This window comes from Theobroma cacao, chromosome 5 (genome assembly GCF_000208745.1).
Source record: "Theobroma cacao cultivar B97-61/B2 chromosome 5, Criollo_cocoa_genome_V2, whole genome shotgun sequence".
NCBI classification, from domain to species: domain Eukaryota; kingdom Viridiplantae; phylum Streptophyta; class Magnoliopsida; order Malvales; family Malvaceae; genus Theobroma; species Theobroma cacao.
Window position 1 is genome coordinate 28,312,763 of NC_030854.1, and position 143,798 is coordinate 28,456,560.

Consider the following 143,798-nt stretch of genomic DNA (forward strand, 5'->3'; position numbering starts at 1 on the left):
GCACATATAATGTTGAAAGAAAAAGGTTGGGTATGAAAAGAGAACAATAAGCTCCACATGGATTACTTCTTTCAATTGCATACCGAACGATCAAACATCTTGATCAAGATCATCGCTTGGATTTGATTTTTGACGCGTTAATGATGTTGTCTCCATATCAATTAACTCCAAAGAGATTATTAAGTTCAATGGTAAATTAATCAAACGAAAAGCTTACGTTAATAAGATATGAAAGTCTCTGATTTTTTTAATAGTTAAACTCTATTCCCCACAAAATCTAATGTTAAGTATACTGCTTTTTCAGGCTTTATTATCATATTCAATTAAGTTAATTACCTTTGTAATTATGCTAGATTATCAAAAGATTCAAATTGTATACTTTGGAAACATTATACTTGGTTGCTCTTGACCAACTTCCTATCAAACATGATAATATAATTACCAAATGCATATGCAATAAAATTTGGGATTATCACCTTATATCCAAATCCCACTAATATGTTTTTTCTTCGATGAATAACATTCACTAAGAAAAACTTTTTAATAGTGTAATGATTGGTAATGTAGTTGAATATTGCATCGCTACAAATGAGAAAGTAACTTGTTCAGTTTTCAAGATAATTTTATTCAAATATCTTAAATCGTTGTTAAGTGTTAACGTATAATTGTTTCAAATAATGTAGCATTTTCAACGTCACTTGATGGCAAAGAAAAAAGAGTGCAAGTACTCTCTCATCAATTGATTAGATGGATTGCAAATGGTCAAAAGAACTATCTAGTCTCTATACTATTTAATTGTGTCCAACTTAATTCATGAACTCAAAATCGAAATAATTTAGTCTCTTAATTTTAAAAAATTTTTCAATTTAATCCATTTCCTCAACAGCATCTAATTTTACCATTAAGGAGATGACGTTAGCGATGACATCAGCATTGACGTGACACATTTTGATAACGTGGTGTTGAGATGATGACGTGACATGCCACGTGACAAATTAAAAAATTTTCAAAATAAAAAATTCTGCCACGTTATAGGGACTAAATTAAACAAAAATATATAATATAAAGACTAAATTAAACAAAATTGAGATATTGAGGAACTAAATTAAAAAAAATATTTGAAAAATACAAATCTTTAAGTAGATTATTGATATACTTATTAATAAGCTAAATATTTAAATGCAAAAGATTTATAGTGTTAAAAAATATATAAAAATATTTTCTTATTTGATTATTTGATTTTAGAATATGTACATTAATTTATCCTTTTTACAAAAATTAAATTTAAATTCTCTTTCTATAAAAAGAATTTCAAAAACTTTTATACCTAAAGGCAAATTTAGATGAAAAACTTACATTATGTTATAATAAAATAATATTAAATGACTAAATAAATTCTTTTTTCTTATATTTATAATAGTATAAAAATTTGAAATTTATTTAACTTTAGTTTTTAACTTGAGCTGAATTTAAATTAGTAAAATAGGTTAATTTAGTTACGACTTTCACAATTTACAAATACCCATTTTTTTAATATTATTCAACTTTTACCCAATTTACCTTTTATTTAAATTTATTCAAAGTTTCTTGTAAAATGATTTTATTTAAGCTCAAATACCATAATCAAATTTCGCTAAATTTAAATTTAAATTATTAATTTGGATCTACAAAAAATTTATTAATAAAATAAAATGGTACAAATATTTACAGTTATATTTAAATTTATCAACCATAAATGCAGTCTTTAATCTAGAAAATTTCAACTTAAAAAATATAACTTAAAATATTAAACAAAATAACAACATAAATAAATAAATAAATAAATAACTGAAAGGGTGAAGTTCAGATTCTATGATTATAATAAAAGGTTTGTCATCTCTAAATTAAGCAAGTTAGAACGAAAAATTATTTTTATAATCATCACTAACTCCATATCTCCGTTCTTCATTTTTTAAAAAGAAAAAAATTAAATCAACTTATTTTGCTAATTTGAGTTCAAGTCAAATTGAAAACTAAGTTAAATAAATTTTAAATTTTTATATTATTATAAATATAAGAAAAAAGAATTTATTTACTGATTTTATATTATTTTATTATAACGTAATGCAATTATTCATCTAAATTTGACTTTAGGTATGAAATTTTTATGAAATTGTTTTTATAGAAAGAGAATTCAAACTTAATTTTTACAAAAAAATAAATTAATGTACATATTTTAGAATAAAATAATCAAGTAAGAAAATATTTATATATATATATATATATTTTTTTTTAACACCATAAGTCTTTTATATTTAAATATTTGGCTTAGTAATAATTATATCGATAATATACTTAAAGATTTGTATTTTTAAAATTTTTTTCAATTTAGTCTCTCAACATCTCAATTTTATTCAATTTAATCCTTCTACTATATATATTTGTTCAATTTTATCCCAATAACGTGGCAGAATTTTTTATTTTGAAAATTTTTTTGATTTGCCATGTAGCACTGACCTGTCAGCATGTCAGTACCACGTCAACATTGCCACATCATCATATTAGTGCCATGTGGCATGCCACGTGTTCATCTCAATGTCACGTCATCAAAATATTTCACATCATCGCTGACGTCATCCCTTTTAACAGTAAAATTGGATACCATTAAGGGGAGGGACTAAATTGAAGAAATTTCTTAAATCAAGACACTAAATTGTCTTTTTTTTTTTTTGAGTTCAGGGACTAATTGGACAAAATTAAAAAGTACAGGAACTGAATAGATCTTTTGACTGATTGCAAATCAATAGCAAGAAACAGACAATTGGGAAATTGCTTTATCTGGTAAGTTCATTTAACTTACTAATTAGGGTTCTCTTATAAATTGTAATATTATATATATATATATTTTTTTTTTTTTTCATTCAAAATTCTATGCAAGTTATAAAGGAATTTGAGTTTCAAGTCTAAATCATTTGAAACCGTTTATTATTATTATTGCCATTTGAAACTATTATAAAATTGAGAAAGATGGTGAATTTTAATATATTCGGAGTCAAGAGCTATACAACTATACATATTACCTTAAATGATTGATTATATAAAAAATTTAAGCTGATTAAAAAACAATCCAACTGCTATATTTAATGAATTTCTAACAAAAACTTTACAATTAATATAAGATATTGCGGTTTTAGTTTTTCCTTTTTTTATTATGATTTTGGATTAAAATGATGATGGATTCATACACATGCACTATTATACACATGAGACTTTCAAGAAGTCGCTCCAATTAGTCAAGTAATGAATTTTATAAGCTAAAGTACTCAAATAGTGCTTGTACTCATGCATTTTTGTCAATTTAATCTCTCGATTTTGAAAATTGAAACAATTTAGTCTCTCCCCTTACACCATTAATATTTGCCACGTCACTTTGACATGATGATATAGTAGTGCCACGTGGTACTGACATGATGATGTGGCCATGCTGACATGGCAGATCAAGAAAAAAGTTTTCAAAAAAAAATTTGAATTACATCATAGGATTAAATTGAATAAAAATGTATAGTATAGGAACTTAATTGAACAAAATTAAAGTGTTTAGGGACTAAATTGAATAAAAAATATTTAAAAAATACAAATCTTTGAATGGATGATACATATACATATTAATAAGCCAAATGTTTAAGTATAAATGATTTATGGTGTTATCAATATAAATATTTTTTTACTTGATTTCATAATAGATATATTAATTTATCTTCTTTGAAAAAATTAAGTTTGAATTCCCCTTTTATAAAAAAAAAATTTCAATATTTTATAGAGTTATTTTTATAAATATCATGATTAAAATCATTATCACTTAAAATTTCTCATTTTCTTATTAAACTTGATATTATTTTTAATGAGATTATTTCATAATCCATTTATGAAAAAGAAACAAAAAAATTTAATTGCCTTTTTTAATATATGTATGAAAATCAAAGTAAACCCATTAATTAAATGCTTTAATGACAAAATAATTTACCAAAAAATCATCTCATTTAACTTGTGATTTTGAGTACTTGACAAAATATTGCTTTTCTTCTGAGATTAAAATTAAAATTGCCAAAAAAATCATATTTCTTTTTCTCTTTCCCCTTCTGCAGTGGTGCCTCTGATTGAGTGTTTAATGTTAGCTAAATTGAATTATCATTCTTTAAAGATAATTGCACCTTTGTTTCTTCTTGTGTTGTCACCTGACTGCAACTGCATTCGCACTTGCACATTGCAAGGGATGGTGACCTCCTACCTTACTTGTCTATGCTATAGGGAAACGGAGCAAGTTTCTGATAGGGCTTTCAATTGTATCCACAACTGGTTTCAAGAAGAAGAGTTTCCATATGCAGGTTGCAAGAGGTACATATGTAGTTAACCTGATTACTATGCAGTCTTTAGACTTATTTTTGGAGTTCTTTAATAAATCAAATCAAGAAATGCCAAATTAACTACTATGAGTTGCTCAAATATTGGTAAACACAACTATAGTCAAACTAAACCTCTTCTAGGAAGAGAATGATTTGGAGAGACAGAGTAATACATTTTAATTTTAGGAATGTTCATTCTGAAGCCTAAACTACAATGGAATTTCAAAATATTTGTGGAAATATTACCATGAAAATATTTGTTTAAGTCAAAAGTAATAAATGTGATTAAAATTTTAATCTTAGAATGAAAGCAATATTTTGTCAAGTACTCAAAATGACAATGTTAAATGAAGTGATTTCTTGGTAAATTATTTTGTCATTAAAGTATTTAATGGGCTTACTTTGATTTTTATACTTATATTAAAAAAAGGTAATTAAATCTTTTTGTTTCTTTTTATAAATGGATGATGAAATAATCTCATTAAAAATAATATCAAGTTTAATAAAAAAGGCAAAATTTAAGTGATAATGATTTTAATTATGATATTTATAAAAATAACTCTATAAAATATTGAAATTTTTTTAATAGAAGGGGAATTGAAACTTAATTTTTGCAAAGATGGTAAATTAATATTGCTATTATGGAATCAAATAATCAAGCAAGAAAATATTTATATTTATTTTGTTAATACCATAAATTTTTTACACTTATATATTTAGTTTATTAATAAATATATATATATAATCTATTCAAAGATTTATATTTTTTAAATATTTTTTATTTAATTTAGTTTTTAAACACCTTAATTTTATTCAATTTGATCCATGTACTGTATATTTTTGTTAAATTTAATTTCTATGACATAGTTTAGATTTTTTAAAAATTTCTTCTTCGATCTGTCACATCAGCATTGACATGTTATCTTATTAATGCCACATGACATTGCCATGTTATCCTAGTAGTTTCACATGACATTATCACATCAACATACCAAAGTGATGTGGCAAGCAAATATGTCACGTTAGCGTTAATATCATAATTTGTAACGACAAATATTAATAGTGTAAAAGGGAGGGAAATTGTTTTAATTTTCAAAATCGAAAGACTAAATTAATCAGATTTTGAGTACAGTGATTAAATTAATAAAAATACATGAGTACAAAGACTATTTGAATATTTTATTCAATTTTATAGTATATAAAGCCAATCTAAGAAAATGGTAGAAGGTAAAAAAATACAAGCTCGATGAATATCAATTGGTGAGTTTGAATCTCAATTAAGGAATGTAAGAATTTGCTTGTTGAGATTAAGAGTGAGGTAATTAATATCAATTGTGAAACTTTTTTCTGATACTACCGAGATTCGAAGAGCTTGAAATATGTTTTTCTAGCAATTTGGAAGAAAAACAAATGCAAAGAATGTAGAGAAATTATTTTTGATATAATAAAAGCTTCAAACACTCACTTAGCAATAAATGTGAAGTACAGTAATTATTCTTAATTTCTTCTAAAGATGAAATTAACAACACATTTATTTCGTGCAGTAAAGTTTGAAATTTGTGAACGGAGACCAATGGGAAGTATAAAAAAAAGAATTATGAGAGTTGAAGAGAAGATGAGCCCAATTCCGATACTCTATCTCTGAAGGCCTAGATCAAGCCGGTTTCTTGCCACTAGTACCAGGATGTGCAAAGGAAGAATAAAGAAAGATTTTCTAGATCACCACATTTTAATGTTACTAGTTTTTATATATGGGCAATGATGTTTACAAGTTAACTAAAAGTTCCTAGTTTTTTTTTTTTGGATATTTTAATTAATTGTTGTTTTATCCAAGTTATGGTTACTTTGTTAATTTAATTATCGTTTATCCAAGATCTCTTACTTATTTTTAAGGTGTATCGATTTCTGTTGTTTATTCTACTAGGATAAGGTCATTAGGACTTTTTTAAATAATCAAATATTTGAAATATATAATTAACTAATGCGCTCATTTTATTTCAATAATTGAACAATTAGTTATCGTTTCATTGAATTTTAATTTTATTACAGTTTCCATTTACTTTATTTAATGTACTATTATTCCTTACCACTAATTGTTATTTTATCTAAAATAATATAATTAATATATACAAATATAATTTTTTTATTACTTATATGTGTAAATATGTTATTATTTTTTAAAAAAAAGTTACTGTTATTATTATTATTATTATTATTATTATAGCATTCCGATTATCATTGCCCCTCAATATTTTTAAAATCACTATGATTTAATGAAAAAATAATTATAAAATATAAAATATTTCGTAACAATTGTTCATATAACCAAAACTAAGGATGGCAATGAGGCGGGTTTTTGCCCGACTTGAACTCAATCCGAATTTTGGACAGGCCTGCATCCGGGCCTTGATAAGCCATTTCACCAATGGATTTTTCGGCTAATTTTTGGATCATTATATATAGCTGACACGTGGCTAGTTATTTATTCCTCACTTAATAATTTTTTTAAAATTTTTTGTTTTTTGTTTTATAATAAATAGCTAAAACTCTTTAAAATTTTAGAAAAAATGAAACAAACAAAAAATCTCCAAAGATTCATGTAGCAACCAGACCACCATCAACTCTGATTCTAATCAGTATTTCTAAGCCACCAACTCCCTTATGGCCTAATGGGGTTCGCTTTTTTTTTTTTACAATACATTTAAAAGAATAGTACATTAGATCAATAATTTATAAACTCACAACATAACACCAAAAGTCAACAATTAAAAACTTAATCCTAATATATTAAATAGTAGATTTAAATTTTATTTTTTTGAATTTCAATGTTTTTGCAATATTTTGCATGTGGATTAAAACTTTTTTATTGTTTTTATATTAAAGATGATCATATACATTCAAAAGCTAAAGAAAAAACTAATAAAAAAAAATCAATCCCCATATTGCAAGACAAATATTTAGTATATAATAATTCACACGCAATTTAAAAACAATATGTAAATTCTAAATTCATACATAATCATATATACATATATATATATATATATAATATGTTTGTTATAATCATGGCAATGCCATGTCAACATCCAAGCTAGGTGTATTTTGGTTGCCATTAAAGCCTTTTTTCTGGGTCCTGTCCAAATAAATGTTTGATATTTTATAAAGTGCTGATGGTGGGTAAGAAAACTGGCATTTCTGATGTTTAAAGAGGATACAAAAGGGAGGAAGTAACAGATTTGAGAAATATGTTCCCAGCTCCTGGGTTTCCTTTTTTGATTATGATAGGTCATGTAAAATGGTCCCAAAGCATGGATGATGGATCCATTGAAATAATAAATAACATATATATATATATATATATTTATGTTGCATTAACTTATCTACCTCACATCATCCCTCAATACTTAGCTTTCTTGCATTGTACTTGGTACACCAGCTTCCACCCATAAATCTCCATCTTTTATGTGTTACATTAATTCAACAGGATATGCTGCCCCTTTGGGCCTTTGTCTCCTTAAAAATTAAAAAAAAGATATTTATTTAATAGGTTTTTTTGGGTTAAACCATACTCGGTAAGAGTGGAACTCTTTTAAAACTACTTTAATTCTAACATGTTATTAGATATATTTCCTAAAACATTTACTTTATACAATCATTATCATAGAGTTTTCCAAACTCTATAAAAATATTTAGACTTAATATAGCGTGTTTACTTCTATTTAAACATTGAAACGTTAATTATTTAAATAAATATATAAATAAATATACTGATTATTTAAATCTGTTTATAAAATTAAGAAACTTTCATGGATATGAGATAACTATAAAATTTGGTTAATAAACAGGATCTCAGTCAATTGCCACGTGGCCAGTGAGAGGAGAATAGGACCACTTGGTAAACGAGAGTAGAAAAACAGTAATATTCTAAGGGCTCCCACATTGGCAATTTGCCACCACGATACGACCACGTCCACTATTGCTGCACAATTGACGAGAGGCAGAGGCAAAGGCAGAGAGAGAAGCTAACAAAAACAGACGACGAGAGGAAGAAAGCAAGTTTACAGGCTGTAAAGGAGGAGGTTGTGGGAGAAAAAGGTCCCCACTGCCCCTAGAACTCAGAATGGGGCAGGTCCATACAAGCATTCCAAGAAGCAATGAGCCATTTTTCTACTCCTTTTAACAGTCCTAGCAGACAAAATTTGCTGTTGAAAATCAGACAGGCTCCGGTGTAGAAGGCACCCTAACTGGTCTACTTTGCTCTGCCATGCTTCAATGGGAGAGCCCCACTCTGTTTTTTACTTTTTTTTTATTTTCTTCTCGTCTTTGCTCATTCAGGAACTTTGAACACCACATTTTATGATCATCAGTCTCCATACTTTTCTCTTGAAAAAAATGTTAAAACTTCGTACCAGGGTCATTGATGGTGTTAGCACCTGTAACCAAATTGTTTTATCGAAGAACGAAACAAGCGTTTTACCAGCATTTATTATAATTTCAAATGAAACGTGAGACAACTCGTAAGTCCGAGGCGATCTGCCCGTCCCTATTACTTGAATTTTCTATCAACTTGAAATAAAATAGTAAAAAGGGCAAGACAGCAAGGCAGAAGATATACGTCCTTGTCACCCTCCAAACACATCAACATCTGATTCGCGTTAGCTACGGTAGATATAGCATACATAAACAAATCGCTGTCACGATATTCCAGAGGACCAATGCAATAAATAATGCTACTTTTGGAGGAATGACACCAAACCAGTGACAGATACTTAAAAATGTAATAAAAAATTATTGTCTGTTTTATCTGTTATGAATTAGCAATGGGGTTAATCTAGTAAAGAATGCTTGTGCAGTCCCATATTCCCAACGACATTCACATACATTAACCAAGATTTAATATTCACACGCTTCACGCCGACATGGTATGCTCTGATCACCACTAGACAAAACGAACTACATGTCATGAAAGATGCACTAGGCTTGGCGTTACAAGGCCCCATCATTTTAAGTATCTGCTAGACGCAAATAAAGGATAGGGAAGCCTCAGCATTGGTTAAATTCCAATCACAACCTAAAAAATTACAATGAACATTGCCCATAAACTCAATTTTTAAAACAGAAATCCTATAGATAACATAAATGAACACAAATCCACAAAATCTACTACCTTCAGATGAAGGTTACACATCATACCAGAACCCAACATCCCGCCGCTGAACATACAAAAGAAACAAGCTCCATTTGTTTCCGCATCTTCTTGTCTGGATAAACAAGGGGAAAAATCCCAACTCCATACCACCTAGGGGACATCGCACATGACAAAATAGTCTTCTTCATAACATGGAATCAGTTCTTGCAGGCAACCTCCTGAAGAAATTCAGAGGCACTGAAGGAAGCTTATGGCGAAACCTTGGATGTCTCAAGATGTAAAATCCTGTGAGAAGCGCCACAACCTGGAATGGGGTGACATATAAAACAATGGCAGCAACCAGACAGAAAATTACGAACAAAGCTGTGGCTCTTGGGTCTCTCCAGCTTAAAAGAGATTGCAGCCTCTCACCCTGTGTTGCTAAATCACCAACCACTGTCTGAATTCTCCCAGCAATACTTCTCAGTCGATCATATCTCATCCTGACAACATCAGATGGCCTAGAAGTTGGAAATGTGTCAAATTCTTCATCCAGTTCATCAGGATGTGAAGAATCTGCATGAGAAAGCCGAGTGTCCATGTGAGGAGGATGCCTTGGCCTCCATCTATAATACCAAACCCCAATCAAGAAGAGGTAGAGGAAAATTGTCGGCAAAATAAGCTCAGGATAGAGGACTAGTATGATAAACAAGATGTGAATCAATACTGTCGTAATAGGGTTTTTCCAATTACAAATCTGATCAAACCATTTTCCAACAGCGATTAATCCACTCAAAACATTCATAATTCTGAAAAAATTAGCTTTGCTTCTTCTCATGCTCCACATGTGTGAACCCACATCTAGCATATACTCAACCACCTCTTTTCTCAATGGTGGTTCAGCCCGTCCTAGCCTCATTGACACAATCTGTGTGGCCTGGTGCCTCAAGCTATCAAGCTGGCTAACAGTCAACGGATGAAGATAATGCATTTTTGGCAAAAGAGGATGCGAGTACATGTGCATCATATTAAGCAAGGAAGAGCAAGTAAACCTCACAGCCAAATGAATTTCACCCATCTTCTTGACTCCATTTGAATGTAGCACCAGAAGTGGATATGAGTGAGTGTAAACCCGATCGGTTTCAAGTGTTGAGAGACGAATTCTTACCTTCCCGATCTTAGAATCCTTTGCACCTGAAGCCTTGTCTCCTCCATGCAAATGCCAGTTATCAAATACCCCAATAGTTATGACAGTACAAGGATCGAAAACTTCCCATGTATACTGCTCATTCCACTTGGGTGCAAAGCTATCAATGATTGTCCTCGTTCGAACCCATTTTTGGCCATATTTTGCAACACAGTAAGCATCAGTTGTCCCCCGTCCATCTTTTGTCTTCATTGGCATTAAGCCCTGTGCATTTAGAATCCCCAATTCCAGAACCCCAATGCTAGACTTCCACAACTGCTTTGCTGTCGGCCTCAGATCACTACTGTAATGGGTTGACTCATCCAGAACGTGATAACCACCTTCCAAACAGATCCTCATATGAATCCTGCTGGAAAACTTGGTCTCCTTCTTCTTCTCTCCTTCTACAATAACATGCTTCTCAAGATTAAACCACCTACTATTCACAGGTTTATGATCAAGTCTCCTGTCAACATATTGTAAAGGAATTGCACACTTTCCCAAAACTTCATCCTTGTTAGGAGCAACCCTGTCTTCTACACTCAGAATTAAGGGCTCCTCAAAAGGTTCTGCCGCCACAAACATCAGATCCTCATTCCACATTGGATTAATACCCCTAGCCACGGAGACCCTAGTCCTTAAAGCCTGATTTCCCAAGATAGCCCTGACAAAAACTTCAGGATACCGACCCTTATCACCTGGTAGCAAGTCCTGAGCCTCAATCACATTGACCCTCAAATACCAAAGCTTAGGAGAGAGGTATACTTTTGATCGAATGTTCGCAAGACCATCAGCCCCACTAACTACAGCTGCATCCGAATGCCATGCTTCAGGAAATGCTTCATCAGCTTGAGTTCCCATCCAAACAGCCAACATCAACTCTCCCTTAGCCTTATTCCCCTGCCTATCCTCCAACCTATACCACTGCGGTGCCAGTGGACTATCCGGTGGAACCCTTTTTGGAACCTCATTGAGATCAAAGAAAACCTTCCCAATAAAGTCATCCTTCACAACATCCTTGTCCTTGACAGTAACTTCAAGCACTGAAGCCTGAAGCCTATCTTTTGAAAAAGCAAACACCTGATTCCACTCAGGATTAGTCTTCTTCTCAAAAACCCGAGTTTTACCCAAATAGTTTCCAAGCTTAACCTCAACATAAGGATCACAACTACCTGTAACATCTTTCCCTGGCAAATCCTTTGCCTTGACAACCCGAACATATAAGTACTGCATCTGCTCTACCAAGTCATAAGTGCTCGTAAGCTTGTCCCCACTGACCTTTCCACCACCAAGGTGGGGATTGGTCTCCTTAAGGGCAAAATCATCCGGTGGTGGAGGCCGATGCATCATCTTTGGATTCAGACAAAGAGACCCAAAAAACCAAAAACCTGGAAATGAAGCTCAACAGTTAACAACTTATCCCCAAAACACAAAATAATAAAAGTTCAGCAGTTGACAATAAAATAAGGAAAAATCAGTTCAAAAATTCAAAAGTTTTCCAGAAACCTAAAAGATCGGAACAAAATGGCCGTTAATAGAAGAACAAAAAAACACTGAGTAGCCTAAATACTTGGGAAACTGGAAAAATAGGAAAAACAAAAAAGAAATCCAAAAATCCAAACATTTAAAGCAACACCAAATATTATAAATGACGCTACACCCATTTTATCATATGAACTCAAAACGACAATCGTTGAAACATAAAACGCAAAATCAGTCATGAAAGAGAAGTCTGGTAGACAAAGACAGATGACGAAACTTACAAGGTTTTTCAAGTGAGAAACGTAAAGAGAGACTTCCTTCAAACTTTCAGATCTGCGGACTTTAATACCTGCTAAAGCATAAAAATGCATGAAATTAACCTTTTAGATCCAATTGCTAAGAGAAGTAAAAAACAGAGTATCTGCAACTAATCCCCTGTTTGGTCCCTGAGAAAATGCATGAAAATGTATGTTAATATCTCTGGTAGGTCTATTATTTCCGATGGTGCCTGAAATAGTAAAACTATCTAAAACTTTTTTCTTTAAACTTTTTTCTTTTATTTTCAAAGAGAAAAAAGTTTAAAACTTCAGATTTTCTTTTTGTTTCCAAAACCTTTCTCAGTAACAAACTGCTAAGCCGACAGTTTAAAGCATGACACTCCAACGTACATTTTTCATTCCCCTCGTTTTACTCGGCAAATAAACACAAGTCAAGAAAACCATAATTTTTAAAAACAAAAAAAAAAAAAAGAAAACAGAACAATGAAAACCAAAACATCTCAACTAAAATGACGAGAAAACAGACCACATAAACAAAGCAAAAGCACCAAACTACACCATCAAAGAACCAAAACCCCCTAAAAACATCAAAAAGAAAAAAAAATTAAATAAAAGAACTTATAGACTCCAATGCTCAGCGAAAAACTACTGAAAACACAAAAATGAAAAGATATATATTATACCTTGAAGATCGGTTAATAAAGAATGAAGCGTTTGGAACCGAAAAACCCAAGCCCGATTACATCAACGAAAGACCTATCAGCAGATGATGGAACCCAAAAGGACAAGTAAAAGAACTTCCCTAGCCAAGAGGAAAAAGAAAACTTCTCTTCTTTCAAGTGAGTGAAAAACAAAAAACAAATCAAAGAAAAAGATAAGAACAAGAAAGCCCAAAAAAAAAAAAGGTCTAGTCTATAGAGGGAGAGAGAGACGGTGCAGGTTTGCTTTTGCTTTTGCTTTTTTCTCTTTGGTTGGGATCTGATGAATCTGCGAGAGAATACTCTCTTTTTCTTTCTTTGGGGCTCACCCTCCTTGCTTTGCTTTTTTCTCTGTTGGCGTACAGTGAATGTGGGGACCCGAGTATTTCACGCCTGTGAGGAGACTGTGGTCGGGGGTTTCGCACGTGTGGGCGACCGTTTTGTGTCTCTGTTAAAAGGTGAAATGTCGGAAACAACCCTTGGGGGGTGGGACATAGCCAAGAGTGATGTCATTTCGAAGGTTCTCTCTCTTGCTCTTTTACCCCATTGGATTCCTAGTATCGATAGGGATATTACGGGGATTTCACCGACTTTGTAGTCCTTTTGGAATGTTTGTGTTGGTTGGACCGGACTTTTCAGGTCGTTGTTTAAATTACGTAAGTTCTTTTGGATTAACATCTAACGCCACCAATGGTCGAGTTACCTTAAACGGGATCTCGTGTGAAATTTAATGCCAAGTTGGAAGTTTGTTCAAACTGTACTCTTTAACGTCCATTTGAACTTGTTTTGAGATTCTTTGAAGGGTTTAAGTAACTGCTTTTAAGATTAATTAAGATTTTATCTCCAGTAATATTTTGTATTAAATGTAACAATTGATAAATAATATAATAAATTTTAGAGTAAATTGCAATATTAATGCTTAATAATTTCTTAATGTTTCATTTTCACCCACCATTTAAAATATTCAATTTTTCCATTGGTAAATGTTTTGGTAGACATATACATTGTAAATTCACTTCAAAGTTTAATGTATATTAATAAATGAATGTATTTGGAACAAATTCAAAAATTTATAAATAAAAAAAAACCAAGCTTTTTAAGTTACTAGTAATAAAACTTTAGGAGAAGGTCATAAACTAATTATGAAATTTATCCTAAATTTTAATACATTAAAAAAGATAATATTTATTTTACGAATATTAAAGAGTACTTTTAAAATACTCATTAGTAAAATCTTTATTTAAAATACTGAAATTTAAGCTTACCATATTATTAAAGTGAAAATTAATGAAATTAATATTGATTTTTTTTTAATATTTGAAAGAAAAAAGATTCGAATTTATTATTTTTAAAAGAAAAATTATAAATTAATTAATAAATCAAATATTTGAATACAGTTAATATTGATTTAGTAATTATTGATTTTAAGTTAATAGTAAAATGATACAATTGGTTACAGACTTGATTGAATTAAGCTTTAAATCAATATCAATTCATTTGAAACGTAAATGTAATAATTTTGAAAGTAAAAAATGGAATTGACAATAATTTAAAAAAATTTAATTTCTCAAGGCCGGTTAAGTTGTTGTGATTTGGTGGGCACTAAACGGGCTTTATGGGAGCAACGCCACCGTCATAAATATTTTACTCATTTCAATTTCATCACCTAGACATGCGGTAATGTGAAGGCGTCAGTCGACAAGAAACAAACTCAATACTTCACGCTGAAACGGAGACACCCAGAAAATTACTCGAGAACGGAAAAAGTCTAGAGTCTGCCCATAAACCATGACTGTGATTGAGCCTTGTGAAATTGGCTGACACGTACCAAAGCAAGGTGATTACGTGTCAGTTTTTGAGTCGGGTTACATGGAAAATGTATGGGGCTAGAAGGGCATGAAGCCTCCACCGCCGTACAAGGACAAAACGAAAGGGCTCCTACTTCCTAGTGGGGTGGCCTTTACAGGGATGGGATATTCCCTTTGTGTTTTATTGGGCACCACCTCGGAGCTGGGTTCGATTGCTGCAGCAGGAGCTTATGAAGAAGCCCTTCCCTTCCGTTCTGTATCTCGGATAATATGGATAAGATTCATAACTGGACTAGGGGCATATGCAGTATTGCATCATGCTTATACTGGCATACTCGGCTTTCGGCTTTGATTGGTGCTTCAAAGCTCTTCCTTTTCCACTGACTTATAGGAGTTCTATTCTCATGCCCTGTCATTTGATTGCAAATGTGAATGTTACGTAGTGATCATATACGGCATTTCGTTTTATGAAACAAATATATATATTTACACAAGATTTACATGGTAAGAAAACATAAATTATCTTATGCATTTGTCACGCTTCCAACCCAAAACATAATTTAAGTTCAAGACTCGAACATATAATTCTTTGTTACAAATCAAAAGAGTCAAAAAAAATTTAAAGTAAAAGTCAATAGAGAATTAAAATATATTGATAGGGTCCCAAAATAAATGAGTCTCTCAAAGTGTGCAATAAAAATGTTGGGTTTTTGCTTCAAAAATTAACAAAAACCATTTGTTCCTATAGAGAGAAAAAAATTGAACCAATTGTACAGTTGAAGTTACTAATAAAGCCCATTTCCTGTTAGGAAATGTCAAGAAATTTCTACTATCCATCCAATCATGGCTGTTCCAAGCTCATACAACCAACAAAACTGCATTGGTTTAATCATGAAATTGTGTGAAATGTCATGGTAATAATGCCTATAACTATAATTCAACATCCCATGATTAACATGGTGATGCAACTTTTCCATGGTCGGTTAGGCATAAAAGTGACAGGACATTTGAACAGAAAAAAAAAAAGGAAAGGGGGCTTGTAGGAATGAGTGTTAGGTGTGGAGGGTTCAACAGGCAATCAAAGCCCAGCCAATCATTTCTCTTTTATCATCCAAACTTCAACCACCTCTTTTTGGGTTTTTTACAGTAAACGCCCAGGACAGTATCGAAGCAGGGCACACTGTCAAATAAATTCACCTTTTTCCACTTATATCAAAATTTTGTACTTAAGGGCATGTAATCAATGGAAATGTTAATGAAGGATCAGATCAAGAAATATTAAATTTATGCCTTCAATGCTGTACTGGGAAATAGAGTTTGGTTTATTATGTAGCTGGATGAGCCTATTATGTTCCCAAAGCAGCCCAGCCCAATCACACTTGTAGAGAAGGTCCCGTACTGGGCTGTCAGATGTGGCCCATATACTGTCTGGTAGGGCTGTTCGTTCCAGTCTGATGTCAAAGCGAAGGTAGCGGGAGAATCTAAATCTAATAATTGAATGAGTTTGTTGGTGTTTTTGAGGCAAGCTGAGTCGTGAGTACGTTGAAGTTTAAGTATGTAACCAAAGCATTTTGCACATGAACTTTGTGAGTAAGTCTGAAATCATTGATGATGACAAATGAAAGTGTCACGGAATGTTCATGATTTTATTGCTTTTCTAACCTTCCACATGTCTTTGCTTTGCTCTTAATCGAGTTTTGTTTGCCCCACTACACACATTGGCAATACCTATTAATGTGAAGCTGAAAAACTCTTATAGAAGATATGATATAATTTAGGATTGAGAAAAAAATTTTGAGAAAATCGAAAATCAATATCAATCGTAATATTTGATTTGGTTCAAATTGGGTTTTTGTCATATTCGGATTTTGGTTCAAACATTAATAACATTTACATACTTCATTTTTGTTTTTGTGAATTTGGTTCACAATGTAAAATAAAAAGTAGAAATTATCCAAACTTAATTGTATCTTTTGTTAATACTTATATTACTTTTTATTTTCATAAAATTAAATATTTTATTATATTTTTTAAATTTAAATAAATTAATTTAAAAACTAAATAATCAAACCAAACAACCTTTTGAATTTGGTTCAATTTTAGTATTAATTTAATTCGGTTTTGTTTGATTTTTGAGAAATCAAAATGTGCTTTAAATTTTTTTGTAAAACCAAGCCTGAATATATAATTTAAATAATTCAATTAATATAAAAAAGAAGTTATAGCACGTTTCCTTCTGTTCCCAACTACTATTTAGTCCTTTTGTTTTGTTGGTAATTCAACAAGAAATAGCAATTCCTTTGTTTTAGCTTTTCTTTAAAATTGTGAAAAAGTCTTCCTTAACTACACCTACATCCTTCCATGGTATTAGCTCTTCAATGTCTAACGGAATAGCTTCAAAAATTATTATGACTAAATTATCTTTTATAAATTTAGAAATTTACAACATTCAAATATTAATAATTAAATTATAAATAAAAAATTAATAATTAAATTATAAATAAAATATTAATATTTAGATGATCAATTATTAATATTTTAAATAAATTATAAATTATTAATACTTAAAAATTAATAATCATAATAACATTTAACTTATAAATAAAACAATAATATTTTTAAATATTAATGATTAAAATATTAATATTTTAATTATCAATTATTAATATTTTTTAATAAATTATAAATATTTAAAAATAAAATAAAAATCATAATAATATTTAAATTAAAATAAAATAATAATATTATATAATACTAATGATTAAATTATAAATAAAATATTAACATTTAAATTATCAATTATTAATATATTAAACAAATTATAAATTATTAATGTTTTAAAAATAAAAAATATGAATAATCATATATTTAGTAAAAGATATTTTTATCTTTTTATCTTCTATTTTTTATTTCAAATTTATTTTTACTAATCAAATATAATAACTCTTCTTACTTTATTCTATTCATCCTACCAAACTACATAATAATTATTTTATTCTATTTTTATCTTATTTATTCTTACAAAATAACTATTCTATTTTATTATTGTTTATTTCGCAAACGACATTAGTGGTGAAATAAGATTGATACATATGCTTAATAACCATTGCTAAACCAATGTAATAAGCATAATTTGTCTTGCGTACATAATTATAAATTTTTAACATTTATCACTAGAAAGAGGTTACCTAAAACTACCCAAATTTATGACAGTATTTAATTGAAGGTAATTGACCCAATTGATAAGAAAATAAAACTGAACGCCAAACAAGGATTAACTAGTACTAATACTTGGAGAATGGAGACCACTAAGGAAATTTACCTTGTATATTTCTTGTCATCATAAGTAATGGAAACTTGTTTGCATCAGAAATTTAAGGAAGAACAGACATCAGTACATCCAACAAGAAGTGTTAAGCCCACAAAGTCATGTAAAAACCATCAAGATTTTAATTTTTATTAATTAATTACTAATAATCTCTCTAATTGGATTGCCTCCACTAACGTTCCACCAATGAAATCCAGCCACGTAAATAGTTCCCCTATACTCGAACTCACCACAGCCAACCCTTCAGTCTCGCCTCTCTCTCTCTCCCTCCTTCAACAACATAATTCATTTCTCGAAGATCTGCAAAACGAAACTCTCCATTTTTTTCTCTTCAAACAGAAAAAGGAAAGAAAAGAAAAAAAAAAGGTTCTTTTCTCCCTCTCTAAATCAAAGCCATGACCGACCCCATCGAGCCATCAACGTCAACGAGCGACCCAATTCCGAGTCGGAGCCCGACCACTCTCCTCCACCCGCGACGCGAGCCTTTCGAGCACGGCCTCCTGCCAATCCAGAAGCTCATATTCACCGACCCGGTTCAAGCCCTAACCCCTCTCAAGCAAAAACACGCATCATCTTCAACTCACCGAGTCGACTCGGTGGCCCTCGCTGACGCGCTCCAGATCTCAGCGGACCATGCGCGTCTTGTCCTCGACACTCTCGCCTCGGTGCTACACTCCGAATCCGACCCGCTTGTCACCGCCCGAAGCGACGATGTCGACTCCGTGGGTGCTGATTTGCGTGATCTGATCCTGTTTTTGTATATTCAGTCGTATAAGAGGCTTTTGCCGCGCTCGCACAAGGACTCTGCCGCAGTTGCCGATGTTTGGCCTTCCACGTCAGCATTCGACGGTTACTTGTCGGCCCTTTCGCCTTTGCAGGTAAGGAGTTTGACCAATTTGCCGTCTATTTTGGTAAAGTGTGGTTGAGTTTTTTTAAATTGGATTTCTGGTTGTTGAAAGTTAGGTGGTTCTCGATTCCATTTCAATGTCATTTTATAGAATTGTGTTAGATTCATGGCTAATTTTAGGAATGAACGTCTTTGATGCCGGGGGTTGATATAATTCACGAAAAGTTGAATCTTGATTGGCGTTTGGGAAAGAAGGAAATGTATTTCGTTTATACTTTGGCAAATTGAAAGATATCTCTTTAGCATTATATTATTGTTTCTGATAATTGAGACTACGTTTATTGTCCCTCTTGCTACTTGCTTTTTGGTTTTGGAGATACCAAGCAGAAGGTCCTTTCAGATGCAAAGCTAACAGAAAATTTTTTGAAGAATTAAAAGTTTAAGTTTCAACTTTTGCAATACCAAAAATGCATGATTACAATTTTACAAGTACAAATATGTTTAGAGTAAATTTTACATTTTACAATTTCATCATTTTAATAAAAATGGATTTTCTTTTTGTTTTGGAAATTTTTAAGATAGCATTCACTTGATGTTTTTGCTACTTGCTTTTTGCTTCCAAAAGCAAAATGTGTGTATGCAGAAACCAAGAAAACTTTTTAATATTGAAAAGGCTAAAATTAAAATGTACTATTGTTTGTGGAAAATAAAATGCATAATTACACCATTATTTAGAAAAATTATGTCATCATCACTGGTGTTGCATTTTAGTTAACTATTCATTTTTAATCAATTTTGAATTACTTACTTTTTCTATTTTAATAACATTTAGGAAGCAAAAGCTAATAGCAAGAAATAAGTCGTAAAAGTAGCTACCAAGCCATTTATTAGGAAGCGAAAGTAATAACCGAAATGGACTCTAGGTAGACTTGGCAATTTTGCATATGATACGATAACATGACACGAACATGATACAGAGTTAAGCGGGTTTGGGTTTAGGGTAATTGTGTTTCGTGTCAAAATGTGTCAAACTTGCTTAACCGTTTAAGACACGTTTAATTATTTGTGTTATTGTGTATCCGTATAATTTTTAACCTGTTTAATTAATCATGTAAACAGGTGTACCTGACACGTATATGACCTGATTAAACCTCCATATAAATACCTTTTATTTTTATTATGCTTGATGATGATGGTGATGGGTTTTATCATGCTTGATGGATATTATTGTTTTGTTAGAATTGTTTTTATGATTATTAGTTTTAAATTTGAATAATGAAGTTATATTTCTTTCGTAATTCTATGCATTTTAATTTAATTGGGTTAATTGTATTTAAAATTTTAATCATGCTAATCGTTTAAATGTGATATAAGTGGTTTCGTAAGAAATTTAACCTAACCTGTTTAATAACTGTGTTAAGCATGTTGTGTTACATGTTTAATAAACGTTACGTGTTTGTGTTTATCAGTATAATTGTTAATACCCTATATTTACACCACATGGTTAAGATATGCAAATATGAATTGATCGGTCTAATTCTAAGTATAAAATTATACTCTTTATTGTGAGTGGTTGTACTATTTGTTGCCTTATTTTTTACAATGAATAGAAATTGTATGGCTATGTTTTGAATTGCATGTTTTGGTTGTTCATTTTTTACTCTTCCATACGGCTGCTGCTTTCAGAATGCTGTAAAATATGATTAATGCAGCTGGCTCTCTGTTAGAGGAGAGATTTTAAAATTTTATGATTTGATTTGAGCTGATTTTAGTATCTTAGACGGTATCATTTGCTATCATGGTTTTTATCTCATTGTTTTATCCAGCTAAGTATCTCATTAATATGGATTTCACCAAGCCTGTGAACATTTTTAATAATTATAGTTCTAGTTGCTGTTAGAAAATTAATAGCTGTAGTCTTTTGCTCTAATGTGAGTTAGAAAGTTAGAGTAATCTGGGTGGTTCCTCTTATTGCAGCTTGTTCGCAGCAACAGCCGTCGATTTATGCCATCACAGGCTGATGAAGAGGCCCATCAGCTGTCCTATCTGCAGAAGCACTTAGCAAATATTCTCTCTCTTTTGTCAGAGCCTGTGGAAGGGGAAGGCGAAGAGTCTCTGGTTTGTAACACTGCTTCTTGCTATCTGTAGTTTGATGGAGTGTTCTTTTTCTCAATAAAAGCAAAACTGATATAATTGAAATATAAGTTAAGAATTTCACCAAATCTTTTTAAAGCTAGTGCATTTTTTTAGTAATTTAATTATTGATGTTCCTTGTAGTTTGTCTATGTTGCTGGTTAAAATGTTACTATGAAATGCAGTTTAGTAACTGCAACATGAGATAATGTAGTTCCAAAGGATAAAAAGTGAAAGCACAGAATAATTATTTTAGTCGTTACACTTAGTAGAGCTGGTACATTACTGATTCAGAATAGTAATGCGCTGGATGTAAATCCTGCAGTTTATAGAATGTCTTCATGTGGTTTGTATTCTAGTCTCTGAAGTCTTAACCTGCCTTTTTTAATTAGGTAACTGGGTCTGAGGCATATTGAATTTTTCTTTATTATGCAATAATGGGATTGTTAATCTGCACTTTTTCCCTTTCTGTGTTAATTTCTATGCTTTGGGATTGATTTGCATCCAAAAATTGGTTGGATTTAGTGCTAAAGCTGGTTTTATGAAGGAAGGACAAGTTGGGGGCCTCGTTTGCATGATTAAAATAAGAAACATGGGCAGTTTTGTTTAAAACAGGACAAAACAACTCCTTGCCAGCTTTTCAGGGATTGATCAGTGATTCTGAGCTGAATTTTTCCTTGTAAAATGTTCAGAATAGAAATTGGAGTTTTTCTGAATCTTTCTCTTCCTATTTTCTCTACCTTTCCAACATGCATTACTTTCCTTCTGCCCCCATCTTTGTTATCATGTTTTGATTTGTCCTATTCTCTCAATCCTTCTGCTATGTTATCAGCCAGGCTGTCATAATACCCTCACTATGTATTTTTTTATTGGTTTTTCTCATTGTTGCTTATTTTACTACATTTCCGTTTGTGTTTGTTATTAGCTTCTACGGCTTGGTTTTAATTTGCTCATGCAAGTACTGTTCCTTCAGGTTTTGACCATGGAAGGATTTGAGCACCTTGGGTTTCTGATTCAATTTGGCGATAAGGGATCTGAAGGAGTTCCTTTAAGCCAAGCTGCTCCATTTTTTGCTAATTCAGATCCAGACATGCCTGCTGTTCCTGTTCCAGCGGCACAAGTTCATGATTGGCTTCTACAGAATATAGCTTCTTCTTTGGAACATGTTACTGAAAAAATTTCTGCAAAGGAAAATGGACCTCCAAGTGGTTGTGATCAGGATGTTGCTATGGCTGATGCTAGTCCAAGTTCAGTCAAAGCCTCACCAAGTGCTAGGGGTCCATGTTTCATTGAGGGGGTCTCTAAATCATCATATGTAAAGCAGGCATCTGATCTTAAAAATTCTTCTGTGAAGGTTAGCTTATATCTGCATTTTGATTTATTGCAACCTGAAATTTCCATGGGGTATTGGCTGTGTAGTGTTTTTATTGATTCTCATTTATATGCAACATGTGACATACCCCTCCGAAGGTACTTGTGGTCTGGATTTTTATTTTGATCTCCAATTTATGTGTAATTTGAGTACTGTCTGGAATCTCTTGAGGAATAAAGAAAAGGAAACTCAAATCAGGTTATATTGCAACCACCATATGGATATGGAGATGGATGTCTATTGGGTGCATTTTTTATGGATGAGATGAGATTAAGATGCCAGTTCAGGTGGCGCTATATTTACTATTGTGTTGCTTATCAACAGATAATGAGAAGAATGCACAAAAGGTGCTAGGGTTGGTAAATGTAATTGATCTGGTTCCTTGTGCTACTAATCCTTTATTTGTGGAATAATGTACAGCAGATGAAGTAAAAAAGGGTGATTAAAATGTTGCAAGGCTTGAGGGGCTGTCCTATGCAATACGACTTAGTTACTTGAAACAAGAAAGTTGAGGGATGGTGCAATTAGTCCTGCCTTGTTTTAGTGTCAGGAATCTCAGGACGATTTCATATTTGCAAAAATTTTCAAGCATCTATGATAAATTCTTCCTAGATTGATTGGGGTTTCTGTACATGTTGTTAAACCTTGTTTTAGATATTAACTGCTGCAGTTCTTTGATGCCAGACACTGACTGCAGTCAGTTGAATAGTGCACTGTTTTTGGTTGAAAAATTTGTGATTTTATGTAAAGAACCGTTACTTGCTGGAGGCTAAAAGCTTTTCTCCCTTTACGCACCGACCTTTTTCTGAATAGAAAATGCTTATAACAACTTTCTCCTGATGCAAAATATGAAACCGCTGCTTGTTCAATCAGTCTCATATTTGTCAAAAATCTTTTAACCATTTTTCTCTAGAATGTGAAGTGTGAATTTTGACTTGCTATGGGCCGGAACCTTGTTTTCTTCCCAAAAATGGTTCTTTTGTTTTCATCCTTGTCTTCTTCATTACAATGTCACCAACATCATTATCATCCTCATCTTATTATTTATTAAAAGCTGCAAGTAACACAGTTCCAATCAATTGTGTTTAAATTAAAGTTGATCTTCTACCCAATTAGTTGTCGAATGCTTAGCTTCCAAAACATTGTGATAATTGGGAGTTGGTGGATTTGACTTGGGACCTTCCACTTTGTGGAAAGGTGTAGATAATAATTGGGTTATGCCAACAACTGTATCTAATTATTGATTATTATTTGATGTTTATGTACTTTGTGTGGCATAAAGCACCTCTAACTTTACATGAGTTTATAATTTCAGGTCATTAATTGCCATGATTCAGTCATTTACATTTTAGCGCCTTTGAGATATGCCACCATTTATGGATGCTCTGATGCTACTATAGTTCTTGGAGCTGTTGGCAAGGTATCATTGCCTTTGTGCTGTCAACTATTTGTGTTATACTAATTTTGGAGTTACTGGAAACATTTTCTGCTATTATAATGTTGAATTTTGGAGACACAGTTGATTTCCTCTTTTTAATTAATTATTGGTGTTTGGAATTGCTGAAAACATTTTGTCTGGTGGTTTGAACTAAAACTCTGGAAACAGATTTGTTTTGATATCTACACATTAGTTAGAACATGAGCAAATGAACAATGTACTCCTTAATTCACTATTCTACTGACTGGAAAATGTCCATTAATATTAAAGAAGTTACTTAATTGTTTCTTCGTCATCAAATGCACTCAATTGAATGGTGATTGAACATCCACTATTTGATTTCTTATGTTTTAAGTTTTAGGGTATGGTTACTTGTTTTATCTTTCCATTAATCTGCTTAGCATCTACCAATAATCTATGAATTTTTCATGGTTGAATGTCTTTGGGCATAATTTAAAGACATTAATGTTCTGTGCTTGAAAATTTATCATCTAATATAGCTGGTCAGTCTGTTTTATTTTGAATACATATATAACAAATGTTGCAGAATTTGTAAAAGAATAGCTCTTTTCATCTGGGCTCCATTTCGTAACTATTCCAAAATTGCTATAAAAAGAATTTGTGTAAACTGAAATATGGCCATGCACATGCGCATAATCAGTTTCTGTTATAGATCACATGAATTATGGTGTCACTTGATCTCTACTCCTACTTACAATTGTTGTAGCTGTTATTATCTTACTAAGATTGTAAAGTTTATAATGGATGTTTTTCTTGCCCTACATGATGAATTCCTTTGTCATCTTTGTCTAAGTCATTTACTAAATCATGATACTGGTTCTAATTATTGTTTCCTCTCTAATATTCTTTACTTGTTTATGATCATTCTTCTCTGATGCTAATATTTTATATGTTCCCCCACCTCCTCTCTCTTTCTGTCTCTCTCTCTGCCCTTATATTTTTGTAAAACAATCAAACTGATGTTTACATCGCTTAACTATTAACCTGTTTCGAGTTTAAGTAATGCAATGTTCTTAAATTCATGGATGAATATAATATGAGTTTTTTTTGTCATTATAGGCAGTACGAGTTGAACACTGTGAACGAGTTCATGTAATTATAACGGCAAAACGAGTCTGCATTGCCAATTGTCGTGAGTGTGTATTCTTTTTGGGAGTGAACCAGCGACCCCTTATTGTTGGTGATAACCACAAGCTGCAGGTGAGTAAACCACTATTGACTGTTGTGAATGCAATGAGAATTTGATTGCGGTCATGCTTGAGTTTTTGAGATGTGATTTTGCTGATTAAATTTATTTCCCTTTTCAAATGCTAAAAGTGTTACTTGATGGTTAAAACTTTGTCCAAAATGGGAAATTAGGGATGCCACAGAACCTATACTTTGTATGCAATGTTGCTGCTGCATGTTTATTTGGTGGGATTAGCTTGTTGAACATTTAAATTCATGAAGGACTAAACTAAGTAAAGTGATTGACATAGATCTTAAAAAATAAAGAAAAAGCTGACATGGAACAATTAATTCATGAAGGACACTCATTTCCAAGTAAACTTCAACTTGTTCTAATTTTGAAAATTAGATAATTAACAGAGGAAAAAAATATAATTAGTAAAAATTAACTTTTATTGTCTTCTTTTCATCCAGGGAGATGGGTCCCTCTCTCTCTCTCTCTCTGCCTCCTGTTGGTCCTTCTTTGTCCTTTTAACTTTGGCTAAGTCGACCAAACTCACCAGAGGCTGGCATTTCAACATGAGCAGGCCTGCTATGACTAGAGCGAATACAGCACTAGCCACCAGGCTGCCAGCCTCCCTTTTTCTGTTTTCCTTCTCTTTCTTCTCGCTGGTATCCTATCTCTGCTTTATCTCACCAATTCTGAACCCACTTATACTAAATTTTTTCAAAACCTCAATTTCTTTTGACATGTACAAGACTTAGACCTTAGCTGATTTGACAACTTGGTCTGTAGTTGTATTTTTGTTAAAATTTTGTTGGTTTAGGCTGATCTTTGTATTTTCATGCTTGGAACAGCACATGTTTTGATGAACTGGATTCTGGTCGTGTATGGGGGTTATTATTCTGCTAAAAACATGATTTTTGGTTGATAGTACTGGGGGTTTTCTAGGATGGTTTCTTTCTTGAGGTTAGTTGAAATTAGAAGGGTTTTGTCTGGTGGGTTTCTCTATTGTAGGTGAAGAGAGTTGGCTGTTTGCTGAATAGGCAAAATCCAAAGCAGACTTATGCACTACCAACAATCTAAAAGTAGAATAACAGAGAAGCTACACATTGTAGGAATTCTAGTGAAAATTTAATATGAAAGTTGAAATTTGATCGCCAGGCTGCAAAAGTCAAAGTCTCTAAATGTCAATCGTCAAAAGTTGCCCTCATTAGTTTGAGACTAACGTACATATATTTTATACAAGCTTCACTAAACCCTAAGCCCACATAAAAAGAAATCCTAATAGAACAAAATAAATCCATATGAGAAACTTTCACTTAACATAAATTTCTGTCTAAGATAAGTCTGCCTCCAAAAATTGGTCGACGATTGTCCATGAACAACTACTAGTTTTATAGTTAGCGAAGCTCGAGTTTTCTCGAGACAGGACACTGGATGTTTCCTGAGAATTTTTTGTCTTAACCAGGGGATTTTTTCTTGAAGAGCTGTTGCATGAATCATCTTGTTTTATGCCTTGTGAGATGGCTCTGCCTTTTTGTGGTCTGATTTGTGTGATATGCTGTCAGCTGTGTTGATGTTTTGATGTCAATATGCAACATGTTCATGCTGGGGATATGTCCTGCATGAATGGGCTGCATTTTTACCAAAATGTGGTTATTTTTGTACACGTTATGAATTAATGAAATCAACTTTACTGCCTTTTGAAAAAAATAAAAAACTAAAGCCAACCTGATAAAACAATGCAAGTTATTTTAATGGCATTATTTATTTGTGGTATTTATAAGATGAGAACAAAAGAGGAAGGGTGTTGGTGTGTTGGGATGATTTACTAGATTGCAGTTGAGATGTGAAAGATGTGTAAAGGTCATTGGTGGTTGGTGCCATGGCTAATGGGTGGAAGAGAGAATTTTTCTTATGTTCTTTGTTCTGTTTTGTATTTGTTTTTTTTTTCTTCCTTTATGCCTTTTTTTGAGAGCTGATTTTCTTCAAAGAAAGCTGCTTCCATTATCATTTTCAACACTCAGGTAGACTGACAGTTTTGGAACTTCTTTTCTTAAATTTCATCAGGTGGCACCATATAACACATTCTACTCTCAGTTGGAGGAGCACATGACTGAAGTTGGCATTGAGTCAACTATCAATAGATGGGATGCACCTTTGGCGCTTGGAGTGATTGATCCACACGATTCATTATCTCATCCTGCAGGTGTTTCTGATGCTCAAGCTGAGTCAGCTACACGCCTAGATCCTGATCAGTTTACAAATTTTCTGGTATGCTCGTGTATTTCTTAGCATAGCTTGGGGTAGTTTGATAACATTTCTTTTCTTTTCCTTTTTAATAGTTTGGTCTTGTTCATGCATGACATATGCATTTCTTTTATTACACAGATTCCAAACTGGTTTGAAGGTGAATCCACTGGGTCAACAAAGGATAACCCATTCCCCTTGCCTGATACGTACTTGACATCTCAACAGAGAAATGTAAATGCACTTAGCCCACCTGTTGATGGCAAACTTTGATTTTGTAGTTTGAGTTGTCTTGTTATCTGCATGCTAGAAGCAATGTTGTGGAATTAGTGGTTGGTTTTATTGATCTTTCTAATATTAAATTAACTGATTTTATTTTCTTTCTAAATGTTCTCACCAGCAAAAGAATTTAGGTGAGATAAAGCAAATATTGAGAGAAGCTCCCCTTGAAGAAAATCGAAAAAGAGAATTATCGTGTGCTCTTCATGTATACTTCAAGGACTGGTTATATGGTAATCATCTTTTCAATCTTATTTGTTGACTACAATTTTTTATATCCCTATGCGGTGGTTTTTATTATTGTTTTAGGTATATTCATGTTTGTAGTTGTTTCCTTTTTTGTACTTTCTTAGTCCCGAGTTCTTTTGATGATATAGGATGCTATGTGTTAAAGATTATATGGTCCTTTCTTACTTGCAAATTCAAAATTAAAAATGGATTCTGGTGACTGAAGATTGTATTTTCTAAATTAACAATGGTTAAATTTCTGTTGATTCTTTAGTGTATTCCGATACATTCTAATACATTCTCTCCATTTGATTTCTAATAATTTTACCCTTATTAAGGTTTCTTTTTCCTATATGAATTTTTAAGTGAAACTGAGGGCTGGATATGTCTAGATTAGGAGATCAACTATTTGGCTGAATTCAATTGTTAACTTTCTAGATATGTTTTTTGAAGAGTTTACAACCTCTAACCATCTTAGTTGGTGTTGTTGAACTTTATATTGTGTGGAATGAACTTAAAAGATTTTTTAGATTTCTCACTGTTTGTCCGGAGTGTGGTTGGGTCCTTTATGTTGCTTAACATGAAGATGAAGCTGTTTTACTCTCCAGAATTTAGTAAATGAGCTATATATAAGGCTATAAGAGATGTGTACTTAATTTTATTTTCTGTAATAATATGACAGCCTCTGGAAATATCCGTCAGCTCTACTGCCTACAAGGTGACTGATATCTCACGGATATGCCTCATCATTAGACGAGGTATAGAAGGATGCTTTATGGTTTTGCTTCAGTTTCAGTCAACCCTTTTGCCAGTTCCTCAGGTAATTTCTGTGGGTACTACAGGCTGTTGAGAATCATCCTTGTAATTTGGAACGGCACAAAAATTTAATGGATTGGCTCTTGTGCACAGAATGCGAATTAGAAATACATTTGCTAGTCTCAATGTAATATTTTTTGGATGAAAAGAAAAATAATCTTACTGTAATATTTCTTAACCTAGGTCTGCAGTCTTGTGAATTTTTGCATCCCCTTGGTCTAGCCATGTGAATTTTAATACTGAATCTCTTTTTATCCAAGTTTTTCTTCGCTTCCCATTTCTTTTGAGTTTGTTTTTCTTATACAAGAGTCCGCTGATAGCAAGTTCGACGATTAAGATAAATAGGTTTTACAAGTTTATGAGGATGATTAGTATGACTGTGGCATTTGAAGGTAAAAAGAGACTCTAGTTTTATACCTGTTGTTCTGGCTATAAAACTGTCTCTCCGAGCCCTGTTGGTCAATTAGATATGGTTGATAACAGTTCATAGGGTAACTTTTCTTTTTGCTTCATTGAAAGCTGGTCATGGTCCTGGCTATCAAATGTCATAGCTAGATTGGATGTTGATTACTTATATTATCCCAAAAATTAAAAAACATATAAACAAAATGTGAGGAAATATAATTGTAATAATCTCCGATTGCCCAAATGTCTACAAGTTATTGCAGCGAGGGACTTTTGCAGAGTTCTAGAAACTGATGTGATGTGATGTTTCATTCCTGAGCATAAACCTCAGTGAGCTCATCCTTCTTGTTGCATAAATCCGAAACATGCAGTTGATGTCGACTTCATCTTAAGAATTTGGTTTGAGCACCGTATAGCATCCCTTAAGCGTAGAATTTAACATGATAGGCAATGTTGTTAATGCCAAAATTCATGTCTTTTTTATAAAAAAGATTCTCTTCTTGTTATCTCAATGAATCTGTCGTGTTCTGCTCCTGGTTAACAAGTCATATGACCCTAGCTGTACAAATTGTTTCATCATTCCCTTCGCTAGGATTCATGTTGGCGTTGGCAACATAGAAACTACAAAAATTTTGGGTTCCTCGCAAGCTAGGCCTAGCTTGCAGGAAACATCTGAAGTAGCTTCTCTGCTTGATCCGGAAACAGGGTTATGAACAGAAATGCGCCTGCGCAATTCATCAATGTTAAAAAAGGAAGGTAGAGTTGGAACTACTTCCAGAAAAAAATTTTGATGAATGTTGAATCACTTACAGATGAGTACAGTGCCAAGCACAGCTGAGATCTTGCCTTGAATTGTCACCAAACCAGCTTTGCCAGCGTCTTGCAACTCTTTAGAACCTACAGAATCAAATGTACCTGCAAAACAAGAACTACTTCATTCTCTTGTCTTTGCATACATAGAGAGCTGCTCTTAACGAAAACAGGCAACTGATGCTTAACCTGGTTTTGCAGTTTGAAGTCCCGATGTCATACATGCTATTTTCTGGAAACCAGCTTGCTCCAATTTATTGGCAGCAGCAGCAGACCTTGACATCAAAAAAGAAGCAGAATTCTTTCAAATGGTTATGGCAAATATAACCGGATATATATGAAGTGATCAGGGAGTGGAAATAAATACAGACCATTCATCAGTTGATATTTAATTGATTTACCAGTAGATTCAATGCAGAATAGCCTTATCACAAACAAGAACAACATCAACCTATTCCGGAAAAGGATTGGAGGTATACTATGAAATCAGATTATCCGTCTAACATTTCTACTATAACAACAAATCTAGAGATCTCTCACACACCCATTTCTCTGACTATAGATAAATGATTAGTTCCTCTCTACCAACTAGTTCCATGTTATGAGTCTGATATATTTATAATCTTACGGAAACCAGATGCTAAGACAAGACAAAGTTCATGAATCAAGGTTCAGGGTTTGGATTTGTTGGATTTGTTCCCCTATTATTTACAGAAGTCGTAAGATTGATAGATTAATTTCTTCAGTCAGCTGTGTGAAAACATTAAACTCAGCAATTCTGTTCTGTTATTACTTGCTTTAAAGTGTCCTACAAACTTTATTATGTCACTTCTGTGCCAAAACGAATCTCCAGTAAGAATTTTCTGGTCCATTGCTTATCGGATGTTCTGATCACCTAAATGAACATGTTAGTCAAATCAAACCATCCAGAGGATATTAAAACCTAACCTTAGCCCCTCCTGGCATACAAGCAGCAATTTACTATCGGGTGAAAACTGGCTTTTCACAGATTGTACAAAATGAGGATTGGGTTTTGTAAATGGCAACCCAAAGAATAAACCTGAAAAATTATTGTGCAAAGTCCTCTTTATTATTGTGCCTGCACAAACAAAACAAAAAGAAAAATCAAATTTAGTTCATTATAATTTCATAGTCACTGTATGCTGTTATGTAATGATCTTTAGAGGGAGACAAACATGAAAAAAAATGAGCTGAATTTAGAAGAAGAAATGAAGATAGAAAGGATTGACCAGGGTCATTGTCTTGGTTTTCAATGAAAAGAGGTACATGATAACATGATTTAATATGAGCTCGATCAAACTGAGATTTGTCACGGACGTCAAGTACTGCATAACCCTCATCTGCTCTAAGCTTTTTTGCTTCTTCAGCATTCACAAAATTCACTTCCGCTCTAATGCTTAAATTTCTTCGCCGAGCAGGTATCCCTGAGATGGCTCTTCCATGGTAAGTCTTTAATTCCAACCAACTTCTCCTGGAATTGCTGAAAAACACATCTTAATTCATTACTTTCCCGTTCATAGCTTTTGATTTCAATTTCTACACTAGTTGTCTGTCATATCCAAACTATATAACTGCAGATTTATGAACTGTTGCAAATCAAACAGCATTTAACCGATTCAAAAGGCTATGAAACAAAAGAAAAGAATGTGTGCGTTTTCGTGCTACTTAATGGCAGCAATCTTTGCTATTTACTTTTGCCAAATGCTAATAAGTGTCTTAAACATACTCAGTAAAGATCATACGAACTGCGTTCTTCAAAAACTTATCTTTTTACAAACTCAGAAAATTTCATTCAAAGGAGAAGAAACCAGTCAGAATAAAGCAACCATATATAGCAGCACGAAAGCTCAATATATATCACCACTGAGAAGCCTTTCTTCCCACTATTGTGTCGGTAAGCAAACACCCTAAACCTAGAAATTAACTCTTGAAATTAAGCATTAAAATATAAAGCTTTCTACTCATCTTCTTGAGTTTAACCAGGAAAGTTTAAAACTTCAAAGAAAGACGAAACTTTTACTGCTAACCTTGTACAAGAAAGCGTTGAATAACAAGCACCAGCAATCCCAGCCATCGAAAGAGTTCTCTAGTTGTTCGTTGCAGCCCTCTCTCACTCTCTCAGCAGAGTGATTAACGGGAAAGTTCAGGACAGCCACGAGATTGGCCCAAGAAATTTGGAAGGTGCAATGGGTTGCTGCCACGTGTTTATGAAAATCGGATATGCCATATTTCTTGAACCTTTGAGCTTTGGGGATTCTCACTCTCCTGTCCGATTATAATACTTTAATTGCACAATTTTGTTTTTCCGATTGGCCATATGATTAAGGTTAAATGCTCATTTTAAAGTTTACTATTTGTTTAATTTTTTATTTCAAGATCCAATTTATCGCTTGGTTCAAATTAGGACCTAAACTTTTCATTTTATTCATTTAAGAAAAATTGATGATAAAAATGACTAAAAATAAGAATTCAAATCTATGTTTGTCTATCAACTGAATTTGCTTACTGTTGCCATTGATTTTTTTAAAATATATAAAATTAAAAAAATTGCATTTTACCTTAAAAATGAAAATTTTGACAAATATTAAATCTTAAAATAAGCATTTAACTTTTAATTTATTTACTTCTTAAAAACAGAAGATAAATCAAATAAGATTTTAAAAAACTTTAAAAAAACTAATTTTCTTTTAAAGAATAAAATTAAAAAGAAAAATTTTTTTTTTTCAAAAAATATTTCTCTTTCAATAAATCTCCCTCTTCTCTTCTTTTCTCTATAAATCACTCTTTTCCAAGGTAAATCGCAATCTCCCTCTTTTTTACTTTTTTTTGTAAAGATTACTAAAAAACAAAAAATACAACAACAGAATAATAAAATCTGAAATTTTTTTATTCTTATAAAAATTTAAAAAAATCAAAAATTTAAAACTATATTCAGATATTATTTAAAAGTTTTCTCTTCTTCACAATGTCAAAGACATCGAATTTTTAATGTCAAATACATCTTTTCTTATTTTCTTTTTCTTTGTTGGGAAATTTAAGTATAGTTTAATGACTTGCTAGATCAATAAAAATATAATACTATTATTACTATACAAAGTTTAAGAGCTGCATTGTTTCGAGTTTATATATGATTTGTTTCGCTTTGATTAATTAAATGATTGAATAATTTTAATCAAAATTAAAGTTTATATAATTTATTTTGTCAAATAATTTTAATTTAATTTTAAAAATTATTATTTTTTATAAGAGTTTTATAAGGCACATAAGATTAATTTTATGATTAGATTGAAAGAGAAATTGAGAAACTAGCCAACACCATGTGACAACAAAAAATCACTTAAGCTGAAGTATTTGAGGTAAAAATTATTTGGGAATAATGATTAATGATTTTACGGTCGAAGAACCTTGAAATTAGACAATAAAACTTGTTACCGGATACTTATCTTAGTTTAGACCATTAACTTACATATCAAATCATGATAAGTACCCTTTGGTTTTTATCTCTCTAAATGTTCTTATTGTTTTGATGAAAATTTTCATTAGTTGACATACAAAATTTTACTCAAACATTTCACGGCATGATTTCGTGTCTCAGTTTACATACTCGTCATCAGTCATCATCCACAGTATTTACTTTAAGACGTGTATATGTTACGCAATAGCGACACGAAACTAATACATGCATTGACTAATTAGCAACATTGGGCAAAATGCATTGACTAGAAAGAAGAAATGGGTTCTAAAGTCTATTAGCAGCTGTGTTTTCCATTTACCTGCATCATTTCAGTGAGGGGAAGCATGGGATTCTTTTCATCCGTCTGCTGTTGCTTCCGCCGACCTTCTCGCGTATCCGGCGATGGAGAAATAGCGGCGAGGAATCAGCCCCTGAGGCCTAACTCCGTCGAAACAGACTCCTCCCCAAGACGGATTCTGGTTCCACACTTCCCTGTGACTCCAAATCTCTCCCGTTTATGATGTTTGATTTATTTTTATTGGAGAGAGGTGACAGGTTTGTCGGTGAAGGAAGCTGATGTTTGATGGATGCTTTGCTACGTTTTGCACTCTTTGATCAGCCAAGAAATATGTACTATGCTGCTGCTGCAGCATAAGAGAGTTAAATATCATGTCAAATAAGTGGAACTGGTTTCATCTACCCTGCCTAGATCTTGGAAATACAACATGTAACTTTGTGTACTTAAATTCCTGTTGTTCTTCATTTTGGTTGACCTATCTTGAAGTTGTCATGGAAAGGAAAGGGACTCGATTACTAGTACAAGCCCTTTTCCATCCTGCCAGAAATATGTACTATGCTGCTGTTTCTGCTTAAGAGAGTTAAATCTCATTTCCTTGGATTTCGCATGTTGCTGTTAGAGCTAACGCTATCACTGTGTAAACATTCTTTGTAAGAAAATTCGATTGATTTCATTAAATACCAAATATTGCTCTAAAATTCTGAAATAAGTTTTCCTCTCAAACTTTCTTCTTCATTTCATTAATACTCATCATAAGTTAAGACGGGCAGGGATCAGAGGTTTAATGGATGCAACAGCCATAAAGTAAAAGCTGTCCTGTAATGTTCCATTAATTCCTATGCTGAAAGAAATTCAATCTCCTTCTTGCAACTAGTCCAGTTTGCAAATTGAGAGAAACTCCGAAATTCAGAGAGAGAGAGAGCACCATTCACCGCTATTATTGTCTCCATACAAAAGCAAAAATATCTCAAAAGCAGTAATTAAATATCCCAAATTCAGTAAGTTCAGAAACTGCCATCTATACCATGACTTTGATAAATGACGAGGCATTTTTTTTATTCAAATCAACATTCTCACTCTAAATGAAAAACAGAAAAAAAAAGGAAACTGTGAGTATGATTACATCTCCAAAACAAAGACATACATCTGGTTCAGCAGACTGATTGATTGTCTCACGTTGAGTTGGAAGTGGATTCTCAACAGCCACATGCAAGATTTATGAATCAGCAGTAGGTCTTTTCTTGGTGGTGTAAGGGTAATACTCTTTCCCTGTGTCTATTCTTGTTGTCTGACCTCCAGCATCAATCACGGCAGAGGTGACTGCCAGTGCTGTCCCAGCAGCAATAGCTGTTGAGATGCTCCTCCCTGGAAAATGGAAAGCACATCAATACCGTTGTTGAAAATTAACAAGTGGACAAAACTGACAAACTTTGACATGTATCCAAAAACCAAGTTAGAATGCAATAACCTGCATAGGACATTCATAGTCCCTCTTTTTCTTCTTAAAAGCACAAAAAACTTATGAAAAGCCCTCTGTTCAATAAAAAAAAAAAAAAACTTCACACAACCCTCTACCTCAAAATAACCAAAAAAGTCAGACCACTTCCCTTCCCCTGCCCTCCAGTCAAGGATTTCATGACAACTTATTTCAGCTCAATCCTATTGTCAAGTCACTGTAGAGTTTACAGTCAGTTCTCAATACAGATGCAACAGCTTACCTAAGCAAGAAACTAAATGTATGTATCATGCATTTCAGAAAGGATAATTTCCAAAACCTTGACATAAGAAAGTTAAGCAAAATCAAAAGTAATTGACTTTGAAATTCACATGATGTAGAACCCCTACTACTTTACATAAAACTACTAAACAAACATTATTAAGGGAAAAATCAAGAAGACAAAGACAAAAATCCAAAGCAATAATGATGTATATGAGGATAAACTTCAGCACCATTGTTTGGATGGTGGTATAGCTCCTAAGAAACACCACAAGCTTGCAAACTTTGAAGAGGTAAAGCTTTCCTCACAAAAATAAAGCTATTATCCTATTACTGATTATCTGTATGCATACAGATCAGAATTTTTATCAGGCAAAAGGGGAAGTCAAATATCTTCGTGTCTCATGCTGTTTTTCCAAACATTAATATTTCACAAACGAATATCCAAGCTATGTCGATTGTCACAAATTGTTACTTTAAAAAAATAATAAAATCAGATAGCAAGTATGAAAGTGCACAAAAACTCTAGCCATCTAAATAGGTCTTTTACCTTTGAAACCGAGAATGGAAGCCCCAGCAACGAAACCACCAACAGCACCATTAACAAAGTCTCTCTTCATCCTATAATTCTGCAACAGTTGCTCCACACCAATGTATACTCCCCCAATTGCTGCAAATGTTATTCCGTGATTGCCCATCATCTTCAGTGTCCTTACGAGCCCTGGAAGGGCAACACTTCTCTCAACACGAGGTACATCATACCAAGTAGCAACAATAGTCCCCCAGATAGTTCCGGCAACCAAACCAGTAGTGGCACCCTTGATTGTTTTCAACATTGGCAAGTCATCATCCTCATAATACCTAAGATCTGAAGGGTCCATTGCTACCTTCTTACTGCAAACCAACGCATATCACCCAAAAAAGAAAAAGAATTTCAGAAACAGGTTCAGCCCCAATACTTGTATCTAGCATGTCTTCTACTGAAAATATAGATGACCCTGGAGACCAACCCAGCCTTGGACTACAAAAATTTCATAGTTTTCTCCATCCAATAAACCCCATCCTGCTTCCCAAGATTCAAACATGATAATTGGAGACTTCTACGGTACCACAACTATATCCTCTAAAACAAATTAGAATAGAAAATGGGTCTTTTACTTATACCGAAAAAATTGCAAATTCAATGCAAAAAATACAGAGCCATAGCTGTTGTCGCTTCATAAGGATATAGCAAAGCCCTTACAACTTAGACATAACACATCAATATACAAGGTTTGGATATGTTTCTTTTTCTTTTTCTAGAGAAAAGGTTTTGATAGGTTTCAAATAAAGGGAAGAGGGGCAATGAACCAAACATTTTTCAGTTTAGTTTTAGATTTATCAGGAGCAATAAAAACTACCGCCCAGCTGCTAAACAAACAATGCCTGAGCAACAAATTAAGACATTTTTTTACTTAATTTCGAGAATGAGAAAAAGAAAATTTCAAATGCTAACTACATTAACGCATAAATCAAGGCGCTAAAAATTTAAAAAGAAAAAAAATAAAGAGAAAGGAATTGGGAGCAGATCAAATCGAGCAAACAAAAGGATTAAATTAGATTTAAGAAAAGCAAACCCTAAACTATATGCAGCAGATTTAAGATATATTCGAATAGATTAAAAAGACATATAATTCAATAGAAAAAACATTTTTAATTAAAAAAATAAAGGGGAGAAAATTACCTTACTGATGAAAATGGAGAAGACGACGTGAGAGACTGTGGGAGTTTAGCTGAGAAATGTTTTCGACAAATTCATTTGCTCGTCGATGATCCGCTTACTACATGCCAGTATTATTGTGTATTCTCCATTTTACCCTCATTCTTTCTCTTATTTCCCGCTGAATCATTGTATTCTTTTGGTCAAGGTAATGTTTTATTATTATTACTTAAATATGATATTTTCTTATTAATTTTTTTTGGTGATTTTAGTTTTACTTTTGCATAAAAATACCATTTTCCTTTTTGAAAAAGCATACAAATACAATTGGAGTAAGTGGCAGAAAGGGTGAAAAAAAAGTTTTTTTTTTTAATAATATCATATGGTCAGTAAATTACTTTGTTTTAAGTTTTTATATTTCATTTTCTTGTATCATGGTGAATATTAAATAGTTTGCACATGAAAAAACGTTATAAAAAATTCATATTTTTGATATATCATGATGTTCATAATTATATATCAAAAAATTCTTAAAATTGGTTAAATTCTTTTAAAATAGTAATACCTCTGTCACTTGATTTATATATTATTAGCTTTCTTAATACAAAGGAGAGGTCCCAAAAGGGAGTAGAAATTCGAATTTAAGCCTCAAATTTCGTAAAGAGAATAACAATCTTTAGTTAAATATAGATTATAATTATTTTTTGAATTTTTGACTATTAGTTTTTATTTCTTACCAATACTAAATGAAAGAAAAATGATGAAAAAAAACCATATGTTTAATTGAAATAAAAGAATTACTAATGTAAAAGACATTCGCCTATAACTTTTGATGGAAACAAAAATCGTATATTTCATAATAAAAAAAGTTTAAATTTTTTTCTAATTATTAAAATGTTACATGCTTTTAAGTCTATATATATATATATATATATATATTAATTTTCAAAAATAAAAATAAAATAGTGAAAGAACGATTTTTATGTTAATTATTTTCTTTATAAAAAATATTTTTAATTATTTTCTAAAGTTTGTTTTCCATTGAAAACTGTTTTACATTTTCTTAAAAGTACATTTTACGTCCGTCACAGAAAGAAAAAAAAAGAAAGCAGAGGATTGTAGAGCCTTTAAACGGACGCTGCATTTAACCCGACCCGTTACAGTCGTCATTACCAACACCAAGGCATCCCAAAAGAACCCGTTTACTCAGCTGCCAACTTTCTGTCGAAATCTCAACTTTCCGATTGCATATTCTCCCGAGAAAACACTTTCTCGCAAAAGAAAAATGCAAACGCCGGAGGACATTCGTAATCTCCCAATCGACATAACATTTTCTCGTCTTGGAGGTAAAGCACTAAAATATCATCTCAGTAAATCTCGAACAATATCCAATTTCTCTTCTACAAAGGTTGATAAAAATGATACTGGAAAATTGTTTGAACGATTTTTCTCTTTTCGTTTTACTGAAGAATGGTTGGTTGATCGCAAGAGAGTACCGTCGGTTTGGAGAAAGAGACTAGCGGCGATACGATCGAAGATATCGAAGGAGTTCACGGCCTTGCCTAAGGATATTGATCCCTATTTTCAGACCCTTGACCCTGAAGGTCAGTTTTTTTTTTTTTTAGATCTATTCTACGTAATTTTGTAGACATATTTCAATAAATGGTTACAGATTGTACTTACAATTAATTTTTATTAGAATTTCATTTTATGTGATTTTAGTTGTTGCTTTTGTTGATGAGAAGAAAATTGATGGAACCACTGTTTGGTTGTAAATAATAAGCGGAAATTTACAGTAGCTTTTGCTCAAATAGCTGAGGTTCTGTTGGTTGGTGGCCTGATGCTTTTACTGCTCCTTTTTTTTTTTTTTTTTTCTTAAAAGAAAAAAAAGTGTGATTGGATACCAAGTAAGATTGATTTTGAAAAATTAAGACATATAATGTTTAACCTCCTTGGATAGTACTTTTACATGGAACAATTTAGTCTTACATTTTAACTATTTGCCAATATTCAATCGGATATGATTTTAAAATCCCGTAAGAGTTTGTCCTTGCTGCCAGCACACACTGAACTTGTGTTGGAAGCTCGAAGGTGAAGAGAGTAGAGTAAATGGGTGGAAAAGTGAGGAGAGTTGAGTAAACAACTCTTTCCTACCTTGTTTCGGAGTGAATTTGAGGGAAGGATAAAGTGGCAAGTTTATAGGCTATTATTACCTTTTTAGCTCCATTCAAATTCATTACTAAATTAAACTTTAAGAAGGTGGTGGGGGGGGGGGGGGGTTTAAAAGGGCCCAAGCTGAAATGATTCATTTGAACTACTTAATCTCAGTCCTCTCAGTTTGAGGGACTTTATCAAGTGGGATTTTCAGGGATTTGGTTGCCTCAAGAACTGCCTCACTTTCTTTTAAAAGGTAAACTTCCGTACAAAGTAATATAAACCCATTATCCCCTTTTACGCTAATCTCTTCTACTTCTCTCCATCCAAACACACTGTAAATTGCCACCTATCATGACACTACTTTCTTCTTGTATGCTGGCAATCTCACTCTTCACCACTGGCCACTAGAATGGAGTTTTGTAAAGGACCTGAAACTGACAAATGACAACTGTTGATAAGAGGGGAGGACACTGGTCATTAGCAAACCAGAAGAGTAGCCAGCACATGAAATGGGCAAGACAGCTTCTTATGTGACTGTGATGTATACGTGCAGTTATGTTATTGGCTAGGAGGATTGAACCTAAGTTCGCAAATATTTTTTTAATGAAGTTACTTTTTCGAACCACATGTTGGATCTCAAAGTTTCTGTCTCAGCTTGAGATAATTATGGAGTGTGTGGATGTGATCTCTAGAAATATCAATTACAGTTTATGACTTTGTATGTGATTTTTTTTATTTTTTATTTTAATGAGTTTTTCATGTTCATTAAAGTTCTCGGAATTAGACTTTTAAGTGCTGTTCTATTTATTGTTACTCTGTTTCTGCTTATCTGATGACTAGTGTACTGCTTCCAGGAATTGGTTACTTAGAGGCCAAAAAAATATATGATATTCTTCTTAAGTCGACTCCAGAAAGCCGGAACATATTTGGCCGGCTATCAGGTGCTGCTGTAAGACAATAACTCTTTCTCTCTCTCACTCTCTCTCTCTCTCTTGCATGTGCATGTGTACTTACTCCAAGACTCAAACACTAGCATGCGCACCAATGTAGTCAATCACTGGTATTTTTTAATAAATATTATATATGTATTAATCCTTTGACAGGGATCTTGGGAAGCAATTGTGCATTCTTTTGAAAAAGATCATCTTTTCCTTGGTGAGGCTGCTCAAATAATTATTCAAAATGTAAATTATGAAATGTAAGTCTGGATTTTCTTTGTTTTAAACTTCTTTTGAATGAATAACACACGCAAGTATTGATTTATTGTCAATTTGATTCACTTTTTGATCATTTTCTTTTAAAATGTAAAGCCCATATCAGAAAAAACAGGTGCAAAAGATTCAGCAGCAATTAGCTGAACTTGAGCGGAAGGAAGCTGATATAAAAAGAAGTGCAGCTTTGTCAGCTGCTAAATATGCTGAGGCTTGCCAAGAGCTTGGTTTGCAGGTTATGATAGTATTTATATTGATGGTAGCCAGCTTGGTCTGATTTGTATTCCTTCTTGCGATCAATACATTAAATTGGCAATCATTGCACATTACAGGGAAAAAATGTCAGGCTTGAACTCTTAGAGACTGCAAATTCACTTCCAAGCACATTTGGCAGGATTTTAGAAGTCATTGATGGTGATTCTGTTTCACGGGCAATCGAATATTACTCTAATTTTGTCAGAGATGCTCATACAGAGAAGGATGTAAGACAATAATTGAAATCTGATAATGATTCTGATTATTGCTGTTAGCACTCTGCAAAGTTTTAGCTTAATTTTTTTATCTGGGTTGGAAGTTATATAATGTAGCTGCTGACAATAATGATTTGCAGAAATCTTCATTTGCTGTCTTGCTCAACTTGAAAGACATTCGTGAAAATCCTCCATCTTTGAATGTTTCTGCAGCTTCTGAGATCCTTGATTTAGAAAATACTCAATTAAGATCTAATGAAATAAACCATGTGAGGGGAGACATAGATGTCAATGCTGATACTATTGATTGGGATATCTCTGTTGACAGTGCTCAGATTGATTGGGATATTGGTACTTTGGAAGCAACAGATGATTCTGGTAATGGTTTGGGCCCATATGAAATTGTTAATGCCAGTGAGATCTTGCAGAATTCTGCACCAAATGAAGCTGCAGAATCTGATAAAACCCCATTACACAAAACAGAAGACAATCCACTTCCTGAAATTTCTGTGTCAGATATATCCTGGGATATTAGTGTTGAAACACCGCAGGTCGATGTGATTCACGATGTCAGCTTACCAAACATACAATTGGAAAATCAGACATATGCTCCAGATACCTTACCTGATACCCCAGGAATCCGGGAGGAGAGGAGCCAACTTTTGGAGACAGAGTACAGAAATAAGATTCTGGATGATTTGTATGAGGTACATGCTAATTAATCTTATTGCAATATCTGGTTGGCTAATATTACTGAAATATTTCTTTTCATTTTTGCAAATATCTCATTTGGAGAAAAGGTTTCATTATGGCAAACTCTATGTAATTTGGGATTGATGCATAATAACTTTTTGTTTGCAACACCGTTTTATCTTCTGTGTGAACAAAATAAGAGAAGTAAAACAGCATCGAAACTGCCCCAGGCATACTTGTTGCTGTGGTGTAACTATTTCTGTCATTAGATCAAAGCATATTTCAAGTTCAAGGCATCATGTCTTGTTTAATGCTGTGTTATCAGATGAAAGCATTTTTGAACCAGCGATTGGTGGAGTTGAGGAATGAAGACACTTTGTCATTGCAAAATCAAGTCCAAGCAGTTGCTCCCTTGGTGCTGCAGCAGTATACACCGGATGCCATCGAGACAATGATATCTGATGTTTCATTGGCAGTTTCACTGCTGACAAATAGAAAAACACGAGATTTAATAATGATTCTCAACTCTAAACGGTGCAACTCAATAACTTAATTTTTGTTTATATGTTGATTGTTGTCATTTTCCATTTTCCACTATTTTATTTCCTTAAATTCTCTTTTAAAAGAAATATCTATCCAAACTTCTTATGTTTGATTATCAGAAGTTGTATGACTGGAGGTAATGAGATGAATTGAGTGAAATACCTCTTGCAGTATAGGAAAAATAACAATTCATCCCTATGAAACCTGTGCATTTTGGTAATGTAGCTTTTGATATTGCTTTCTGTTCTGAAGAAGTTTTAAATTGATAATCTTCAATTTTCACCATTGGAAAATTGCATAATGTTGTAGTAAATTGCTAGTTCAGTTACTAATTAACCCAAGTTTCCACTCAATGGTTAGATCAACTTGTAAAATGTTAACAATGTTTTGTTCTAGCATTGCAAGAAAAATATTTAGTAAAAAATAATTAGCAAATGATAGTATTGGAGATTGGATCATGGTTTGCCTATTTCTCTCAGATGTATTAGCTATAATTTCTGTCCATTAGTTTCTATTTTAAAATTTCTAATTCCTTTTAATTCTATGAGGAAGTAGAATTGGGTTAGTGTTCCTTTTAATTCTGTAAGGATGAAGAATTGGTTAGTGCTGTCATTTTCATTTTCAGGTCTTTGCTTTTACTAGATCCCTGCCAACCTTTTTGTATCACTGCATATTTTAGCATACTGAGCATAATTTTCATCTGAGTGAATTTTTTTTTTGTTTTTAGTATTAGTGTCCTGAGTGAGGTTTTAATTATATTTAGCACTGACTTTGTTGGTTTACGTTTCAGATTCCTAGACAGAATAGTTAGTACATTGGAGGAGAAGAAACATCATGAAGTGAAGTTAAAAGAGGGGTTGAAGGATGTGGCTGCCAAACGTATGGAGCTCCAGAATTCTCTATCTTCTTCATGGCCAAAGCAAGTGAGTTTTCTTTCGATATTTTCACTCTGTTGCACTGAGAAGAATGTTATGCTTCTTTTGCTCTCATATGGTCAAGTTGAATTAGTTGGTTTTCTGGTACAACTCTTCTACTCAGCTACTTAAAGTTTTTAGTTATTCCAGTTATGAAATCAAAATTTGTAGTATGAATAAAATTTGGAACCTCAATCCTATAGTATTTCTAGCCAAGAAGAAAAGAACAAAGAATCCTATTGTATCTTTTTATAATGCTTCTGTCCCTGATAATTAAACTGCCCCTAGATTCCTCTAGCTGGTTGTCATTACATCTAATTGTGGTTTTGTTCATATCTGAAAATGAAATGATTTTCAAAAGACTTGAGTCATGTATGGACGGAAAACCAAAAGCTCACTGTCTAGGAAGCAGAATTTCCTCTCTTTTTTTCTCCTCTCCTTGCTTTCCCTAATTCAAAAATGATGATATAACTGCAGGAAGCTGCTCTTGCAAAAACCAGGGAGCTGAAGAAGCTATGTGAAAGTACCCTCTCATCCGTATTTGATGGAAGACCAGTTAATATAATTGGAGAGATCAATGCCTTGTTGAGTAGTGGTATTAGTGCATAAACTCTGAAGATGTTAGCTTAGGTAGGAATGAAACTAGCAAATGAGATGTTAGGGAGTGAATGTTGGCAGAGGCACAGTTGTCTGTTTAAGCCTGCTTCTCTTTTCATGTTATTGTTGTATACTCATTTGGTATGGTACATTGGATCTGGGTAGGAGGAACAGAAGGAGGATCCTTTATTTCTTTATTGGTAAAAAATGTTACATGGCTTCATCAGTTATACTTAAACTCCATTTTTGTGAACTGGTAGCAGTCCTGACAGAAATGTCATTTAGTTTTGTAGTTCAGACTCTTTGAACAATTTGGCCAAGGCAATTTTCATGAGATTTTGAAATTTAAGAAAACCTCATATCATGAAAGAAAGAATAATGGTGTGCGAAAATTGTCTGCTAGTTTCCTCAAAAATGGTGAATGATTGGGTACTGGGGTTGCTCTTCCAACTTTCCCCATGCCATGGGCTAACCAAAGTTAATTATTATGACTTGTTCATCTCTTTATTCTCTTGTCTGGTTTTCCTGCCATTCGAATGACAATTTCGTTTCCACCTCCTTCCCTTTTCCCCATAAACAAAACTGTGGCAGATGATGCTGATGACATGTAGCGATGGTGGTTAGAGAGAGAGAGGAGAAGAGGAAAACAGGAAGACTTACAGGTAGCTTCTTCAAAACCAGGGATGGGTGAGCACAAAAAAAAAAAAAAGGAAAAAAGAAAATGTCACAATAGCTACAATAATTTTAGGATTTAAGCCATAAGGCAACTATTAATTTCCTACGCATTGCATGCATTACCGGCAGGAATCAAATTTGAACACTAGTGAAAGGGCACATATATGAAACTAAATCTGGGTTTCACCACATTAAAAGAATCAACGTACACAAATGCATCCTGAGAATCTAGCTAGTACTAGGAAACTGTAATGCTGTGGCAAAGAACGAACAATGAGCTGATTTTGGAGTATTTCTTACATCGGGAATAAGAACCCATGGCTAAGTGAACCCGATGTAAGATTCGGGGACATATGGGGAGCGGGTGGGGAGCCCTTGAAGCAAGTTTGAGTAGAACAGAAAGATCTCTCCAAAGGGTCAACTTCAGCACCATCGGTTGCACTGCTTTTCGTCAGGCCCATCGTTTGTAAGAGACGTGTCAGAGATTCCACGATTTCGGACATCGGTGGTCGGAATTCTTTCTCAGGCTGCATTTTCAAATTCAGGCCGCAAAAGTTTAACAGATTATTTTTCATCATTTTAGACAAGAAAGATGCAACTTCAATTAACAGATCACCCATCCATTTCTTGTTCGTACTGCATAAGCACATGAATGTTAAGGTCACCTGCTTCATTATGTTCTCAGTTTGCTCACTGTTAAACTTCAATAGAAATCTTCCACGTGTCAATACCTGAATGCATAAGGAGACAATGTCTGCAAAACGGGAGAGAGACCTGGCAGGAAATGTTCTTTTAATGCTAGGATCAACCATCTGTTCCAGACTTTCACTATCATGAAGACGGAACAAAGCCCAGTGCACCAAAGATTGCTCTTCTCGAGGTCTAGAACTGTGTTGAAAGGGAAAAATTATTCATAAAAGAAATGTCAAAGAGTTGTCTGCAAAAGTAAAAGAAGGGCATAGGTTATAGCACCTATCAAAGGGTCTTCTGCCTGTTAATAACTCCAGCAGCAACACTCCAAAGGCGTACACATCACTGTTTGTGTTATCACTCCCTGGTTCCCCGTGCTCAGGTGCGATGTAGCCACTGTCCCAGATTGCAATTTCAGAAGCCTGTTTACATCAATGTTAAATGACATTTGTAGCCAATGTAAGTTTGTGCGGCTTGTAGAAAATTGTGAGAAGCTTTTCCTAAGGGACTTGAGAAAAATTAAATTACATACATACATATAACTCTATTTGAAATGCTAACAACTCCCCAGTTGCATAAAGACAATTTTTGCTCAACGCTCAGAGGACGGAATAGAGAGCAAAATTTTCTGCCAACTACATGCAGAGATACTACCATTCACACGGATGGAAGTCACTATTAGTACCATTTACCCTCCTAGCTTGTTCTTTCAGTGTATTAACTGAAGTTATCTAATTATACCTGAAAAATACTCACCTTAATTTTGACAGCATTGCTCGTAAATGGTCTTAGAATTGCTAGGCCACAGTCACATATGTGAGGCATTAGTTCTTCATCAAGCAAGATGTTGGCAGCCTTTATGTTGCAATGAGTGACAGGAGGTGAGAATGTAGAGTGCAAATAGCTGAAACCATCATTAATTAAAATAGAAACCATCAAAAAGGAGGAGGGCAAAGTTATAGTAGGATTTTACTCCCTCAGCTTCATAGACAAAGCAGCCTTAAATAAGTCAGTCTATATCCCTCTTTTCTTGATTGTAAAGTGTGTAATTATTCTCCTATTGCTCATTTTTATTGTGTAGATAATACTTTTAGATGCACTAAATGATATTAATTCACCTCATAGGGTACTCAGGGGAAATAGGTGTACCAGACATAGAATTATTGCAGCCAAAGAAATTTGAAGAAAAAATGTGCCTGTTACAGAAACCGTATGAAATACTTACTCCAAAGCCCGAGCAATACCGAGAGCAATACAAACACGTAAACCCCAGGACAATGGCTTGAAGACTTCATTGTGCAAAGCATCGTCAAGAGATAAATTTCTCACATATTCATACACTAGAAGATGCTGTTCATGTTCTACAGAGTAGCCAATAAGTCTTACAATGTTTGGGTGCCTTAGTTGTGATGCCATCTGAATGACTGCCATAAAATGCTCTTCTTCATGGTAAGACAAAGATACCATGTTGATGTTCTTTACAGCAAAAACCTGTAAAAAACATAAGTAAAAGAATTTCATTTAAGTATTTGACTCATTAGTTAGTACATGATTTCTTTTTAAAAAATAGTAGTAGGTTTCGAATCCCCCTCCCTAAATATTAAAAAAAAAAAGCTTGTATAGAATTTCATTGTCACTTGAATATTTGAAGAAAAACCTATAGGAAACTATACACTTACTTGCCCGTCTGGAAACTCAGCTTTGTAAACAGAACCAAGAGATCCCTCTCCAAGAAGCTTCTCTTCACTAAAGCTGTTCGTAGCTAATTGAAGCTCTGCCACGGTAAACACTTTTGCAGTCGTTGCAAATTTGCGTTTTCGTGAGAAACTTTTTCTTCTAGATGTTTTCTCACTACTGGTAGGATGAACAGGGGGAGTATGCCTTGGGATGAGAGGGGATGGGCTGCTGATACTGAAGAATGGTGGGCTAGCTGCTTGTGCAGTAGTAGAGCAGTCTATAAGCATGGGAAGAAAGAGATAAGTTTTACCTATGACTAATCAGCGAGAAAAGTGCACTTGATATTCACATATACGCAAGAATTTCAACAAGTGGAGCCCTCACCCATAGTTGTACTGATCGGAAGAGAATGCAGCGTGCTATTGCTGCTGTCCAAGCTTTTGAGCCTTTTGGCATGAGATAGGTTAACATGGAATGCAAAGAATAATGCTGCACAGAGAGCCATCAGAGCCACACCAACAACCACACATGCTATTCCTACAGGGCTTAGACTTTTCTTCTTCTCTTCACTTACTTCAGGGGAGAGGTAGTCCACCACAGCACTCTGCTCAGTTGTTGGTGGACTACTAATATTTTTCTCACGCGGAACACTATTCAAAGGGAAATTCCAGGGCGGATAGATGGCCGCTACATCGAATCTATTACCCCAAATCCTGTAAGAAGTAAAATAGGAAAATAGTCATAGTGTGATTTGTTAGTTTATGCAAACTAACAGCACTAGATTTAATCACATACCATAAATTTGGAATTGATTGAAACTGCATCGGAATAATGCCACTAAAATGATTATCTTCAAGGTTCCTGAGAAAGATATGCATGAGTAAAAGGTAAAACTGAAATGCAAAATTAGCTGCAAAAGCTGAAACCAGTCCTCACAAACCTACTGGTAAGTCATAAACCTACAGGTAAGTTAGAGGAAGCTCAGACAAATATACCACTGATCCAGTGAAGTTGTTATTTTGCAAGAACCTGTATGGGAACCAGAAGGCATATCTAGACATTAAATCATGCATGCGGCTGAAAATGCTGGGGCATGCAACAAGAAAATTTTAGATTAAGCTGCATGTAACTCACAGTTCAGTAAGATTAGTCAGTGATCCAAAAGATTTTGGTAGATCTCCAGTGAAATTATTGTCCGATAGATCCCTATCATAACAGGTTAAAATTTTAAAAGACTAGTCATCACTTGAGTTTTATGCCATATACAACTCAAGACGTTAGACAGGTGCAGCATATACAATTCAAGATCACAGTTCTTTACATTGATACAACAGTGTGGTTCACTTCATCTTGGACAATGTTTCAGTTGAGAAATGTGTAAGGAAACTAGCTTCACAAATGTGAAGTTTCCAACAATCTAAACAAATTTTTTTTTAAGGAAAACATTAATAAGGAATTCTAATTAATTTTTGCCAACAAACCTAACATGAACACTAATCCATATAACTAGAAAAAGATTCTGAACTCTGTGTTGTTTGCCTCTTCCCAAAAGCCAAAATTTATTAGATAGACCCTTCCCTTCCACTTTCAATGCAAAACAGAAAACAATGGGTGGAAAAGCATACATTGTCTTCAGACTCTGTAAGCTAGTAAATACATCCCCAATAGGTCCAGACAACAAATTGTGGCTTAGATTCCTGAAAATAAGAAAAGTAATAATTATGAATGCATCAAAGACGAATAATCAAAAGTAAAGCCAGCAAACTAGGTAGGCAGGATAAAAAGCAACTTACAGATGCCTGAGATTTTTCAAGAAAGATAACGAGTGGGGTATTTTTTTGCTCAAGCTGTTACAGGCCATATTTCTGCATTCATTAAATGATAAAGGGAAACAATGAAACGGAGGAAGGACAAAAGAATCAAAATTTTGGGGGACAATTGAAGTCTAAAGTGAGATAAAATTTGGTTGAATAATGAACCAGAACTTAAAGGTTCAGACGTCTTACATATGAGTGACATTAAGGGGTAAGCCATATGGAATTTCACCTTGAATGTTATTGGAGCTTAGATCCCTAACGGAGTAAAACCAGCTCAAAAAATTTAATACAGTGTAGAGCTTTCCATACGTTTTCTAAACTACAAAAATCAATATACAAAGCAAAGTTACTCACAGATACTTCAGGTTATGGAGATTATCAAGTTGGCTTAGATACCCACTAAGATTTAGTAGTGGAACGTTCCTGCCGAAGGGTAGATAACAGTTTATTGATTACCCAAGTAGAGTGCATGGTTAATTTAAGCTATAGGGTTTGCACATTACAGGTGTATCACGGCAGACCCAGAACATGCCACTCCTGTCCACAATTCACCACATGGATCCCCGCCATACAATTTCCACCCTCTTAGCTGGGGCGGGGAGTTCAGCGCCTTGTACAGACCATTTAGAGCAACGACTGCAAAAGGGAAAAGGCAAAAGGCACATACAACTCAATTATACAGGTTAGCAATATTACTGGCATAAGATTATTATCAATAATACGATAACTAAAGCTAAGCATATTAATTGACCTGAAATGGCATAAGGTTATGAACAACAATATTAATGGTCCAGAAAATCAAATTAATTTGATCACATCCTTAGCAAAAAAAGGTTAATTTGATTATGAACAAATTCTTTCTCAAATATATTGTGGACAGTAAAATCCAAATCTTTGGATTTATTAAGCTGGGAACATTATTGAGACGATGATCTAGTGTAGCAGCTAGGTACCAGAATAATGCCAACATAATTCACCATAACTAATCTTTTTGTTTTTTCATGGATTTACCATGATCTCGTCGTCATCAGATAATTACCCAAACGAACATATCAGAAAATGATCTGCTATTTTCCTACCCAATATCCTTTCTCTCTTCGCCACATTTTCCCGCCAGAGATTAGGCCTCAGGTTAAAAGAGAATTTTACAAAGCAATAACGAATCTTGATCCTATTTTAATCTTTCTTCTCCCAAGTAAGAAAGTAACTAAAAAACTTGACACCGAGTAAACAAATATTGTCATGTAAACGTTCTTTAAGTTTTCCTATATTTTCTTACGAATCAAACAGACAATATAATATGTAACAAACAAACCATCAAGAAAGTTGAGAGAAACAAAATATATAATGGAACACAATTACCATCAAGTTGATCCGTAGTAGCCTCAGACTCTACAAACAAAGCCGCGGAGAAAACAATTACAGTGAAATAGAAACACAGAAGCTCGGTGTCCATTTTCGTCGAGAATCCTAGCTTTTCCCTGGAAACGAAGAGAAAAAGACGTTAGGCCACTGGTCACACAGAACAATCAGATTGCGACAAGGTTTTCTGGGAAAAGGAGAGAAAACAAAAGAAAGAAAGAAAGCTTTGATGTTTCTCAACCAAGACTAATTAAGCTTGTGAGTTTTTGGATTTCTTGGGAAAGTAAACCAAGTTTCTTCCATTTCCAAAGAATCATCAATCGTACAAACTTCAGAGAAAAACTGTAAAACGAAATGTAGAGATCTAAAGATGAAATTATCGAGAGAGAGAGAGAGAACTTGCACTAAGAAGTGTGTTGACTTGACATTGATTGAAGCAGAGCTCAAGAAAAGCGCTGAAAAACTGAATTTTACATAGAGAGGGAAGAAAGCTGGCGGGGTATATGTAGAGAATCCACGTCAGCAAAAGCCGTTGAGGTCGTTTGAGAATAAGAGTGCCACGTGCGCAAAGTTCGTTGGGATCCGAATATAAAATATAACCAAATTTCACCCGGCCCGAAGCCCATACTTTTTGGGCCTGGAAGCCTACCAGGTGTTGTCGTCACTTCTTCAAATCTCTCTCTGCTTCTGAAAGGAGAATACTAAGGAATGGCAGAAGAATCAAGCAGAAACCAATCAAGAAATGGAAATGGAAAGGAAGAAGAAGAAGATGATTACATGGGGGACCTGTCTCAGTTTCTTCCTCCTCAGCCCTCTAACCCTTCTAAACTCTCGTCCAAAAAGGTTGGTTTTTCCTTTTTTAATTTTTTATACCTAATTTGTTACTCTTTTAGAATTTGCACATAGAGTCTTTGCAACGAAGTTATACTGGTTTGGCATAATTATAAGAAAAAAATGGACTTTTAAATCAGATACAAGGGAGAACTGGAACAAACCCTAAACTCTTTTTGGGTTGTATGGGGAAATTGTTGCTTAATTAGGGGTTTGATAGGTTAGGGTTTTACTAGTTTTTAGGAGAAGGGTTTTAAGTTTTACTACATTTTATTGGAGGGTCTTTGCTTATATAACACTAACAAATTAATTCTGTGGCATGAAAATTAAAAACCTCTAGTTTGGGGGTAAAATGAATGTTCTTATGAACAAATACAGAATGCCAGTTATTTCAATGGAATAGAATTTTGTACCAATGTTTCCCCTCTTCAGAATTCTCTTTCTTTTTCTTTTCTTCCATTTTTATCAGTTGTGTGAAAAGGAGTTCTTCAAGCTTATAAATTAACTAACTAAATCTTATAAATTGTCCATTTTAATAAATGAAACTTGAAAGGCTTTTCCCCTTATTGCTAAAGTTTATGGGAACTTATATGTTTATTACAATTATCGTAATTCTTGCAGGATTCCAACACCAAATCTTTAAGTTCTCAACTATTGAAGAAAAAGTCCAAAAAGTTGAACTGGCAAGAACAGCGTAAACTTGAAAGAGAAAGAAAGCAACTAGAAGAGGATGAGAAAACCTTGGCAAAAATAGATGCTCCAATTCCACAATCCAACATTGGCTTCAAGTTGTTAAAGCAAATGGGTTACACCCCAGGATCAGCACTTGGAAAGGAGGGCTCAGGCCGAGCTGAGCCAGTGGGGCTTAACATTCGGCGCTCAAGAGCTGGGATTGGACGAGAAGATCCACTAAAGGAGAAGAGAAAGAGAGAGGAGATTGAGTTCGAGAGAAAAAAGAAGAAAGAGGAGGCTTTGATGGCAGAGTTTGGTTCTTGGCAAAAATCACAATGGCGGAGTCGGAGAGTTGTGGTAAATTACAAGAAGGCGAAGGCAGCCCTTGACCAATTAGAGAATAAGGAAGTTGTTGTGCCAAAGAAGAATGAAGATGAAGAGGAGGGGGAACAGGATGAAGAGGAGGAGGAAGAGGTAACAGAAGAGGTGTGTATACCAACATACATATATAGTAGATATAAGTTTCCACACATGCATATACAGTATATAGCCATACAAACTTATTTTAGAAGTACTTTTAAAGTATTATCGTTGCCTGTCTTTCATGCAGTTGTATACTGGTAATGGGGTCGGTTCATTCCTAGTGTTGAGTTTATCTAGTTTTTGTGATTTCCAGTTGCCCTAACCATACAAATTTCATGTTGCATCAACATGAATACTTCAAGCAAAGTGAAGAGTCTGAATAACAAAGTTTAATTATGCTCTGATTCAGGATAAATTCCGATTCCACATCTTGTTGATGATTTTGTGACTGTAATTATTTTAGTAGTTGACATACAAACTAAGTTGGTAAGTTATAGCTATGGTATGCATTTGTATTTTAATAGTTAAAATTGAATCACATTGTTGATGAACTCAAACAGACATGCATGACTGATATATATGTCTAATAATGGCTCATAATCATCTCAACCTTTAACGCAAGTGTCCAAACTACTTTTTAGACCTAAACCACTACAATCTGATTCACAATCCTATACTGGGTAGGAATGTGACTGTGAAACCCATATATGGGTTCAAGACACAACTAGTAACAAGATTTTAAACTTTAGGGCCATGGGTTAAGTATAAAAAATAGCTGGGCTAGTGGTATTGGGGCTTGCAGCATTATAACTGGGGTCAGAGTATGTACCAGCCCAACATGAGCTCACATGGCACCCATTGTGATCTTGGTCCTATTGCATTCAATTGTGGTAATACGTGTGTGGCTTTTCTAAGGACATTAAGCATTTGAGCTGTGGGAATCTGAGACCTTATCCCATGTTGGTTTAGAATACAATTCTTATAACTCATAAAAGTATTCAAGGCAATCATGAATATAAGTTTCAACATATTAGCAGCAGTGCTTTAGGTCCAAAAGGTAGCTGAGCTGATGATGCCTGTGCTTATGATGTTAGAATAAAATATTGTTAAGGAAAAATATCCGAAGAGAGAGAGAAAGATGATTGCATGGATAACCCACATTAAAGCTCTTGTTAGGGAATGATATTACACGTTTTACTTAGCCCAAATACTTGGTCCAAGGAAGAAGGTGACTTCTGTTGGAATGTGGTTCAGAGTCACCAGTAGCTTACACTAATTGCTACTACTCTTGTTGCTCTGTTGTCCTCACCTGTAAGGATGGCTAGTTGCTACCAATACTTTACCTGTATTCCCATCGGAGATGGTAAGCGACTATGAAAAAGTCAATGTTTCTCTTCTTAACTGTTGCTTGGTTGTATTGAAGTATGTCCATGGGGTGGGTAAATTCTGACATAAGGTGATGTCTATGAAGACCAACAAACCTAGTTAATCTTATGACTTTAACTCTCATTATAAATCTCAATTGACTGCGCACTTGATTCAAGTTATGCTAGCACACCTGCAGCGTTACCTTACTTGCCTGATTGCCTCTTATGATTCTTATGTTTATGAATGTAGCTAAGAGCTCAAGGTATTTTTAGTTTGAAATTTTGCATTCTTCTTTTTGTTGTTTAACTGGGAGAGTTAATTTTGTATGAATAATGGTCACACTATGTTGGGTGCAGGATTTGCAAGATATATTGATGAAACTGAGAGATGAATATCAGTACTGTCCCTTCTGTGGATTTCAGGTAAGTGGAAAATGTTGACATTTTTTCCACTGTAAAGCTTAGCACTTGATTACTTATGTTTGACACAAGAAATGTAAGTTAAATCCAAATTCCAAAGTCCTGAATTCCTGATTATTTTATGCTCAATACCTTATTTGTTTCAGTATGAATCGATGGAAGCACTTTTGTCTGACTGCCCTGGAACAAATGAAGATGATCACTAGAATGGAGTCTGTTGATTTAGGCATTCAAGGAAATTTGTATTTGAACTGAGTTGTGTTGAAGTCATGCCCCTCGGTGTGAGATGGTTGAGCACGGTACTGATGGAGTTCTTGGAAGCAGATGACTTCTGCACTTTGCTTGTTATGAAAGTCAAAATGAGCCAAAAGCTGGAAACCAGATAGAGTCAAACAGGGACTACAACGAGGGATAAAAAAACATACGGTATTTATGTAAGCATTCTTCAAGTTCTCTTGTGAATGGAGATGAGGAGCAGAATTGTAGAAGCCGTGAAATCTATGATTTTCCACTGTAACAGTAGTCAGAAGAATTTAGGAGCTAGATCTCAGGGCAATTAAGTAACAGTGACTTATTTTTCTTTCCTGTTATGTACGGTGAGCGAACAGGAAATTCATGTTTGAGAGGAATTCCTTCGCCGGAGGCATCACGTGATGTTTTACGTCAACGAACCCATAGTTAAATCAGAATGGGGTACCACATGATACATTCTTTTTAATGGACCCGAAAACGAGAAAAAACCTAGTCTTGCCTCTATATATCATGCTATATCATTCACGTCTAGAATATTCAAACTTCAAAAAAAATGGGTAGTCCAGTTATTACTGCATTGATGGCACGACACGACCAGCACCTTGCTTGAAAATGTAACTTATATACTTATGCACTTGCTTTCCCTGAACACATCATTATAACCCATCACAACAACATACCAACACCTTGCGGACTCCTGCCTGAGTGACTCAAGCAGCAGCCATGGCAAATACAGGGCATCCCAACTCCCACATGTCATCAAAGCCAACAATCTGCTAAGCTAAAGGATTAAGATAGATTATTCAGTTGCTAATTAGTTTAAGCTGGGGGAACACCTTGCTATCAAGCATGTTACAAGCTTAGGCAGACAAAATAAGAGATGGTTTGGGATAATCCAACCCCCCATAGAAAACAGAAAACCGATGCCCAAAAGGAATACGTCACATCGCAAGTTATAACATGACATAAGATCGGGCACAAAAAGTGGTCAACATGCACAGGAAAGAGACAGGAGGCACCAAACTTAGCGCGACCAGTGAATATGCTGCGTGGAAGTGTCATACCCCCTTGATTGCTCAAGTTCCATAAATTGCCTCCTGCTTTGCTGAGACAAGTCAAGCCCACCAGAAAACTGATTGTTAACAGGCTCTGTGATTTGACCCAAGCCCAGGTGAGGGGGCAATTCGTGAGAGCTGCTACCAGAGTCATTGCCCTTGAAACCCCAAGAGGCATTCGAATAAGGATTCACAGTTGCACCATTAGGCGTTGTTGGTTGAGCCACTGAAGACCCTTCGGTATTCATCATGTCGTTTACCCCTAGACTTGAAGCCCGATTTCTAGAGCCCCATGGTTGATTTGACAGAAGAGAGAGAGCACAGCTTGAGTCAGCAACTCCCGTGAAGCATTCTCCCGAGGGAATTCCAGCACTGGACAAACCAGTCCCACCCGGTGAACCTTGCAGAAAAAGGTCAGGCGGAGGATTCTCTGAGTTGTTTTGCCATGGATGTGGAAGTGACCTCCCTGTGGCCGTGTTTTGATTTCCAGGTACACGCTCTGATGATCTTGCTGTTGGCCACGCATCCCTTCCAGAAAGCCTTGGGTAAGCTGTGAAATCCATGATAAAGCTTCCACCTCTACTGCTTTCTGCATCATAAGCGTCAAATGCAGCCACTATTTATTACATAGTAAAACTGCAAATCATTACCTTCTTGCAATTACTAAACAAAACAGATTAAATAATTTGTAATCATGATCTAACCAACAATCGATGAAGAGAGTCTGCCATAACGAGAGGGTAATAATGATCCAGGTGGAGGCTTCCTCCGTCGCTCGTTGTGACCTGCAAGCCGTCTACGGCAACTCCGTTTCCCTTGGTCAAACTCAGGAAGCTGATGAAATCTGGATAGAGACCACAATAGAAGATGTTAAATTTGATAAAAAAAAAAAAAAGAGATTCCAAATATAGTTACAAGGGTATCAAATCCAACAAGAACTAAAAGTAGATGGCTATATAACAAAAGATAATTGTTTTTTGTGTGAAAGAGGTTGGCCAGAAAAACATGATTAATATACAGAATTACATGTCTAGCATGAAAAGATACACCTTTTGAAAGGGAGCAGAAATTCACAGTTCCAAAGTAATTAAATTTTGTCAATGTAGGTTATGCACACACGCAAGCCTTGTTCAAGCAAAAAGATAAAATTTAGAAGAGTCAGATTAACTTTCCAATCATTCATAACTACTATTGCTAGGGCACACTTTTGCTTAATACTTCTTTTAAACAGAAAGAAAGAGAGAAACCCTTAGTCGTGGTCAGTCCTCTGTTCTGAAGCAGAAACAGGTCTGCAACAAGACCAGAAACCCAGATACAGCCATCACCTAGGTCCTCAGTACATGCTAAATCCCTAATCTGAAAAGGATACATACATAGTTGCAAACTACAGTTCAATGTCCTCAAACATATCAATTTGAATTGAGGAGGAATATGCCAATGTATATCCATAACCTGCTAATTACTAGTTACTTTCAGAAAAGAAGAGAGATGCCATCATGTTCACCAATATTGTCTGGAGTAACTTTTTTCACCCTCCACAAAGTCAGCCTACCTTGAGCTTGAAAAAATATCCCATGATTAACCATTCAAAAAAAACAATGAAAGCATCATACGGTATTTTACTAGGCACAAACTAATTTTTATACCATAACTATAAATAATAGAATAGAGATAATACATCCTTAAAAATATTAAGTTCTCTATATGCATAAGCTCTTCCATATATATACGGCCATGAACAGTTTTATTTTTCTAGCAAATTGAAACAGCTTTTACTGCCTGGATTGCTTTTATCAGAGTATATTAGTTCCAATATTCCATAGCATTCTTCAAACCTATTTAGGACATTCACTCAACTTCTATCACAAAAATTAACCCCAGTGACTATCTCTACCAGTAAAGCTCCTATGTAAGTCTGATGATTTCTAAAATATAGCATGGAAACAAAGGCCCCTCGCATGGAAGAGGGTATGAGCAGCATAAAAATGGTATGAGCAATGTTTCAATGGTATGTCCACCACTAAGTGGCTGGGAGAATGTCAAAATACCAAAAGTAGATATGAGCTATTGTTTAGGACCATCGGATTTGCTATTTGTTTTAGCTTTAAAGTGCATGAAAAGTTAGTGATAAACATTATGTTTGAGTCATTTATTTTGCAAAATACGCATTCTAGAATTATAAACTTTCATAGACCATGGAGTCAATTATTAACATGTAAGTGTTCTAGCAATAATGAGAACTGCATTTCAGGTCTCTTATATACAATAGAACCACTAGTGGTATAGATTGATCAACAACCATTATGCCAAATGACTGCAAAATATCTTATTCAAAATTCCAGAATGTCAGGGCAGCAGCCAAATATGTTCACTACATAAATACCACATGGATTACAAGGATCAAGACACATCTTTTAATTATTTCCAACTTAATTATATGCATTGTTCAATCCATAGTCAACTGAATTATTTGAGGTTAAACCTTTGTTTCCTTAAATGTGCAATTTTGCAAATCATCAATGGCTATATCAATCACATGAATCACCATACAATCATGTTTCGGTATAGACAATCTGCTAATCTCCAAATAAAACATGATAAACTGACAGATGCAGCACCACACAGGCACAAGGGTTTAGAAATCATGCAATTCAAATAGCTTTAAACATGGCCATGATTGTAGAAAGACTGAAAACTAGCCACTCAAAAAGACCAGAAAACTAATTTTAATACAGTTTCTGAATAATATACACAGCACAGAAGAATTGACATAAATATATGCCCTAAGGACACAAGAACAGGAACAGAGATTACCTTATAAGTTAACTGCTTAGTGCATGCTTTAGCGTATTACCAAAATGTGTCCTAGGTGTGTGAAAAATTAAGACTTTACTCCAATAGGCACTCATTTATATCTCAATTAGAAGAAACTCTAACATACATAGGAAGTAATAACCAAAATCTACATAGAAAATCGAATCAACAAGGAGGTTTTCACAAGACAACTGATCATGCAGTATGGGTCTTATTTCTTCCCTTATTCAAAATTGAGGTGCCAGGTTCAAGATGCAATACAGTTAGATAGACTTAAGATTGAAACTCAGTTGGTCTTAAAAACTCCAATACTGGTTAATGGAGCTGTTTGGATTACAAAAAGAACAGGTTGCATGCCGGATGTCATAATGAGATTTTTTCACAATAGCATGTACAGAAAAGAGAAAAATATGCATAACCCAAGTGCAAAAACAATAGTACCAGAAGTTAAAAGAATTTTCGAAAGATGGTTAAAAAACATGAGTAGATTTTGTGTACTCACCATGTCATCTCAGCATAAAAATTTATTTATGAAAAGTACAGAAATTGCCACTATCTCAACCTAGACTATAACACCATCATCTTGTAAGTTTCTTTACCATGCTCCTCATAACCACAAAAGAACCCAGATAGGGATGTAAGACTGGAAACATGTAATAGCTTCCAAAATATGTCCATAAACTACAAAGCATTAAACAATTTGAAAAAATGTAATCAACCTACCTAAATGCAAAACCAAATAATTACCAGACGTTACACTCATATAAGGCCCATATCTCTGGAGTCCCCACAGAGAGAGTACAAGGAAAAGTAGCTTACATGACACTAGTGAATTAAAGATCATGACAAAACTATATAAGAGAAAACAAACAGAAAGCAGCCAAACCAAGCAAACACAACCAACAAGTCCACGAGCCTTTCACTAGAATCGACTTCAATGTACAAATCCAACCACAAAGAACCAAGAACATCAAGCCAAAAAAAAAGCACTCAGAAACAACAACCGCACCCTCCATCACTTTATAAGAATTTAAAACAAAGAAACAAGATAGTAATTAGATTGCTCAAGTATGAATTAAATTAAACAATACTCAATTAAACCCACACACCCGTTTAACCAACCTACTAAATCCAAAACTACTATCAAATCAAGAACAACTACTATCAAATCAAGAACAACTAACAATCCACAACCACGGAAACAGACTCATAACTCTAGCCACCACATCCCCTCCAACTAAACAAAGAAATTCAAAAAGACCATGAAAGTAACATAATACAGAAGGCCACCAAAGTTGATACAAGTAAAGAAAAAAAAAGGAAATAAAATCAAAACTTAACCCAACACAACTAAAAATCATCAATCTACAACCACCAGAAACAGAACCAAAAACCCAAACTTTTGACTCACACAGATAACTGTAATTTTTTTTTTGAATAGCAACACAGATAACTATAATTAACAAGCCCCTCAATAAACATCTATAAGGCGAAAAGAAAAAGAAAAAAACCAATCAAAACAAAGTAAAGATACAATATTGGAAATAAAAATTAAAAGAGAGAGAGAGAGCAAGAGAGAGAGAGACAGAGAGAGAGAAAGAGAAAGAAGAGAGCAGACTGGAAGGGCTTACCTGCTACACTGCTGACAAAACCTTTGCTCAAGACCAGCAACAATGACTTTAGGGGACTTGGAGTGCATACCACAAACCTTATGCCTTGAATAGTAAGCCTTAGCATCACTCAGATCCACTTTACACCCTTCTACTTGACACCTTGGAGGCTGAGCACCTTGCACCACTCCTCCACCCCTGGCCTTCCTGCCCAACCCGGATGAGCTTGAAGAACCCGGACCTGACTTGGGTGGAGTCCCCACCGCACCACCACCACCAGTAGCAGAAGCTGCCGCAGCTGCTGCAGGTGCACCAGCAGCTGCATCCTCAAAGTAGATTTTTTTTCCAAACTTTAAGCCGTTGAGTGACTCAGTGGAAGAGTTGGTGGAAGAACCACCTGACTCCGTCAAAGAGCCCGAACCCATTTCCATGAGCTCTGCCTAGTGCCCATTCATGGGGTTTTTGTGGGTCATGAAAATGAGAGAGAAAATGTGCTCTTTCTTATCTCACTGTACACACACCCAAAAAAAAAATATACTACTACAACAGAGAAATGAAATGGGGTTTTTATTTATTTATTTACAAGTTTATAGTAGTGTCGTGAACCAAATAAAAAAAGCAAAAGAAAAAATGAAAAGAGTGATAAAGTAAAGTCGAGAGGAAAAAGGAGAGAGAGAGTGAAAAGTTGACACCTGACACTGAGAGTGGCCCATGCCAGCGAGGGAAGTATAGTACAGTCTCAGAGACTTTGTCCGTCACCTAAACAGAAATACTGGAAAAAAATAATACATAAAGAAAGCTTAAAAGAAAAGAAAGTTGCCACAGTCCTCAGAAAGAAAGCAGGAACACTTCTTTTTGGGAAGGACTTCTTGTAGGATTCTTTTACCTGACTCTCCTTATATGGTTATTTAACGTCCGCTATAAACTTCAACTGTCATTTTAAGAAAAAAATAAATAAAAGAAGAAAAGATTAAGTATCACTTTGCTTATATACATCTTTTACCTTGTCTCCTTTGTCTGTGTTTTTTCTCTTTATTTATTCATCTGTTTTAAGTCTGGGGTTGAGCATGAGTTGGTTGGGTGCTACTTTGCTTGATGGGGCACATCATTTGAAGGGTAAGGGTAAATGAAAAAGTCAAGATTGACCATTTTTCCTTTCTTGATTTGTGTGTTAATAAAGATTACCTAGTGAATGCCATCATTAAGATTACTTAAGGAAGTGTAAGTGGCGGAACCCATAAAGACTCTGTACCTAACTCCAAGTGATTACCACCTTAAAGTTGATCTTTGCTTGTGCTGTAATTGGGCTTGAATCGATTTAGAGTCGTCAATATTATAAATATATGTATAATACATATACCCAGTGTTTTGCAATCTCACACACAGCTAATGCACCAGACTGGATTAGCTTATTTTATCATGCTTATATTAAAACAAATTATATTAGGTTATTTTCATAATGATGTCTCCATTCCATATCTATTTAATTAAATTGGTTACAATCCAACTCGTATATTAAAGGCATTAGGCAAGTAGCACTATGCTTGCTATTTACCGATCTTTTTATTATATTGATATATGTTGGTGCCACTTGAATACATATTACTACAAATTAGCTTTCCCAAATGCGATTGGATTAATATTGGTCACAAATTCACTAAAATGTGGATTTACTAAATAATATCAACCCTTTACATGTATTAATCAAAATATTGAAGCCGGTTTAAGGGCTTTGATAAAAACCATAGGTTTAAACTTTAATTATTAATATTGTTATCCTGTGTATCCAAGCTTTGAGCCCATGACAGTATGGTTAGATAACTATCAAAAGTCGGAACATTCATACATTAAATTAATTAGAGTGGGTTAATAATTCTGTAATTTTTTTGTGGGATTAATACTTACTTTATTCTATAATTAAGTTATGGTTTAGGGTATTCAAGAAACTGGGTTTTGTGCTGCATTTCTTCACCTATCTATTTTAAATAGTTTGCCCATGTGATTGTCACAGAAAAAAATAAAAAAAAAATGAAAAAGAAAGAAGCCACTTGTCTTTTACCTCCCCTAATTTTATCAAGCTTGCCTCGAACTCTTTGTGCTCAAGGCCACACAAGAGTAAGAATCTTCCTATATTTTTTTTCATTTTATTTTAACAACACTCCACGTGTCGTGGCTGCAAAGCCTACGTTGCTTTCTTATTTTAATTTCGTACCTAATAAAATAAAATTTTGTAAAGGGTAAAAATTTTTTACCTTTATTTTTAATTTACAGTGATTAACAAATAAAAAAATGATCACTTCAAAAGAACAAATTAAATTGAAGCACGAATTCGTAAAACTTTGTTGGATAATTTTGTCACTTCATGGGAGGGTGGTCAATCATCAATGAGTGGTGTCCCAATCCCATCACTCACCCTCCATTATTTATTTGTTTATTTGTGTATTTATTTCAAACTCCCATTGGAATTTGAAGAATAAATTTAGGGGGTTTAGGACCAAGAGACGTGACAGTTTTGGGGACTAGACTGTCGGCAAATGTGACAATTAATATTAGTTTAATCAAGGATTTGAAAGGTTTGGGGACTTGTTTGAAAAATCCTGCACTAGATTTTGTGCATCATTTGGCAAACGGTAAATTCCAATGTCCCTTAAATTTATTCGCTCCTTTCCATCCCCGGTTCCGGTTGAAATGGAACTCATCAAACCTGAAAAAGAGTTGTAAATGAGGTTTGGTTTCAGATTTTGTTCTCAGTTTCGTTGTGGTGGTTCAGTTACATTTTTCCAATTTGTTTTTTTTGGTTTTGGTACAGCACGTTGCTTTCGCCAATGTCTTGTCCTCTTCTTTAATGGTGCCCAAGCTAGCTACCCTCTTTAAGACTTATCTAGCCATTTTATTAACAAAAGAACAAACAGCCAACGGCCCTCATTCATTGCCATAGCCTACTTCAAGTAGGCCATTTGTGCATAGAAGTGAAGATATCAAGAACAACTCTTGATTTTCCTATGCTAAAATCAGCTTGGCATTGTACACTAGTTCAAGTTGGATTCATAATTCGACAATCCATTAAATTATATGAACCTTAAAATTCAGAAATGGGAGTAGCAGCTAGTGGAACAAATCTGGATGTCAACCCCAGAGAAAACAATAAGTCATGCTCCCTCGTGGGAAGCACATTTTAAAAGAAAGTTGGTTAACTGACAGTTGCTATATTAGTATAACATTGATCTATTTCCTCTTTGATTTTTTTTTCTTCCTTTTCCCTCTTACCATAATTGGTAAGACTATTCACACAACTAATCTTGCTTGTCCGTACAAAAAAAGGCCACTAGAAAAGAAATAAAGAATTTTTCCTAGTACAATTTTAAAGGGGCAACAACAACCGGTAAACTAGTTATTATTTATGTCCCAAATAATCCAGCTAAGTCTATGGACCATAAATTTTAGTTGTCTTAGCTGGAGACCCTTTTTAGACCAAAAAAAGAACCAAAAGTTTTTTCAAAAGAAAGATTAAAAAATTATTTACACATTTTTTTTTCTGGGGTCAGAAGGCAATGATTTGTCAATTGGGCCTAAACCTCAATGATATTTCTACTTGAAAATCTTTGGAATATAAAGAAGGAAAAAAAAAATTCCATGCAATGTGGGTGCTTTTCATTTATTGTTCATTATTTTGCTGGACCATGTCTTTGTTGGATGTCAGATTTCCAAATTTAATGGAGCAATAGGGAAAAAGAATATGGATCCAAGGGTGAAAAATAGTCTTTTCCTAAACTTTTTGCTTTCTTATTCTTAGAATAAAATTCCTTATTTTTTGGTTAATTTTCTTACTGTCAAATCATGTGTCAATCTCAATCCACAGGTTATGGGTAATGCCGACACTCATCATAAGTACGGACACGGGGTTATAGTAGGAAGAATCCCACTGGGGATAAGAAAATCTTCAAACCAAAATATTCTACCAAAAATTGTTTTGATGCTGTTGTGAAAGCAGACAATGTTAACTATTTGAATTTATTTTTTTTTTAAATAGATTGAAGATTTTGAATTTAATCAAGTAAAAAATATCTATATTTATGATTGAATGTAATTCTTGTTAAACATGAATTTATGTTTTTAATAAGTTATAGTATAGTAAATATAAAAAAGATTTGAAATATAGCTTCCTAATACTAATCACAAATTCACATAATAATGTTGTGATTTATAGTTAACATATTGTCACTGTATAAGTTTTATACATTTGTAATAAATCATGTATAATCACTTCATTAGTGAAAAGAATTTAAAATTTTAAAAATCCTTTAAAATAAATACATATAACTTAAAGTATTTTCTCTTTGTCTTCATGTTTATCAACATGGAGGTTATCAAGTTTTACAACTAATTATTGAGATTTCTATAATGATTCTCTTTTTTCTCCAAATAATGGAATATTTTAGTTCTTTTTTTATTCATTTTAAAGAACAAATTTCTTGGAGGCTTCCACGGAAATATTCGCGATGGGCATCCACTTAAGCTTTTATATTGTTGGATTTGTGAGGATTTGAACTTACTTGAAGAAGAAAGAGCAAGGCTGGCAGTACTGTAGCTTCTATTGAGGCCTCCTTTGTACCAAAAAAGAAGGAATTTCAGGGTTTCTTTTGCTTGTATTGATTTTTTTTCTTTTTTCTTTTTATGTTTCGTATAAGATCTTTTATTCTTACCAAAATAAAATTATAAACAATTTTATGTTCCTAATAAAAACGATTTAAAATTTTATGTTCGATCTCATGACTCGATATTTATTAATGAGATACACAAAACCTTCTTTCAGCATTGGTATAAACAGAGATGCATCTAAACCTCTAATCATTGTTTGCATAACATTTTTCTGTCAGTAGGAAAAATAATTAAGTTTTAAACTTCTATTACTATTAAAATCTACTACAATTTACAATAAAGTTAAAAAAATTGTGTTGTAAAATTTACCTTCACATAAGCAATTAAGAAGTCAAGATTGAGGAGATTTTTTGGATCATCAGGAGTTGTGGATCTCTAAATCCTAATAATCTTGACTTTGATTGTACTTGGTGGTTTGAACAACTGCAAACTAGTAAGATATTGATGGTCCATTTGTTCTTGCCAAAATAGAGTGCAAGGAAATAATTTTATCATAGTTAAAGGATTAATGAGAATTTGTGAAGAGTATGATCCATGGACTTGGGAGTTACAGAGATCGGATTGTGGAAGTATAGAATACAACAATTAATTTTATGATCTAAATCAATAATAATATTAAACTGTAATAAACAAAAAGATGTTAATCAAACAAACAATTTGTAGAAAAAATAGTACACAAAATAATATACTCTAAATCTGGAAAACAATGAATCTGTAATAAAAAAAAGTATAATAAGACAGACAAAACATAGAGAATTGTGTCAAAGAAAGGAAGAAATTACGGTAACCTAGTTGTAGGTTTTCAAAAATTTTTTTGTAGACTATGTTTTTTGTTTTGTTTTTTATCATTATTTATCCTCATTCAAAATCAAGATCTTTAACGCTCTCCGTGATGTAACTCTTGACAATGCCACATATAATTGATCATGTATAAAAACAGGTTTTGGTAAGTATAAACCAACAGTATCAAGAGTTTGTCCTTAACTTTTATTTATTATCATGCTATAATATAATTTAATTGGAAATTATTTTCTTTGAAATACAAGAGGCCATTTTTGTTGTTTAATTGCATTACTATCCTTAATAAAAATACTATGTTACCTACAAAACATCCTAACATTATTTTTCTTTTGATAACATTAGGAGTTAGCTGAGTAATCAAAATTTTGATTCCATTATAGAGTCCAAAACTTTGGTTTATGTTTTTTTATAACATAACAACTACACTTACCTTCAAATCAAGTTGATGATTTGGAATACTAGGAAATTTAAGTGAGTTTAAAAATTCTACCGAATATAACAATTCATGTTCTGTACAATGATCTGAAGCTTTTGATATTTGGTCAATGCTAAAATATGACTTTAATGTACTTGAAATCAACTTAAGCACGTATGAGTTTATAACATCGACAGTTTCATTGTAGGAAGTGACAATTGACCTTTGTTTCAAGTAATCTAAGTTTGCAAAATTTTGTTAAAGCTTGTCATATATAGCCAAGCCAATAGTTTCTATCAGATTTTCAATGCACGACAACAATAAATCATTTGGTATTTGAATCCAACATGGTTCCTCTTCAACTTAATAGCTAAAAGCTTTAATGTTTCCATCTTCTATATCCAATAACCACTAAGCAAAACTTGAAATTTCAAGTTTGGTATGTTCATCAAAATTAGACTGCAAAAGCCTTATGTTTGTCTTTAATTGATATATACAATAATTTTTCCATAACAGTGATTGATTTATCGATGCATTTACAATATCTAACCTTGTTCCAGCTTCCATAATAGGCAATATTTGTCTGAAATCTCCTTCAAACAGTACATTGTTTCCACCAAAAAGGCTTTTCTTAATTCAGTGTAATTATCAATGAGTAAATCTTGTAAGCTTTTATTCAAAGCTTCAAAACAAAATTTGTGAACCATTGGAGCTTCATTCCAAACAAAAAGACAGGTATTTTCAATCAATGAAGTAAGTTGCGTACCTTTTGTTATCTGACATGTTGAACATTCGTCAATATTCAATGGAATTTTGAATCTGGAATATGCTATCCTTCCTTCTGTAGTATTAGAGATGCAATTCCTAATGAAGCTACAACAAGAACAATTTTTTTGGTTGATCTAATTCATGAAATTATTGTATTCCATAGATATGTTTTTCTTGTACCACTTTGTCCATAAACAAACAACATCTGACCTTCGTTGTTCTCAATAGATTTTTTAACAACCTCATAAACATTCAATTATTCAAAATCCAGGTTTGACAAACATTGTAAATGTTTCTTTTGAAGTTCCTCCAAATCGTAATTGATTTCTTCATGAATCAATCTGTTTTGGAATGTGTATAAAGAACCTTCTGTTGGTAGTGGTAGATTAAATTCTAATAGGGAATTGCATTTGCTATTGAAAATTTTTTCTAGAGCTATTAAAGTAAAATTCATGAGGTCGTATTCAAAAAGTCGATACTCAATAACCCCAAAAGCTTGTCTTAATCTGTATTCTAAGTCCTCACTAAGGTGCTTCCAATTGCTCTCCCAGAATGATATAAGATTAGCAACTTTACATAACATTTTAATCAAAACAAAAAGTTGGTGTAACTGTTCACTAGTTGCCCATTTTGAAGCTTGTATGATTGCTTCTATCTGCTCATGGTCATTTCCAAGCAATCCTGATGCTTCACATGCTGCTTGATATGTACAGTGAAGTACAGCTTGCTTTATCCTTAGTTCTTCAAAACTTCTTGCACCTTTGATAACATTCAATAGTAATCAAAGGAAGTAAAGCGCCCCTGCTGCTGTATGAACATACTTAATTCTTCCAATAAATATGCTTTTTTGTTGTCTATTCCATATTGTTCAAATTTCAACCAAACCCATTTTATTGAAAAGTCTATGTAAATCAATTCTCTTGAATCTTCATACAACTAGATCATTTTCCTCTATTCTATGAACATAGTTTTTCTCACATCAGGCCTGTGGATCTCTCCATACAAATTGTCGATATCATTGAAGGATGCATTTTGCTCTTCCAGTAAATGAATCAATAATCGTTCAACTACTGGTTCATGATGATGTAAGTCAAACGTAAACATCCTCCAACACTATTTATAGGTCGATAAATATTTGCAATCCAAGTAGACTTTAATTTCGTCAAAACAGTTTGCTATGCCTTGCTGTTCTCTACTGCTATTCAAATTCCCTCTACCAATGATTGCCCTAGCTTTGTCTGGACCATTGTTAATATATTTGAATAGATATTTAATAGCCTTTGATATATTGCAAAGTTCTACATTACTATGAGCTTCATATTTGACAACCAAATCAACATTATGAGGCACAACAAATCTGTTATCCAATTCTACACCATTCTTAATAGTAAGACATGATTTATCAATTATTTGTCTTTTTCTATAGACAACAATGCTATATTCATTTACTACAGTTTTTGACTGATATTGTTTTGGGAAAAATTTCGAACATTTACCTTGAACCATACATGGAGAAGAAGAATTGAACATATCACATGGTCCATGTATCATAAATTTTGCAACAGCTTCGTACCTAATTGGATCAAGCTCTTTATTCAGAACTTTAGTTGATATTATTTTATTCACATCTTTTTCATCCTTACACTTTGCAGTAGATTCTAGCCAAAACAGTATGTAAACCTGTGGAAGACCACATTTCTCAAATTCGATTGTATATGTAACGACCAAACATCAAAACAAACAAAAGTAGACGAAAAGATTAAAATCATAAGTCTCGTATAATTGAAAATAAACATGAACATTGAGTACAACATGTACAGAAACTTTACTTGCTAAAATTGGTCCAAAATGCTTGTTCTTAATCAGATTCTCCATCAAGTATCGAAGCTTTAATTTAAATACCCTTCAAACTATATCAGGTTTGTCCTGTGGCTGCTGGCCATGAACCATAGATAAAGCTTCATCAATCTCTAACATCTTGTATTACAGATAAATGTTATGAACAAATCTAGGTAGCCACAGTGTTGACAGATTGCCATTGCATCTTGATAATTCTGAAATAGGTAATGTGCACTTCCAATAAACATCGCAAGCAGAATTACCCGTTTCCCCATTGTGCTACCTTGTACAGTACTTCTCGACACAACATCTTTCAATCCTTTATACACCTCAAACCTTAAAGTTTTTTTATTACTTCTTACAAAATGCAATCTCATTTCTTCAACTGCACAGAAGGCATCAACAATAAACTATTGAAACAATCTACCACCTTTTAGCAATGTACTCTCCTTAAGATTTCGTTGCTGAATAACATAAGTATAATATTCCGTCATTGAAATCTGTTTTCTTTTTGGTCTCTTCTTCATAGGAGAGTCAATGTAACTTATATCCAATCTATATCTGTCTTCTCTATAAGGAAACATTATAGGATATTGCATTGTTATAAAAGAATGAAGCTCGCTTATTCGCTTAAGTCTTTTAGTTTTATGCTCCACTATAATGTCACAATAACTGTTAGATGTTCCTATATTTCCAACAATCAATCCTGCAAGTTCTGATCCAGTAGGAGTGGCATAAGCTCTGTCTTGATTATTCTATGCTCTAAGTAATTTAAGCTGAATCGTAACATTATCTGATTTTTTAGAGCGATCTTTTGCTTGTCTAAACATTTTTAACTATTTCATTAGTTTCATCAAACATCTTTATTAGAGCTTCTACTATAAACTTATCTATGATATTACTAGTATTTTCATGTGTAAAGATAGACATTCTATTCGATACCTCATTATCAATATCATATATATATATATATAACTATGCAAACTTAGATTTGTGTCCTACTATAGGAAGTAAGGAACCAATACGATGATGTTTTGTCCATTGATTCTAAATATATATGGACTTAGACTACTCTTTATGCTATTATCTATCTTACCACCAATAGAAATAAATTGAAATATAGAATTGTAAATACTAATGTTCTCTCTAAATTTATTACTTCTACTATCCCCTTTATGATCTAACAAAACATCTAAGAAATTTGATGTATGCCTAAACAAAGGTAATTAAACCCTGCCTTGTTGACAACATATTGTAAATTTACAAAAAGTTGTAACTTAAGTTGTATCAACTCTTTCTTCATACCACATTATAGCACCACAAAAGGGACAAATGTAGTTTGGTTCACCAAAGTTAAATGTTGAGTACCTTCTTCTTATTATATAAGTAAGAGTAAATAATAGGTTACAAAAATTAGAGAATTAATATTTACAAAAAAGAAAAAGCATATTATAATTCAAACATTACTTACTTGTATGTCTAGCAAACCCTAATTGGTTTGACCTTTCATTCATTCGTTCATGTTATAGAACTCTAGAAGAAACAATCCTATCATACTCTTTATCTTTTCCAAAAGGACAAAAAATATAAATTGATAAACATCATCTCAACGAAGAAATACTTGGACAATTATAGAAGAATAGTATACCATGACCTAATAATCATAAAAGTTATGCATATACCTTGGACATGAACTATTCCTTCTCGAATTTTGCTCAAGAAAAAAGTTGTCGTAGATTGATCATCCATAATGGGTACATCATATAGATTTTTAAAATAAAAATCGCATGTTCCTAAAGACTGTACATATTCATGACCAATAATCGGAACGTCATATAGATTTTTAAAATGAAAATCATACGTTTAAGCATTTTGTTCATGATAATCTGAACTACTACGGTTTAAATCATTATAAACACCTAGTCTGTTCACAGTTTTCATGACATTACTATTACTTGCAATAGGATATTTTTTTATGCTAAATGGGAAAGCTGAATTTTCAACAAAAGGTACATCAAAAAACTTATTTGATCAAACAACAGTAAAGTTCAAACACTCAGTAAGTTGTTCATATCTTGCTTTTTTTCCAAGACCTTCATTCGACATTATATCTCTACAATATACAATACATGTTAAATATTTGTTAGATAAACTTAACTCAAATCATATATTGGTTGTTAGATAAACTTAACTCAAATCATATATTTGGTATTAACGTACTTATATTAGATAAACAAAACATGTGTAAGCAACATTACCTAAATTTATGTTACAAAAATTGATTGAAAGACTCTACAATCATCATTATGATATAAACAAATCTTAACGTATGTACTTGTATGAAAAAAAAGGATGAACAACGAAACAAAGAATGAAGCACAGAAGAAACTTCATATGTAGTTATGATTGTCAAAGATAAATCATACTCATTTCTATAAAGAAAAAGATTTATTAATGCAGGAAATAATAAACAAAAATAATCATAAAATAGTTTGCATGAAAGTAATAGAACAACAAAACAATAAAAAATGTAATTTACATTAGTTAAAAAAAAAGAGATAAAAAACAATCAATAAATACTTCAAACTTACTCTTGAGAAATTTTATCTAAGAGAAATTACTTAAACGTGTGATGATATCTTTGAACAATAACTCCAAGAAACTACTATAATAAAAGCTTACATCAAAATCAACTAACAAATATTTTAATACCTTTACAGTAACTCCAACAGTAAAACATAATATTTTTAATAACTAGTATAAACTTAAACTTAGCATTAAATTCTTCATGTAGAGGAAATAATTTAATTCAAATGTAATTACATCAAATTGTATGAATGATAATCCTAAATAAAAGAAAGACTACAATCTATTAAGCACACACCTGACACCTACAAAATATAGCAATACATATTTTGAAAACTTTGACAACAATAAAACCCAAAACAATAGAATATACAAATATGTTAAACACTTAATATTTAAATATCATATCATAAAAACTCATGAATAAAAAGATTATGTTAAACATGCAACATAACAGAACACTAAAAAAATCGATGTTTCACTATTAGTTGAAGAACTATAAAAGCATAACAGATAGACTAACTTAAACAAAATATAAAAATATTCCTAAAATAATTTAAAGAGTTTTTGCAAGTTATATGCTGTAAACCTAAAACTTACATGCAAAAAAGAGTAGGAAAATACAAAATAGAATCCAACCATTGAAGAAAAAAATCAATTGATAATAATCAATCAAGAATATAAAATAATAATAAGAAAAAAATACAACATTTGCAAACTGATGAAAGAAAAAAAACCAAACAACACAACATATATAAAGAAAAACCACTAAAAAGTATTTGAGAAGCTAAAGGTTCCAACTTTTTCTCTTACAGACAAAAAACAATATAACCTATAATATATTAGACTAGAAAAAGGCAACACAAATGCAAGGACCCGAAAATACTCCCACAAACTCAAATAACCAGTCAATGGCACTTCTTGCATCGAAATAAGAATTAGACAAAAAAGACAAGTCGACAAACAATTGACATGACTTGATGATAGAGGACACGTCTCGATATATTTTTTCTCTTTTATCTTTCCATTCCTTAAAACGACACAATGTTGAAACCCCAACAAAAACCTAACAATCAAACTCGACCGATCCGCTTCTTTTACCAAACATAACAACCAACCAAAAACAACCGACTCGGCTTCCCCTCTCCACCGTCTAACCAAAAATAACCAATGAACCTCAAAACAGCAAACCGGACGCTTATTCAACCATCCATTCCTTTATTCCTTCCCCTTTCACCTCTCCTAGGGTTAAGCCTTTCTAGTAGTGGCTCCTTTCATTTGTTCCTTTTCCTTTTTTTTTCTTCCTTATTCCTTTTGTCGACAGCTTCCCATTGTTTTCTCATTTGTTTCAACACAAACGGACCAAAAAAAATAAGATCTAAGATCATCCGCTCAAAACAACATCATTTTGACCTAATGAGGTAAAAAAAAAAAATCAATAGTAGAGAGCCAAAAAGAAATCGTTTTGATTGAATGAAACCAAAAAAAGGGGGGTGGAATGCAATTGAAACAATACCACCGGATTCTACTTTTATTTATAGTATAGATATTAGAATGAGGTATAAATTTTTTTTTCTTCTAATTTTTGGTATTAAATCCTTCAGGTTGATGAGTCATTGAAAACTTAAGTATTACTTTAATTTTCTACTTTCAATATCTTGAATTTTCTATTTTTGAATAAAAAAAGGCTATAAAAAGGAATCATTGTATGCAGTATATACAGGAATTATTCATTTTGGTTGACATTCTTGAAATAAATAAATGTCACTACCAAATACTATTAGTCATGTACTTTTAGTAAGGTTCTTTTTCATAAATTAGCATATTTAATATTGTAAATTAAGTGGAAAAAATTATGAGTATTAAATTTATATTATGAAAATCATTTGATATATGCTGTTTAAAGTAAATACTAAATATATTTTTAATCAATTTTTTTGTAAATGGATATGTATTTAATATTATTAAAGTTAACAAGAAAAGAATATGAAATTAATTAAAAAAACAAATATAAATTGAATAGATCGAGCAAGTTTCAAAGTTTAATCTTTTAATACTTTTCTTTGAAAATATTAATTATATTAATTAGACTAAATACATAAAAAAATTAAATAGTTGAAAATCAAAATTTTTAATGACTTATCAAAAAACACTTAATTATTTTTAAATACTCTTTATGGCACATGTTAACTTGTTATTTCAATTTTTTTAATATAAAATACATTACCATTAGACGAGGAAACTTATGATAATAATTTTAGTAAATGTCCCAACAAAACTTTTTTAAAAGACAAAATATTGGTACTATTATTTATTACCCAATTAAGCTCGACAAGCTAATAAGAAATGGATTGAACATCAAGCCACGCATTTCCAAATAGGATTAAGGGTTTAATATTTACATGACTATGTATGTATTCACCAATAGGATTAATTTGATTTATGCATTGATTATTCATTTATTGTCCCAACTTTCAATAACCGAAGGGATCCATCATGAATTCTTAGCATAAAAAAAAACAAAGCAGTACATCCATCTCAAACAAAGCACTTTCAGCCTTTTTGCCCATGCATGCAAGAAAAATTTTGTCAATAAGTAGATAGTATCAATGTCATTTTCCAAAACAGTTTTTTCTAAATATATGTTTACAATAACAGTTTTAAATAGCAAGTGGTGTAAATATATTATTATACTTATTAAATTAAATAATATTTTTTTAATATGTTAAAATTAATCATTTTAATTGTAATTATTGCATTTAATATAATAGTACTATTTTAAATAATTTTTTTTAAAAAAATCTTTAAAACACTTTTTAATAAAATTTTTATATTTTGCAGTAAAAGTTCACCTTAAAAACGGTCATGAGGGCCAGAATGTAGAAATCCCCCAACAGGGGGAAAAGGGGTTAAATTCATGGCCCCTACCAACAACCATTGTTTGCTTTGGGGAAGATTTTGGTTACTCTCCGAATCAACGAAAGGGCCCCTAGCTGCTACCCTTCCTAAGTCACTTTCCATGGATTTTCCACTTTCTATCTTCATATGAATCATGGCCCCCCAGAGCATCTTATAAAATTAAAGAACACAGAAGGAAGACAAAATGCGTACATGAATGGTTTCTTTATAAGTTACTTCAAGACTTGGGTTAGGTTAGGTTGGGGGGCCTTCACTACAATATGTTTCCAAATGCAAGTTATATTTGAAGACAAAAATAGTAGCACTCTATCTTATTGTCCGTATGTTAATTACTCTTCTTATCACAATCTTAGTCACTCTAATTTGATCGAATAATTCGAGTGAATATTGTGAAACAGATAATTAATATGATTATGTTTCATTTCAAATCAAACGAACTATTTATATGTATCGTAAAACAGATAATTAATATAATTATGTTTCATTTCAAATTAAAAGAACTATTTGTATTAGTTGAGAGTAAAGTTTGTGTAATTTTTTTCAAGTTTGAAATTTTACAAAATAAAGTTTATAAGTTAAAAAGAAGATTATCCTCTATTAATTGTGTAATTTTAATAATCAATTTATGTATACTTGCACGATTGAATTATTTCTCTCTTGGATCACCTTAAATGTGTCTATAAATCGGATTGGATCTACTTAACACCTTAAAATCTTAGGTTCAAGCTTAAGCTCGACTAGCCCATTTAAATTAAATACATTGTTAAAATATTTAAAATACTTTTATATTAATATTTTAATATTTTTAAATGTATTTTCTTATTGATGTATACTTATTTTCATCGATGCTCTTTGTGTCAAAGACTTAAGATGTTATGGTAGGGTCCACGCCTCCGAGGCAATAACATTCACATGTTCGTAGGATTTAACAAAAGAAGAAGGAATGCGAAGGTACTCACCAAATTACAAGCAAAATTGGATCCAAGTGCTGGACACTCCCATTATTTTAACTTTTGTTTGCTTATGTTGTGGATGTTGGTTTAGTTTTATATTAGGGGTTAGGTAGCATTTTTGTCTTAGTGTCTGTTTGATTTGATCTTTTTTCGATTTATTTACTTTTTAAAAGAAAAAATCAGATCAAACATGATTTTTGAAAAGTTTTTTTTAAAAAAAGTGTTTTTTTTAAAACAAAATTTAAAAAAAAAACTTAAAGAAAAGTTACAGGAAGAGGTTTTCTTTTCTCTTTTTTAAAAAATACATCAATTTTTCAAGAAACATTCATATCTCAATCAATCTTCCTCTCCTCTTATTTCCTTTACAAATCACCATTCTCCAATGCAAATCGTGATCTCTCTCTCCTCAACATCTCTTTACAAAAACTATCAAAAGAAAAAAAACAAAAGATTTAGCAATGGAATGATAAAATCTAATTTTTTTTCTTACGAAGATTAAGAGAAAAAAAAATTCAAAATTTAAAACTGCATTCAGATATTATTTAAAAGTTTTCTTTCTTCTTCACCAAAAAAAGATTTTAATGTCAAATATATTGTTTTCTCTTTTCTCTCTTTTTTAAGAATTGAAGCATCATGGTATGATTGTTTGCTTAATCAAAAAAAATTTAATACTATTGCTACAATACAAGTATGAGAGTTGTTCCGTTTCTTTATTGATTTATTTGATTTTAACATCTAAAATCGTATATAAACTTGAAACCTTCTGTTATAGTTTATTAGGTGATTTGAAGATGGCATGAATACTCTTTATAGTAATTTAAATCAAAATTAGAGTTTATATAATTTATTTTGTTAATCAGTTTATCAAACAATTTTAACTTAATTTTAAAAGATATTATTTTTCATAAAAGCTTCATAATAGCTTTTAAACTAAAAAGAAGCTAAGCCACTCTTAATAGAGTTATAGATAACAACTGTTAGTACAATATACAGATAAGTCTTAAACTCGTTAGATATCAAAACAAAAGCTCAATTCAAGAATAAGAAGTAAGCAGCAAAGACAACATATTCAAATCTAAAGATGAGAAAAGTTTTTTTTAAGTAAAATTTGATCATTATCTTCTCTGTAACTATTTGCAGTTAAAATTTTATTTAATTAATTAATTTTTGTATTACAAATACATCATAGTGAAATGAAAATGACAAGATATTTTCCTTCATATTCTATCTTTTATATTGAATTTCAATATAGTATCAACGCCATTCAACCCAGCATGTCTTCCTTAAACTTAAAAAATACAACAGGCCTTCTAACAACCCCATCCAATCTTACATTTTTTTTCTCCAATCAACCAAATCCTACTGTACATCTATCTATAAAACTCACTCCCCTCAACTTTCCCTTGTAGAGGACTCAATTCAAGTCTTTCTTAATTGGATCTAAGTTACTTGGATATGTGGATGGTTCCACCCTTGCCTTCTTTCCACGATATGGAAAAATAGTTCCAACCATCCTATTCTCATTACTAATCCAACATATGATCATTGGATTAGATAAGATCAGCAACTACTTCATGACATTATTTCATCAGCCATAGAAAGTGTTGCGTCTTTTTTGCCTTTATTGAAACTTCCTTTGATGCGTAGGCCAAAATCAATAAGTTGTATACTAATAAGTCCATATCGCGAATAATGAACTTACGAGAAAAACTTCCAAACCCAAAGGCACCATACTTCCAAAATCTCAAAGTTGCTAATGAACTTGCATTGGTGAACTCACCTATAAGTGAAAATGAATTTGTCATCCATGCTCTTAATGAAATTAGTTCTTACTTCAAGGAAATTGTATCAAGTGTAAGAGTTAGGGAATCCTAAGTTACCTTTGAAGAACTATTAGATAAGTTTACTGATTATGAAGAAGTTGTGGCAGACCAAAGCAAAATCGACTTCCTTAAAATATCAAGTTTTCCTCACCAAAGATAAAGTAGGACACTCTACCAAACATTACATAGGACACTTGGCCATTAGGTATCAAAAGTTTTCCTAATTTACTATGTACTCGTAAATTTTCCTGATTTGTTATATATTTTTAAAATAATACTAATTAAAAGCTAGAACTCTTAAAATTTTTAAATTGATTTAGCTTAATTCTTATAAGATGTAAGTAGCTCAACTTCTATAAAATGTAAACACCTCAATTTCTATAATATATGAACCTAAAGTAAAGTTTAAGTAATCACATAGATTGAGCTGGAAATCTAATTGATAGAATCTCTGTGAAACCTCACATCTTAAATTAGGTTAGATTTGTAACCTAACTTGGTGAGTTATTAATTTGGTTTTTTTTTAACTTAAATTTTGGACTATTTTGATTTAGAAATCCCATGTTTGGATAACTAAACATGTTTATATGAAAGTTGGTACCTTTATGGGGTCAATGGGATGGTTTTGGATTTAAAAACTGCATTTTGGACAAAATGCATTGATACATGTTCATCATTTATATGTATTGATACATCAAACCCAAAAAGGGATTTTTATGAACATGTAACGATACATGTCATCATTTATCGATATATGAAACTCAGGGCAAAATGTATCGATACATTACTCTTATGTATTGAAACATTAGGTGCAAACTTAAAAAAATAAGGTTATTTTGGTATTTTTTTTACTCATTTAAAAACCTTAAAACCTCAAACTTTATCCTATTTGGTTAAAAACGTGGGTTTTCCTTGAAAACACAGCCACCCTTTTCCTCTTTTCTCTTAACTCTCATCTTCAACAAAATTTGTGAATTTCAAGCATTAAAAGTCATCTTTAAGCTTGGAATTGATTGTAAGAATTTTGGAAAGTAAATTTCTTTTATTTTAAATCTTTGAAACTAAGGTTTTGAACTTCCAAAATTTATGGATTCTTAGAAATTTTTTTGTTCATTAAAAACTTAAGTTTTGAGTTGGTTTTGGAACTCTCAAGCTCACCAAAGTATAGTTGTTTTAACTCTAACTAGAAGTAGATTGCTTTAACTCTAACGAGAAATAGATTTAAATCCTTTAGTTGGAGTTAGATTAGTTGTTGGGAATTACTTGTGGAATGATTAGATGATCATTGGTCTAAGATTTTGTTAGAAAATCAAATATTAATGACGAAAACTTTTGTGATAGATGTTGTGGAGAAAGTTTGAACCTTTAGAAAACCAAGTGTTCGACAAAAGTTGGTAGAGAGCAAGGCATGCTCCTTTGAGGTGAGTACATGTGGCGTTTTAAATTATTTTGATATAATTAAGCATGCCTATTCTATAGCATTGCATATAAATGAATTTTAGTAAGTTTGTGTTGTGAGCAATTGTTTGCAAGTATGTTTTGATGAAAACTATAGACTAAGTATATAAAGTCTACTATGTAGTAGTTTGAAAATGGAGAACAAGCTTTTCAAAGTTTTGACATCTCTACATCTCAACATCTCATTTGTTTATGATTGATGTATGATTGATGGTTTTAAGTTTAAATGTGAGAATTAATATCTCCTTGATAAGGCCATGGTATTTATGGTCAATTTGTTTGAGATATTTGATATGGTTGATTGACTTCTGTTTTTGGTTAAGTCTTAACCTTTATGATTATGTTGGTGGGGTTTCACCTTTTGGAATGATTATATATCCTGATTATTTCATTGATTGAAATAAATGTGTTTATTTGAGCTTATCAGTATAAAGACTTGTAGCTAGTGGCAGAAGGCACTAGCTGTTGTGCACAATGAGTGGCAGCTTGAGCCGGTAGAGGTAAATTCTTGAGACTTGTTGGATATTGGTAGTTAACCTAGTTCTACCCTTTTTTTATTTAATGGTTGTCGGCTATAAGCAATGAACCATTTGGATTAGTGTGACGACATTAAGTGATTTGGTTGTCCTTGACTAGAGCTCCATAATTGATTGATTTAGTGTCTAATATGTTGGATTTAAACTAAGATAATTGTTGAATTCATGATTGAAATGATGATTTGCTTCATTATTATTGTCTATTTAATGTTTTAATGCTAATTACTTGATTATGCGTGATTAATAGTTTTGGTTTAGGTCCCAGTGATTAGTTCTCGACTGAAAATGTGCATTCTGTAACTAATCTATTGATACATGACACCAATATATCGATAGATTCAACACAGAATTGATGGGTTGGCATTCTATTTCAAATCTATTGATACATTACAACAATGTATTGATAGACGGGATAATTTATCGATACATGGGGCTAATGTATCGATAGATCAGGCTTATTTTGAAATTACAATGTTTTCAAAGGATTTTCTAAAGAGGACAATGAGTTTGTTTTAGAACTAAATCTTTAATAACCTCATTTTATGTTTCAAATACTCTTCAATTGATGTTTAACCCAATTTTATCTAACTTTCTTGAATTGAGTTCCAAACTTTAAGTATTTTTTGAAACTTATAAGTTGTTTTACAAACTATGTTTTATGAAAACATTTTGTCTATCCTTATTCCATTTGAAAGATATTGGATAGGAGGTTACAATAGACATACGTTTCTCGAGTCGTTTGAAAGACAACAAACTTGGAAACAATAGAATGATTTGGTCCATGTTCCGTTTGAAAGATAGCAGGCCTGAAGACCATGGGAGTATTTGATATGCTTGATAAAGCGAGTTTGTCTTGTGTTGACACTTGGAAAAACAAGATTTGACTTATGGTTCACCTGTAAAGGCAGGTGTTGATTTATGGTTACGCTTGGAAATATGAGTTTTGCAAAACATTGGCTAAATGTTAATTTGCATATTTCTGAAGTTTATTTTGTTAAATACTCTTTCCCTATTTGCTTGTTCCCTCTCCCCATATTTACGTACGGAGTTATTTATAACTTACACATTAAAATGCACTTATTATTTCAGATCAGTAGATTGCTTGGCTTGCTGTCCTTTGGAAGGAGCTACTTCTATAGTCAATTTTGGTAGGTGATCATTTGGCATCAAGTAGACGTCAACTATTTTACTAAGTCATACTTCGTCAGGTTTGGTCTAGTAGTCTAGTCTTTTCTATTTGACTGTTATGGATTATAACTTGTATATATCTATTTGCTTATGATTTCATGGTGATGATTCCCATGAGGCACATATGGTTGTTGGTTTATTTGTCAAACTTTAGGCTTACATGGGTTAAAAGGGTAACTCCCATCGTCGATACGCACTTGTTATGACTTCGAATTTGGGTCGTGATAACCTCAACCTTAGCATATATCTTCTATCTTGGCAACACTCCAATTTCATGAAGCTCCAAAAAGCAAAACACAATAGAGAGACCATTTATAGAAGTTGAGAATAGGGCAATTGCAACAACAATCTCAAAAACAACTTGGTTTCAATTAAGGGCGGAGTTAGGCCAATTTTTGTTGGGAGGCAAAGACAAAGAGGAATAAAAATTAAAAATTTTTTAAACTAATATATTGAACTTAACCAATAATAAAAAAATTCATTATAAACAATAATTGTATATAATATGTAAATAAAAAAAACAAGAAAAAAAAGATTTACAATAGTTTTTTAGGAAAGTTATGCTCGACAAAGTTTTTTGGATTCAAATTTATCAATTATTGACTTTATACTGAAAAGATTAGTAATTTCTTTCTCAATATAAACAATTAAATTATCTGTAATTATTTGAACGATTTGCATCTTTTTTCTTTAAGAATTTGTCAATTTTTGTCAACTTTCTCATTCTTTAATCAAACCTGAAAATAAAAAAAATACTATCAACATCTAAAAGATTTCTATTTTATTTCTATTTAAACTTAAAATACTAAATATAAAACTATAACGCATAAAATATAAATAGTTAAATACGATATACAGAATTTCACACAATGATTAAATATATAAATGGTTAAATAATATAAATTGAAAGAAGAAGATGAAGAAAACTTTACCTCCTCTTAATTTCATATAATGGTGGTGAGTGGCCCTTATCCTTCATTTTCATAAATCTTTTTTGAAGAATGAAGTGTGTTTCAATGAGTTACAGAAAAGAGAATAAAGTAAAAATAAAAAGATAAAAGAAAAGAGAAAAAAAAGAGAGAAAGAGGTGTGAAGAAATTTAAGAATTGGGGTAAGTTGAGTAGTGATTGTGAAGTCATTTTATTATTTTTTGTTTATATTAATTATTAAATAAAAAATTATTTTGAAGGGTATTAAAAAATATATAATAAATAATTTTTTTAAAAAAAGTTTGGGGGTCACGGCCCTATAAATATGCTACCCTCCATCCATGATTAAAAATATATATAATAAAAAAATAATTTTAAAAATTTTTGGTTTCAATCTATACTCTTTGAACTTCAGTTCTAACTACCATCTTCTCCAATTGTCTTCTGTGACAACTTAAGTGCAGTATATACTTGTGCCAATCCAATCTTTCACACCTGAAGCACTTAACACTTGACTACTTCTTTGTTAGGGAAAAATTGAGGCAAGGACAAGTTGAAGTTCAACCTATCTCCACCTAGCAAATGCACTCACAAAACCATTGTCCAAGTCTAGATTCCACCATCTACTATCCAAGATTGGTGTGTCAAATGGATCTCTATTCTTTCGGGGGCATATTAAGCATCATCATCAAATAAACTTCATCAAGATGAAGAGCTGACCAAGTCAGCACAACAAGAAGAGGAGCTGAAATTGTAGATAATAAAGATCAGCCTTGCAGTAGATTAAGATTGACACTCAGAACATGACCAGGTTAAGATTGTACGTTGCAACATGAATCTATAATTTCAATTTGTATTCATCTTGTAAACTTATCCTATCATTTAAGAGGCTTGTACTCTTTTACAATAGATTCACATCAATGAGAAGCAACATGACATCCTTCTCCATTGAAACACTTCTATCTAATGAAATTCTCATTATCTAGTGAAATTCTTTTACATAAAAGTAAACTTATAAGTGTCAACTCTAAGCATGCATGTGACATGAGTGTTACTATAAATATCTATAAAAAATTTCAACTTTAGTCTAACCGGCTGAAAAGGGAAATTTTAGGTTTTGGTACAATGAAAAGATATCTTTGCATTACAGCTATAGCAAAATTATTTATGTTCCCCTTTTCATTATATAATAAGATACATGTTTATTTTTTAAAAGAGAAAAGATATAATGATACCCTTTTTCTTTCCATTTCTTTAAGGGGTCACTGGGGCATGCAGGGTAGGGCAAAGGATTAGTCATTTGATACAGTTCTAGCTTTAAAAAACACAATTTCCTTATTTATTATCCCCAATTAATTACCAAAAAGTACTTAAAGAGTGTCTTTGGATTAGAGTTGGATCCATCTAAGGGCCAGGCTATCAATCTGAGCCCAAAATCTCCGCCTGCTTTGGATTTGGTTTGGGCGAGGACTTTTGATTACTTTTACGTTAACGGTCGACGGATTTTTACTATAGAAAAATGTTTTAACTTTATAGTATATACATAAGAATATACAAATATCAATAAAAATAAAATTTAAATTACTATAATCTGCGTCTATCTGATATATTTATATCTACAATAAATATGAAAGTTGAATATTAAAAAAAATTTTGATTGATGAAAATTATCATATTTATTTAATATATTTTTAAACTATCATTTTAAATGTTTTTCATTATTAGTATTTATATTTATCTAATTTGTAAGTATATTAAAATTCTAATTTTATCGAATGAGTTTTATTAAAAATATCTTTTTATTATAAATATTAATAAAAATTTGTCCAATTTGTAAATAAGAATTCTATTTGTATAGAAAGGTATTCATTAAGTCTTGAATAATTTATGAATTAATATTACAAAATTTTCAATTATATATTATTGATACATTAATTATCATTATATATAATTTGTCTTACAATATTAACTGTCTTTTATTTATGAATAATCAACTTTACATTTTTAAAACATTTGTAGTACTTTTAATATAATTATAATTTAAAATAAATAAAAAAAATAGGTATTCACTTACAAAACACTTGTCGATAAATATTAGTATTAATAAAAATTATGGCTCAATGGACGGATTACGCTGGGCTTAATTAATTAATGTCAATGCAGGCTCATCGGAATGAGGATGGTATATACAGTGGACGACGGTTTAAAGATATGATAAGAACGTGGCATAGTTGCATTCTATTATGAAGTCGTATTAGGCACTCAAGTACAAGTGGCTACTGATCAACAAAAAATTGAAGCTTGGTGGCAATGCCGAAGTCGGCCATTAAAATGGGGCTTGACCACCATCCCTTAGGACCCATCATGTTCCAACAGGACCATCCCATTGAGTGGCCTCTATTACTTATCCAATAATTGGCTACTCAACAATCAAGTAATGTTACTTCTTCGTCTCTCAGAAGACATTTCCATTTTAAAACTTCAAATTGATTGTTATTTTTTACATTTTTAATTTAAAATAGCCCTTGTAATACAAGCATAGGCCCTTGTGCACATACATACACAATATGCGCATAGACACATATTAAAATATACAGACATGCATACATGAATATGCATCCTAAGTACTGATGCTAGTGGATAAGCCAGCGCAGCAATTCATTTCGGTAGTGTGATTAAAAATAAAAATAAAAGACAAACCAACATAGATGCAGGTACTCATACAGGAAAATCATACAGTAACTTAGTTGTCTTCTCCATAAATCCACTATTATACATGTTGCATCAAGGGAAGGCTTCAGAAGGCAAACAGATAAGCAGGCATGTTCTGTTTACTGAGCCAAGCTTCATGTGATTCTATACAGTTTTTGATTGCTTTAGCTAACAATGAAAAGCACCGGGCATAGTGACCAACAGGGAAGAAAAGTAAAAGAAAACTGCTGTTCATATGCAGAACTGATTCTATTCAAAGAGAAATACTGAAGAGTTAAAAAGCAGGATCAGCTTGTAAACGTGAGAACGTGAGGGTTTACCTTTGGAGTTGGTTATATTTATGCACCGTGAAATTATTTGTCTTTGTGCTTTCAGATTCAGACAATTTAGTCCCAGCAGCAATGCTCATTGGGGCTCACACAAAATTCAGTGCTTCTATGATGGAAACAAAACATTCAGTGCTTCTATATGAGCCTTCCCACTTAGGCCATGTCTACCGCACCAGAACACAGCCATGGATCCCTGTCAGATGCATACACATTCTATTTCATGTAAGCATTCAACGTTAGCTTCACATGAACATTTGGATCTAATAGTTCTAACAAATCATTTGAACCATTTCTTACTGTTCTCTAGGAAAAATCCACCATCAATAAAATTGAATACAAATGTGCTACTCCACAATGCAAACTAAACAACGAACAGCAAAGAAGGAAAATTTCCTTTGTCTTCAGGAAGAAGCAAACTACCGTCTTTGAATAATTAGTCATGCAACACAATACAACTTTAATTGTTGCTGACACATTGCAACTATCTCACAAGTTGAATCTCACACACTAGCCCCAGTCCCCAGACATGGAAACAGAATTATTAAACAGGTTGTTCGGTCTAGTTGTGGCGGGTGGCTTTAGTTCATTAAGCATTGAGGATCTATCCACTGACAAGCCCATCTGAGACCTTGACAGCACTCAACACAAAGTCAAACTGATTCAGAACAAAAATGCAGGTTTTTATTCATGGCAACAAATATTATTTAAAGTAGATTTAACATTTATCACAAATACATTTTATGTTCTTCAATACAGGTAATAGTAAAGCTATAGATATTATTCAGGATGTTTGCTCAAAGATCAAACATTTCCATAAGATTTCAGTCATAATCCATAAAGCTAACTTTCTCTTTCTGCCATCAGCTGAAGCAAAGTAAACCAAGAAAATATGCAAAATGGATGAAAAACCAAAATGATGTAATGCAGACTAGAGATGAGTGAATAAGCAGATATATTTTACTACATGCATGCCATGCAGTTTCTACTAAAGATGACTATGGCCTGATTTATACGTAAGACATATTTTCCATCAGTATGTCAAACTAATGAAATTAATAATTACAACTATGGACAACAACCAATAGATAACTTGCACTGAAAGGGCTTAGAAGAAGAGAAAAAGGAAAATGCAAAGCACCCTGTTAATAAACTGATATTCTTTACCAAAAAGCGGAAGGAATCATACAATATATGTAAAACAAAAACCGTTTACTATTAAGAAAAAAACCTTTAGCAGCCATTTCAACCATTTTTGCATAACTAACTCACAAAATCTGGCATTCCTTTTAGAAATGCCATCTGCTAAAACTTTAGTTCATCATGATACACATTCACATTCAGTCCACCTGTTTCCAGCTTCAAGACTTCATTTTCTATCTCTGACACTTGAACTGCATCAAAGGCCTTCTCCTTGTATGCAAAAGGGAAAAAGAAAAAAGAAATATGCTGCAGCAAAAGCACTCATTCTCTGCTTTCTACAATTAAAATAATTAGTAACATCTTCAAACCTCTGTTACATCATATATATCTTCGTCTCATGAAAGAAATTCAGAATATAGATATAAGAATGATGGTTAGTTATGCAGAGCCGACAAAAAATGAACTTAATAAACCTAATAATAAGATAAAATTCAAGTGATAACAAGATCTCTCATGGTAAAATGCTGCTAACAAAAGATTAGGAAAATGATTTTTTTAATTTGTGGTAAAACCATGGAGTATTACAACCACGCACTGCAAACTTATCCAAAAAGCCCCCAACCAAAATTATCCATTACTGAATGGAATTCAGAAACTACGAAAAGGAAAAAAAAAAAATCTGAATCCATACATAAGCAGACAAGCATTACTTTCAGGATGATTTAGCAGGTATGAAAAATAAGATAAAGTCCACGCTGATGGTTATCTGGAACCTCACTTGCACTCAACAACAGCTTCAGCAGCCCGTCGAGGCTTGTTTTTACGCCTGCTACCATTTTGTCGATATCCAACAGATTTAGATGAATCATCAGTGTTTGACTTTGTTGTAATGCCATTTTCTTTCTTGACTGAATCTATGTTTTCTTTTGCCTGCACTGACCTTTTCCTCTTCCTTCCATTTTCTGTGGCAACCTGATTTTTCATATCCTTGATAGGAATAGAACCTTTAACATCTTCACCATCTTCTTCTGTTTTCTCCACTTCAACTTCCTCAATATCATCCTTCAATTGCTTTTGCGGCCTTCCTCGTCTCCTGTATGCTGGAATTTTTTCATCTTCACCACTTCCGGGATCTTCACGAGAAGAAACAACAGTCTGCTTCTTTGCTTTTCCTCTACCTCTTCTCATGGTACAAGAACCACTTTCAAAACAATTTCAAACAATTGAAGAAGGTTTCTACAAAGACAAAAAGATAGATTCAGTCCAAAAAATCAACATTATATAACAAATGAATTATGACAATAAGATGAATAGCCGATTTTAGTAAGTGAGAGAAGAAAAAGAAATGGCACACTTCATTTTCCAAAAACCAATTAAAGATTAAGAGAAATACATATCATGCAAACTGTAAAATCGAGAATACCATCAGATGACATGCATAAATCAAATAGAAAGGCAGAGCCTTGAAACAAGAGGCAGGACAAAATAAATGATAACCTTCATGCAATCATTCCATCGTTACAAAAAAATATCCACCCCTTCTTACCTTAGTTTTGTTGCAAACAATCTAACAAAAGAAATTGCAAGTTCAGATACTTTCATCCAACTGCAGGTTTTGCTCTTTTTTAATTAATAAGAAATGTATTTTTCCTTTTTTAATTCCTCTTCTTTTCCTACATTCTCTGGGAATATATCATAGCATAAAAAACTCAATCAGGTAGTTCATGAAGACATAAATCATTAAATAGATATAGAACAAAACAATTAACAAGATTCAAGCCAGATCAACCTATTCTCAAACTGTATTTAACCTGACAAATGCACAAGAACAAACTCCAAATCCGAAAAACCATGAACCAAACAACAACAAATCCATGCAATCTTCAACTTTTAGTAACCAACTAACAAAAGAGGAAATCCAAATCATTACAAAAGCCATAACCCCAAAATGTTCATGTTATTTACCTTCCAATATAAAACTCACATCATCTATGGTATATTAACCTAAGGCCGGGAGTAAACCAAACTTTTTCATATTCTGAAGTCCTACAAGATATGAATCTATGATTCAAAATAGCAATATATATTCTTCATTTCCTATAATTACAGCACCAAACAAAGCATTAACTTCTCAAAAACCAATACAATATAAAGAAATATATACATACAAAGCTCTTTATCTTCTTTTCTATAGAGAACTCTATTATCTATAAAGAAAGACATAAAAAAAAAATATGAAGCTGACCTTAAAACATTCATCAATATTCTGAAGCTTTGACACAAATCCCATTTTTCAGAATCTCATTATACCAATGAAGAAAGCAATCTAAAACCCAAAGAATAAAGCTGGGTTTTGTTTTTGTTTCTTTCAATGGTTTTTCAAGAGTGAAGCTAACAAAGAACAAGGAAAGTTTTTTTTTTTTGAAAACTATGATCTGAATGAGAAACAAAGAAAACACAGATCAGATAATATGGTGTAAGTTAAAAGGAAACATCAAACAAAAGCATAATGAGATTTTACAGAGCTAAGCCAATGAGCAGAGAGGCAGAGCTGAGAAAAGAGAAGAGAATAGAATAGAATAGAAAGGGCGAGGTTAAGAAGAAATGGCAAGAGAAAGTGTCAAAAGGATTTTTCCTTCTCTTTTTCTCTTTGGTGTGTTTTAGAAGAGTAGAACAAAATATTTTGTAGGGTAAAAAACTAAGTAGAAAAAAGTAACAGACTTCACTCACTGGTCAAGAACAATGTGTGAACCCTTTAGATCATCATCGCACGTTGGACTATGCGTTTGGGTGACTTTAAGGGACACGTGGAAGGTGATTACCGCATAACATAAGAACAAGTGTTAGTACACAGGATTTTTCCATAGTTGGATACAGATTCTGTGAGCTGAGACTTGATTTCAATCATACGCGCACGCAACAGCGTGAGTGTATTCCAAATGGTAAAACCTAGAGGCGCGTGGGAATGACCTTCTTTTACATACAGTGTGTTTAGGTCAGATCTTAGAGCCCTTTATTTTTTTAATATATATATATATTTTTGGTTTGAAAATTGACTCCTCATTTATTCAGTTCAGATTATTCAAGTGAAAGGGCAGGCAAGCATCTAGTGACACGACCTGAAATCTCCACCTTTAGCCGTAGTTTTGGGATTGTTTTGAGGGTATAATCGTCATTGGGTGATCTTCAAAACTCCAAAAAAAAAAGAAATGTCTGTATCTGATGAAATGGATCTGTCTTTGTAGTTGAATGGTGTTTTTCACACTTGATTACAAGATAAAGAGTATTTTAAATAAATAATAAATATAGCATCATTATCAAAGCCCAAGGGGGATAATTTGGGGTTAGAGATTTCATGTTTTGTTTCCAAGTTCCAACAATGTGCAGTGTTCCTTATTGAGATGATGGAACTTTGTCCTTTGGAACTGTTGGGGGACTTGGGGTCGATGAAATATTGCTAGTAATTAACATGATAATATTAACAGAGTTGGTTGTTTAATCAACTCACCTTGAAATTTATACCAAATTTCAACTTCATCATATTAAAAGTAGTTGATGTAGTCTTTTGTGTGGTTGTGAAATCTGCAAAACCTAGTCTTCAAGATATCCAAAAGAGGCCACTCCCCCAACTCCCAACAACAATCTACCAATTCCAATTGTTTTTGGCTTATAGGTAATCCTCTAAAAAGCGATAACACAAATATAATAAATTTTGAATTGTTTGATTAGATGCGGTATATGATGGGTTTTTTTTTAATTATTTCGAATTCCGAGCGTTTTGAGTTTGAATATTTTTGGGTTTAAATCGTTTTTTGAATCCGAGTACCTAATGTCAATTTCTTTAAGAGATTTAAATTTTGAGATAAATTAGGATTAGTTTTCTTTATGATGTTACATAATTTTGTTCTATTTTATTCCATTAATTGTTTAGTTATTTATTAGAATTATTCACTATTGTACTCTCCATCATCATCTTGAGTTGAGCATCTTTATTTTTCTTCTATAATAATTATCTTCATCCTCATCAATCCATTTACCATTTCAGTTACTTTCTTTATAAATTAAGTTTAAGGAAAACTTTTGATAACTTTTAGATTTTATTGTTTTGAATTGTTTTTTTCATTTTGATAATTTTTTTTGGCTTTTTATATAGAACCCATGATCCTTTCCTGTATGTTTTTTCATTTTTCTTTCTTTTGTCTTTCTTTTATTTGATTAGGTACTTGGTTATATTTGTCTGCTATCAACTACAATCTACTTGCTCCTTTCTTGATGTTGTATCTATTATTTACACATTACATGTTTCTTATTTCATCTCATATTCATCATACAAGCTTTATTGATGATAAATTAGTATGATTTCATTTTATATTATTTTGATTTGGAGGTTTTGCTTAAATTTTTTTTTGCAGTCCTTTTGTAAGGTTTAATTAAGTTAATATTTCAATATTTATGTGAATTAATATGACTCCATTATGAATTAGAGGTCATATTAGCTTCCTGGAAAGTGCTTCTTATCTTTTCAATCATTTTCATGGATGATATGAAGAAGTATTGAGTATTGGGAGAGAGCGTTGAAGAGCCCTCAAGTTTGTTTCCAGTTTACAAAAATGTTTACATGATTGGACAAGAATTGAATATGTTTTATCTGATTTTGCAGACCTTGCTGTACAGATTTAGCATTTATAGTGCATGCTTTTGGTTGGAAACAAAGTAATTGTGTAAAATATTTTAAATTAAATAACAATTGAAGTTGTAGTGTTGACAGCAAAATTTTAATGCCATTACTACCATTCCCCCAAAAGAAAGCAAAAGAGGAAAAGAAACAACAGCCAAGTGCAGGCAGTAAGGTTATTTCACGCGTTTGCTTCAACAATTTCATTAATGTTACCCTGCAATATATTTTCAAAGAGAAATGGTTCATATATAGCATATCCACACATGCTGGAACGCTTGTTTCAGTTAACCATCTGCTCTGTAAAGCTCACTATGCTACAGATAATTCCCTAGCCAGTCTTGCCTTTGCTCATTCCTCCCTTACCATGTCAATACCTAATAAGAGGTTCCAACTAATATGTTAGTCCCTTGCATTGTTTTGAAAGAAGTTTATGGCCAACATTCCTAGCTTGTCTTTCCAACATTTCACTGATAATCCCTATTGTTTTGATTGAAATCAAAGTTCCTTCAGTCTCTGAGGTCAATAAACTGCTTAAACTTGATGATAACTACATATGTTATCTAAAACCCCGGGAAGGCATCCATGGAGTAATATAATATGCATTCCACTGGTTTTCATCAAGGCAGAACTCCTATGTATATCTGTAGAACCAGAACCTCTTCATTAGACCTTTAACACAAAATCCACATAAATAGTGAGCTTTACTTAATAATTTGCTTTTCCTATTCATTTTAGTATATTTGGTTTTAGTAAGTATCCTTTCATTTTTAACATATTCTACATCCTTTGCTACATGCTGACCTACCTTCTGGTACAGGTAACATAATTACCTTTTCCCTTATATGCCTTTTTATGCTTTATAATTTTCTTGGATACTTCAGTTCCTTTCAGCATCAAATTGTCAAATATTAATAACAATACTACAAGTGAAGTGAAATGAAGATAGATATGGTTATACATAGATACAATCATTAGTTTTACATATGATAATTTATATAATCTAAAATGAGGAATCTAGACTAGGATGGAAAATCATTCTCGCTCTTCTTCTAATTTGTGAGTAAGCAATCTATGATAAACCTCTCCTCTTGTTCTATGCCTACAGGTAAATGTCAAGACCTTCAACTATATGTGAGATAATGGATCACTGCCAACTATATAGCATAAACAAATTACTGTGTTAATGTGGAGAAGTTTCACAAGGGTTACAGAGATGACTAAACAAATTGTTTAACTCATTTTACAGAATAAAAAGAAAAAGTTAGCTGTCTAGGGTGGAGAAACTGCCATTATCAACAGGGTGTGGTAGAAATTTCATCTTAAAAACTTCAGTGTACTTATGCCAACCAGTTGTTGAAGAAATAAAAAGTTACAGCAGGAAATAGTCATATTAGTATCATGATGGCCTCACTTTGAAGTCATGGTTATAAATAATGCACATGGTTGCCTAACTGTTGAACCAACAAAAGGATAAAGTAAGGACCAGAATCTAAAAATTTATTAGCTGATGCAAATCAATTTTGCAAAATAGGTTAATGGAAGTTGAAGAAAACTGGCTTCACTCTACTATGTATAGGCTAGGCAAAGTTTTTTGCAATTTAGAAGAAACAGAATGAAGTATCCTCAGACAATTGTGGTGGCAAGTTGCAAGGCATAACCTATAAAAGTACAATAAATAGGCAAATGATATCATTTATTCAGGAAAAAATTTACCTTTTAAATCCTGCCAAACTTGAGGGCCACTAGGATGATGATTTACATATTGCCTCAGAAATAGTTTGTCTGAACATGCAACTATAGTACTTAAGGCCAGGTCAGGCTCTGCTTTTCCCTGATCTTTGAGCCAGCTATACATTGCCAATCTAAGTCTGACCCTCTGTGTTGTATAGGAAAGATATGAGGGGAACGACACTAAAGAGGATAAAGGGTAACCCAACTCATTCACTAGAATATCGATCTTTTTTTGGATGATATCTTTTGATTGATTTAGGATTTGTGGGGATACTCTGACCATTTCAGAAACATCTTTCTTATCTAAACCAGCATTCACAATAGAATCAAATCTCTCCTGAAGCTCCCCTCCCCTGCCTCTGAACACCTTGAGTGCTTTCTTCATCATGTTAGGGTTTTCTCCATATCCCAAGTCTAACAAGAACTTCATCCTTAACCTCTGCGACTTTATGTCCTCTCCTGAGTCTGGTAATCGCACAACTCTTTTTCCCATGACCCATTTACTCAATTCTTGGGGGTTCTCCTGGATGTATTTACAAAGTCGCCTTTTTCCGACATTCAAGTTACCAAGTAAACTGTTAGTTTTCTTCAACATGATTGAACCAAGTAATAAGGGGTAAGAACACACAATTTTCCCAATCTCATTCACCTCCATCTCAATCTCATGAAGAAATAGAAAACATTTGATAAAATTTGAAACAAATTGCCCAACTTGGATTTCTGGAAACTGCAGAAACGTAGAAGATATCTGATCCAGTGGAGATCCAAATTTCAACAGGAATGCAATTAGTGAAAGCATTCTATACCCTGAACCCTCAAACAGAAGCCCTGGATGCTGGCTGATTAACCCATGTAACTCACTTCTGCCACCCATCTCACTAAAGAAGTTGAGAACACGAAGTATCATGCTCCAATTATAAGAATCATGCTCTGACAAATGCTCCTCAATCCAAGCATAATCAAATCCCACACTCCTCAAAATCTCTAATACCTTAATAAATTTCATATCTACATCACCAATCAAAAGATGAGGACCACAAACAATAACCTTTGCCATAAAAGACTGACTAAGCCCCAGTTCTTGATAAGCTTGAAGCTTTAACGGCAAAACTCCAAATTCATGTTGAAACACTTGAATTGCTTCCTTATATATCTTACCAATCTTATTTCGTTCAATCCCATAGTTGCATAAGACCTTATAATTCTCTAGCAACAAACAATCATCGCTCAAGAACATCAAATCCCTGGGAAGTAAAGGAGTATACTCACAAGGTTTCAATCCCAAACTCTCAAAGAAAGGTTCAAATTCATTAATGGGATGGTAACGCAGAAACCGCGTCATAGAACTTCCAACATCCTTTTCACTTTCAACCTTCTTTAAAAGCTTTTGTAAAAAATGAGGAGAGTTTTTGCTCATATTCTCTGCATCCGTAAAATGAATACTTCTAGTAGAATGCAAATATTCCAATAATGCAGCTTGAGCCTCTTTTAGAGTGGCACGAGGGATTCGCGCAACATTTTCGCCATCAGAAAACATGGTTTTATCAGAATTTTCAGTTACAACCGATCTTTTTGTCCTATAAAGTCTAGGGTTTTGCCTTTGTGCAATGTGAAATGAACCCGTTTGCCAAAATGGGGGTTTTAGTTGGTTCTCAACAAAATAAGAAGACACCCATTTGAGAATAGATGGTTTCTTAAGCTTCTGAAAATGGGTCATGACTAGTTTGATCGAATATGAAGCCTACTCAATAATAGCTAGAGAGACCAGAGAAAAGATAAACTTCTGCAAAGCTGAAAAGGTTCAAGTTTTGCTGTTTTACCTGTGATTTGGGCTTCTTTGGTTTTCTTGTCTACTTGAGAAGTTTGGGGAGTATTGTTTGATAGTTTGTTGTTTGTTTATACTTCTTCAACTGATACAATGCCAGCCATGAAATAGTTTCAGTGTGCCTCACTAAATTTCTGACTCCCGGGAGGGTTTTAGGACGACGCAGGTTTATAGAAGGGTAGGATGGTCACAATCCTTTCTTCTCCTTCTTCTCTCATTTCAAATTTCCTATCTTTCATCTTTCTATTTTTCATTTCCAATATTATTTTATTTTGCGCTGTATTTGAGCTTGGCATGGTAAAGGACAAATGTCGTAATTATTATTATTTTATTATTAAATTTGGATTTAAGAAAAAAGAGATTTGAATCTTGTTCAAACATAAAAATTATACATCAATCAAATAATTGAGTGTTATTGTTTTATTATTATTATAATTATTTGTGTAATTTTTTATTTTTTTAAAAAATAATTAATCAATTTAACTTCACAGATTAATTGTCGTTTCTCTTTAAATCAAAATTTAATTATTTCTACTCCATGCCTTTATATAAATGTATTGACAAAGAATGACAACAAAAACAAAAACAAAAACAAACAAAAGGGAAAAATGGAAAAAAAATGCTCAAAAAAGAAAAAAGGCCTGATTGAATTTTTAATAGAAGAGTTCTCATATTTTGCAAATTACATACTAATTCAACAACTGTTTAAATTTAACTCACGTTACTGATTCAAAACTTAAAATTCAAATCATTAATATATATATATATATATATATTAACAATTACATTCAAATTTCGTATATGATATGAGATTGGCAAACTCTTGCAAGTAGGGGAAAAAAAACAGCAATACACATAAACACATAGTAATACACATAAACGTGATGAGAAATTCTGAAGGATCCTAGTATCCTTGGACAAATAAATTAAGAACTTTATTACATATCACTTTCAATTCGAATTTAGAAAATAAATAATATTAATTAGACAAATTGTATTACAATTAACTAAAACTACAAGAAAGCTAGGAAAATGCAGGAAGAAGAAAAACGGAAGACTATCACTAAGCTCTCCTATATCAGAACTTGCCATCTCATCTTGTTTTGACGTGCATCTCGTAGTCTCGCCTAGTTGGTTTAAGATATAGTTGTACCATGTCATTTAACTGCAAGGCCAAACGTGACGGTGAATTTTTTATATGTATAAAACTAAATAGTCGCATTAATAGCACAACCATAAATGGAGATTCCACTATCACCATGAATTGCCTGAGACTTCGTTATTGTTTGCCAATATAATATGGGTACCCACCCATTCCCATGGGCGTAGTTGGTGGCATTCCTTGCGGGTCCTTCTTTGCAGCAAGGGGTGCGTATGGAATCAGCGGTTGGGTTGGGTATGGTGCAGGTACCGCTGGAGGACTAGGGTATGAAGAAGCCGGATACGATGCTATGGTTTGAGGATACGTGTAGCCAGCAGGGGCAGCGGTGGGATGCGCTTTCCCAGGCTGTGGGTAGCTAGGTGCCATAGGCAGGGCAACAGGAACAACAGCTGCTGCAGGTAACTGTGTTTGTACAGGTTTGCCCTTGTGGGTATCAGCAAGCTTCACAATGATAGTTCTCCCCTGCAAGAAAACACAAACTGTCAAGCAATTACTTTATAGATCTCCAAGACAGCAATAGTCATATTAAATTATTTTGTTATTTTTGGCAGAATCAGTCCCTGCTATGTCAACCTCCATGTGTAAACTTATAATGTCATCCTTTTTGCATTCTATCACTTCTATCATAGTGTTTACAGGATTTAGACAAAATAATTGGATTGCTAACTTCATCTTTGCTTGAAATGCCATCTGTAATTAGCAGATTTTGTCAAAATGAAAAAAAGAACTGGTTTTGTAAGACAAGGACCTTTCTTCTCCAAAGGTCAGACATTAAGCATGCCATACTGCACATGTAGTGGCATTGTCCACTTACCCCAAGGATCTTTTGTGGATCATCTATGGCCTTCTTTGCAGCTTCCACTGTCTTGTATGTGACAAAACCAAACCCACTGCATGTGAAAGGAAAATAATAACAATTCTTCACGTGTCAAGTATATTCAAAAATAAATGAATTAATATAACTACAAAGATAGAGAAGGTATGCACCGTGATTCATTTGTATCTTTGTCATATGCAACCGATCCTTCCTCAATCTCACCATGCCTTCCAAAAAAATTCAAAAGTATCTCACTCGTGACATCTGGTGATAGGCCCCCAATGTAGAGCTTCCTTTGAGCTAGATCAGGTGTGGTACTTGCCCCACTTAACCCCTCACAGGCTAGATTACATACAGCCATCCGGCCCTGTGTTCAAACCATTCAAGAAAATAAAGAATTAACGATCAAAATAGTAAAGTAACAATCATGTGCATACCAAAGGACATAACGCATGCTAAGCAAGTACATATTCTTAGTTATTTATGCTATGAGCGTACCTTGGAGTTGCATGTGTGCATGACATAAAATATACTTTCCATGTTCACTATAGAAAATACCGAGAGACAGAGAGAGAGAGAATTATAATGTTGATAATAATGATAATACTTGATATATGATCATTTGAATTATCTTACAACCTTGTTGCCAGGGGATACTATTAAAGCAGCACCCCAGGGAATGTAATCAAAGTTGCATGATAACAAACAACAAAGATCTCCATGTCAACACAAGATTACAAAATTAAATTCCCATACATGCTGCCTTTATTCCATTCTTCATCAAAGCCAGTGCTTTTAAACTATTACTGCAGGTGTTCCACCTCTCAAAGTTATGTTCTGTTATTGATCCAGAAAGGGTTTCTTGTCCTTCTCTTTCTCCTCTCAATATTTAGCTTGACAATAGACTAATATATAACTCCAGATGGCAGGGCCATAATGGCAACAAATATCTTTCCTACTCCACAGAAAATATGGATGTACACTAAACTATAGTATTACATACTAGCAGCCAAAATGAAGCTATTTTATGCACAGGCATTCAGGGAATTGAAATCCATATCACATTCGCTACATGTCCTAGCAGTAAACTTTTATCAGATTCATGTAAATAGAATACTTAGATCAAATTTGTTCTATTAATGTGGCTTCCATTAAAAACATGTTCCCATTGTCCTTCACGTTTGTTGAATGAATGAGTGTATGGAGAGAGAGAAAGAGAGAGACTGGTGAGTAGCAAATCCCAAAAGGAGAAACGGATTGAGATTCCATGCAAGTCTCATTCTTGAAGAAAAAAAAAAGATGAGATGGAATGCATGTTTTTACAAGAAAGTGCCCAGCATGCAAAGACTGAAAACTAGCTATTGCTTACATCAATAAGCTTGCTGGGTGCTCTAAGTGCACTCTGCGCTGACTCCATGTGTTTGTAAGTAATGAAACCATAGCCACGAGATTTTCCAGAGGTTTTGTCATAGATTACAGCCCCTTCTTCTATTTCTCCATGCATTTGAAAGGCCTAGACCAAAAATATAGGCTCAATACATTCAGTTAAAATGGTTCCGAGTTCAGGCTTTCTAAAAGTTCATATTAAAATAAATAATAAAGAGGAAGATATAGAATTATGGGAAAAGTACACCAGAACTCTATATCATGTGGGACAATCACCCCAATATCACAGAAAACACAAACAGCAATCGGCAATCAGCAATCAGCTATGCACTCACAGCACACAAGGTTTCTGAAGTGGTATTCCAGGCTAAGCCACGAACAAAAAGCTTTCGGTGTACAGGATCTGAACTGGCAATACTTTTAATTTCTTCAGCAATCGAAGGATATTGGGACCCTCTTTATGCGTCAACATGCAAATAAACACACGTTCACAGAGTCAATCACACAGCATACAATTTCAAGCAACAGTCATATAGCACCCATTCACTTAACACAAGCAACGCACTTTCACACACAAGATGAACTATGAAGAAAGGAGATTCTAAGCCACAATAGCCTATCACTTTCAGATATTGACACTTTCATTTCATATGTTGAAAACCATGATTTAAGGATGTTACTCAAATCTTTAAAGATTTAACCATTTCATTGGTGAATATTTATTTTATTGGCATAAAGGTTAGAAGACTACCATGTAATAAAGTTAGAAATCATTTCTTGACCTGAATACTGAAAGCAAAATAACACTTGCATTCTGATATACGCATTAAACAATGCATCTTCGCGGTTTTTGACCTTTCTAGAATGAATGTCATTTCACTCTCTGAACTAATGAACTTACTAACAATCTACTCCTTTTAACAGCATAAAATAGCACAGGTGACACAGTTTGTGGATATGTATAGTAGGTTTCTCTCTATATTTTTCTCCTCTTTAGAACTCCCAAAAAATGAAGGGTAGGCAAACTAAAAATTTGGTCTAACATCTACTCCAATTCAAGAGGTAAAAGAATATCAATCAAGACCCCTTCTCAACGACAGAAAGTTCTTTGGAAAAGGCCATATTGACTTACTAAAGGCAATCTAATAGGAACCAAACCAAGGGAACAAAAAACAATAGTCTTGATGTCAAAAGCAAATACAGAGATATCCTAAAATTAAGTCAAACTCAAGCCCAAGAAAATGGTCAATATGGGAAAATGCATAAGCAGATGCCAAAAGCATGCTCAGAAAATGTTCTGAATATATAGAAAAAGGCCTATGCTTCTGCAAAAACGAAAATGAACTTTTCAAGAAACCCACAAGGCCAAGCTCATTATATCAGTAATCTAAATCACTACAACCAACAGTCTTTTATTCGTAAAAAGCAAGTAGCTCAAGCTCAACAACTGAAATTTTTGAACATAAAGGAAAGAACTTCCTGGAAACTCGACAAGGCTTTGAAAAAAACATAGACACAAAAGTATCCTTTCACTACAATTAAAATGAGCTTATAACTGATTATTGCATATTTTTACAAGATAGATATCCGTTAGTTATTTTAAAAAATGATAACAATGTACTAACAGCCTCATAAAAATCCAGAAATGGTCAGCTAGCTATGCAATATTTTTCTCCATATTTTCAAAGCAAAAGAAAAATTCAAAATTTCCTTCTGCAGCTGTTCTAGCGTCACTTGAGGACTCTTATAATTTCAAAACAAACTTAGAAAACCATTAAGTTACAACTAATTCACCGAAACCAAAACCAAAACCTTAAACTGACCAAACCAGCTCTCAAAAAACCCATGATAAAGAATACCCTTAAAGAACAGAAAAAAGAAAAGAAAACCCAGAAATCATCATTCATTATTAGTCAAATTTACTTGGATTTTCTAGTGAGAAGATAAAACAAATTGAGGGTGATAAGAAAAAGGAAAATACAGTCTAGAGAGAAGATCGACGAGCTGAGATTTAGCGAGAGGGTCAAGCAAAGAACGTAGCTCTTCTTGAGTCGATAACTCTCCGTTGTTTCCCATCTCCTCCATCTTTCTCTTCTTCATATCCTCCATTTTATTTTACTTCTTCTTTTGGCTTTGTTTCCTGCTGCAAAATTGGGTTCTTTGATTCCTCTTTCTTCGAGCCCTCTACGAGGTTTAGTTTTTAAGGATCATATATGTTATGTTTTGGGGAATATTATATGTGAAACCTTGTAGTTTAATTTCTATTGCAGTGTTCACCTTATAGTTTTTAATTATTTCAATTAAAGCCCCAAAGTGTTACACTAAAAAACATTTCCTTTACTTCAGGTCTATTTGACACACAGAATGCTGGGAAAGATACTATATCAAGTTAATACCAATTCTATTATATTAATTATTTAAATATTCATTTAATATTATCTAAATAATACACTCCCAAACTAAATTTTAATTGAAGATTTTTTTAAAAATCAAACTCTATTTTTTCCATGAGAAAGTTAATTTTTCACAAGTCATAAATGTTTAGATTCAATTTAAAATTGATTAATCATAGTTTATTAAGCATTTAATTTAAAATTGGTTTATATTTGTATGAGTAATTTTGAATAGGTCTAAGCATCCAAAGATACTTGGTAAATCTTAGATTAATTATATTTAATTTGGAATAATATGCTCTTTCTTATCTAAAAACTACAGTCATTCAAAAATTATCCAAAATTAGAGTACTGAAAATCAAAGATATATAAGAGTTTTTCTAGATTTTATTTATCCTAAAATAATGTCATGGTTAATATTTTCATTTCCTCCAAAACAAAAGCATCCACTCGAAACTTTAAGGTTTACATTAAAGTTGATAGGGTTATGTAGTGGGATTTAATATCCAAGTTAGGCCTTATTTGTTTTCTTTAGCTGCTCAAGCATCATTTGAATTTGCTTTCCTTGTTCCTGTATTGCTTGCTGTAGATTTTGCTGAATCTGCCCACAAATAATTAACAAACATGATAAGAAAATCATTCTAGCAATGAAATTAAATGATCAAATTCCAATGTTTTTGCAGTAAATAAATCAAGGCAAAATGTTTAGAGATGCAATTAGGAATGTTTTAAAAAACAGGAAACCAACTTAAAATCCAATATTCAGTTGATGTTTGTTTAGGAATGATAAAAAAAAAATCCTTTTTAGTTCCAAGTTTAATTTATTTTAGAATACTTTATACTAGTACAAATATAAACCAAATTAAATCCAGGAATGAATACTATTAAGTATATATTCACATATGTGATATAGTAATTCCATGAAAAAGATTTCAGCCAACCAAATCTAGTTATAGCTTTAAGCTAAGAATTAAAAACGAGGTGATACCTCTAATTGTTCGCAAAGATGTCTTTGAACTTCGAGCTGCATTTGTAGTATTTCTTTTACTTGCATGCCACTACACAATATGGAGATTAGAGAGTTAGAAGGTGTGTTCCCATACTGTATTGCTCGAAATTTTATATACTAAAAGCAAAAAATGAAAAGTCAAGGTTTTAAAACTGTATTATGTGTGCATTAAGCTCACCTTTTCAAATAGAGCATAGGTAAGTCATCATCATCAACTCCTTGGTCAGGTTTAGCTGTGACCAAAAATGAAGATAAATGATTTTAGGACTTATCATTTATCTATTAATACACAAACAAATTGACAAGTTTAAAAGATATGACAAAACAGATGAGAAAATCTACCAAGTTTAATTCAATCAGAATACCACAATTACTAACTAAAACAATGTGTGAACCTTTAGAATTCAGATAAAATAACATAGGATAGAAAATTATAGATGGCATTTTTACAAAGCTAATTGTTATCATCCACCACATGCAATCAGTAATCAAAAGTAAATATGTTTAGATACTTTGTTTTGGTTATTAATATATTATTTCTTTGAAAATTGTTTTACAGCAAGTATAATGTTAATTATATCGAGAATAAAGAGAACAATTAAAAAAAGTGAGATAATAGCTTCACGTGAATAGTAATAAAAGTAACTTGGAACAAGTGATGAGGTCTATAGGTTATTTTCAATTTGGAATGTTTTAGAGTGTGTGGCTTAATGGTTTAGAAATGGAAATAATTATTAGGAGATATAAGTGTTTCTCTCTCATAGCTTTTCACTCTTACCTTACTGTTTCATATCTTTTCATTTTTACCTTGTTCTTTCATACCTTATTCAATCTCATATCCTTTCCCTTTTACCTTCTATTCAAAAATTAGTCTTATTGTACTATTTATAGTCATAAAATGTACTACTTCAAAGACCACATGATGGGTTCTTAATTGTTACTCATTGTATACAATAAAATCACTATTTTAATATCTACATAATTGTTACCTATTATGTACATTAATGCTCTCCTTATTTTGTTTTTGTTTCCAAAAGGTTTGGGTGACTTGCCTGTGTCATGATTTTGGGTTCTTTTCCTCTTTTGTTCTTGGGAAGATTTTTGGCCAAGGTCAGGAGCTCTTGCTTGTATTGAAGGGGGACTCCTATCTCTTGCGAGAAATGAATGAATACGCTTCTTACTTTTCAAAAAAAAAATAATGTTATTTACTAAGTGTTTTAGAATTTATTCTTGAGTATTTGTTTCTTTTAGCTTTATATATAGAGTTTTTACAATTCATTTTAAAAAACAAAGATTTTTGAAACTAGTGCAAATATATTTTCAACGTCTCCCTAATTCTCTTCTCTCCTCCACCTATTCTCTATTTATTCTCAGTTTACTCTATCGATCACCTATTCTCAGTTTAATTTACCGCCCGCCTGTTCTCTATCTATTCTTAGCTTTGGCTCTACTACTTGTTTTTTTTCTACCTATTTTTAACTTTAATCTACCGTTCATCTATTCTCTTCCACTTATTATAACACCTAGTACCTTAGAGACTACCCCATATTCCTCTTTGCCATCTCTGATATATACTGTTACTTATTTGCAACACTTCCTAATCTCTCCCTATACAGTTTGTTAAGTTGTTACGGTAAAAATTGGTCATTCTTATTAGATAAAAAGTTTTGTCAGCAAAGTGAACATATTTACATTTTAAGTCGGTAAGAGACAAACTTGTTTTGTTGTGAAGGAATATCAACTTCAAAATTAATGCTGCTTCAAATTAGGTCCCAGTTTGATATTCTATCTAGTTTTTATGATTTATGAACAGGGAATCGCATTGATCAACTCCAGTAAAAACATTAAACGTTAATCTTCAGCTTATCTTTGGCCATGAAGATTAAATAAAAAAGAAAAGAAAGATTCTTCAGCTTATCAGAGTTTACCTTGTGTGGATCCCGTAATGTATTTTGCATATCGATATTTCTGCACAGCAAATAATCACTTAAAGTAGAGGGCGGAAAGAAAAACTACTACTACTGTTTTCTATATGCAAATATGAAATTGGCTTAGGTTTGGCCTAATGATTATAACCCTCCTTAAAATGATTGAGGTTCAGAGTTCAAATCTCCACTCCAACCTTGTAATTTCCAATACGTACACCTAAAAAAAGACCAGTATATAGTATAAAACTTATTTACCTGCAAATGACTTTTGACTTGAAGGACTGTCAACCCATTTGATTCCATTAGCTTCAGTATTGCCCTTGGTGTTGCCTCTATGATTCATCGAAATGTTAATGAATATTAATAAGGGAACATTCCATGTTTTTTTTTTTTGGTACATAAAGTAGAAACAATCTTTCTTGTTTTATTCAAGCAGCAAAACTTTGCTTATAAAATTAAAAACTGCTTACTCTCCGCACCACCAAGGAGATTGACGCAATTGACAAACTTCTTATGAAGTTCTACCGTCCATTTTATTCTTGTTTTGATGTTTGAAGGCCTTCCTCCGGAGGAAACAGAGCTAGCACGAGTTCCAGAAATCCTGGAAATGTTTGGATATTGCTGTTCTGGTCGAGAAGAGCATAAGCTAATAACCTGTGTTGATGCAAAATTAAGTTATAATGAACAAATTTATTTTCCTTACGAAACCAATCATGAATAAAGAAATGCCCATAATGAAGAACAATATTTAATGGAAGACAAGATCACTTGCTTTGGAGTTGCGGGTTGCCTCAGCAAGCAACTTGCCATGGTCAAGTGAAAGAAGGCTTCCCTGCTGCGACCAATAACTTTTACCATTAGACTTCTCAGTGAATCTTTGACATTGGTTCCTCCAAAGATGAGGATTCACGATCGACAGCAAGGTGTCTTTTGCTTGATTAATGGTGGGTATAGCTTCGTATCCTGGCGCTTGGGGTTCATCACTGTCACGCTCTGCTAGTTGGAAATCGATGTGGCTCTTACTTTGATCAGTTGCACAGAAAGCAGAAGCCAGTTGCTCCAAAGGGGTGGTGGGGGTGGTGACTGAATGTAATACAAGACGCTTTTGTTTTGGCTGTGATGAAGCTCCATCCATGCCTGCTGCCGCTTGACTCCAATACCCCGCTTTACTGAATTAAAGCTGCTGCAATCAATGTTCTGATTCTTCAATAAAGCTTGATGGAAACAATGACCTATGTTCAGCCAGGTGTTGGTTTCTCTAACTTCCCACACTTAATTGATTGTCAATGTTTCAGTCTTACAATATCTTTATTTTTTTAAGTATTTAATTAAATGATAAATATATGTATTCAATTTTTTAAATTAAAGAAATTCAAAACTCTAAATTTTATAGAAAATGAGGAAAAATGCATTTGCTTTTTTTTTATTAGAGACCTTGCCTTGGGCATTTAGGAAGGTACTCTTGTAGCCATTGAAAGCTTCTATATGTAATTGTGATGCGGCAGAATGTTTGTTGTCTGATCCTCATCATCTTATCGGTCACAAGAAAACAAAATTCAATAAAAAATTGACAAAACATATACTTATTTCTTGGATGTATGGAATGGACCCAAAGCAAATAGTAATCATTTCTGCTGTACTGGAGAAAGGGTCAGTCCAAATATCATCAGACCACTATTTTACAACTTCAACATTGTCAACTTTGTCGATGCATTCCATAATTAAAGCTCCATCAAATAATAAATATTCATATTTTAGGAAATCAAAAAAGTAAAACAAAGATAACCCTGTTTTTGAAATATTTTCTTTTAAAGCCCTGCATTTTTATCGTTGGGAATTAGGAGGTGTGGGATTGATATAGATATGGGGTTCATTGAATTGGGACATCTTTTAGATTCACTGAATGGGGACATGTTATTTGCATTTCGGAAACATTAAAAAAAAAAAAAACAAAAACAAAAACATCATCAGATTTCAACTAGCTTTTGTAAATTAATTTTCTCAATGATAGGATAATGTAATCATGTGCCAATTGCGTTTAAAAATAAATTCCAAAGAGTGGTTTGGACAGCGGAATGTTGATGAGTCGCTTTGTTTCAATTTCAAATTCTAATCGCTTTGAGTTAATTGGACAACTGAACTGGTGACCCCTGGAAGCAAAGACAACTGGTGAAAGAAGCTGATCAACTGTCTTGGAGTATTGTTTGGTTGTTAATTAATTGACGGAATATTAATCAACCTTCTTACTGTTGTGCTAATTGGTGCAATATTAGTGTAAAATATAATGGTGTTTTCTGATGAATTGAAGTATACCTTAAAATTGATAGTTTTATTAATTATTTTTTATTATTTGTCTTTTTCTTTCAATATTATATATATTTTTTGTAAAAAAAAATATAAATAATAAATATATCAACCAACTAAGGCTTAGGAACATATATTGTTATAGATATTTTCCCTTCCAAACAAACTTTTTTATTTACATAAACTTCAAAAATATATAGTTGTAATAAAGGATTCAACGTGTTTTCGAGTTTCAATATATGGCTTTAAAGGTATATAAAAATTAACAATATTTAAGAACTTGACTTTATAATAAATATACATGTATCTGTTTATTAAAAAACTATATGAATTCAAATCCTATTTTCTTCAAACTGTACTTGTTAAAAAAAAAAAAGAGGGCAAAAATTACCATAGTCATTTTATGTAAAATTAAAATTTTCAGTTGGTTTTTTTAGGTTATTATTATATCTTTTAATATATGAATATATATATATATATATATATATATGTTATATTCTTTCTAAATGGTCATTAATTTTAATATAGATGAAGTATTCCTTAAAGACAAAACGTTGTGGGCTAAGACAAAACCACAATAAATTCAACGTCCGAATGAAAAGAATCTCTGAAAAAGAAGCTTTATCTTTGGACAGCTGGATCATTTGAATCAGCTTGCTATGCATATAATAATAGAATTATATATATATGGAAATTCCTTTACGACCTAATTGAAAGATGGCAATGAATTACCACATTATTGCAATGACTCCATTGAGAACATGGCAAATAATGACGACATTCAGATTGTACTAAACTACAAAAATATAAGGGCTCCGTCCATCTACAAGTCTTGGTAAGAAGGGTTTATTGGTCATGGCAGGGTCACCAATTGCTAGTAGATGTGGATATCTACAACTATATGTGAGCTTGTTGTGACAAACATAAAAGCGACAGACCAGAAAATAAAGAACACGTAGGCATTCATCAATTTATGTGATTCAATCATTATATATATATATATATATATATATATATATATATATATATCTGAAAAAATGTGACAGAAATTCGGTACAAAAAAGAAAGAAGAATCACTTATTAATTAAGGTTTCGATTACTAATTAGTTTCTATTTTTATCCTTTGCTTTTTGTTATATATATGTCTGTTTTTCTTATGTATTTTTCATTTATTTTTTAATTCATTTTTGAATAAATAATAAAAAATAAAAATAGTAGTTAAACATAATGAAACTAATCTTTGAAAAACAAATATTAATAATATTATTGAACAAAAGAGTTCTTTTTCCATTAAGAAATTCATAATTTCATGGTAACCTAGTGACCATTGATTAACATGAGAAATCATTTAATTTGCCCAAATGTTTGCCTCATGATAAAATTGATAAAACTAGTAGTCTTGAATATAATCCGGGCATGTTTTGATTAAACTAAAATAGAAATCAAGGAAACCTTTTAACATTTCATCATTAATATTGCCATTGTCAAGTCGTGTTAACTTTGGAATTGATTAGAATTTAAAATCTTATTTAACTAACATTTTAGTTTGTGTATAACAACAAGTAATTATATATTATTAAACTTTTTATCACATTGAGTCTTAATTCTATTCTACTTTGAACTTTTATATTATAAAAGCCAATCTCTAAACTTTAGAACTATAATGGTGATTTGGGGGGCCTTAGAGAGGGAATACCTTCTAACTTTATCTTTCACACTCATTGGAGCTAGAGTGAGTGTGGGTGAGTGTTCTTATGAGAATATTAAGAAAGGATGGACAATGGGTTTTTGGGTTGGTTTGGGAAATCATTGAAAGAGATTTTATTGTACTTTAATTTTTCAATAGTAGAAGAATTATTTCACTCTATAGACATAAGCAAGAGGTTAAATCATGTAAATTTTTGTATTTTTCTTTGGGTTTCATTTTTGTTGTTTGGACAATTTTCATAACAAATTGGTGTTAAAGTTTCAAGTTAAGTCAATCAAGATTCAATAAGGATGTGAAAAGTTACTAGTTTTACAAATTTCTTAATTAAGAAGTTTGATAGGAATACTAGTTTCACATATTGGTAATGAAAGATGAAAGATTTCTTTGTATAGCAAGACTTGATGCGGGTTTTGCTAGGAAAGAAGAAAGGGCAAGCATGAATGATATTGAATTGGTAGAGTTAGAAGAAATGTATATTATCACTTTTCAGCTTTGCATCAAGGATAACATATTTAACCATGTTATTAATGAGGAATTTGCTCTAGAATTGTTTGTAAAATTGGAGAAGATTTATTTGACAAAAAGCCTTTTCAACAAGTTTAAGTGAAAGTTGTATCGCTTGAAGATGGAGGAGAATGGAGACCGTATGAAGTATATGAACAAGTTCAATAAGATAATTGATTAATTGAAGAAGGTTGAAATGAAGGTGGAGGAAGAAGAGAAGGCACTATTGCTCCTCATATCTCTTCTAAACTTTTATAAGGTATTTGTGAAATTTCTGATTTGCAGAAAGGATATAGTAATATTAGAACAAGAAAAAACAGCGTCAATGTCCCATGAAGCTGAAAGAAAAGTAAGGAAGGGGTAAAGATTCAACTAACTCCGCATTAGTAGAGGTTTGGAAGAGTAACCAACAAGAGATTTAAGGGTAGGAAGTTTAGATCCAGTAATGTTCAATATTTTCAAAGCAAAAAGGTATGAAACTTATTAGAAGGGATTGTCTTACAAAAGAGGATGAAAGTAACAGGAATGAAGGTGAGTATGTTTTCATTGCTGATACTGATATTTGTGCGGTTCTTACAATCTCAGAAGATATGTATACAAATTCTAGTGATAGTTGGTATTTAAATTTTGCTTTTGTCACATACTTATACTCCCAAAAAAGATTATTTTGATTTACTTCAAGAAGCGATGGTCAAAATTTTAAGTTGGGTGATAAGTCAATTGTAAAGGTCATGGCTTTTGGAGTTGTGAGAATCAAAATATTTGATGGGGTTGTGTGCTCTCTGGATAGTATGGCCTAAGTTCAAAAATGTGTAACAATTTAATATTATTGAGCCTATTAGACTCTAAAGAGCATGGATTTTCTACCCGTGTTGTAGTGATAAAAATCCCACTAAACGACATGGTATTGATGAGAAGGAATTTGCATAATGGTTTGTATCCTTTAAAAGCTGAGGCCTCGAATGGATGGGAGTAGTGCACACAGGATGGTAGCTATTGAAGTGAGATTCATTTACGAGGAAGTGATGTAAGGTTTGCTTGGTGTAAAACCAAAGTGAGATTTCATTGACTACAAATAGGTGATGAAAGGTTCACTTGGGGTAGAAGATTGTGAAAAGATCAAAATCTTGTCAGTGTTAGTGAATAAGAGGGTTTGTCGAGGTCCCTCTTTGAATTCAATTAGTACCATTAACTTAATGGCTACACATGTGCTTTGGAAGTTTGTGGAATTAGGTTTTGAACCATACTTGATTTGTTATATGTAGTCAAGTGATTTTGAAAGCTAATGATTTGGAAAGTTTTGTACTTGAAGAGTTTTTGAATGAGTTCAAAAGTAGATGGAGTTTAAAGAGTAGCAATTGGATGTAATTTGAGGAAGAAGTTTAAAGAGTTTGAATTTAAGTAAAAAATATAAATTTATTAAGTTTTGAGTTGACTAAAATTTAAATTTTTATTTGATTAGGATTTCAATTTATATACAATATTGAGTAGTTGTATAATATTAAACTTTTTATTTCACATTAAATCTTAATTCTATTTTATTTTAAACTTTTATACGAGTCACTAAGTCTCTAAACTTTAGCAGTGTAGTGGTGCTCTTGAAAAACACAAAGAGAGAACACCTTGAAATCTAAAAATACCTTCCAACAAGAATAGCCCAATCCGTGGAAGCCCATATTTTAAATAATTATTTGTATTCATTTTATATTTTATTATATCCTGTTTTTGTTTTTGTTTATTTTGCAATATGAACCCATCATATAAGGTTCAAATGGCACATTAATTAAATCCCAATAACAAACTGGGTTCTGAGGCCCAATCAATAAATTGGCTTTCACGCTTGACGGATCAAATTGTAAGCTCCAAATTAAAGCAAGTTCAAATACAATAAATTTACAGAACTTTAAAATAAAAATCGGATAATTATCGATTGAGATATAATCCGAATTATTTGAAAATTCACTAAAACTCCCCGACAAAATGATGTGTCTACATCTTGGATGGGAAGTGAGCAAAGGGTGTGATGTCCAAATCTTGTCCTTTTAGGAGGCTTTCGTTTGTTTTTTGTTGCTGATCAATCATCATCTTCAGCTGCCTTTCTTGTTCTTCAATTCGCAACTGTAAATTTCGCTGAATCTGAGTAAAGGAAAAAAAAAGTAAAAAATGTAAAACAAGTTTAATTTTATGGTTCGAAAACAGAATGCCTCCAAGTATTTCTTTGCATGTGGTATATTTTAATTTATCCCCTTTGGTAGCCTGGTTAACTTAATGGAAAAATCAGTCATTGACAAATATTTATTGCTTATGAATTAAGTTGGTATAGTAAAAGGATTTAAGGTAGAAGCTCTTGCTATAGTCATCTCAATTGAATTTTTAAGATGGATATCAAATTTAAAATCAATTGATAATAAGGTGAAGTGGTCTTTACTATATTTTTATGCACAGAATACCTTTAACTTAACAGATGTAAGATTTTTTTATCATCACTCTAACGCTCTCCCTCACATGTAGAAATAATAAAGTAGAGAACAACAATGAAAGGGACAGCTCATACTCTTTATACAAGTATTAGAGAGGTGATAATTCCATATAAGTTAAACTGGGTATATCTTGGACATATAGATATAACAAGTGCCTCTTCACCTATTATTAATTGATTTTGATTGGATGTTTATCTAAAATTTAATATGATATTAAGAGTAGGTGTTACTCCCTCATTGTCCCCATCATAATTCATTCCAAGATTAATGTTCGTCATTTAGAATGGGAGTATCGAAGTGACAATAGTCTCACCTCTCTTAAATTAGAAACATGGCAAGAATAATGAAAAAGAGATAAAATCAAAGATCATGCTTGTACCTCTAATTGTTCATGAAGAAGCCTCTGGACATCTAGCTGAAGTTGCAATGCCTCTGCGAGGTGCAACCCACTGCAAGACAGATTGGAAATTTTGATTAAATTACAGTGTAAGATTAATGGAACAGCAGAACAATTTCGGTAGTGAATTATTTCAAAAATGAAAATGTATTTGGGTAGAATAAGATGGATGCATTAAGAAGTTTACGTTTTGACATCCAGTTGAGTTACATCACTTGTACTAATTCCTTTCTCTGATTTGCCTGCAACGAGAAAGGATATTGATGAGATGAGATTGTTGTATGCAATCAGGACGTGTAGGCGAAGCAATAGTTCTATTGCAGAGATTTGCTAATAAATGCGTGACTGGAATGGCCTTTGGAAGGGAGAGGCAAAGGCGCTCAGCATCGGTGTTATAGTTATGCTTTGTACTAAATATCAAGATGTAATTCCATCTGAATCTAGTTTTAAACACCCAGAGGGAATAAGAGGCTATGCTATTACGCAACAATTCAAACAACTAAAGCAAAATATGAGGAGTATCCCTCCTCACAAGTCACTTAGAACTGAAACCTATGACTAAATTAATATTGTTAACGTCTTGCCTTGCCATTTGGGGATTATAATAACAAAGGAATGCCAGGAACAGGGAAGTGCAGAAATCATATTTGTTAATCTTAATATAGTTTCTTCTTCATTAAAAAATTTGAATTAAGGATTGATGGTTTCTGTATCACAATTCAGATAGGCTTTATGTCTAAATAAATTTGTATTAATCTAAAATCTATAATAATAGAAATTTAAAACACACATAGTACTTACTGCACTAAATCTTACTCTTTTTTTCTTTGCAACTCTCCAACGAGTGAGATCATTGTAGATATGAGAGGAACATAACTTTACTTCTTGTATAATGAATTCATATTTCCACTCATCATACGATTTAGGATTTCTTAAATAAATCCACACTTTTAAACCCACATATAATATTGGAATCTAACCCACTTTATTAGATTGATTATAATATCATTTTTATCAAGATCAGATTATCCCAACCCGATTTTGATAAAATACAAAAATAAATAATATATATATATATATCCACTCTTTGATTTTACTAGAAAATCTAACCAATTCTCCGTTAAGGTCTTGCAGATTCAAGCGGCTGGGGTTTATGGTAAACTCCCATGTTGTCAAGCAAATACGATATATATATATATATATATATATATAAGCAACCATCAAGGCATACCTTCAGTAGAATCTGTCAGTTTTTTGCAGTACGATATTTCTACAAGACAGAAATCAGAAGGAAACAAATTCATATATTAGCATTTTGCCTGAAGAATATCCTAGCCAAGATAATATAAACAACACCCAAAAATCTTGAATTTGCACCTGCAAATGGCTTTTCACATGAAAGACGGTCAATCCTTCTGTATCCACCAGTTTGAGAATTGCCTTTGGAGTTGCCTCTGTTTGATCAAAGTAATAAACTAAAAAGCTTGCAGAATGGTTTCTCAAGATTCGACAAAGTTAAAAGCAAACTACTACTAACTCTCAGCTCCCCCAAGGCGTTTAACACACTCCACAAACTTGTCAGAACATCCTGTGTTCACCTTATTCTGGTTTTACTACCAAGTGCTGCCCCTGTCGAGACAGAAAAGGTCCCAGAAGTATAATTTGAAGACTGCTTCTCTTGCTGAAAGATGATTAGCTGTGCAAGCGGAGAAATATATGAATTGCAGTAAGCCTATATGGTAACAACTAGTCACAATTCGACGAAGAGTAACATTAAAAAACTTATGAAAACAACAAGAAAGAGTTTTTTTTTTATAAATAAAACAAGAAGAAAGTTAATTGCAGATACAATGAATTGACCTATACCTTAAAATGATATTAAATTCTTTTTGATCGAGACTTTCTTAATTACTTTTTTATATTATTATAAAATACATATAATAGTAGAATTATATATATATATATATTATATGGAAATCCTTTTCAACTTTATTGAAAAGATGGCAATGAGTGACAACATTAATACATTATTACAATGACTCCCTTGGGAAGATGGCAAATAATGACGACTTTCATATTGCACCAAACTACTAAAAAAACATAAAGAGTCCATTAACAAGTCTTGGTATAAATGGTTAATTGATCATATGATAAGTAGTGGTTGAGTCAGAATTTTATATTTGAAGAGATGAAAATAAAAAGTTTAATATTTGTAAAGATGAAATTATAAATTTTTTTAAAAAATGGGAGCAAAACTATAAAATTTAAAAAAAAACAAAAAAAATTACTAAATTTGAAAATTTTAAGGGAGCGGGACCCTACTAGCCCTTCTCCCTCCACCTCTGATGGCAGGGTCACCAATTACTACTAGATGTGGATATCTAGAACTATATGTGGGCTTGTTATGACAAGCTTAGAAAAGAAATAACACGTAGGGATTAATCAGTTTATTGATCTATATATATGAAAAAAATATGATAGAAATTCACTTCAAGAAAAAATAAAACAATAATTTTTTTTACAAAGAAATAGGTTCATTGGCAAAGCCAAGGTGCGATGACAGCTATAACTCTTCAATTTTTAATTTTTTTTATTCCTATATATATAAAACTTAAGAGATATATATATATATATATATAGTATGATTTACCCTTTATAATCACTCTTCATGGAAAATTTTGGATATGTCACTAAATAAGTCCGCTTATTAATTAAGGTTTCCGTTGCCTACTATTTTTACCCTTTGCTTCTTGTTATATGTCTTTTTGTTTTTTTAATTTATTTTTATTTTTTTTTTGCAAAAGAATAAAAATAAAAATATTAGTTAAATATAATGCAAACAAAAGAGTTTTTATTCCATCAAGAAATTCATAATTTCATGTTAACCTAGTGATCATTGATTAACATGAGAAATCATTTCATTTAAACAAAAATTCGTCTCACGATCAACACCAAAAATTTGATCAATCTAATCTTTTTGAATATAATCGTGCATATTTTGATCATATTAAAATGGTTTTTACTTAAAATAAGAAGGAAAAATTTTAAAATTTCATCTCTAATTATCATTGTCAAGTCAGATGAGTTGTAGTAATGGGTGGAGATGGACAGAAAGTTGGAAGAAGGTGGCTTGACTGCCTCCATTTGGTGTTTGTGGACAACCTTAGTAAATGGTCATCGCGAGCAGCCATTAAAAGAGCGTTTGATGAGTATGGAACTGTTATGGACATGTTAATTCCAAGAAAGGTCTTGCAGGACAAGGGGAGGGCAGCAAACTTCGTGTTCATTAGGTATAGAGAAAAGCATGAACTGGAAAAGTCATTAAGATGGGGAGGATATTAGTGGATGGATAGGAATCGACTCACGGTGAAAAGAGTTGAACCAGTGCTTAAGGGTAAAGATAAACGTGAGGACAATGAGGTAATGGGAAAGAAAGAAGTTTTCGTACCCAAGGCATAGGGGATAGATGGTAGGTCATTTAAAAAAGTAGCAGTAGGTGAGGGAATGAAGTCACAGAAGGAGCAAGGGATGGTCAAGCTAAAGGAAGATAAGCGAAATGGGGAAAAATGGAGGAACTGAAGACAGGAATTGAGGGTATGGCTCAAGGGAAAGAGGTAGTTGGTAATGAAACAAGAAGGCCAAACTACTAAACTAGTACAAGAATGGTTACAATCAAGACTAATGTACCAGAAAATGACATGAGTTGGGTACAGAGCAATGCAGTAAGAAGATTAAAGGAAAAAGTTGACTGTCGAATAGTACAATCTAGATTGGATAAGGAAAGGATTGTTGTGTAGGTTAGGATCCTTGAAGGAATGACAATGCTTGTTACCTTCGACCTAAAGGAGGAAATGGAGGCTTTATTGGAGAACTACTAGGAAGTGTTTGAGCTTTAGTTTGACTCAATAGTACCGATTAACATCACTAATGAAGAGAAAGGTGAGGCTTTAGGCGTGCCTTTATGAAGTTCTAATTTGTTCATGGCTCATGAACACTTTCAAAGCGATTATGGGTGTTGGGGGGAGTTCTTGGCAATTGATCGAAGTACATAAAGGGAAATATTTAATCAAGCACACATTTTAGTTAAGGTGAGAAACAAGGCAGTTATTCTAAGCCGAGTGCGCATTGAAGTTGAAAGTAAGCAATATAGCATCTGTGTTAGCATAGTGGGAAAGGAAGCTAGCGGCGTTTTAGAGGCTTATACAAAGGGTAAGGAAATCTTGCAGCAAGATGAGGAAATACACAGAGAAATAAAGAGCAACGATGGCAGTGGCGGTGAAGCGAAGGTAATTACGATGTAGAGAGTGCAAGGAGTTAAAGACAAACTCGAGACAAGAGACGGAAACACAAAGGTGTCAAGAGTGTCAAGAAAATAAAAAAAAAAAAGGTAGGAGTCGATAATGATAGAAAAGTGTGTTCAAATGTAAAGGGGCTATGATTAAAAAAACAAAAAAGACAAGTTACATGACATTAGAAATGTTGAAAAGATGGGAAAAATTAAAAAAAAAAGAGGCTTCAAATACGACAACTGTAGTCTTGTCAAAAGAAAAGAATGAGACAGAAGAAGTAATAAAAAAAGATAGGATTGTTGATGTGATAATAGGCTCAGGAGAGGTGAAAGGCAAAACATGGGAAGTAATTTCAGAAGAAAAAAAAAGGAAGATAAGTTAGGGAGATAATGCTTATTGAAAGAAATAGTGAAAAGATTAACAAGCTTGAGCCCAAAACAAAAGTTACTAAGGCTTGAAATCCAAAAGTGGGAACGTGCATGCAAGATACTAGCCCAACAAAGGGAAGTGGTGGTTTGGAGCAAATTAATAGTAGGCCAATTTTAGGAAAGGAAAATAAAAAGCAACAGAGAATGGGCTTGACGGAGTTAAGCCCAATAACAAAAAAAAGCAATGGGAACTTGGGGATATCTAGAGATGTTGTGGGGCTTTTTTTTGAATTAAAGACAAACATTAGGGCAAAAGAGGTTAACTCAAGCATTAGAAAGGAAAAAGATTTAGAAAGGCCAATCAAACAGAAAGTAATAGGGAACAGATTGAATAAGAACAAGACAAAAGGATTGGGGAGAAAGTACAAAATAAAAGAAGAGTGGAGATAGCAAACAACAACGATAAAGGAAGTGAAGCCGAGGGGTGGTTAACGTTAAAGCTTCTAAGAAGCAAAAGAAGGAAAGTCAAATGGTCAAGATTTTCACTAAAATTGAGTAGAAGACAAAATAGAAAACAAAGGGAGAAAAATAGAAAGAAGTGGAGCAGAAATATGGGAAAAAAACATAAAGTACTCTAAAGTTAAATTTGAAGAATAAAAGGAAAAGGAAGTTTAAGGATCAGATTGAGGAAGGTTTGGAGATGAAAAAAGCAAATAAAGGAAATCATGAAGGTAAATCAGTATCTAACCTAGATATAAGGAAACAGAACTCAACGATCAAAATAGAGGCTGAGGAAATTTGAAAACTAAGCAGAAAATTGGGGCTAAATTTTAAAAAGGAGAAAGAAGAGGTCATTCAAAGGATTATTGAATCGTGATGGTGGGCCGGGACATGTAGTTGTGGGATATATGGTGATGTTTGCGTTTATGTACAATGAAAGAGATTTGATGTTAGGCAGTGTGGGGTGAGTAAGTTGGATGGTAGTTAACATAGAGAAAAAATTTCTTTTTTTTTGGGGGGCTGTCTTTTTGTTGCTTGTTTTTTGTGAAAAAAAAAGGATGCTAAATTATTATTTTCTACACCCATATTTGCTTTTGGGCGTTGTTGCAATCTGTATTATGGCGTAGTTGTTGTTGATCTTTTGTGAATAGTTGCATGTTATGTTATTGGCCTTTTTATGCTTATGCTAGTTTCAATGCCATAAAGAGTCTTCAGCCAAACAAGTTAAAACCTTCTAATGGCATATGGCGCTTGGAGCTAATAAAATCTCACTTTTCAAAAAAAAAAAAGATGAGTTTTAGTAATGTGCTTAGAAATTGGGATTGTATCCATTCAATCAAGTTTAGAAAAATTGCTACTATGCGTTAGATTGAAGATAGAGAAGGAAGGTATCAAAGAAAGGAGTGAATGGAAAATGTAGATTGATATAAGTGAATTCGTATATTGATTCATAAAAATTAATCATTCAATAAATAAGAGGAAAAAAGAAGCAATCATTTCAACTAAAAATTAGCCATTTTAACAATGCTTTTATTCTTAATCTTTCTCTTTCCTTTTGTTGAGGATCAAGCCTAAGGTCCAAGTTAGGCCATGAAAAGTACACGCGTCTCATTCTTCTTGATCTACTCACACTCTAAAAAGTTTTAATGGCATAATGATCATCTTGAGGGAGATCGCTTACCATTTTGTTTCACTTGCTTCTCTATGTATAAGGCATTGAGACATATTAGTACCCCTCACCAAGGGAATCTCTTCCTCTTATAGATATGGGCATCTATCACACCCACCCCATGGTTTCTCATTTTCTACCTTTAAGAGCCTCTTTCATATACTTTCTCTCTACTTTTCCTTCACTTCATCGCTCACGATGATACGATCTTACAAGAGAAACCATCCAACCTAATAAGCCCATCCTTATTGATCTCAATATCAACTAATAAGGAAAGCATACTTCATTTCTTACTTTTTCTAGACCTTGTCATTCTTTCTGTCAAACCTAACAAAAGCAAAAGTAAGGGTAGAGCTAACCAACTTTTGTTAAGGAGGTTAAAGACGAAGAGGAATAAGGGTTAAAAATTGTTAAACTAATATATTGAACTTAACTAACAAGCAAAAAATTTATAATAGAAAATAATTTTATATAATATGTAAATCAAAAGGAACAAGCAAAAAGGATTTAAAATAGTCTTTTAGGAAAGTTATGCACGACGTTTGAAGAATGAAGTGTGTTTCAATGGTGAGTCACCAAAAAAAGAGAAAAATAAAAATAAGAAGATAATGCTTGCTGGCTCCAACTTCATAACATGTGCAACCCATCAAGACTCGTATTTATGCATTATGTTACTGGTTTTAAAATTGATAGAGATTCTCTGTACTAGTCGATAAATCAAGATCAAAGAAATTAACTGATTTTCTTTTCGATATTGATGTATAATTATAGTGAGGTCTGTCCAGTAAGGACGACACCCAAAGCTTGTTGAGATTTTTTGGAAACTAGAGAGGTTTGTATGAAGATTGTGTAAGAGCCATGTGTTTCAAAAGAAAATGGCTATGAACTTTGGTTGTTCTTGTTGGTAGATTTCTAGGTTTTAGATGTGTTCTGTTTTGTTATATGTAGCTTTATCTCATATTAGGGATATGTCCTATATAAGGGTTTCAAATGCAAATCAAACTGAACAACCGAACCAAATCAAAGTGAGTTCGATTTTTTTGGTTTAGTTAGTTCGGTTTTTCGAGTAATTCAATTAGGATAGTTCGGTTATTAAAATTAATTCAATTCAATTTTGGTTAGGAATTTTCCTATCCAAACTAACCAAACTTGAGTAAAGGTATTATGGGGATTTTTCATGCAAAAAAATCCTAAACCTAATATCTTTTCTTCAGCTATTCCTCTTTCTGCCATCTCTACCCTCTTCTCTTCCTTTTCTCTATTCTTTAGTTCATCACTTTGATTCCTCTTGGCTCTTGCTACTGTCCTTCACCTTTCTTACATCAGGTAAGTTTTTTTTTTTGTTTTCATTTCAGTTCCTTTTGTTCTATGTTCAACGGTGGGTTGAAATTTGGAACTTGAGTAAGTTTTTTTGGTTGAAATTTTGGTTAATGCTTGTTCAAGGGTGGGTGGGTCTGTTTGGTTCATGGAAATATGACAAAAAAGAAAGTTAGTGATATGTAATACACCAGTTGGGTTGAGAATGCATGAAAGGAAGAATTAGTAAGCTTTGTTTGAACTTAGCCCAATACCCTATAATATGCTATGCTTTTATACAGTTAGATGGATAGTTCAATCATCTATACTGCTTTTATACTACTTTGTTTGTAAATCTTAAAAAAACACAATTAGATGTTTCTTTCTCCTCCTTGTTTAAACTTTCAACTAGTCGATCAATGGAGGAGAGATGAGAAAAATGTTGCATAAATTGAAGCTTTATAAAGGGTATGTTAGCAGGAACTAAGCCTTTGGAGTTAGGACAATAAGGACAAAACTTTTTGTGATTCCTTGCTTCATTCCTAGGACAAATTGTGAATAAAAGAGCTTTTCAAGAGGAATAAATTACATGCAGTGCTTTAGGTTTTGGGTATTGACCAAATAGTTGTAAAGTATTTCTTTAAACCAAGTCTATGTTGTCTAACTTTACTTGAGCTCATTGTAAAGTAGCTTTAGCTCTAAAATTCAGCGTAGGTTCAATCAATTAGCCATAAATAAACGCTTGCTTTAGGTGTTAGAAAGTGTTTCCTCTATTGCTTTACATTTTTTATCAACTAAGATTCATGACTACCAAACATTCTCAAAGGCCATAGACATTTACTTCTAAGGGGATCAATATTAGTGAATTTGCAGAGACAACATATTTATAATATGTTAGGATTTTGAATACTAATTGGTTTTAATTTTTATGCTAATTTCATCTATATATCACAAAACTTAATTAGACCCATTATTTCAAAATTTCAAATAGTTATTAGAAATTGAGATCTCAATGAGAAATCATAGAAAAAAAAAAATCCTTTTTCCAATTAATTTTTAATATTATATATATAATGTCATAACATATAGAATTTTCCACATACTTAAGCAAAGCATCTTATAAGAAAAGAATCATCAGTATTTAAAGACAACAGCCTTTTGCAAGATATGAAGCAAAACAAATGCAAGACACAAGGCAAATTAGTATTCCTTGCCCCACTCTTACACTCTTAGACACTTTCCTCTTTCCACTTTTACTATTTTATACAAGACACATATGGATAGCTCAATACCCTTTTATAGTAGCCAAGACAAGGTGATGGCAAAGATAAAGATCTTTTTATTGCTTGGTTGTGATTGCTTTGATTGTCTTTGTTCTTCTGCTGTTTTTGTTCTATGCTATCATCTATACTATTTATTTATTCTTTTTTTTCCTTAAATTATTGTCTAGCTTTCCAAAAAAAAAAAAAAAACAAAATTCTATCCAAGTGTGATAACAAGGGTAAAGAATAAGGGAAATGTAAGCAGACAACATTTATTTTTCGATAACATATATCAAATTATTCACTAATTTATTAGTTTATTCACTAATAAACTAATTTATTCACTAATTTCCTTTTCTTTACGTTTTGCCTCCTTTGTATAAAGAAAGAAGAATGAAATTTATTAGTTTAGACAAATGTCAAATTCTTATGAGTTATGAAGTTTGAAAATGATGTGATAATGACCCATTTATAGTGAGTCACGCACATATGAATGATTATATTAAATGATTATATTTGGTAATATATTTTTAATACATGCTATTAGTGACAAATTCTTTAATAGATTCTTGAATTACTTTTTTGCTAATCAATTAATTCATTGAGTGACAAATTAAAGATTTCAATAGCAAGTCAAATCGATAATCCAGCTTCTACTCCTAGTGATGCTATTACGTAGCCTATGCCTATTGGCATGCTGTCATCGTCACCATCACTACCTACACAACAAACTATAATCTCCACCAATGAAAGTGATGCTGTCAATTCTAAGAAAAGGAAAACACTACTATCGAGGTTTGAAGTTTACAAACTCTTCACTAGATTCGTCAATGATCAAGGTGAACATAAAGCTAGAAGTAGTTATTGTGTTAAGGTACTTTCTGCTAATACTAAATATAATGGCACAACTTCATTAATGAATCACATGAATTCTTGCAAAAAGTTTCCTAGTTCTGTTAATGATTCTACTCAAACTGAGTTACCTTCTCAATCGAGCAATGAGTCAATAGGAACTTAAAAATTTAGTCAAGAAGCCATTAGTAAGTCTCTAGCTAAGATGATCATCAAAGATGAGTTGCCTTTTAGATTAGTAGAAGGGGAAGGATTTAAGGAATTCGTATCAACTTCATAGCCTAAATTATTGTGCCATCACGATGGACTATTGCTAGAGATTGCTATAACCTTTTTGTTGATGGAAAAAACCATTTCAAGCATATAGTGAGATCTTCTTTTAGAGTTTCTCTGATCACAAACACATGGATATCAATTCAAAGAGAGAATTATATGTGTCTTATGACTCACTTTATATACAATGATTGGAAATTACACAAAAAAATTTTAAACTTTTGTCCCATTTATAGTCACAAAGGTGAGGCCATTAGAAAAATGATTAATAAATGTCTGTGTGATTGAGGGATTAGTAAGGTTTTCACTATTACTGTTGATAATTCTAGTTCCAATAATGTTCCAATAGCACATATAAAGAAAAAATAATGTTGCAATAGCACATATAAAGGAAAAATTGAACTGATCAAGAAATAGTCTTTTAGAAAGCAAATTTTTACATATGAGATGCATTGCACATATCATTAATCTCATTGTTACTAATAGACTGAAGGAAATGAATGATTCAATTGCTTGTATTAGAGGGGCAGTAAGATACGTTAGACAGTCACCTACTAGGTTAGCAAAGTTTAAAGAATGTGTTGAGTCTCCAAATATTCAATCAAAGTATTTGTTGTGTTTGGATGTTCGTATCAGATGGAATTCCACTTACTAGATGTTAAAAGTAGCTCAAAAGTTTAAAGGAGCCTTTAATTTATTTGAGGAAGCCGATTCTCGGTAGAGAACTAATTTGTTGATGGGAGATGGGATACCTAAACATGAGAATTGGGAAAATGTTAAGAAGTTGAATCTTTTCTTGAAACATGTTTATACACTCATAGTAAAAGTTTCAAGTACTTCTTATGCCACTATTAATACTTTTCTTGATGATATTTGTGGTTTTTATTGCATTTTGAGAGATAAGTAAAGATATCTTGATGTTGAGTTGCAAAAAATGGCAAAGAGAATGTAAGAGAAATTTGATAAGTATTAGGGAAATATAGAAAAAATAAATAAGCTGCTCTATGTTGCCTCAATTCTTGATCCCAGGAAGAAACTTGTATTTGTGGAGTTTTGTTTAAGGAAAATGCATTCGAATGAGCAAGCTTCATCGATTTATGTGAGTTTCAAAAAAACAATGGAAGAGTTGCTTGCTGAATACCAAACAAAGGTACAACTTTCTCTTGAGAAAGTTGGTGACAATAACCAATCCCAAGTAAGCCAAATTATAGAATTGGATGATGATATCGACTCTAGTGCTAGTGTTACTCTTCTGAATGAATTTAAGAGATATAAGATTGTCATTGGTAAGGAAGAAAACAAATTAGAATTGGAAAAGTATTTGAGTTTAAATGGGCCTAATGCAACTGTTGGCAATGACTTTGATATTCTCATTTAGTGGAAACTCAATAGTCATAGGTATCCTACTCTTGCCTTACTAGCTCGTGATGTATTAGCGATTCCTCCATCCACAATTGTTTTAGAATCAGCTTTTAGCACCGATAGTCATGTTCTTGATGCATCTAGGAGTTCTTTAATGTCTAAGATGGTGCAAGTCCTTATTTGTGCTCAAGATTAGCTACATGGATCTTCCTATTATCTTAATGACATTGAGAATGATTTGGTATAGCTTGAGAAAGTTGATGAAGGTAAGTATTTTATTTATATCATCATTTCATTTTTGTTGTTTCAATTGTTGATATGTTATTGTTTTATATGTTTTTTACTTATTTATGTATTTTAGAGTTGTCAAAGATTGCAATGGACAATATACTTGATAATCTTTGAGATAATCAAGTAATGTAATAATGTTATCTAATATCTATTTGAATTTATAAAATATTTAATGCGTTCTAACTTACTTTTTTTTAACCTATTTGAAACTAATGGTTTTTTTAAATTTTTTTCAACTTTTAAGGGTACAACCTGTGTTTATGCTAAGTTGTTAATGGCATCAAGAAGCATCTGGGGAGGAAGTAATCTTTGAAGATTTTTTGTGTTCAAGACTATTTGTTATTGTTTTTATCCATTGTTGGAAACTATTAATGATTTGCTGTTATTTGTTGAAGATTATTTGTTATTGTTTTTATCCATTGTTGAATATTGTTAATGATTTGTTGTTATTTGCTCAAGACTATTTATTGTTGTTTTTATCTATGTTTTTAATTATTTGTTGTTGTTTTTATGAGTATCTATCTTGTTTAGTATAATTTTTTATTATCATTTTTAATTTTTGGTAGTTTTGATTTATAAAAAAAATATAGCATAAATAAATATATATAAACAAAAAAATAAAAAAATTTCCAAGTTCAGTTTTAAAAAACCGAACCAAACTAACTGAATTAGTTCAGTTTTAGTTAGTTCGGTTATTTGTAAAATTCGATTCGATTTTAGTTATTTTTAAATATGAATTCAGTTATTAGATATCAAAAACCAAACTAACCAAAATATTTGCACACCCCTAGTCCTATATAGTTTTGCTACAATACTATCAAAATAAGACAACTTTTGTACACATCCATTAAATAATGAAATTTGATCGAATACTTTTAAAAAAATAAATAAATGGATAAAAGAATAAAAAGAGAAAAAGAAGAGACAGAAAAAAATGTAAAGAAACCTAAGAATTAGAATAAAGTTTATATATATATATATATATATAATTAGGAGAAGGGAGATTCAAACCCTATTTTTTAAGTAAAGAGATCACGCACCAACAATGAGCTAAATACTCAAGTGTAAGAATTAAGATAAAATTAAACAGCGTCATTTTATTATTATTAAATAAAAAATTATTTTGAAGAGAATTAAAATATATTTAATAATTAAAACATTAAAAATTTTGAGGGAATCATGATGCCAATAAATATACTATCTTTCATCATTGATTAAAAATATATAATAAACAAAATATTTTAAAAATTTTGGGAGCCTTAACTACCTCCACCCCTGAACAAAAGGGTCGTCCATCTCCATTTCTAGGTGAAGCCTGTTTTCCAGCAGCAATACGTTTGAAGCCTCAAAAAGACATGTTAGCATGTGTTACACATGGAAGTATAAATAAATAATGAACGGGTTGGGCCAAACATTGTACAAATTAAATATGTCGCAGATGCATTTGCAGTTGATAATATTATTATTCAACCCATTTACGACCCGTCCATTTGACACCTTTGACATGTAAAGTTTGGCTTGTTTCCGTTACTTTTCAATACCATTATGTCCTTTACTTTGACCAAATTTCAGGGATTTTTAATTTATATTTTACCCAAAAAGTAATAAAGGAGAGAAATAAACAACACTTTGCTTATTTTTTCCATCTATATATTTATGAATTAATGTCAAATAAAAAAAAACAGAAAATGAGCACAGTCATTGTCTAACTTTCTCACATATAAGGTATTGAATTTGACTGAAAGCAAGCTATCACAAAGAAGAAGCAAAAAAGAATTCCATGGCCTACCCTATGGCACTTAAAATTCTCATAGTTCTCCATACGAGCTTGATGTTCATAAGTAGTTGAATACACAAAAACATGTTCAAGCTCTTCAAGGCACGATTCATGAGTGAAACTCATTTGAATTTGTATGTTTTAGTTACATTCATTTGTTTACAAGCTTGTTCTGGATTCTGCAGAAAGGAAGTGGTGGGCTTAATTTGTTTGACATGCCATGAAGGCTTGTGTTTTTGTACAGGGCCTTTTCTGAGATGAACTTTGGAGATGGTCTAACTTATCTTGGATGGGAAGTGAGCATTTCCTGAATTTTCTGCAATAGAGACCTCCACGTCTTCGAGGCTAAATGATGGATCATGATCAAAGGGTGTGATGTCCAAATCTTGTTTTTTTAGGAGGCTTTCGTTTGTTTTTTGTTGCTGATCAATCATCATCTTCAGCTGCCTTCCTTGTTCTTCAATTCGCAACTGTAAATTTCGCTGAATCTGAGCAAGGAAAAAAAATGGAAAAATTAGTCAATGACAAATATTTGTTGCTTATGAATTAAGCTGGTCTAGTAGGAATTAAGTCAGAACCCTTGCTATGGTTTTGTTAATTGAATTTTTAACACAAGTATTTAATTTAAAATCAATTAAAAAAATAGGATGAATTGATCTTTATATTATTTTTATGCACATGATACCTTTAACTTAATTGATGTGAAATTTCTTTATTACCATTCTAATACCCTCTTTAAATGTAGAGACAACAGATTTATCACGTAATAACTTATCATAGAGAAAACAACAACAAAAGTGTTAACGTTTGCTCCGGTACAAGTATCTCACATTTGTAAAATTGGAGATATACGGGATGGACATATAAATATAAAAAGTATTTCCCTATCTATTATCCAATTGGTTTAAATTGGATTTCAATCTAAAATTTAATATGGTATTAGAGTAGGTGTTGCCCTCGTTGTTATCCTTTCTGTCATTCATGTCATGTGATAAATTCGTAATTTACACATGTGAGAGGGAGTATTAGAGTTTGGTAAATTGGATTGAATGTCCGTTCTAAAAGTTCAACACTTGGCTGTTTTTATATAAGTTAATGCGTACCGGACAGACAGAAACAAGGCAAGATTAATGAAAATGAGATAAAATCAAAGATTATTCCCGTACCTCTAATTGTTCATGAAGACGCCTCTGCACATCTAACTGAAGTTGCAATGCCTCTGTGAGGTGCAACCCACTGCAAGACAGATTGAAAATTTTGATTAAATTGCAGTGTAAAATTAACGGAACAGCAAAACAATTTCGGTAGTGAATTATTTCAAAAATGAAAATATATTCCGGTAGAATAAGATGGATGCATTAAAAAGTTTACGTTTTGACATCCAATTGAGTTACATCACTTGTACTACTTCTTTTATCTGATTTGCCTGCAACAAGAACAGATATTGATGAGATGAGATGAGATTGTTTGTGGACGAACTTCGGGCGAGCTCATATAATTATCCAAAGCAAAAATTGCTGGCCTGTGAACATTGCATGCCTTCCCTAAGAAACAATCAACAAAGAATAGCAAAAAATTCTCCTGATTGGCTACAGTAATTAATATCCATATATCAGATTCTCTGAAGTTGTATGCAATAAGGACGAATAAGCCAAGCAAAATTTATATTTGCAGAGCTTGCCTAATAGTTGCAGCTAGGAAGCAGAGGAATTAATCAGTAATCTCACTTGTTGTCTAGCAAAGAAGAAGAAAAGAGGAGCAGTCATTGCAGCAACTATCAAGGTATACCTTCAGCAGAGTCTGGCATGTATTTTGCGATACGATATTTCTACAAGACAGAAATCAGAAGGAAACAAATTTGGATATTAGCATTTTGCCACAAGAAATATAACCAACAGACGAAAAACTTAAAATTGCATTAATACCTGCAAATGGCTTTTGACATGAAAGATGGTCAATCCTTCTGTATCCATCAGTTTGAGAATTGCCTTTGGGGTTGCCTCTGTTTGATCAAAGTAATAACTAACTAAAATGCTTGCAGAATGGTTTCTCAAGCTTTGATAAAGTTAAAATCATACAATTACTTACTCTCAGCGCCCCCAAGGCGTTTGACACACTCCACAAACTTGTCATGAAGATCCTGTGTCCACCTTATTCTGGTTTTACTAGCAAGTGCTGCCCCTGTCGAAACAGAGTTACCAGAAGAAACAGAAAAGGTTCCAGAAGAACAATTTGAAGACTGCTTCCCTTGCTGAAAGATGCTTAGCTGTGCAAGCGGAGAACTATATGAATTGCAGTAAGCCTGCGCGGCAACAGCCAGCCACAATTAACACAACTTTTTCGACAAAGAGTAACATTAGAATACATATGAAAATAACAAGAAAGTTAATTTCAGCTACAAAAAGAGAGAACCAAAAAAAAAAAAAAGAAACTTACTCTTTGATCCTGATTTCCTCGGAAAGGAACCGAATAGTGACTCCCAACAGTGACAACATTGTTTCCAAGAAAGTTACTTTGATCATGAGGGGAAACCTGGCTCCCTAGTGAATTGCAGCATGGAATCTTATAGGACTTTTCAGAGGACTTCTGGTATTGATTGCAATAAATTTGGGACTTCACTAGTGACTCAAATGTATTTCTCAGTTCATAGTTGGTTTCATCTTGAGCAACTGATTCAATGGAAAAGTTATCCCCTGAAGCATGAAATGAAGGTAAATGAGAATTGCAGCTCTTGTTGTATTGGGAGGTGTAAGAAGATCTATCCCCTTGACACCCGTATTCGGAAAACCCCATGCATCTTTCAGTTGCATAAAAAGCAGATGCTGGGGACAGAAAACCACTCATAATTGTATTGGATGTTTTAGCAGCTCCTGGGTTTTCCTGCTGTGACCCTTCCTCCATGGCAGGTGCCTGAATCCGGATTCCCATGTTCCAAGGCTCTTGAAATCCATCATGATTAACATATTCAAAATTGCAGACGCTACTGAATCCAAGGTTCTGCTCTAAATGTTCTTGGCAATCAATCTTCCGACTATTCATTTACAAACGAAGTAATCTACAATCCTAACAAGAACAGCTAGCAGATATGCAAACTTCTGAATTTGCTGTTCAATTTTCTTGGCTAGCATCAGAAGGAGTATCTAATTTTCATTCTATTTTGAATCACTTAAAAGATTAAAAGCCACGCAGAATACGCGCAAAGATCAAAGAAAAGGAGATGCAGATAAGATGGAGAACCATGGCAGTGTTGAATTCAGATGTATGGTAGAAAAATTCTGATTTTTATTCCTCAAGACTTGAGGTTTAAGATATGAATATAAATATAAAAAGTAGTATATGCAAAAGTCTTTAATTATTCCTAAAATGGATAGGAATGAACATTGATCTATTGGCACGACCAAAGCCCACCCCCCAAAAGAAAAGAAAAAAAAAAACCCCCCATTTCCAGAATAATAAAATAAATTAATAACATTTTTGTCCTCGTTTGAAAAACTCATTGACAATGTAAAATATGATTCAATCTTTCCGTCACCAAAAGAACAAATGAGACAAAAGCCAAAGAAAACAGGTCTTAAAAGATCGAAGGGAACATCAAAGAACTATGGGTTTCAAAAAAAGGCATCTATGGCCTAATAAATAAGATACTTGGCATAAATTCAAAATTAGCAGACCCGTAATTATTCCTGCCATGGATACCATGGAAATCCCTTCAGCCACCCAAAAAGATTATGCAAAATAAAATAGTAGAACAACATATTTCTTTTCTCTTCAAAGAGCATTATTCTTCTCCCTTCCCACAACATTTGCATCTTGCAAAGTGGGGTATCTCGAAATTACCAGAAAAAGGTTCATGGAGTACTATCATACTTATATCTTATATCTAAAAGCACATTGGATTCGCACCGTAAGATTCGGAGAAACACGTTCAAAAAAAAAAAAAAAAACCAATGTGCTTATAAGATAAACTGATTTTCACAGAAGCAAAATTTTGATAATTGAAAGGCGATTAAGGCCTAAGCATATATCAAATCAATATTTAATTTCAAAGGTAAAAGGCAGGATTCTAGCCAGTAAATGTGGAAGATTAACCTAAACCTTATATAGGGTTGTACTCTATATATATATCTGTATATGTATCTCCACTATATTAGGACAGAACTGTTCTATCTGATTACATGCTACCATCACTTCATAGAATCATTCTCAACATTTCATGTTTCATGATTCACCAAAAGAGTAAAAAGGTAAACTAAGCACAATGTCATCTACCTCATACTTGACGTTGAAATTTTGTTGGATTGAGATATTTAGCATTTGAATTTTGGATTGTTGAATCAAGATATGTATAGAAAACAAAGAAAGAAGAAAAGGCACAACAAATCCCCTCAAATTTTTAAAGAATAAAAAAAAATGGAAATGGTAAACTTACCCAGTCGCCCCCCTTACATCCCAACAAGGAAAAAAAACAACAAAACGAAAATAAGAAAAGGATATAAGCTGGCAATTTTATTAGAGTGCATCCAAGGCAGCAAAGCACTATTAACGATAGATTAAATCATCATTTCTGCATGGGAAGCCCCGTACAACTCATCCTGCTATATTCCGGATTAGGATGGAATTATTAATAGTACTTAATAAATAGTAACAATCATTAGCACTATATATATTATATTAATTAATTACTCTGCTTATTTAATTTTTTTTTATTTTTTTAATTTTTCTTGTGCTTTCCTGCACGTCATTATCAGAAGACGTGCTTAAAATCAAATGCGTTCAGGCTTCAAGATCTGACGGCAAAAAGCTCGATTCCTCGGTTAATTTTTAGTTTCCTGTTGATGACAAAAGAATAACTATACCCGCACTAGACATGACAATCTAACCAAAAAGTGCACAAACTTTGCCCATATGAATCGAAAGTGATTAAATTTATAGGATAAAATTGAGAGGAGGCCACTTCTCATTACGCAGATTAAAATTACATATACAATAGAAAAAAGTAAAAAAAAAATTGTGTAAATAGTTTCTTTGCTTATTTGCAATTTATACATGGGATGTGAAAAGGCCAAAAAAGGACAAAAATGAAGAACAAGTATGTTTCCATGTTGACAATTACAATTCAAATTTCTTTGGAGTAGTGTACACCGTTTGATGGAGACAAGGATTAAGACAAAGGGAACAGTAGGCGAGGCCACTTGAGAGTTAAGAACCATGTTCCATGTCTTAATCAGATGCGAATTCAAAGGGATTGAAAAGCTTCAACACTTTTTGAGGATCTTTGTGAATGTAGGTACCGTATGCCTGGATAATATTGTTCTCTTCCTCCTTTCTAGTACATGGCCTCCTCAACCTTCCACGTATAGAAATTAGTACCATAATTTTAAGTTGTACTTTCAACTTTTTCCACTTTAAAAAAATAAAACAAAACTTGTACTATCATATTGACCTAATATTTTGGAAGGACAAAAAATGTAAAAAATCCCTTGTTAACTGGGGCAGTGTTAGAACCATAAACAAATTCATTAGCTGATTACTATTTTAATATGTTGACACTACAATTAGGTACGTGGAAAACCAGAGAACCAGTTCATTTCAATTTTTTTTTAATTGTCTCATAAATAATTATTTTTATATTTAATTAAATAATTCAATTATTATATTTAAATTTTAAAGCACCCTTAACCACCTTCCTTCTTTTCTACCGTATCTGTGCCGTTGGGCGAAGGAAGCGCAGGGCGAGATAAACAGTATTTGGGTCTTTGAATGAACCGGAAATCGTTTTAGCAGGCCTTTGTTGATTTGGCGTACCAAATTTGCTCCCAACGCCGAATGAGAACGCATCTTGGCCAGTTGTATATATGCGATCCTATGGCCATTTGTAGCTTGGCCATATACATTGTCTAATTTGTTATCTACTTTTATAAGCTTTTTGAAAGTCGTTTTGTGATTTGTATATATGCAAAACCTTTTTTTTTTCTGATAAAGTAATTAACATGAGAGAACTTCATAATTTTAATTACTAAGAAGTACCTTTTTCCTTTGGAAAGGCTGTCTAGCAAAGATTTCCATAAAAATAATAAAAAAAATCCTACCAATATATCTAAGCCAGCCACTCAGTATCATATTCATATTCAATTTCTAGTTCTCCTTTTGTTTCTTTTTCCCTTTTCAGATAAGGTAATTGTTCTCTTTTACTTCTGAAAGGGGCCCTGTAATTAGCTAGTTCTTTTCATTGTTTGGTCTAATGCTAAGCAACAAAATGGAGGTTAATCCAAATTAATATTTATTCCTCGTCTCAAATATATTCATTTTTATTACTTGAACTATATATACAAGTCAAGGAAAAAACTGTAGTTTTAATGTCATTTTCTTAAGGGGCTTAGCTAGCTAGATGAAAAATGACAAGGATTCGATGCTCTCAAATCGTCATCACATGTATCACTCAAACAAAATAAAAAAGATTGTTCAAAATTATTAGGTAATAAACAGATAAGCATTAGATGAAAAATTAAATAAAACCTATCGAAAGAAGAAGACAAGAGTGAAGTATTAAAGCAACATTGTACCTGAAAAGGATATAAACAAAAAGGGCATTGTTTCTTCTTGCTTTTATCTTAGTTGGACGTTAGCTAAGGAAATTGCCCCTTAAAGCTCCGGAGGGACGTTATGCCAATTTAGCCCGCCCCATGAGTTGACCACCCTTTCTTTTCACTTGTTTCGATGCTTCCCTTCCATATATATATATATATATTCTCATTTTCCCTTGCAGATGGCTTGGCAACAATCTTCCCTAGTCCCATTCACGAATTTTGGCCGGAAGACTCCTTGTCCAAATTCCAATCATTCCTGACCATGTAATTCATGGCTTGTTTTAATTTAGCCCTTCGTGTAGGGCCAATTATTGTGGAATTTTTTTATAATAATAAATAGTCATATCCAATAAATTTAAGAATTGAAGGGGTTATTTATTTTAAGAGTAAATTTTATCTCTCGTTATGAACTTCTCATAATCCAAAGTACAATATCTATTCAATCTTTTACCTCTATACGAATACGAATGTGAGATTCAAATTTGGAATATCATTATATATAATATATAATAATTTTTTTTGTTTATCATCAATTAATTTTAAATTAAATATTTTATAATAAAATTCACATAGTAAAAATGTAGTTTCACCTTATTAATTTAAAAAAAAAAAAAACCTTCGCCTTATTAATCAGGTGATTTTTACAAGGTAGGTTTGTCATAGTTAGTTCTAAGGTCCTTCCCATACGATAACAGCATGCTCTCTCTAACTCGGAAGTATACAATAAATTTGTTATCCTTACATATTATTATTACGAGGAGTGCCGAAGTTGTGATATATAAATATGAAGTAACTAGTTAATTAAATTTAAATACTCTAGATCTTTTAATATAACATAAGTATCTTCAATTATTATCAATTTAAAATGACAATCTCATAATAAATTAAATTTGACAACATTTGCTCATGATGTAAACTTTTTTCTATAAATCAAGTATCAATTCCTTTTTTTTTTTATAAGAAAAACGGATTTAAACTAAGATTTTTAAGTAATTGCGTTTAGTATGTAGATGCATGCCAAGTGACAACATATCTTAAGATAGACATGATCATTTATCCAAAAAGGAGAAAAAAAAAAGAGGAAGAAAAAACTCAACCTAAAAAAATATAAACTATTATGCAACGATTCAAGAATACATTCCGATATCTAACATAGTAAACTCTTACAAACGTAACTATAACCATAGTCAAATACCTTGTGTAAATAATTTAAGGGATTAAAGTCAAATTTGTCATTATATGATGATTCAAGATTGAATTGTCATAGTATTTTGCTTTTCAAAAGAAAATTGTCATAGTATTTCAATTTTATTAAATTTTATCACTATACTTTCAAGTTCATTAATTTTAAGACAAAAAGTAATCGAATTAAAATATTTCACTTGATATTCTATTAATGTAAGTGTCACATTTTCATCAATTAGTTACTCTTTGCTCAAAAATAAAAAATTGAAAGTATATTGACAAAATCTTTTAAAATTAAAATATAGCGGTAAAAATTCAATATTGACTCATAGAACAATATTTGGAAAATTTGGCCTTAATTCCATATTTAAACATTAAAATGGAGGTGTCCGGAATGAAAACTCTAATCACAGGGACAAATCCACATGAAGGTGATGATAGCAAGAGAAATCTCCCTCATCACTAAAATTTTAAAAAATGAATTATGTAACCAAAATGGAGAAAGTAATAATTTTAATTAGAGAGGTACCCAAATCTGAAATGATCCTAATCCGAAAAAATTCATATTAGAAATTATTTGAACTCAAGACTAATCCAATTCAAATCCGCAATAACTCAAACTTAATACTAAAATGGTCGAATTTGTCACATTTATTCTAACTATGTTCTTCTTACAAATGCATTCTATTTTCAATAGATACTCTCTAAAAGTTCCTAAATTCAATAAAATGCAATTGAATTCATATTAACCATTTAAGGTTTAGCTTACACTAATTATAATATGTAAAGGGGTTCTAGGGATAGGAAGTGGAAGCATTGCAAACAAGTAAGTAACGTACCGAAGACGGTGGAGAAAAAGATCGGAGCAACTCCTTAAGTACTGAATGTCATGGTAAGTGGAAGATAACAAGAAGAGAATAGGTAAACAATACGTAAGAGGGCTAGAAAAAGAAACTCTGAGTGAGAGTAAGGTAGTTTCGAAAAGTGAAACTCACCCAATGAATTATGAAGGCTTTATGTATAGTGCCAAAAGTAATGGTTACAAGAAAAAGCTTTAATGCACGTAATAAATGATATTATTAAGGAGAGTTTTAATGTTAGGTAACCGTTATTGAAAGTTAATATCGAGTAACGGTTAGAAACCCATTATGTGACTGTTGAAGTAATTAGATGTAATAAAACTTATTTTCAAGTAGAAGCTAACAAAGAAAACCTATACGTGAATAGGTACAAAAGAAGAAGTTATACGTGAACAAGTAGAAGGGAACAAGGTAAAAGAGGGAAACACTTATACTTCAGGAAAAAGTTAAAAAAGATATCTCTTAACTACCTCCACATCCGAGCCACCAAGCCAAACTCTCCGAAACATCCCAAGATAAAAGTAACTCATGAACCCTGTCACTTATTCTGGATTACTTTTACTATCATTTGTGTGAAGTGGTTATTCTGTGCGAAGTAGTTGTTTTACTTGTATTAATTGTTCCACATGGAGTAGTGCTTCACCTATTCTAATTGTTTCATGTGAAGTAGTAATTCACTTTTTTTTAGTTGTTATGCGTGTAGTAGTGCTTCACTTGTAATGGTTATTCTCATTATTCTTTGTATAATATTATGCTATAAAATAATTTTTTAGATAATAGGTATTAACCAAAATCAAGTATCTACACACTAATTACAATATGTAATAAAATAATTTTAAAAAGTTTTATGTTTTTTGTACAAGTTTAGTATTTTGTTTATCTTTTATATATAGTCATACTTAAAATCTTGCTACATTAGAAGCATCCTATATGTTTCTTTTGATAGTTAAAATGAGAACCTTATTCCTTTTTTTTTTTTCTCTCTATCTTAATTTTTCCAAATTTTTTTATGATATTTAAGGTGATGATGATTAGAAGACTGTTTATGAATAGTTCAAAGATCAATTGAACCAAGTTGTTGAGTATGAAAATAGGCTAATAAAGACAATTATGAGGGTGACTTGGGATGGCAAAAAATCATGAGGATGAAGAGGTTCAACCCATGATTATTGCTTACATTATCAAAAACTTATCTTCACTTGGAAACTAAAAAGGCTTTCTCACCTTTTTTCAAGTGCTAAACTCCCTTTTGGTTATCATAAAGTGAATTGGAATGGATGGCTAAAGGACTATCTCAAGCTTTCAAGTGCTAGTTATATTATGAGAGATCATGAAAGGAATAAATATGAGTAGATAATGAGTTTATTCTTATAAATAAGGGTAATTAATGTTTTTGAATCCATGATAGAGAAACCAAGGAAAACTTTCAAGCATTTTGAGAATTGTATGGGAAAAGGAGAACTTTAGTGGTTAGGGATATTGGATGTGATTTTTTGCAATTATCTGAACATTCAACTTTGAGTTTGGAAAGGTATTTCTCTGAGGAAAAGGTTCATGCAATTATTATAGAGAGCAATGGGAATAAGGTCTTATGGTCGGATGGATATACTATGAGTTAATTTTAAAAATCAGTGGGTTACGATTAAAAAGGCTTTCATGGAGTTTATTACAAATTTTTAAAGAACAAGTGAGATCAATCATAGGGTTAACTCTTCTTTTGTTACACTCATTCTTAAGAAGGAAAATCCTACACATCTTAATGATTATAGGCCTATCAGCTTGGTAAGTTATTTATACAAAATAATCGCTAAGTCTCAAGCACAAAGGTTGAAAGGAGTTATTGAATAGATGGTTGGAAAGACTCAATTTGGTTTCATTAAAGGACAACAAAATCTTGATTGCACTCTCATAGCTAATGAGGTGATTGACCTTATGAAAAAGGATAAAAAGATAGGGGCTTTGTTCAATGTGAACTTTGAAAAGGCATATGATAGTGTGGATTCGGATTTCTTGGAGTTCGTTATGGGAAAAATGGGGTTCGACACTAAATGGAGAAAATGGATGATGAGGTGCATCAATTAAACTTCTGTATTGATATTGGTTAATGGGACGCTGACTAGACAAGTTAAACGAAATAGAGGACTCAAGCAAGGCTGCCCACCATCTTTTTTTCTATTTAACATTGTTGTATAAGTATTTAATGTGATGATGAATAAAGTAGTGGAGGTTAGGTTGTGTAAAGCAATTGGCATTGAGAATAATGCACTTTGCATCTCACATTTACAATATGTGAACGATATAATTATTTCAGTAAACTTAATATTAACAATATTCTTAACATCAAAAAGGTTTTACGATACTTTCAAGTGATGTCAGGCTTACGGATTAATCTTGCTAAAAGCAATATTTTTGAGGTGGGAGTAGAGGAGCAGTTAGTGAATGAATGGGCAACTTTAACTTCTTGTACAGTTGGAACTTTTCCTTCAACTTATCTCAAACTTCCTTTTGGTGCTAAACAAAGTTCAAGGGTTACTTGGCAACTGGTTGTAGAAAGGTGTTAGTCTAAGCTAGTAGGGTGGAAAGCTAATTTATTGTCAATCGGAGGACGTATTCCGTTGATTAAAGTTGTACTTGCTAGCGTACTATGTATTATATGTCTTTAATGAAAATGCTGCAAGGGGTGAAGGCGAAGCTAGAAGAACTTCAAAAGTGTTTTCTTTGGGGTGGGTTGGAGGATAAGAGGAAACTTTATTAAGTGAATTAGGATATTATTTGTAGATATAAATGGAATGGGGGTCTTGGCATTATGGATCTTAAGGTGCAAAACAAAACATTACTTAATAAAGGGATTTGGAGGTATAACGAGGAAAATGAGAGTTTACGGAGGAGAGTTATACAGGAAAAGAATAGAGGAAATCCTTCGAAACTATTACCCCGTGTTAATGAGAGTAATAGAGTGTCAAAAGTGTGGAGAAACATAACCCTTCCCTTTTCCCCCACTAAGGATTACTATAACTTTTTATTTGCAAGTATGGAGTCGTTATGGGTAAAGGACATAATGTGTTATTTTTGTGTGATGAGTGGCTAAAGGGTGTGATATTGGAAAGTGCATTTCCTCAAATTTTTGCACTAGTTACAAACAAATCAGGTATTGTGAGTGAATTTGGAAATTGGGTCAACGATAATTAGACATGGTCAATAAATTTGAGAAGAAATACTTTTGATTGAGAGAATGAGCAATGGCATGGGTTACTTGATTGCATAGGTGATATTTGTGTGGATAATATTTTGTGTGATAAATTAGTTTGGAAAGGTTTAGTTGATGGCTCATATTCTGCTAAATCTTACTATAATTTTATTTTAAGGTTTAATGGAGTTAATAGGAATTTATGGAGAATAATGTGAGTTGGTTTAACAACTCCTAAGGTTGAAATTTTTTGTTGGCAAGTAATTTGTGGGTTAGTTGCTATTAAGGAGGAACTTTTGAAGAGAGGGTGCATTAATTTTGATGCTACGTGTTGTGTTGTATGTCTTGACGAAAAAGAAACGGTAAAACATCTTTGTTTTTAGGTGTGATGAAACATGGAAGTTGTAGGCAACATGCTACAATATTTGGGGTATATATTGGATTAGTCTTTGAGACTCTTTCAACTTTTTGGCTGCTTGGAATGTGACCTTTATGGATAAAAGCAAAATAGAGGTTTGGAATATGGGATTCTTTTCTATCATTTGGTCTATATGGTTGTTTCACAATAATGTGATTTTTAATGGGAAAGTTTAGGATCCAGTGTAGATTTTTGAGCTTGTAAAGGCTAGAGTAGCATGGTGGGCTAGTACTAAGCTGGATAATGATAGTTCTTCATTTGATGACATTTTTAGATTTCCACAACTTGCTAATATAATTGACAGTAAAAGCAAGAAAACTAGGAAAGAGGTGGAGTGGAGCAAACCAAAGCGTAGTTAACTCAAATTCAATGTTGATGGGGCTGTAAGAAATAATCTAGGGGAGTCTAGTATCGGTGGGGTACTTAAGGATGATCAAAGTAAAATAATGGTCACATTTTCCAAAAGTATTAGTGTAAGGGATGCTAATAGAGTGGAGTTACTCACTATTAAAAAAACACTTTTGATTTTTATGGCTTCTAAGTGGGCAATTTTCCCATTCTTTCATTATAGAGAGTGATTCTTTAACAACGATTAAGTGGTTCAAACATCCATTTGTTGCTCCCTGGAGACTTCAAAAACATGTTTTGTAGCTTATTCACTTGAAGAAAGGTGTGAAAAATTTGGAGATTCAACATACTATTAGGTCAGTAAATGATATAGTAGATAAGCTTACTAAAGCAAGGGTCAGCAGAGAAAGTGATTTATTGTTATTTCTATTAGAATTTTCTATTATGTGGGCTTTTATAATTGGCAATTTTGGTTTAATAAAATAGACTAATCATTTAGTCCTATTGTGAAATAAAAAATGAGAGCCGAATAAATATTAAAGTGATCAATTAATGATCGGTTTTGCACGTCTAATTGAGTTAGTATGGTTTAGCGATTATGTAAGCTTTGGCCTAGTACGCCTTTAATGGGGAGGCTTGTACTAGGGTTTTGTTTATTATATATATCTGGCTAAGTCCCTTATGCTCTTCTAACCAACGACATTTTCCCATTAAGAGCCGCCATAAATAATAGAGAAGTGCAAAGAGGAAGATCTAGCCTTGACCATGAATTCTCTATTTTTTTGCTGCGAGCAATGGCTATCTCTATAAATCAAACATGTATGCAATAAATAGTTGATACTTTTGATATTCAAATATTCACACATGGATCTAGGGATTCAACTTACAGTTTCATAGTGTATAAGGTGGCTTATTATGGTTATGCTAGCTAGACTTTTATGATAAAGGTTCTGGTTAGGAGGTTGGTTTGATTGGTGCATATGTGGTTCCTTGATATGGTTCATAGCTGGTCTGCTGATGAACTTTGATGCATCATTTAATCTGAATATCTCTTAAGCTTGTAAGTCTTACTTATTTTCTTTTTTTTTTTTTTGCTGAGTTTTTTATCCATCATCATCAAGTCTTATGTTTTGCACTTGGTTTTTTATATTTGTTAGCTACTTTTCTGTAAAGCTAGCAAGAAGATGATGATATGTATCTGCATACTGGATATACTGTGCAAGGACTTGTCTTATTGTTTTGTTCTAGTGTTAGAATATTCTTATTCCACATAGCTTAATAAAGATATATTCATAACTTTCAAAAAAAAAAAGAGAATTAAAGGAAAACCAATTCACTACTTTTGAATTTATACATAAATATTTTGGTACTTGTTGATATGGTTTGTTTGATTATGACTTGTTTTTACATTTAGAATCTTGTTTACATATGTTGAAAAGATGCTTGAAATTTAGTCTTGCAAATAGAAGAGCAACACCTTCAAATCAACATTTCTTAATGTTTAGCTTCACTTAAAAAAACAAACATGCATGGTTGTTGACGATATTACAAGCTTGAAAATGAACTCAAAATTGGAGGATATAACAAAAGTAACATTGATCGAAAAGATAAAGTTGGGTTAGTCAACAATTTTGTACTTGTTGATTTGAAATCTCGTAACTGTTTATTTCGATAAATGATTAAAGCAAAATTGAAATTAGATCTTTCTTTTTTTCTTTCTTTCTTGTCACTAAACAAAGTTTAAATTGTTTAATAAGTCATTTTGTTACTTGTGGATATGGTTGGCTTTGATTTTGTTAACTTCTAATTGCATATATGTAATAAACTTATATAATGAAGTTCTATATAATGAATAGTCTAGTGTCTTTGTAATAAGATCGTGACATGTAAAGCTATCTTAGATAGTTATTATAACTAATCTATTTGTAAAGATTAAACTCCACATACACTTATGTGATTCAACTTTTCTTGCATTAACTTTTAATGATTTCTTTTCAATTAAAGCCTTAAGATTAACTTTTGTTTTCATAGGATTAATTATGCTATTAATTTTATCTAATAGATCTATCGAAAACTATTGATTCAAAAACTACCTAATTTGTTCTCATTTAAGAGAATTTTTAAAATTTTATTACGTAAAATTAACAATAAAACCTTCTTTAGAACAAAACGTAATCATAGAATACCAATGTTTTTACACAATTAAATTTTTAAGCCTAAATGTGTCATGTGCTAACTTTGCTTGTTGGAGTTTGACTTCGGCTTTGTAACCTGGGTTACCACCATCTTACATGCGTCTGGTTGCGTATGGCATCAAGAATAGTTTCGAGCTTCATACAGTCTAGCTAGGCTGATTGTCAACGACAATGAGTTTGGTCTGAAAGCTTGTACATCAACTTGGATGTCTTCTTTTAAACCACTTACAAAACAACTGACTTGTTGAGCTTGAGTCAACCTTTCACATGAATCAACAGTCTCTCAAACTAGGTTTGATAGTCTCTAACTAATATAGTTTGCTTTACCTTAGTAAAGTATGAAACCCCACCCAAATCTGAGAATTGCTAAGTTGAAATACTTAGATAAGCAAGTTAAATTATGTTTTAAAAACTTGAAATTTAGTTTTGTGAATGGGAAATTTCATGGTGTAGTATTTTGAGATGATTTTTGTGTTTGGAATGATCAAAAATAAGTTTTGATCTTAGAAAAATTCATGTTTTGATGCTAGAAAAATTCATGTTTTGATGCATTAAAATGATTTACAAAGCTTGGTGTTAAAAAGAGTTCAATCGGACATGTTTTTAAGGTTTATTTTTACTTTCTAAACCCAATCTATCAATAGATGTTCTTCACCTATCAATAGATACAATCCAGAAAAGGTTTATCAAAGCTACCCTGAAGAACATCTATGGATAGATGAGCAGATCTATCCATAGATGGCCAGATCTATCGATAGATAGCTCCCATTTATTGATAGATGGTAATCAGAAAGCTTCTAAAAAAGGTTCTAAAGGTCATCTATAAAGAGATAACCCCGATCTATTGATAGATGACAACGTTTTCACAAAAATAAAAGGGGTAAAAGCATATTTTCACTTCCCAAACTATAAATATGATCAAATACCTAAGCGTTTCTCAACCCTCAGCCATTTTTTGAAAGGTAAAACCTCTTTAAAACCCTTTTAACCAATTTTTAATGAAAAATAATTGCTTTTCATGATTTTGATCTTAGTTTTGAAGTTTAAAGCTAAATATAATATTTTTATGCTATAAAACCTTTAAAGCTCGTACTTTTGATGCTAAAGATTTATTATTTTTGCCCAAAAATTTTTGTTGAGAATTATAGTTAAAATTTTTGTGATTTCCTTCAACATTTAAGCTCATCTAAGGTAAGTTTAGATGATTTATGCATTTCTAGCTTAGTCTAGAGAGAAAAAGTGATTATAGTCAAAAAGTGAATAGATTTGAAAGTTATTAGATTAATTATTCCGATTTTATTAGTTTAGAAATTGATTGTTATGAATACTGTGTGATAAGGATGCTTGAAAACACATCGGATTACATAGAATCAGAGTTGTGATCGAGCTTCTTATAAGATGAGTGGATACACTACTTTCAAAACTATTTTGATATGTCAAGTTGAAGCATGATTTGAGGATTATTATGAATATGATTTTCTGAAAATATTTATGAACTAAAAAATTATTTGTGGATGAGAAAATATTTTAAAATTCGTTTTCAACCTACTATGTACGTAAATATGATATTATGTATTAATTTTCAATAAGATGGGACAAACACCTTATGTTTGAGTCCACTCGATTACTCCGATCTTTGGACTAGTGTGGGTACAAGATATAATTTATGATTAATGATTAATACATGAATGTATGAGGTGTATGCTAAATATGTTGAGACATGAAATGTATGATGGCTTGCATGATGATTTTCATAGAAGATATTATGTTTATGTATATGATGTGTTTTCCATATACTACATAAGATATTTAAGGAAGCATGATGAATGCTATGAGATTATGTATGAAATGCTCGTTTTACATACAATATGATGAAAGTGTAGGCATAAGGAAATGCCATAAGATGTGTATATTATGTGAAATTTAATATACTGTATGAGATAATTAAGCATGTATATGATGGACATTTCACATACTAAATGCTATGAGCATAATAGTTTAATGAGTGCGATTTATTCCACTCACGCGGGGTGCAATGACGACTTCACTCCTATGATGCATCATAAACGCCCAAGGTGCAATAAGGTTGTACATTGCCAGCCCAAGGTTGATGGGGGTTGTACCATCGCTATGTGTGAGTTTAATGTAATAGAATGATTATGATTGTTATCTTTATGATATGTTGTATGTTAGATTCATCTTGATTAATGTTTATAACCTATACTCTATGTTGGCATGAGAATGTGGTTAGAGAAATGAAATGAGCCGTAGAAATAGTCCCAAAAGGTAAGAGGACTATAGGAATGGCAAAAATACAAATTTTTTTCCTAAAAACAAAGTTTTAGAGGCTATCTAGCGATACATGTAGGACATATATCGATATATAGCATATAGAATGCAACAAGAAACATTCTGCTTCAAATCTATCGATAGATGAGTTATAGAATTGTATGTATTGGCTTGTTTGAAAGCTTTTCAAAAGTAAAAAGATTTTCTAATGGTTATTCACACTTGTTTACATCATATATGCTATTTCAAATGTGTTTAAACACCATGTTTCATGAGATTAAGTTTAAATTGATCATAATTGGCATGAGATTATAAGTGCATGTTTATGACATACCCTTATCCCCTAGCTTGTCCCCTTCTTGTATCCATTCACGGAGTCTTTATGACTCACATGTTATTTTTTCCATTTATTTTATTGTAGATCAGTGATAGCATTTTAATAGTAGCTAGTGTCGCAGATACCAATGTTCAGTCTTCATTCTTTGGTAGATGTCTAACAGCCATTTGGTGCTTAAAAGGTTTGTTAAGTTTCGCTGACAAGTCGGTCTTTACTTGATGTTTATGTTTGCAGACTATAAACATGTTTATGTTGATATTGCCAATGTTGGGCATCTTACATGGATAATGTTATGTATGAGATTATGATGATGGCTCTAGAGCTTAGATGGACACCCAAGGGTATTGATAATGTTTACTGTTTATGTTCTCGTGCACCATGGCAATGGCACTTGTTAATATATATATATCTATGAAAATCATGAGCTTACACAATTAAGTTAAGAAATTCCTTTATTGTGTAATGAGTTTTATGAATGTATGTATTATGATTACATATATTAGTGGATGTTATATAATGCTTCCGCATGTGATGATGAATGTTTGATGATGTTATGATAAAAGGCTTGCTAGGGCCTAACGGGTTATGCTCGTTTGTGTCCATGCACCAGTCATGATCCCTCTAGAAAATGGGATATGACATAAAGTCACCAAAAAAATCTTAAAATTGGGTAAAACCGTACCTATTTTGTAGACTTTATTTAAAGTTTTCCCAAGTTAGGAAAAAATTCTTTTCCTTTAGCGGTTGATACCATAACTGAGCATCTCCATCTAAGTTGAAAAAGGCCAATAACACTTTCTCCTCGTCTAACATATAGTGATATTCAAATAATTGCTCAACCCTACAAATCCATTGGATAGGATCATCTGTGCCATTATATCGAGGAAATTTAAGTTTCACAAATTTGGGCAAGCAGTCGGTTCCAGTAGATCCTCTTTTATTAAATCGATCATTGTTAATTCTACTTTGGTTAAAAGAACTTTTTACTATTTCTTGATTTCGGACTAACTGAACGTTATCAAACCTTGCATTCATGGCAGCAAACATCTCTTACATTTCCTTAAAAAGTCTCTATTGTCCTGCAGCAAAAGAGGGAACCTCTTTCTCAATACTACTCATTCGTTGCTCCTCCATACCCGGCTCTGATACTAAATTGTTGGTTGCATAATTCATAAACCTTAAAGCTGGACAATAAATTCACGTGTCTACCTATTTTTAATGAAATGAGTAAAAGATGGCTATAGACACCATATTTTTGCTGTTTAAAAAATAAATAAATATATGATAAAAAATAATAAAATAATAGTAAACAAAAGATAAACAATAAACAAAAAAATAAAAATAAAAAAATAAAAAAAGAGAAGGAGAAAAAGGGAGAGGGTACGATTGGCAGGGTGCGGATGCACCCTGCCAAGCACCTCCCTCACCCTGCCAAACATGAAAATTCACGTCTGGCAAGGTAGTGGAGGCACTACACTTGGCCAAAAAGTCGAGTGTATAAAGCACTGTAGCAACGGATCAAGAGGGAGGAACCATAACCTGCAAACTAAAAAAACCCTAGAAAATCCTAGCAACCAGAGACCAAAAATCCTAAGCTAAGCCTCCTAGCAGCCACAACAATCCACAAAAATCAAAGAAATATACCAAAAAATATATACCAAAAAAATTCGAAAATACACACAATGAGAGAGGGAGAATTCTTTTTTTTTTGGGTAAATTTTTGGTTCATTTTTTAGAGGGGTTTTGTTGCTGTCTGCTAGGGAGGAAGTTTTGGGTTGTCGCCGAATTAAGAGAAGAGGAAGTCGATTTGGGCGACGTCGGTGGGAAGGAAGAGAGAAGGATCTATTTTGGGAGAGCCGATCGTTGGGGAGCGACGTCGTCGGTTGGGGAGAGTCGACCGTTGGGGAGCGACGCCGGCGTGAATGTGAGAGGAGTTGAAAGATTTGGGGAGGAACTGGAACGGCGGTGAGAGAAAGAGTGAGGCAGCCGACAGAGGGAGGTCCAGCGTGGGCTAGTGGCCGACGGTAGGAAAAGACCGGTAGAGGGAGAGCCCGATTTGGGCAAAGAGAGAGCAGATCTAGGCAGCCGACAGAGGGAGGTCCGACGTGGGGTTGGCCGACGATTTAGTAAAGAGAAATGATAGGGTTTAGGTTCTAGAGAGAGAGACAAAAGGGAGAAAATGGGAAGAAATGAAGAAAATGAAGCTTAAATAGTTAAGAGTTAAGGCATCTGAAACAGTACCATTTTAGGCACCAAGGGGCTGAATTCTTGAAGCAGGCTTACAAGCTTTTCGAGTCAACCCGATCCACCTTGAGCCGGGTTGGGCTAAAGCTTTGGGGTAAGTTTTGGATCATTGATTTATTGGGTTATGATTGTGGTATTTGTGTTGATTGTTTAAGTTAGAAAATTTTTAATGTAGCTTTATGTTAAGGGTAGTAAAATAATATAAATAAGGTATATTAATGTTGTAGAATGAATTTTAAAACATATTAGGAGAGAATATCAAAAAAAATAAAAACAATAAAAAATTACAAAAAATGTGTAATAATAATAATAATAATAGAGATGTTTAAAAATGTAAAAATGTGAAGAAAAATAGAGAGATTGGAATAGATAAGAAAATATATAAAATATATGTGCAATTATATGAAAATAAATAATAGCATAATTAGGTAGAAAGATTATTTAGTTATAAAAATAGATCCAAGAATAAAAATATATAGGAAAATAAATGAGCATTTAATTAAAAATTAATAATATAGTAAATAGGTTTAGAGGGACATTGTACATTGAAAAGTAAGCATTTAGTGATATGAATGGATTTATTTAATGTACACATAGAAAAGGAAATATATGACTAGATTAAGAATATGGGTAAGAGAAAATATAAAATGTAGGAAGAGTTGAAATGTGAGACATAATAATAATACACTTAACTAGGTGAGTTTATATGACGAAATCATGAATGGAAAAGAATTTGAAAAAATAATAAAAATAATAAAAATGAAAATATAGTAGAATAAAATGTGTAATTGTCAAAGTATTTAAAAAGATAGCTTCATAAATGAAAAAGAATGAGAATGGGGCAAAGTGATGAGTTATTCAATTTAAATAAGACAAGTAAACAATACCGATGATGGGATGATCGGTCAGGACGCGATAACTCGCGATCTCGGGCCCATATTCTCTAAGTTCGGAATCCAAATCAAGGCTCCACCAATACGATGGGAGGACCTCGATTTCAAGATCTCGAATTTTTTAATAAATAAAGAATTTGGCTATATAAAGATTATTCAATAAAAATAATAAATAAAAAACAATAGATAAAAAAATGATGATAAAAATAATAATAATAATTCGAATATATAGTAAATAATTAATTTGTGAAAATGCAATATACATGACATTAAATAAATAGGAAAATAAAAAACAAATAAATAATAATAAATAATTTAAGACGACAAGTAATTTAAAATTAAGCATTAAATGGAATCATAAACAATTTATCTAATTATAAAAGGAAACTATAAGAGAAACTTAGAATATAAAAAAAATAAAATATAGGAGAATAAAAAATAAAAAATACGATAATATGAAATAAAATGAAAATAATAATAAAAAAATGACAAAAAATAGATAATTATATTAGCATAACATATACATATGTTGCATCATGCATATCATTGCATATAAATATTTCTGTTTTCGAGTTTAAGTCCCGATGATGGGATCTTCCGAGGATCTTGCGAAGACGAGTATTCCTCGAAAAGTTCACTAGGTGAAAAGGTGTTCTTGGGTCCCACCAGTATGATGGGAGGCTTCGAGAAACATCTTTAATAAAAGGCTTTTGCCCTTATTAAGTTCATTATGCACAAAAATATTATTTTAAAAGAAAACGTACGGTAACCCCGATGACGGGATTTCTTCGTCAAATTTACGAAGGTGAATTTCTCGAATGATTCCCTAGGTGAGAGAATACCTCGGATCCCACCAGTATGATGGGCGGATCCGGGAAAATATCCTCGATAAAAGGTTATTTGTCCGACATTTTGATCTCATATCATGCATCTCATCTTGCCTCATATTTGCATTCCATTTTAGGTTAAATAGGAGATAAAATAAGAGAATAATAAATAA

The 143,798-nt window shown here is 32.6% G+C and overlaps 13 protein-coding genes and 1 long non-coding RNA gene across 20 annotated transcripts; 3 read left to right on the forward strand and 11 right to left on the reverse strand.

Annotated features, from left to right (window-relative positions):
• LOC18599071 (FT-interacting protein 1) lies at positions 9,261–13,453 on the reverse strand. 2 transcript variants are annotated; one of them, XM_007028880.2, is made up of 3 exons: positions 13,140–13,453; positions 12,460–12,527; positions 9,261–12,084 (listed from the first exon to the last, which is right to left on the reverse strand). In XM_007028880.2, the coding sequence occupies exon 3, from the start codon at positions 12,044–12,046 to the stop codon at positions 9,716–9,718; it is 2,331 nt and encodes a 776-aa protein (XP_007028942.1). In that variant the 5' UTR covers positions 12,047–12,084; positions 12,460–12,527; positions 13,140–13,453; the 3' UTR covers positions 9,261–9,715. The 2 variants fall into 2 exon arrangements, with proteins under 2 accessions (XP_007028942.1, XP_017976599.1); XM_018121110.1 differs by having other exon boundaries at positions 12,460–12,530; positions 13,140–13,310.
• On the forward strand, positions 18,545–29,122 carry LOC18599073 (TBCC domain-containing protein 1). Its single transcript, XM_018121722.1, has 9 exons — positions 18,545–19,168; positions 21,115–21,255; positions 22,244–22,624; positions 23,958–24,062; positions 25,161–25,301; positions 27,343–27,546; positions 27,664–27,756; positions 27,923–28,034; positions 28,712–29,122. The coding sequence occupies exons 1-9, from the start codon at positions 18,686–18,688 to the stop codon at positions 28,753–28,755; spliced, it is 1,704 nt and encodes a 567-aa protein (XP_017977211.1). The 5' UTR covers positions 18,545–18,685; the 3' UTR covers positions 28,756–29,122.
• Positions 29,391–32,283, reverse strand: LOC18599074 (rhodanese-like domain-containing protein 9, chloroplastic). The gene is made up of 6 exons (XM_018121723.1): positions 32,109–32,283; positions 31,311–31,561; positions 31,009–31,159; positions 30,250–30,335; positions 30,061–30,165; positions 29,391–29,975 (listed from the first exon to the last, which is right to left on the reverse strand). The coding sequence occupies exons 1-6, from the start codon at positions 32,153–32,155 to the stop codon at positions 29,905–29,907; spliced, it is 711 nt and encodes a 236-aa protein (XP_017977212.1). The 5' UTR covers positions 32,156–32,283; the 3' UTR covers positions 29,391–29,904.
• On the reverse strand, positions 34,761–37,437 carry LOC18599076 (outer envelope pore protein 16-3, chloroplastic/mitochondrial). Of its 2 annotated transcripts, none has more exons than XM_007028888.2 (3): positions 37,274–37,437; positions 36,101–36,444; positions 34,761–35,198 (listed from the first exon to the last, which is right to left on the reverse strand). In XM_007028888.2, the coding sequence occupies exons 2-3, from the start codon at positions 36,429–36,431 to the stop codon at positions 35,050–35,052; spliced, it is 480 nt and encodes a 159-aa protein (XP_007028950.1). In that variant the 5' UTR covers positions 36,432–36,444; positions 37,274–37,437; the 3' UTR covers positions 34,761–35,049. The 2 variants fall into 2 exon arrangements, with proteins under 2 accessions (XP_007028950.1, XP_017977793.1); XM_018122304.1 differs by having other exon boundaries at positions 36,101–36,452; positions 37,274–37,373.
• LOC18599077 (CDK5RAP3-like protein) lies at positions 38,358–44,126 on the forward strand. The gene is made up of 10 exons (XM_007028889.2): positions 38,358–38,595; positions 38,719–38,853; positions 40,261–40,355; positions 40,510–40,604; positions 40,717–40,852; positions 40,950–41,099; positions 41,228–41,794; positions 42,106–42,314; positions 43,114–43,246; positions 43,715–44,126. The coding sequence occupies exons 1-10, from the start codon at positions 38,535–38,537 to the stop codon at positions 43,844–43,846; spliced, it is 1,713 nt and encodes a 570-aa protein (XP_007028951.2). The 5' UTR covers positions 38,358–38,534; the 3' UTR covers positions 43,847–44,126.
• Positions 44,557–50,149, reverse strand: LOC18599078 (protein STRUBBELIG-RECEPTOR FAMILY 2). Its single transcript, XM_018121213.1, has 16 exons — positions 50,056–50,149; positions 49,197–49,329; positions 49,048–49,116; positions 48,883–48,948; positions 48,670–48,741; positions 48,502–48,573; positions 48,011–48,082; positions 47,840–47,905; positions 47,672–47,737; positions 47,261–47,589; positions 46,879–47,153; positions 46,425–46,690; positions 45,956–46,103; positions 45,482–45,621; positions 45,241–45,397; positions 44,557–45,036 (listed from the first exon to the last, which is right to left on the reverse strand). The coding sequence occupies exons 1-16, from the start codon at positions 50,147–50,149 to the stop codon at positions 44,806–44,808; spliced, it is 2,256 nt and encodes a 751-aa protein (XP_017976702.1). The 3' UTR covers positions 44,557–44,805.
• On the forward strand, positions 50,710–54,466 carry LOC18599079 (G patch domain-containing protein 11). Of its 2 annotated transcripts, none has more exons than XM_007028891.2 (4): positions 50,710–50,898; positions 51,547–52,044; positions 53,646–53,711; positions 53,855–54,466. In XM_007028891.2, exons 1-4 carry the CDS (start codon positions 50,764–50,766, stop codon positions 53,912–53,914), a joined length of 759 nt encoding a protein of 252 aa, XP_007028953.2. In that variant the 5' UTR covers positions 50,710–50,763; the 3' UTR covers positions 53,915–54,466. The 2 variants fall into 2 exon arrangements, with proteins under 2 accessions (XP_007028953.2, XP_017977244.1); XM_018121755.1 differs by having other exon boundaries at positions 50,713–50,898; positions 51,508–52,044.
• Positions 54,733–60,011, reverse strand: LOC18599080 (squamosa promoter-binding-like protein 9). Its single transcript, XM_018121754.1, has 3 exons — positions 59,461–60,011; positions 55,720–55,859; positions 54,733–55,604 (listed from the first exon to the last, which is right to left on the reverse strand). The coding sequence occupies exons 1-3, from the start codon at positions 59,868–59,870 to the stop codon at positions 54,985–54,987; spliced, it is 1,170 nt and encodes a 389-aa protein (XP_017977243.1). The 5' UTR covers positions 59,871–60,011; the 3' UTR covers positions 54,733–54,984.
• LOC18599081 lies at positions 85,033–87,185 on the reverse strand. The gene is made up of 2 exons (XM_007028893.2): positions 86,740–87,185; positions 85,033–85,730 (listed from the first exon to the last, which is right to left on the reverse strand). The coding sequence occupies exon 2, from the start codon at positions 85,680–85,682 to the stop codon at positions 85,269–85,271; it is 414 nt and encodes a 137-aa protein (XP_007028955.2). The 5' UTR covers positions 85,683–85,730; positions 86,740–87,185; the 3' UTR covers positions 85,033–85,268.
• LOC18599082 (transcription termination factor MTEF18, mitochondrial) lies at positions 88,978–92,951 on the reverse strand. Its single transcript, XM_007028894.2, has 2 exons — positions 90,886–92,951; positions 88,978–89,546 (listed from the first exon to the last, which is right to left on the reverse strand). Exons 1-2 carry the CDS (start codon positions 92,618–92,620, stop codon positions 89,521–89,523), a joined length of 1,761 nt encoding a protein of 586 aa, XP_007028956.2. The 5' UTR covers positions 92,621–92,951; the 3' UTR covers positions 88,978–89,520.
• On the reverse strand, positions 93,561–98,278 carry LOC18599084 (UBP1-associated protein 2C). Of its 4 annotated transcripts, none has more exons than XM_007028897.2 (7): positions 98,075–98,278; positions 96,429–96,549; positions 96,077–96,220; positions 94,878–95,074; positions 94,705–94,780; positions 93,987–94,352; positions 93,561–93,893 (listed from the first exon to the last, which is right to left on the reverse strand). In XM_007028897.2, the coding sequence occupies exons 1-6, from the start codon at positions 98,200–98,202 to the stop codon at positions 94,008–94,010; spliced, it is 1,011 nt and encodes a 336-aa protein (XP_007028959.2). In that variant the 5' UTR covers positions 98,203–98,278; the 3' UTR covers positions 93,561–93,893; positions 93,987–94,007. The 4 variants fall into 4 exon arrangements, with proteins under 4 accessions (XP_007028959.2, XP_007028960.2, XP_017977919.1 ...); XM_007028898.2 differs by having other exon boundaries at positions 94,639–94,780; XM_018122430.1 differs by lacking the exon at positions 96,429–96,549 and having other exon boundaries at positions 94,639–94,780; positions 98,075–98,176.
• Positions 98,816–102,558, reverse strand: LOC18599085 (myb family transcription factor PHL5). Its single transcript, XM_018120990.1, has 7 exons — positions 102,184–102,558; positions 101,894–102,077; positions 101,679–101,755; positions 101,424–101,463; positions 99,674–99,728; positions 99,475–99,544; positions 98,816–99,087 (listed from the first exon to the last, which is right to left on the reverse strand). The coding sequence occupies exons 1-7, from the start codon at positions 102,556–102,558 to the stop codon at positions 98,998–99,000; spliced, it is 891 nt and encodes a 296-aa protein (XP_017976479.1). The 3' UTR covers positions 98,816–98,997.
• Positions 107,786–110,588, reverse strand: LOC18599087. Its single transcript, XR_001927892.1, has 5 exons — positions 110,194–110,588; positions 110,048–110,086; positions 109,004–109,058; positions 108,799–108,868; positions 107,786–108,075 (listed from the first exon to the last, which is right to left on the reverse strand). It is a non-coding gene; the product is annotated as an uncharacterized LOC18599087 (long non-coding RNA).
• On the reverse strand, positions 122,180–125,565 carry LOC18599089 (myb family transcription factor PHL5). The gene is made up of 7 exons (XM_007028905.2): positions 124,692–125,565; positions 124,344–124,557; positions 124,181–124,257; positions 124,044–124,083; positions 123,627–123,681; positions 123,422–123,491; positions 122,180–122,743 (listed from the first exon to the last, which is right to left on the reverse strand). The coding sequence occupies exons 1-7, from the start codon at positions 125,292–125,294 to the stop codon at positions 122,531–122,533; spliced, it is 1,272 nt and encodes a 423-aa protein (XP_007028967.2). The 5' UTR covers positions 125,295–125,565; the 3' UTR covers positions 122,180–122,530.

Coding starts and splice junctions, on each gene's coding strand:
- LOC18599071 (XM_007028880.2), bottom strand. CDS start 12,046: ATGATGCATCGGCCTCCACCACCGGATGATTTTGCCCTTAAGGAGACC.
- LOC18599073 (XM_018121722.1), top strand. CDS start 18,686: ATGACCGACCCCATCGAGCCATCAACGTCAACGAGCGACCCAATTCCG. Junction 22,625..23,957: donor TTAAAAATTCTTCTGTGAAG/GTTAGCTTATAT, acceptor TTATAATTTCAG/GTCATTAATTGCCATGATTC. Junction 27,547..27,663: donor ATCAGTTTACAAATTTTCTG/GTATGCTCGTGT, acceptor TTTATTACACAG/ATTCCAAACTGGTTTGAAGG.
- LOC18599074 (XM_018121723.1), bottom strand. CDS start 32,155: ATGGCTGGGATTGCTGGTGCTTGTTATTCAACGCTTTCTTGTACAAG. Junction 30,166..30,249: donor ACTTCAAACTGCAAAACCAG/GTTAAGCATCAG, acceptor CTTGTTTTGCAG/GTACATTTGATTCTGTAGGT. Junction 29,976..30,060: donor GCTTGGCACTGTACTCATCT/GTAAGTGATTCA, acceptor TGAATTGCGCAG/GCGCATTTCTGTTCATAACC.
- LOC18599076 (XM_007028888.2), bottom strand. CDS start 36,431: ATGGACCCTTCAGATCTTAGGTATTATGAGGATGATGACTTGCCAATG. Junction 35,199..36,100: donor TTCCATTCTCGGTTTCAAAG/GTAAAAGACCTA, acceptor TCCATTTTCCAG/GGAGGAGCATCTCAACAGCT.
- LOC18599077 (XM_007028889.2), top strand. CDS start 38,535: ATGCAAACGCCGGAGGACATTCGTAATCTCCCAATCGACATAACATTT. Junction 38,596..38,718: donor AACATTTTCTCGTCTTGGAG/GTAAAGCACTAA, acceptor GTTTTACTGAAG/AATGGTTGGTTGATCGCAAG. Junction 43,247..43,714: donor CTTCTTCATGGCCAAAGCAA/GTGAGTTTTCTT, acceptor ATATAACTGCAG/GAAGCTGCTCTTGCAAAAAC.
- LOC18599078 (XM_018121213.1), bottom strand. CDS start 50,149: ATGGACACCGAGCTTCTGTGTTTCTATTTCACTGTAATTGTTTTCTCC. Junction 49,117..49,196: donor GGGTCTGCCGTGATACACCT/GTAATGTGCAAA, acceptor ACCCTTCGGCAG/GAACGTTCCACTACTAAATC. Junction 48,742..48,882: donor CCCCTTAATGTCACTCATAT/GTAAGACGTCTG, acceptor TAATGAATGCAG/AAATATGGCCTGTAACAGCT.
- LOC18599079 (XM_018121755.1), top strand. CDS start 50,764: ATGGCAGAAGAATCAAGCAGAAACCAATCAAGAAATGGAAATGGAAAG. Junction 52,045..53,645: donor AGGAAGAGGTAACAGAAGAG/GTGTGTATACCA, acceptor TGTTGGGTGCAG/GATTTGCAAGATATATTGAT. Junction 53,712..53,854: donor GTCCCTTCTGTGGATTTCAG/GTAAGTGGAAAA, acceptor TATTTGTTTCAG/TATGAATCGATGGAAGCACT.
- LOC18599080 (XM_018121754.1), bottom strand. CDS start 59,870: ATGGAAATGGGTTCGGGCTCTTTGACGGAGTCAGGTGGTTCTTCCACC. Junction 55,860..59,460: donor TTTTGTCAGCAGTGTAGCAG/GTAAGCCCTTCC, acceptor GTCTCTATCCAG/ATTTCATCAGCTTCCTGAGT. Junction 55,605..55,719: donor ACTCTCTTCATCGATTGTTG/GTTAGATCATGA, acceptor CTTATGATGCAG/AAAGCAGTAGAGGTGGAAGC.
- LOC18599081 (XM_007028893.2), bottom strand. CDS start 85,682: ATGAGAAGAGGTAGAGGAAAAGCAAAGAAGCAGACTGTTGTTTCTTCT.
- LOC18599082 (XM_007028894.2), bottom strand. CDS start 92,620: ATGACCCATTTTCAGAAGCTTAAGAAACCATCTATTCTCAAATGGGTG. Junction 89,547..90,885: donor AGTTTGGCAGGATTTAAAAG/GTAAATTTTTTC, acceptor ACCTCTTATTAG/GTATTGACATGGTAAGGGAG.
- LOC18599084 (XM_007028898.2), bottom strand. CDS start 98,202: ATGGAGGATATGAAGAAGAGAAAGATGGAGGAGATGGGAAACAACGGA. Junction 96,550..98,074: donor GTCGATCTTCTCTCTAGACT/GTATTTTCCTTT, acceptor TGACGCATAAAG/AGGGTCCCAATATCCTTCGA. Junction 95,075..96,076: donor CACCCAGCAAGCTTATTGAT/GTAAGCAATAGC, acceptor GTTTGAACACAG/GGCCGGATGGCTGTATGTAA.
- LOC18599085 (XM_018120990.1), bottom strand. CDS start 102,558: ATGGATGGAGCTTCATCACAGCCAAAACAAAAGCGTCTTGTATTACAT. Junction 102,078..102,183: donor ACTCCAAAGCAAGTGATCTT/GTCTTCCATTAA, acceptor GCATCAACACAG/GTTATTAGCTTATGCTCTTC. Junction 101,756..101,893: donor TCTCCTTGGTGGTGCGGAGA/GTAAGCAGTTTT, acceptor GATGAATCATAG/AGGCAACACCAAGGGCAATA.
- LOC18599089 (XM_007028905.2), bottom strand. CDS start 125,294: ATGAATAGTCGGAAGATTGATTGCCAAGAACATTTAGAGCAGAACCTT. Junction 124,258..124,343: donor ACGCCTTGGGGGCGCTGAGA/GTAAGTAATTGT, acceptor TTGATCAAACAG/AGGCAACCCCAAAGGCAATT. Junction 124,084..124,180: donor ATGTCAAAAGCCATTTGCAG/GTATTAATGCAA, acceptor TCTGTCTTGTAG/AAATATCGTATCGCAAAATA.